General features: G+C 37.7%; 1 pseudogene; it reads left to right on the forward strand.

Annotated features, from left to right (window-relative positions):
- Positions 1-66,978: 66,978 nt before the first annotated feature.
- On the forward strand, positions 66,979-67,708 carry LOC100423516 (replication factor C subunit 3 pseudogene; annotated as a pseudogene).
- The last annotated feature ends 76,471 nt before the right edge of the window (positions 67,709-144,179 follow it).

Raw genomic sequence — 144,179 nt, forward strand, 5'->3', positions numbered from 1 at the left:
TAGTTGACAACTTAATTTGTGAAAATGCAGTCTTGTTATTTAAATTTGCATTGTAATTATTGTTGAGGCTAGGTATCTTTTTACATAATGATTTGCTATTTAAAATTATTTTTCAGTGGGTTGGCAATTTATAACTTTCATTGATACTCCCTTGGGTTGTCTTTTTCTGTCTGGTTTTTAGTTCTTAGTATATTAATTTTATGCCTGTGTTAACAATATTTTCTCCCACTTATGGTTTTCATCATAGTTTAAATTTACTCTGTAGTCAAATCTGTCTTTTTTTCTCCCTCCTAAAACTAAGTTTTGTTTATTACTTTGGAAGTCTCTGATCATTCCAACACTAGAACTAAAACTTGCACTACGGCTGGGCGCGGTGGCTCACACCTGTAATCCCAGCACTTTGGGAGGCCGAGGCGGGTGGATCATGAAGTCAAGAGATCAAGATCATTCTGGCCAACATGGTGAAACCCCGTCTCTACTAAAAGTACAAAAATTAGCTGGGTGTGGTGGCGCTCACCTGTAGTCCCAGTTACTTGGGAGGCTGAGGTAGGAGAATTGCTTGAATCTGGGAGGTGGAGATTGCAGTGAGCTGAGATTGAGCCACTGCACTCCAGCCTGGTGACAGAGCGAGACTCTGTCTCAAAAAGAAAAAACAAACAAACAAACAAAAAACTTAAAGTAAGATACAGAGAGATAGAGATGGAAAAAACAAGTGAGAGAAAAAGGAGAAGAAGGAGGAGGAAGAGGAGCAGGCAAAGAATGGGGAGGAGAATATTCCTACAGTTTTTTCTTCTAATAATGTTATTATTTTATTCTTTAGATAAGATCTGTCTTTGGTTGGGTTCTTTTTCTTTTGTAATAGAGTTATGATTCTGAACATAAGTATTCCCACTAGATAGACAATGACCCAAACACATTTTATTAATCCTTCATTCTTTCCTTACTGGTTTTAAATGTAATCTTATGATATAGTTCTTCTAAACTTTTACCAATTTGTTAGGTGAAACTTAGCACAGAAATGTCACTAGTATTTTGATTTGCTTTACGTTAATTACTAATGATGATTAAATTAATGGATTTAAAATTTTGAAAAGTGCTCCTTAGAATAAATATTAACTACAATGAGGTTTTTAGTATTCTAAAATATTGCTGGAATGTATTTACCTAAATTAATTTAGAAATCTTAAATTAAAATTTAAAAGTAAAATCTTCCTATAGTTTTCTTTCTACTTACTATTTTTGTAAAGTTTTAATATCAGGGTTCTATTTGTAAAGATACATGTGGAAGCTTTCCATCCCTGCCCAGTTTACTTTGGAATAGCTTAAATATTATCCTTGAATCCTTTCTAGGACTCACAAATCCTTGAGGCCTGCTCTTTATAAAAGATAAATCATTCAGTGTTTCCTATGTGTTCTGCTTTAAACTTTTCTAGTCAATTCTGGTAATGTCATGTCCTAGTAATTCACACATTTAACTCCAACAATAAATTATTATAGCATATTACATATTTTAAATTCTTATCCATATGCATATATATATGCATATGCATATCCTTTTTCCCTTCTTAGATTTACTTTAAAAAAAATACTGAGACTTGGAGTAATAGGTAAGTGTTTGACCCAGGTAACACAGTTTAGTAAGTGATAGATTCTAGATCACTCTGCAGGCCATGTGACTTTAGAACTCATTGTCAACTACTGCATTATGCTGTCTTCAAGGAAACAATCTCATTGTAGTTATTTTATTATATGCCATTTTTATATTTCTTTATTTGATATAACAGAAACCTAGGGATTTGCATAAAATATCCTGCTGGTTTTAAAAATTTTCTCATTGTAATAATTTTGCTTTATGTTTCAATGGCATGCTATTTGACACATAAAACTTCTTTTTTTCTTTTGGCCTTTAGGTCTGTATTTACTGGAACGTTGTAACTATAATGCCACCTACAGAAGTTAATGTTGTGAATGTTATAGGTACATAATGTTATAGGTACATAAATTGCTGAAGGACGCCACAGATCTAAAGTAACTGCTTTCTTAAATTTAGCCACTTTAATAATTATGTATTTTGAAGATACTTGAGAAAAAAGAACCATGTGCTTATATGGTATTTTTAAAAAGTACATACACGTAATACATACTGGAAAAAATATGCCAAGATATTATGAGGAATAATTCTGGAGGGTATTTTTATATTACTATCTGTAACTTTTAAAATAATTCCAACTTTTATTTTAGATTCAAGGGGTATATGTGCAAATTTGTTACATGGGTATATTGCATGATCCTGAGGTTTGGGGTATGAGTGATCCTGCCACCTAGGTAGTGAGCATAGTACCCAATAGGTAGTTTTTAAACCCTTGTCCCCCTCCCTGTCTCCCTCCTCTAATAGTCTCCAGTGTGTGTGGTTCCTATCTTTATGTCCATTTGTACCCAATGCTTAGCTCCCACTTATAAATGAGAACATGCAATATTTTGTTATCCATTTCTGCATTAATTCACTAGGGAAAATGGTCTCCCGCTATATCCACATTGCTGCAAAGGACATGATTTCATTATTTCTTATGTCTGTGTAATATTCCATGATGTATATGAACCCAACTTTCTTTTTCTAATCCACCATTGATGAGCACCTAGGTTGATTCCATGTCTTTGCTATTGTGAATAGTGCTGTGATGAACATATAAATGCATGTGTCTTTTTGATAGAACAATTTATTTTCCTTTGTGTATATACTCAATAATGAGATTGCTGAGTCAAATGGTAATTTCGTTTTAAGTTCTTTGAAGAAAAGTCCAAACTGCTTTTCACAGGGGCTGAGGTAATTTACCAACAATAGTGTATACATGTTCCTTTTCTCCATGACCTTGCCAGCATCTTATTTTTTTTACTTTACTTTTCTTTTCTTTTTCTTTTTCTTTTTTTTTTTGAGACAGAGTCTTGCTCTGTCACCCAGGCTGGAGTGCAGTGGCATGATCTTGGCTGGTTGCAACCTTTGCCTCCCAGGTTCAAGCGATTCTCCTGCCTCAGCCTCCTGAGTAGCTGGGATTACAAGCACCTGCCACCACGCCCGGCTAATTTTTGTATTATTATTATTATTATTATTATTATTATTATTAGTAGTAGTAGTAGTAGTAGTAGTAGTAATAGAGATGGGGTTTCACCATGTTGGCCAGGCTGGTCTCGCACTCCTGACCTCAAGTGATCTGCCCACCTCCGCCTCTCAAAGTGCTGGGATTACAGGCGTGAGCCACTGCACCTAGCATATTTTTTTTCTTTTAACTGTTTAATAATAGCCATTCTGATTGGTGTGAGATGGTATCTCCTTGTTGTTTTGATTTGCATTTCTCTGATGATTAGTAATGTTGAGCATGTTTTCATATGTTTGTTGGCTGCTTGTATGTCTTCTTTTGAGAAGTGTCTATTCATGTCTTTTGCCCACTTTTTAGAGGGTTATTTGGTTTTTGCTTGTTGAATTGTTTAAGATTATTATAGATTGTGCATGTTAGACCTTTGTCAGCTACATGATTTGTGAATATTTTCTCTCAGTTTGCAGGTTGTCTGTTTACTCTGTTGATAGTTTCTTTAGTTGTGTAGAAGTTCTTTATTTAGGTTCCACTTGTCAATTTTTGTTTTTGTTGTGTTTGCTTTTGAGGACTTAGTCATGAATTCTTTCCCAAGGCTGATATCCAGAATGGTATTTCCTAGGTTTTCTTCTAGAATTCTTATAGTTTGAGGTTTTACATTTAAATCTTTAATTCATCTTGAGTTACCTTTTGTATATGGTGAGAGGTAGATGTCTGGTTTTATTCTTTTGCAGATGGCTAGCCAACTATCCCAGCACTATTTATTGAATAAAGAGTCCTTTCCCTATTGCAAATTTTTGTCAACTTTGTTGATGATTCAATGGGTGTAGTTGTTCAGCTTCCTTTCTAGGTTCTCTACTCTGTTCCATTGGTCTATGTGTCTCTTTTTATACCAGTACCATGCTGTTTTGTTTATTATAGCCTTATTGTATGTTTGAAGTTGGACAATGTGATATCTCCAACTTTGTTCTTTTTCACCTAGGAAGGTTTTGGCTATTTGGGCTCTTTTTCAGTTCCGTATGAATTTTAGAGTGTTTTTGTCTAATTCTGTGAAAAATGACATTGGTAGTTTGATAGGAATAGCATTAAATCTGTAAATTGCTATGGACAATATGGTCATTTTAACAATATTGATTCTTCCAATTTATGATGATGGAATGTTTTTCCATTTGTTTATGTTGTCTATGATTTCTTTCAGTAGTGTTTTGCAGTTCTGTTTGTAGAGATCTTTCACCTCCTTGGTTAGCTGTATTCCTAAGTATTTTACTCTTATGTGGCTATTGCAAATGGGACTACATTCTTGACTTGGCTCTTAGCATGAATGCTTTTGGTGTATAGAAATGCTACTGATTTCTGTTCATCAATTTGTATCCTGAAACTTTACTGAAATTGTTCTGTTTATCAATTCTAGGAGATTTTGGCAGAGTCTTTAGGGTTTTCTCGGTATAGAATCATATCAGTGAAGAGATAATTTGATTTTTTTCCTATGTATCTATGTGACTCATTTCCTAGGTGTCTTTTATTTCTTTCTGTTACTTGATTGCTCTGGCTAGGACTTCCAGTACTTTGTTGACTAGGAGTGGTGAGAATGGGAATCCTTGTCTTGCTCCTGTTCTTAAACGGAATGCTTCCAGCTTTTGCCCATTCAGTATGGTGTTGGCTATGGGTTTTGTCATGGATGGCTCTGATTATTTTTAGGTATGTTCCTTCAATGTCTAGTTTATTGAGGGCTTTTATTATGAAGGGATGTTGGATTTTATTGAAAGATTTTTTTCATATCTATTGTGATAATGATATGGTTTTTGTTTTTAATTCTGTTTATCTGCTAAATCACATTTATTGATTTGCATATATTAATTAAATCTTACATCTCAGAAATAGAGCCTACCTGATTGTGGAGAATTAACTTTTTGATAACTGCTGGATTTGGTTTGCTAGTATTTCGTTGAGGATTTGTATATCTATGTTCATCAGGGATACTGGCCTGTAGTTTTCTTTTGTCATTGTGTCTTCGTCAGGTTTTGGAATCAGGATGATACCAACTTTATATAATGAGTTAGGGAGGAGTCCCTCCTCCTTCATTTTTTTTTTTTTTTGAATAGTAGAAGTAGAATTTTTACCAGTTCTTCTTTTTACGTCTGGTAGAATTAGGCTGAAATACATCTGGTCCGGGGCCTTTTTCATTGGTAGGTTTTTTATTGTTGTTGTTATCATTCAGTTTCTGAACTCAATATTGGTCTATTCAGGGTTTCAATTTCTTCCTTATTCAATCTTGGGCAATTGTGTGTTTGCAGGAATTTATCAATTTCCTCTAGATTTTCTAGTTTGTTTGCATAGAAGCATTAATAAGAGTCTGATAATCTTTTGTATTTTTGTGGGATCAGTTGTAATGTCACCTTTGTCATTTCTGATTATGATACATAAAACTTGATATTTATTAGAAAATTGTAACTTTCAGTACAAATTACTTCTTTTTCCCATTTAATAATTATTTCCCGGAGTTATATTTTATTCATAAAAACATTGTCACCCCTTTTTAAAGGTATTAATTTTTACCTGGTATCTATTTCTAACTTGTATGCTTTTCTAAATTACAAATAATGGTTGTTGATTTCCTCACCTGAGAATCTTTGTCTTTTAAAATGTTTAGATTTTTGTTACCTGCTTTTGTTATAGGACCAACAGGTTCACCTGTCTGCTGCACAGTCACAGACCAATTACACTGAGACAGTTTGCAACAGAGAAAGAGTTTAATGATCACAGGGTGTCAAGCAAGGAGATGGGAAGAGACCCTCAAATTTATCTCCCAGAGGAGTTCTTGATGGGGGCTTTTAAGAGGATGATAGAGGGGATAGAAAATTGGGGTTGTTGATTGGTCAGGGAAGGGGAGACAGGAACATCAAGATGTGGAAATTGCATCTTTTGTTGAGTCAGCTTCTCATGCGGTCTTTCAGAGTAGTTGGCATCAGTAGGGTACTTCAGACCAGTTGGCATCCGTAGTTTCAGTGAAAAGATATCTCAAAGGGAAAACTTAATGTTTCATAATGTTCAAGTTGTTATCTAGAGAGCAGTTAAAGGGACCTATGATCTTGTAATAGGGTCTACATGATTCTAGGAAAACAGGCACCAAACAACTATGAGGACGCAAGTTAGAGAGCAAGCTGGCTTAATGCTTAATGTGGAATGGGCTGCAAGCTTGGTTATTTTCATTTCTCCCCCTCCTTCCTTCCCTGAATAATTTTACAAAGTTTCCTTTTTGTTTCATTTTTTTATGCCTTTTGCTTTTAATGCTTCTTGGCTCTTTCTCTGCTTTTAAACTTTTCCTGATTAATTTTCCCAAATTATCTGAAAAACTTACATGTTAATTTTTCCTTTTAAATTTTAATACTCAATTACATTCTAATGCCAACGATTCATAGTACAGAATTGCACAAAACAGACATGCTTGTACCCTATGCCTAATCCTTCCTTTTTCTTGCATAATCCTGTGAATATTTATGTTTATTTCTCCAGTCCCTTTTCTTGCACTTTACTGCTGTTTATAAGCACATTTTCTTTGTAAACAATATTATACTATACCTACTTTGCAGAAGCTTACTTATTCACTTAGCAAATATTTCTTGCCTAGGAAATATTACCATGTTTATTTTATATGTACACAACATTCTTTTTAATGGAAACAAATAATTGCAAGAATATTTTATAATTAATTTAAATGACCATTTCGTTGGGCATTAAAGTTTACATTTTTCTATTACATACAATTCTGCAATAAATATTGTTGACTATGTAAGTTTACATATGTGTGGTAGTCAGGGTTGGCTTCATGGACTTGCCATGTATGCAGCTGCAAAAGGTTCCACACTCAAGAGCTCCCTGTTTGGTTTAATGTTCTGCTGTCACTGTCTTGAAATTCTTAATTTTTAAGCAAGGGTCCTGCATTTTCCTTTTGTACTGGGTCTGGCAGTTTAGGTAGTCAGTCATGGTGTAGTCTTTCTGTGAGCTTGGAACAACATATCTGGATCAATAGTCATGTGCATACTACATTTTGATAGATCCTTTCTGGTTGGCTTTATTCCTTACACTGTCTACCAACATAATGTGAGATAACACATTTCTCTTTACTTTCTTTGGCTCAAATTAAATTTTTGCCAGTGTAACGTATAGACAACATTTCATTGTTTGTTTCCCCTGAATAGTAGTGAAGCTTAGATCTTCATACAATTTGATAAATTGTCTTTAACTCCCATCTCTTAATCTTTTTTTTTTTTCATTTGGAATATTTCTCATCTCATGATATTTGGTAAGAGGAAGAAGGCATCTCCCACTGGAGAAACTGGAAATTTTAGACAACTGTGTGCACAGCCTTGTGGGAAGTATCGGTGGAGCAATATTGTGTAGGGCAAATAGAAAGACTTTGGAAATTGGGATCAGATCTGTTTTTGGATGAGTTTATTCACCTTTCTCAGCCTCTCTTTTCTCACATGTCAAGTAGGAATAGTTGTAAACCAGACCTCGTAGGGGTGTTGTGAGGATTAAGTAAAATAAATTATATATGGTGCTGGCTCTTCCTTGAGGCCTATGGGCATAAATAACCTTTCCTTCCCCAGCTCTTAAAATGGCTAAAATTCTTAAAAGTTTTAAAAATATGATGGCAAAGCAAATATAGATCTATCTTAGAAATAAACACAATTGATGACACAATTTCATTTTTACCTATGAGAATAGCCTCTAGGAAGTATTTATGTATCACCTAGAAAAAGATTACAACGTAGAACGTTTTAAACCCTTTTTTTAGAAAAGCTGCAGGAGCCCAGAAAACTGCATTTTGCAAAGTACTTCAGGTGATTCTAATACAGGTGATTTATGCTCCACGCTTGAGAAATAGTGGCCTTAGGAACAAAGTTAAAGCTAATTTTTGTTTTCTGGTGCTGTTTAATTAAAGGAAAATTATGAAGCAAGTAATAGCATAAGAATTGCTCTATTTTTCCTTTTCAGACACATCAACAGATTTTCCTGTCTCTCCTCATCAGCTGTTTCTTCTTATCCCTTCCATACATGTATTTCATCTTAATTCAGATTTTGTACCTTCATACTTTTGCTCATGCTTTTTCTCTCCTGGAACATTACATCCTCCATTTCTCCTTCAGGTGATCTCCTACTCATGTAATAAAACCTACATCTCCTCTGGAGGTGTTAATCTGGAGGTGTTAACTGCCACATTCAAGCAGAATGCAGCGCTTTTCTCTTTGTGTGTTCACAGCGAAGAACACTTGTTCTGTGAATTAGAATCTTTGTTTACATGCCTGTATGTCTTAGGATTAATTCAGAGCCTCCTTAAGGCCAGAGACCACAACTTATTCATCTTTGCATTTCTAGTTTCTCATGCAGAAGCCTCCCACCAATACTTAGTCTTTATCTAACTGTATTGAGCGGACTGTGTTCACTTCTCTATTTTCTGCTTCCATGGTAGGGTGCATCCTGGGTATTTCTTCTTATGCTTTAGTTACTCCTTCAATGGTTCCTCATTCTATCCTCAATGCTTGGATGCTTACAAGTTTGTTACCACCATAGAGACTTTGGACTAGCTGTTCCCTTTGCCAGGAAACGTTCTGCCCCTAGATCTTCAAGTGGCTTATTTCTTCCTCTTGCTCAAATGGCCCCTCTACAGAAAAGTCTTTCTGAACATCCATTCCAAAGAAGTAACCATCCATTCCAAAGAAGTAACCATAACCACCCTTGAAGTCACTCTTACATTAGCATGATTAATTTTCCTCATAGTCCTCCTCAGCATCAGAAATTCTCCTGTGCATGTAGTTACTTCTTCACTTTCTGCTGGAGACATAGTGTTGCCTTTAGGCAGGTGTTAAAGGGACAATGGCTTATTCACTTTTGTAAACTTGGACTAAAACAAAGGCCTGGCACAGATAGGAGATCATTGTATTTTGTTGAGTCAGTAATGTTTGCTGTTTTATGGATAGAAAGCCAAGGAATGATCAAGTTGCCAGGATGACTGTAGTAGACACTGTTGGTGACCAGTAGCTTCCCTTTCCTACTGCTGTCCCCCCAACTTATCTTAGTGTAGCTATCTCTTCTCTATAGACAGGGACTACTGAACAGGAGATTTTGCATCTCTTCTGGAGCTACCATAACCAATGACTGGCTAACATGGTTGTGCAAAAGACCAGCCCTCTTGCTCTTTTAGGGATACCTCTGCAGAGTGATTTACATAATTCCCCTGCAGAACAGGTGAGATTTAGACTGTTCTGAGACCATAACCATACTCAGTTCCTTCCCCCACACTCCACCTCCACTGACACCCCATCCCCACTGCATTATTCTTCTTCCTTCCCTTTCTTACAGATTTGAGCGCTTTCCCTCAATAAATCATTTGTGTCTGAATCTGTCTCCGGGTCTGCTTCTTAAGAGCCCAATCAAGGGCCACGTTGTTCCTTGGTAGAATGTAAGACCAATAACCTATGTCTTTATTCATAAAGGGGTTGGAAAGTACAGCGCTCTGGCCACTAATATGTGAGGAAAGCTACCATGATGTAAAACAGTCAGAGATTTAGGTTTGGATTTTATTCACATCCTGTTGGTCAGACTTTCTGCCTCACATGAAATAGAGCAAATCTGATTCACACAGTTACTTTTTGGTCTCTAGTATCAATTGTCAGAATGATGGAGGATTTCTTGGTTCTTCATGTTCTAAAGTCTTTGGAAAAAAATTAATTCATTAGTGTATTTAGTAAGCACTACATATCTGGCACTGTGTTAAGTGGTGTGGTTTCAACAGTGAATAAGACTGACCCTAGACAGATTATTACAGCATCAGTAATATGTACTTCACCTCAGTGCTTCCAGCGTTGTGGCTATGAGTCTCGACTCTAGGGCCAGATGGTGTTGACTCTGAGTCTCTGTTACTTCCCAACAATGAGAAAAATGAGTTAAATGACATGTCCTTTAACTTCTTGTATCTGTTTCTCACCTAAAAACTATACCTGTTTTATAATTGGGATTCAACCACTCAGTCTGGTATTTGATAAGTACCAACTGGGTGCTAGCAAAGAGTAGCATCATAAAAGAGTAATTGTCTCTCAGAAAATGTGATTTATCTGTTAGTACAGTAATCTTTTCTTGTTCTAACTTATTGAGAAATCTACACTTGGTCAGGGGACAGAACATAGGGGAGGCCTTTGAGGAATAATATGAAATATCAATAGATTAAGCTTAATCTAACCAAATATATAAATTTATTCAAAAGCAGACACTATTGCATATAAATTTACTCAAAAGCAGGTACAAGTACTCCTTTATGGTATCAGGTGCCAATATTTAGATTTGAAGAAAATCTAAAGCAGAAAAATAATTAAGATTTAAAAAGTTATGTTGCTTCTGAAAATTTGAAAAGAAAATCAACTCCTATTTTATTTTGGTAGTGAATCTTACAAAATACTTAGTTTCTAAGAGATGGTCATTTGTAGCCTTATGATCTAGTCTACCTTGGCAGTGTCCTATAAACAACTTGAGCTTTCTTTCCTTCTATTTCTTTCTGCAGTGGAAACTAAGGACAGGGATTACATCGTTGGTTCAGATAAGTGTTACTTTATATATTAGGTAAGGCCCTGGAATGTTGCTGTGAATCAATGCTTTGCCTATCAGTTTCTATTTTAATTGTACGAGGAAGCTAGTGTTTAAAGAAAAGAAAAAATGTTTTGTTAAAGCTTAGATAAATCAATACTTGTTTTTGCTTTCAATGAGAACAACTTTTTGCCACTTTTTTCTTCTTGACTTGTAACTTGTCATTTGTAGATTATCTAAATGTGTGCCCCAGAGATGATTCAGCTGGAATCTGCCCCAGAAATAGAGAAAAATAACTTTCCAGAAGGCAGTTTGACCCAAAACTGTGGACAGACTTGGACGGGGCTTATTAATTATAGGTATATCTGCCCCATGCAACTTGTTTCCTGCATATGATGCCTTATTTTTTCCCTGTGAGAAAATAAGAAAGTTATGATTTTGCTTAAGAGAAAGGAGTTAAAATTGACAGGACTCTTCTGCTCTCAGAAAACGAAACATCTTGTTAATACTCTAATAAATCTTGCCTGTCTGTCCTCATTTCCAGATTAAGAGTTTGTCCTAACTTGGGAGTCATTCCTCCTTTTCTTTCCTCAGGGGTCTGCTCTCAACACGCCCTACCTGCCTAGAGGCACCCTGTGCTAGCTACCTTGGACATAATGGCTACATTGTGGTCACCAGGGTAAGCCTGAGCTTTCAACATCTACAAGGCAACTGTTTGCAGACTTCATTCCCTTCGCTGGAGAAGGGCAGCATGCAGCCAGTTCCTAGTGTTATCTGATCTGTGTTTCTCTTTGAGGGTTTCCCTCTGAGGGAAACAGCTGCTCCTTCTGCCCCATGGGCTTTGCATACAGATTAAAGGCGGAGTAGTTACAGAACAAAGATTATAGCAATAATGAGAGCCAGTGAGTTATTTAACTCAGGAGGCCAACAGTGGTCTTCGAGTTGGAATAAATTCCTAAAACTTTTAACAGGTATTCTGCTGCTTTGCTGCCTTTGGTCTTGCCTAGCAAAACGTCTTTGAAATTAAAAACAGTAGATTTCTATTTATTCCTTGGAAAGTTAGAGGCCTAGGGAATCCTACTCTATGAATTTCTTTTTTTCCTCCTTTCTGTGATGAAATCTTTTCTGAATTTAAGCTGCTTTTCCTATGAAATTAATGACAAAACTTGTTGGTTCACTTATGTCATTGTAGGAAAAGATCTCTTTCACACTTGCCTCTATTTTCTCCCCTCAAAAGTTGAAAGTCGTTTGAGAACAAAGGTGAGACCTACCTTTTATTCATCTGTTTCATTCTCCAAACCCCAGTGTGTTGCTTTGAACAGAGCAGACACCCATTCCATGGTTGAATGAATTTATAAAGGAAGGAAGGAAGAAAGAAAAAAAAAGAAGAAAGATCAGTTTTTGAATAATTACTGTGTGCCTATCTCTGAAAAACACACAAAAAAGTCAAACTAAAACTAGCTTTACGTATTTCCTGAGGACATACTATACTGCTGGCTCATAAATGACTTGAGTGTTATTTATCCATTTAGTCATATGACATCCTTCTAAAGAAGATTCTGTTATTATCCCCATTTTACAGATGAGGAAGCTGAGGACTTGAGGTAGGATGTGAAAGAGTTAGGATGGGAACATTGGCTATTTGGTTCCAGAACTCACGTTCTTAAACTTTATGTTGTTTAGCAATTTGGTCTAATTTGCTTTGTCTGATTTTTAAGAATGTTTATTTTTGAGACAAAAACTGAAAAAAAACTTAACAAGTGGTAATTCTGAAGATCTAGTGGATCTCTGATTAGGAAAGTGTAAGTAAACTGTTGAGTCTGAAACTATTTGTAGAGATAAGGGTGTAGGGGCTTTTGATAATGGGCAAAGGAGTAAAAAAGAAAAAAGATGAGGAAGATAAGGGAAAAGAATTGAAATGATTCCCTTTACTTCCATATACACTTGTTATTTCTAGGAAGGATTGGCAGGATGGACACAAAAGGATGTATAGAACTAAGAAGGCTGGGCCAGGAGCCAAAGAGTTAAACTGAAAAAAATGATCTAGTCCCAGAGTGAATGGCTGGATCAAAAGATGGCATCTGCTGACTGCAAGATCAAATGAAATCTTTTCTTGCTGGATCCTTGTCTCCGAGTACCCTGTGATGTTCCTTGAGCAAGATAGTGGCAGAAGAGTTGGCTTCAGGGAAGCTGTGGATACCAGGGCTTTGAATTCCAACTGAAGTGTTGTGACTGTGCCTTATGAGGTGGTGGGAGGTGATCACTATGTCGTCAACACAGCTGAAAGCTGAGGCTCCTACTGTAGATGTTTGGACAGCCAATAAATGGGGTTAAGAACTTCAAGGCTAAGAACGCTGAGCCTGACCCTGTCAGGGGATGGGAGGCCCTTTGCTTAGATCCAGGGCACTGAGGCTGCAGCTTAGCTGTGGGATTGTGAACTAGGAACTAGGAGGACAGAGAGACCTAGAACCCAAACTTGAGAAACATAAAAAAGAAAGTTCTGAATCTCTTATGTGGACAAACAGGTAATCCAGACCTCTGACCTAAGCTAAGGTTTTCATATTATAACATAAATAGAAGTAAAATGTGTCATAAGAATGGCACAAAAGCATAGGGAGTAGAAATGGAAGTAAACTGTTTTAAGGTTATTATGCTATATATGAAGTGGTATAATATTATTTGAAGGTAGATGGTGATACATAAAAGGTACATAGTATAAAACTAAAGTGACACCTAAAAAGCAGGAGTTATAGCAAGTAAACCAACAAAAGAGATAAAATCAAATTATAAAAAATAGTCAATACAAAAGCAGGCAGTGAAAGAGGATAAAGGGAACGAAGAACAAAGGGACAAATAGCAAAACAGCAACAAAATAGTAGATTTAAATTCAAGCATATCAATAATAACATTAAATATAAGTGGTCTATACCACACAAATAAAGGCAAAAATTGTCATATTGGATAAAACAGCAAGTCCGTTCTATATGCTGCTAATAAGACATTAAATTTAAATATAAAGACACAAATAGATTAAAATTAAGAGATCAGAAAATATATACTATTCTGATACTAATCAAAAGAAAGCTGAAGTGGTTATATTAACCCATGACACGAAGTATTGTTTAGAGCAAAATATGTTACCATGGAGAAAAGCTCATTTCATAATGATAAAAGATCAGTTAATGAAGAGAATATAATAATTTTAAACTTTTCTGTACTTAAGAAAAAACTTCAGATGTATTAAGCAAAAAATAGTAGAACCGAAAGGAGAAACTTACAGATTTGCAGATGTTATTAAAGATTTTTTAACTCCCTTTTTCAATTTTTTTGGAAAAAGTAGACAGAAAATCACATGACTGCTAAAGGATTGAAGAACATGGTCAACCAACCGGACCTCATCTACATTAATACAACAGTCTACCAAAAGCAGAACACAAAGTCTTCATGGGCACATAGCCAAATTTTGAGCCATGGAACAACACTCAATGAATTAAAAAAAATTAAAAGCATCCAAAACCACAATAGAATGAATTAGAAATAAATAACAGCAGGCTCTCTGGGAAATTCCTAAATACTTGGAAATGAAATAACATATTTCTAAATTAACTATGGGTTTAAGAAAATCAAAAGGAAAATTAAAAAGCATTTTATATACCCTGAAAATGAAGACATAACATTTCAAAATGTGCAGCATGCAACTAAAGCAGTGCTCAAAAGGAAATTTATAGCACTGAATGTTTATATTAGAAAAGAAAAGAGATCTCAACTCGGTGACCTCAGTTCCTACCTTAAGGAATCAGAAAAAGAAGAGCAGATTAGAACTAAAGCAAGCAGAATGAAGAAAATAATGAAAATAAGCATGGAAAGTAATGAATAAAAACAAAAACAATAGAGAAAAAAATCAATGAAGTAAAAATCTAGTTCCTTGAGTTCATTAAAACTGATAAACCCGTACCCAGATTAACCAGGGGCAGTGTGAGGGGAGGGGCGGGGAAAGACAATACACAAATTATCAACATCAGGAATGAAAGAGGAGGCATTATCACAGCATTATCACAGATTATATAGATACTGAAAGGAATATTAACAACTTTATGCCAGTAAATTCGTTGAAATTTAATGACAACTGAAATGAACAGATTCCTTGAAGATACAATCTGCCAAAATTCATTCAAAAGGAACCATAGCACCTCTATATATACTAAAGAAATTGAGAACTGTAGACCCAGATGGGTTCACTGGTGAATTCTACCAAACATTTAAGGAGGAAATAATGCCAATTCTATACAGCTTTTTCTGTAAAATTGAAGATAATAGAGTACTCTGCCACTTGTTCTATGAAGTCAGTATTTTCCTGATTACAAAACAGGGCAAATGAATCACAAGGAAAGAACTCTAAGTACTAGTATTCCTCATGAACTCAGATGTACAAATTCTTAGCAAAATTTTAGTAAATCAGTTTGTAAAGAGTAAACTGTATAGTGGCCAAATGGGGTTTAACACAGGAATGCAAGATTAGTTGAGCATTAATAAACCAATCAATATTCACTATATCAAGAAACTAACTAACAAACACATGGTCATCTCAATAGAGAGAGAAAAAGGATTTAGCAAAATCTATAGTGTATTCCAGATAAAAACTCTCATTAAACCAAGAGAAGAAAACGTCCTTCACTTGATAAAGGGCATCTGCAAAAAGCCTATCGCTAACATCTTTTGTTTTACTTAATCCTCAGTGTGATAGTTGCTAACATCTTTTTCATGATAGAAGACTAAATGCTTTCTTTCCAGGATAAAGAACAAAGTAAAAATGTCTCCTTTCACTACTTTTCTTCAGCATTTTGCTGGAGGTTCTAGCTTGTGCAGTGAGGTAATGAAAAACCACAGGAAAGGAAGCAGTAAAATTATTTTTATTTGGAGACATGATTACCTATGTACAAACTCCTACAGGATCTACTAAAAAGCTACTAAAACAAGTCAGTGTGTATAGTAAGGTTGCAGGATCAATAAGATCAATAAAGAAAAATTAACTGTATTTCTTAATTCTGGCAACAATCAGAAAGTGAAATTTTAAAATGCCATTTATTAGCATCAAAAACTTCAAATTCTCGGGAAAAGTTCTCCAACTACTACCCTATCTCTTTCTGAGTTAAGCACCCTGGAGAGTGAACTGTTGTCAGTGCTCTTCTCCCTAGTTACCCTTCCACTCACTTTCTAGTCTGGAGGGCTTACATTGCTGTCCTGACAACACCAATACTGTGCTCATCCAGATCATCAATGCCCTCTATTCTGAAAAAGTTCCTTCAGTTTTTAAAAATTAGCTTTCTTTTTTGATCTATTTGTTGCATCTCTCTCCTGGTTCTTTTAATACCACCAGAAAAAATTTCAATATATCACTTGATTTACATTTCAGAACTTCCCTGGTGATTCTGATGTTTCCTTTATTTATTCAATAAATATGTACAGAGTTAGCCATTGAACTGTATGGATTGCATACAAAGATGAACTTATATAGTAGAACTCATTCTAAGGGAAACATATGTCTCCATGCAAACAGGGTAGGGTAACATGGGGCAGGGATAGAATACCATCAGATGGGAAGAGTATGAAAAAAATATGGAGACATAAAAGTAGTTATGTAAGTAAAATATATGGTCTTCAGTTTTTGAAGGACTGGGCACCTAATCTGTATTCTTTCTGTCTAACTCTCTTCCTGTCATCATTCTAGATGTGAAACATTGGAATGGATGGGTGAAAACAACATCTTGAGCTCATGTTTAATGATCTACCACAGCCATATCTTGGGACCTGGGATTTTCTCCACTTCTTCTAAAGTGTAAGTTTGGGTTTTCTAGTTTCTGATCCCAGTTTCCTGTTATTTCAACATGCTTATTGAGTTTCTCCCAACTTCCCTATCCTTTGAACTCATCTAACTTTCTGACCCCTTTAACTTCTCTCAATTTTGCATCTTCTCCTACCTCTACTCTTTTCTACCCATGCTAAAATCCATAAGCCATTGCCCCAAATCATTCTTTTGACAACATTCTCAGTTCTGTTACCCCTGTGGCTTTTTGGTACATCTCTACGTAGGTGTTCAGACTTTTCAGTGCTTCAGAACTGATCTGAATTTTGGAGAAGTAACCAAATACACATTAAAAAAAAAAAAAAAACCTCTCATGCATTCACAGGGCAAATTAGCATGCCATCTTTGTGTGTGTATATGTGTGTGTGTGTGTGTGTGTGAATGTGTGTGATCCATGTGCAGTGCTGGAAATACTCATATCCTCAATTCGGAGTATCTTTTTTTCCTCATATTGAGGTACCTGGAAAAACATTTTTTAAATGGGAAGATTGGTTACTATGATGGTGAGCAAAAGTTACAGTCTCTCTGGTTGTGGTGTTTTGTGCCAAGACTTGATTTTATCATCATTTCTTCAGGACACCCACCTGCCTTGGAGAGGGCCAAATACACACTGACAATATTTGTTTCCTTACGTGTCCTGTTTTTTCCAGTGCTTCTTAATCTAGCCAATTGCTTTTATTTGATCATTCACATTTAGATATCTTTCCACTGTTACTCAGGATGTTGTCAAATCTTGCTGGCCTAGGAATAATTACATTATTGTGAGTAACTTTGCATATTTCTGCTTTGACCCACTGCATATTGACATTTTAGTTTGGTACTTATTTTCAAATTCTGGGGTTCCCTGTCCTTAGAGCTGATCTCATGTATTGACTGAATGCATACAAATGTAAACACTTACACACAAAACATTTGCAAATCATTACACAAATATACTCAGTCCAAAAAACAGCAATATTACCACTACATATTTTATGGCAACACAGACACAGATGTCACCAACTTAGCAAAATGACAAAGTGAGTCACAAGAAACCAGTGGTACTAAAGGAAATAGGGGATATTTCATACTTTTTGACAAGCTATGATTGCAGCTCATGCTCAGACACAGAAGGCCAATGACAGTAATGTGCACAAACTGGAGGTAATGGATGCTCCCTCTTCTCTCATGGTCTCTGAGCTGCTTTATATGCAGCTGTCACTATCCATCATGCAGCAAATTAGAAGCAAGAGTCTGTTGCAAATGAACGCCTGAAGAATAAAACTTACGACAGGAATTTCTATTCCTTAGAAGCTTTTATGTTAAAAAAAAATCAGATACTTTCAGGATTTCTGGTTCACAAGAGTTTTTAAGAATCTTTTGAAATCCTCATCTGCTGAGAACCAAAATAGGTGAAAGTGATGTGGCAGATACTGAAGGGGAGACTCAAATAAGTATGACTTGGTTGTTGACAGATAAAATGTTCACAAAGAAGTAGCTGATGAGTAAGTACTTTGAAACTCCTACTTCATATATATACCATACACATATAACTCTTCTGATCCTTGAAGAAGCACCAGATCCATACTTGCAGATTGATTGACAGTAGATGCTAGTCACTTTTCTCAGGATCTGGCCTCCAAATTTCCTCCTTCATGAATACCAAGAGAGGAGAAGTTGAAATAATTTCTCTATGCATTGACTTAATCTTATCAGTCTATTGGTGATTTGATAGTATATGAGCTAATCTTCAAGTACATAAGCTCTAAAATATGGCCTTTAGGCAGCCAACGAAGTGATGAATTCCATCCTCCTCCAAGAAGCAATGGGACCATTTATAATGTGCTTTCCACCACCACTTACAAGGGAATATAGTTTTCTCTCAGCCCCATAGCTGAGAGAGCAGTTTGCAAGTTGATTTAAGAGCAGTTTGCAAGTTGAAGGGATGAATCATTCTTGTGAGAATAATAACCTGACTCCCAATGATAATATATTCTTCAAGTTCCCCTAAGCTTAGGTCATCTGAATCTCTGTCATAAATGGGCATGCGAATTAAAGCAACAGAGTCTTTTCCTAGTGTATGAAATCTATCTATCTATTATTCTATCTATCTATCTATCTATCTATCTATCTATCTATCTATCTATCTATCTATCTATCATGTATGTATGTATGTATGTATCTTATCTATCTATCTATCTATCTATCTATCTATCTATCTATCTATCTATCTATCTATCTGTCTATCTATCTATGTTTCTACATTGCTATAGAGGGTAGAGTTTACTTTAATTTCTCTTCTTTCCAGAAGAGAATGAAGAAAGCTTAACTTGATTTTATTGAATTCCTCTTAAAAATCTTCATGAAAATATTGTTGGGAGGCAGCCCCTGAGAGGCAGTTCAATACTATGCTCTTTCATTTGTTTACTCATTAATTCACTCATTCATGTGGAACTGTTCAGGATTAAGGGACAATGATACAAAAGACATAGTCTTTGCTCCTTAGCAGTTCCGACAGTGGTGAGTTGGGCATATAAATCAATAAAATAGCTAAGTGCAATTTTGCAGGTATTTTGATGGGGTGAGATTATGGGAGTTTAGGGGAAGATCAGCTGAGCTAGAACCCCAAATGTTAGGAAGAAGATCTTCAGGGTAAAATGGTGTCTGAGATGAGTTTGAAGGAAAGGAATAGAGCCAAAGAGGTATTCTTGAAAGAAGGAGCATCAGACGCAAGGTTGTGTGACATAACCATCATGGATTATTCAGGAAACTGCGTGTATTTTGAAACCTTTGAAACATAAGAGGCCAGCTGGGGACTGTTAGAGATGGTGCTACAGTGGAAAAGTAGGGATCAGATAATTTTTTTGTGTGTGATCTGATAAAGAAACGGAATCCATGTCAAGTGAAATATGAAGCTTGGTATGATGGGAGCTGCATTTAGAATGTTCTATCTGGCAGCAGGGAGTTTAACAGATTGAGGACTAATGAGAGGGTAGCAGAGGGACTCATTGGGAAGCCATTGCAACATCGAGGCAGGAAAGACAGAGGTCTGAATGCAGGCAGTGATTATGGGGACAGAAAGAAAATCATCTTCAGGGATGTTGAGGAAGTGAAGTCAGCAGAATAAAGTGACAGATGAAAATGAAAGGAACAGATTTATAATGCTTTGACTGACAACTGACCAGAGCACTGGCTTAATGAGAGAAATTGTCTTTCTATCACCATCCAGTGCCTAGCATGGGTTCTTATATGTAATAGGTGTAGGGAACTGGTGAAAGTGGAAAAAGATTTTGCAATGTACATGTTATCTAGGTACTCATGTAATTTTTAAAAGGAACCTTTTCAGAATTATTGGTATTATTGTTATCCAGTTTTCCTGATGAGAAAGGTGAGACTTAAACAGTAAGTAAATTTCCCAAGGGTCAGACAGAGCTCGTAACTGTACACACACTGCAACCTATTCATTCTATCACTACATGAAGAAGCTTCACAAAATAATAATAGTAATAATAATAACAATAACTATATATATCATAGAGAAAACATTGAGCAAAAGGCATGAGCAATTTGAAAAAAATATATAAATGACAAATTAACATGAAAACACTTCAACCTCACTATTTAGAGTAGCACAAATTCAAACTATTTTAGTTTAGTACTCACAAAAATAAAAACTCAAAAGGAGGTATGCCTCCATTTTCATGCATTATCAGATGGACAAGCAGCTTATAAAATGATATTTTTAACATTTTAAGAATCTGGGACTACTATATATCTTTTGGAAAAATGGTACTTTATAAAGTCAATTTTTATAATGAATTTTTATTAAAAAAAATTGAACAGTATGTGAACCATAGGTGCATGGAACAATGTATTTCATGAAGAGAACATATTGGTCTAGCCACCACTCAGACATGAAAGCATTTCAGAAGCTACCTATCTGTCAACATCTTCTGACCCAAAGGTAACTTCTGCCCATACTTTAATATCATATATTCATTTTGCCCATTGTGAACTTTTCGTAAATGGAATCATACAGTCTTGCTTCTTTCATTCACAATTATGTTTATGAGATTCATCCATGTTGTGTGTAGCAGTATTGTGTTTCACTCTCATTGCTATATAGTATTTGTTTGTAGGGATATGTCATAATTGACTTAACATTCTACTGTTTGGGGTCGTTTTTAAGATGTTTGCAGCTGTTTTGAATAACATATTGGTGCAGGATTTTGGTGAATAGTTTTTAAGATTTTTGAAGCTATTCTGAATAACATCCTGGCACAGGTTTTTGGTGAATAATGTTGGTTATAAAGCAGGAATTGAATTAAGGGTCTTAGGGTAGGCATATCTTGAGTACTTAGTAAATATCAACAAATAATTTTCCTATGTGATTATACCAATTTACAATCCTAACCGTAAGGTGCACCATACTATTGTCAAACTTGAAATTTTAGATATAAATCTAGTAGTTACATAGTGATCTTGAATTGTTTTTAATTTGCATTTTCTTCTGGTTAAAAAGATTGGACATCATTTCATATACTTGTTTGTATTTTGGATATTATTTTTTGCAAAATGTCAGTTCAAATATTTATTTTAGAACATAAATTTTTACTGATTTGTAGCATATATATATATATATATGCTATATATATATACTGATTTGTAGTATATACATATATATTTCCTTTTTTGGATGGATGTTTCAAATATCTTCTCCCTTTCTTTGTGTTATCTTTCCAATCTTTGAATGGAATCGTTTAATGGACAAAATTTCTTAATTTTAACATAATCTAATTTATAATTTTTTTCTTTTTGGTAAATGCTTTCTGTTTCCTGTTCAAGAAAACAGTCTATCCCAAAGTCATGAATACAGTCTCATAATTTTCTTTCAAAACCATTATTGTTTTTCCTTTCAAATTTACATCAATGATCTTTATGGTATTTATTTTGTGCATATTGTAAGTTAGGCATCAAAATGAATTTTTCCATATGGAGATACAATTGACCCAGCATATATTTTTTGAAAAAACCATCCTTCCCTCATTGCTCTGTAATACACTATTTGATTTAAAACAAACATTTATGTATTTGTCTGCTTCTAGAATATTCTGTTTCCCTAGTCTTTTTGTGTATCTTTGCACTGATACCACCCTGTCTTAATTACTTAATTACTGTAGCTTTATTGTAATTCCTGACATGTGGTAATATAAGTCCTTTAAATTACACTTAGAAATTTATCTTCAAGATTGTCCTTGATACTTTTGGCTCTTTGCATTTTTATATAAATGTTAAAATCAGTTTGTCAACTAAAAATAACCGGCTGAGGATTTTGATTGGAACTTCTTAGAATCTCTAGATTAATTTGAGGATAATTTACTTCATTCCAACATGAGTCTTCATAACCATTAATTTATATATCCTTCTACTTATTTAGGTGTTCTTTAATTCCCCTAAGAAATGCCTTGTAGTTTTCAGTGTAATGATATAACACATCTGTTGGACGGATTTCTCGGTACTTATGTTTTGATGAATTGTATTTGATTATATAATTTATGAAATTTAATTTTCTACTTTTTTCCTTAGAAATAAAATTGATTTGGTACATTTGTCTTGTATCAAAGTATTTTTGCCAAATTTACTCTTAATTCTAATAGACTGTAGATTTTTTTTTAGATTCTCTGGGTTTTGTCTTTTGCTTTCTAATTGTTTACTGTTTTTAAATATAAATTGATTACTTATATTTAAAATATAAGTATATAAAATATTATACAGAAATTTAATTCTCTATGCATAGTATAAAAGCAATTAAGGCCTGAAAAGATTTTAAAGTTTGGATAAACAGGATAAAAATAGCATTTTGAAGATTGAAGTCTTAAAATAGTAAAACATGAACTATCTGGCACTCTGTTAAGTATGTTTTTCACTGTTACTTTACAGTCTTCCATAAAACACAAGTGAAATGTTTCCAAGATATGCAGAAAGGGATTTCAAAATTTATATTGTTCTATTTTACTGGCTGATCTTTTATTTGTTCCCTGTGTGCCATTTTTGGTTACATAATCACAGTCACTTGATGCTGAAATTTGAGACAATTATTTTTTCTTCAAATCCTTGTTGATCTATTTTACAGGAAGAGGGGCTTTATCTTTCTATGAACAGATGGTGAACAATTCGATCTGTTTGAAACCAACATTCAATTCTTGCTGTAACAAGCACTACATGGCATTTTGCAGGATGGTATATAACTAATCATCTTTTTGCTTTCTTGAGTCATTAAGTCTATGGTGCTGATAAAATCCTAAATTTCTCACCAACAACTACTATCAGAGATTTTGATCGTGAGTTCTCAGCCTATGTTTGTGACTTTTAGTCACAGCAATACATTCTGTCTTTTCAAAATAATAGTATGTGCCAGCAATAACCCCTAATTTCTTACTGGAATTTACTTTTTCCCTAATTATTTATTTATTTTTTTCCAAAAGTATGTCTGGAAGAAAAGGCACAGATACGGAAGGGAACTAGCATAGCATTACATGACCTAGGCACTGAGCTAACACATTGCAGATGTGCATTGCATTTCAGCTTCACAGTTTTCAAAATGAGATTGTTTTGGCCCTTATTTTAAAAGTGAGAAAACAGAGGCTCAGAAATGCTGCATATATATTTCAGATCTTTCCAATAAATGGAAACTCTGGAATTTTAACTCAGTTCTGCCTGATCCCTAAGTCCATGGACAGTCTCCATGAAGAAGCTTCACAAGTCACAGTTACTGAGTGTCTGTACCTGGTCAGTCTCATTATAGAACCTGTTCTTTTAGCTAATCTCTCCACTGCCTTCATTGAGAAAGGAGTCATTTGTCCTTGTTAAGTATTGGCACAGGGCCTGGTACATAGTAGAGATTCTATGTATGTTTGTCAAGGGTAGAAAATTGAATATGTTGGCACTAGTGATTTCATTTACCCAGAATACTTTGCTACTGAAACCAGAAAAAAAGTAGGCAAATGGATATTCTAAAGTTATTTTTCTGTGTTTTGTCTGTTTTGCTTTCTGTATAATAAAAAATATGAAAGCCTAAATAGCAGCCGGACAAGTTAGGAAATACGTCCAAAATGCCCAAACAAAACAAAACAAAAGGCACCTAAGTACAGTAGAGAAAAATCTGCTTGGTAAAATAATGAGAATATATCAAAAAAGGGTTCTTTTTATAGATTTCTCAAAATTTAAGTATAGTAGCAAAATGTAAACACTTCTCACATTTTCAAAGTGGCTTTGGTTTAGAAAGTCGAGATAAAATAACCTGAAGCTATATTAAAGTCTTATTTAAAAATTTGAATTTTGGAATATTTTCTATTTTGGAATAGCTTTTGGGTGATATAGCCTTTGAATGGAATTTCACCTGTTATACTTCATTGCTAATTTTATTAATTCACATAATAGGAATTTTACTCTTTTAAAAAGTGTTTTAATATTTTCTTCATCCTGGACTTTGCTTGTATAGTAGCCACTTAACAATTGTTTGATGATAATTAATTTTAAAATATTTTAAAGAAGGTTACCTTCAGTATAAGGAAAAGGGGATCAATAATAATAAATAGCTAATATTTATTGCAGATGCCAGGTATCAGGTTAATGAAAATATATCAAAAAAGGATTCTTTTATAGATCTGTCAAAATTTAGGCATAGTAGCAAAGTATAAACACTTCTTACATTTTCAAAGTGGCTTTAATTTAGAAAGTTGAGATAAAGTAACCTGAAGATATATTAAAGTCTTATTTAAAAATTGTTTCTATTTTGGAATAGCTTTAAAGGTGATACAGCCTTGAGTGGAATTTCACCTGTTATACTTCATTGCCAATTTTATTAATTCACATAATAGAAATTTTACTCTTTTAAAAAGTGTTTAATATTTTCTACATTCTATACTTTGCTTGTATAGCAGCCACTCAACAATTGTTTGATGATGGAGTATTAATTTTAAAATATTTTAAAGAAGGTTACCTTCAGTATAGGGAAAAAAGAATCAGTAACAAAAAATAGCTAATATTTATTGCAGGTGTCAGGTATCAGCTTAAGGACTTTATAGGCATTATTTTATTTATTTCTCATGACATTGCTATGAAGTTGTATTGATTTTATCCTCATTTTACAGATGTGAAAACTATAGTTTAGAGAAGATGACTGTTCATCTGCTAGCAAATAGATGTGCTAGGATTTAAACCCACGATTTAAGGCCCAACTACTCAATGTTATGTAGGTTTCTATCTTCTATCTTTGAGAGATTTTCTCACACCATACATTGATAAATAATACAAAACCCAAGAAGCATGTAGTCTCATTAATGCAGTCCTTCAGCACTTATATCAAAAAGGCTTATGTGCCTGCAAATAATGACCAGAGATTAGGATAGGGGCTGCAATTTAGCCAAAAGGAAATATTAAAGTAAAGCCCACTGATGAGTCATATCTGGGCCGTGCTGGAGTTTAGGCATAAATTTCTATCTATGGTGTATTCTGAGAGGTTTCCATTGAGTATCACATTAATCTGACCCTACCAATGAACTTCCCCAAATCGGTCACAAGATTAAATCCCATGTATGTATCCATCCTAGAGACAAAGTACCCCCAGGATTTGTTTGAGGGAATTATCTTTCTACTTATGTTAAATTACCAAATTACAATCTTTTTCATGCTTAGGTATTTAAATGATATGTTAGGGGTTCTATACATTCTAGGTGTTGGATATACCTTGGTGATATACACATGCATAGTTCCTGCTATTACAGAATTTATAACATAGTACAAAAAATAAACACTAAACAAGCTATAATTACAAATGTGACTGTGAAGAGAGAAAAAAAAATCAGAGTTCAGTGTTTTAAAGGAGTAACTTTAATACAAGGATTTTATGAAGATGGCAAAAGCATTGATGTATGACTCAGCTAAATACCAGCAAGTCTAAGGAGCTTGCTCAAAGTCACGAAGCTCTGCGGTGGCTAAGATGAAATCAAACATGGGTTCATTTAACTGTAAAGCTGATACTGTCTCTATGGCAGGCAGGCTGCCTCCAGTATATGTTACAATCATCATTGAATACAGCCCCATAAAGCAGTTGTATCACAACCATGTGGAGAGATTTCTGGAATAAACACAAGCGTTTCTTTGCATCAGTAATAAACATGCTATCAAATTTTATTACCATTTATTCCCTTGGCTATATCTTCTAATTTTAGACATTAATATCTTGTCTATACTATAATTTGGCAGAATCTTTTTATAAAGTGAACATAACATAATAGTCCAAATATATCTGTGGAAAAACATCAGAGCTACAATCCATGCTGGTGCTTGTCAACGATTTTGGTTTTGCAAATGAGTTCACAATTTTGTGGTGCTGCAGGTAATATTTATTGTCTGGTAAAAACTAAATTTGTCTTCTATAAGTTACTTATTTTGCATGTTTTTCCTCCATAGGATTAGGAAATCTATTCTATCTACTAAGCTATGCTTGTGACCCACTGTTCAATCATTTCTGCAGGGGGCTATGCTAAAAGTGAGGGTTCCTGAAATCTGAGAGCCCCCACAGAGGATTGGCCAAGGATAGAGTTGTGGCGAGGGAGGGGCATCCAAAGAAGAGCCAGATGAGCAGTGCAGGGTGTCAGGGGTAAAGGTCGAGGCAAGTCCTCAGAGAGAGAAACCAGAAGGGTCTAAACAGGTGCCTTTGTGGGCAGCTCAGGTTAAGAATTTCAGGACTGACGTTACTGGTAAGAAAGCATATTAGAGCTGACTTGGAGATGGCACATGAGGCAAAGTCCAGGGGCAGGCCTGATGGATTGGGTTCCGGAAGGCTCAGAGGGCCTCTCCTGTCTGCGTAGTATTTCATGCATCCTCTTTTGAAATATATTGCCCAGTAGTTGTGGACTAAACAAGAGAACAAAGATTATCTTGGCAGGTTCCCTTTCGATTTCCCACATGTCAACCGTGGTTTGCCCCTAGCTGATGATTGTTATTTTTGCAACAGCTGAAACATAAAAGGGAAAATCAAAAGATACTTACTCTTCACTAGTACCAACTGCCGCTCTCATGTGTGTAGGGTGCCATTTATAGATCTCCCAGGGAACAACATATTAATAGTAACTGATGGTCAACACGTGAGGATTGCTTAAAAGGTACACCCCAGTGTTTGACTGCAGTTGTAACTGGCTGCAGCTCCACTATGAAGTTTGTAGGAACCTCAGGTCTAGTCCATTTATGGACCCACCAGAGGTTATACCATAATCACCAGTTATTTGCCTCCCTCCACTGGTAGACTATATAAGTGGGCCTTATTCATGAGACTTGTGATAGATTCATGAGTAAAAGAATAAATGAATGACTTGTAGGTTTGGTCATAGATAATTACCTAGGACACTTTTAAGAGAAATGCAAATGGGGAGTGAAAGTGGTGGTCAGGAGACCCACCAGCTTTTCCTGAACTATTCATGTAAGTTTTGCTTTCTCTAAAAGATGGCTGATGTTAAACATTTCAACTTTTAGAAACTGGTAAATTTTCTGTTTGGAATGTTTCACTTTGGGAAAACATTTGCTGAGAGTGCTTTTGTTACATAGACATGCTTATTTTATTTGGTGTTTCAGTAAAGTCCAAATCAGGTTTATTTTTCTGAACAGATCTATTCAGTTTCTCTGAATCCTCTGATTCCCCATAAATGTGGGCTATTTGTTGGTTTTATAATCACAGTTTCTTGGTTATAGAACTCATTATTTATTATCTTTTAAGGGCAAGTGAATGTTTACTATATAAAGTTTGGCATTATTATTAGTAATAATAATTTTGAGACAGGTTCTTGCTCTGCTGCCCAGGTCAGAGTGCAATGGCACCATCACAGCTCACTGCAGCTTCAACTTCTTGGGCTCAAGCAATCCTCCCGCCCAGCATTCTGAGCGGCTGGGACCACAGGTGTGTACCACCACATCTGACTAATTTAAGATGGGGGTCTCACTATGTTGCTCAGGCTGGTCTTAAACTCCTGGGCTCAAGCTATTCTCCTGCCTCGGCCTCCCAAAGTGTTGGGATTATGGGTGTGAGCTACCACACTCAGCCAACATGATTTTTATAATGAGAAAATAGATATCCTTCTTCTGTGAGCCTAAAAATATGTTTTAGTTAAAATAACAGCAAAACTTGTCAGGATCTAGAATATTGTATTTCTGACTTAATCCCAGGGTTGCAAAAATGTCAATGGAGACATTGTCTGGTGTGGGGAGGCATTTGTGGGTATCATGACACCTAAGAGTACAGGCAATATTTTATCTCCACTTCCAATGGCCATGTCACTTTCAAACTTACTTTTTAAATGTGTTTTTGTTTTGTGCTAGTCTTCCAGATCTTGTCCTCTTAACTGCCCAGATTTTCTGTAACTGCTTGGTAGGGCTGCCCTAGTCTTTAAGCAGAGGTTCCTAGTTGCCGTTGCTATGATTCTTCCATCAGCAATTTTTTGAAGCCACTTCATCTTAGGACCTTGGATCCTGATACCTGGTGGTGGAAAAGCTTCGATATGCTCCAATAATTTATCTTCCTTCCTCTGAAATTCTCTCGAGCTCTGTCGACTGTTTCAAACCTCTCAAGGGCTAAGAGAACCCTCTTTTCTTCTGATGCCTCTTTAAGAGGAGTTAAAACTGGGCCGATCGCCTTTCCATTTTATTTCAATCTATCGTGGCCTTTAAGATCTAATTTTCCCCTTAATATCTGTCTAGATTGCAAAATTTTAACATTTAAGAATAGCTTTTTCTTCTTCAGTTTAAACAATCCATCTTTCCTTATTCTGACACAAACTCAAGTATGACTTTTCAAAGGATTTGTTACTACTGAATACTATGACTGATCTTAAAGTTGCAGGCATAGGTTTTTAAAATTATCCAGAATTTTTTGGCTGTGAGAATTTCCTTAAAATGATTCTTTCTCTTATCCTGAGAAGGTAGCATATATTACCTTTTTAATAAAGACTCATTTGTTTTTATTAATTTTTTAAAAGAAAACTTACCATCTTTCTAAGGGTGAAGACTCAGTATGGGTATCTGAAATCTAAAGGCATCATTAGAATTCAGGTAAATACCAAATCCAAAGTCACTTTGAATAGATGTACTATGCAGTTTTTTTGAACCCATGGTCAAGACACACAGCTCTTTCTGTAGTCTTTTATTTTTATTTTTATTTTTTATTTTTAGGATGGAGTCTTACTCTGTTACCTAGGCTGGAGTGCAGTGGCATGATCTTGGCTCACTGCAACAGAGCTCACTCCCGGGTTCAAGTGATTCTCCTGCCTCAGCTTCCCAAGTAGCTGGGACTACAGGCATGTGCCACCACACCTGGCTATTTTTTTTGTATTTTTAGTAGAGGTGGGGTTTCTCCATATTGGCCAGGCAGGTCTCAAACTGCTGATCTCAAGTGATCCAACCGCTTCGGCCTCCCAGAGTGCTGGGATTACAGGCGTGGATCATTGCTGCTGGTCTTCTGTATTCTTAAATCCAGTATGTCTAGCGATTTGAAAGCAGACAATATTGCCAGGCTTACCAAAATAATCTAGTTCTATCTCTAACTCCCCTGTAATATCAGATGAAGCTGTGACCCTTTGGTCCAAGGTCAAGAAGCTGCATCCTAAGATCCTTGTCTGACCTACAAGCCATTTGGTGAAGTCTGTGCAGGCAGACTTGTGTGGCATTTGCTTAAAACCAGAAGGTGTTTTGTTCTATTAGATCATACATGTGTCCTGCCTTGGCTACCCTCCATGGGACAAAGCAGCCATAAGCTGCAGTGACTGTCCAAAGCCAGCATTTACTCAAAGTAACTTACAGCTGCCTATCTAGAACTATACGAGATTAAAAACTGTACAGATGCAATGTGAGCCCCTGCAAGCTATCACGGTAAAAACTCACAAGGCCAATTCCACAAAAAGGCTTAATGTCTACTGTTCCTTTGCTTCCCAAATGACACTCATTGTTTATCTTTTAAGATCCACAGCCCAATGCTTAGATCTTAGGGTGTTAGTGAAGCCGGATAAATGACATCCATTAAGAAAAAGAAGGGCGTCAAGGAGTAGAAATCTAAATGACATCTTTTTTTTTTTTTTTTCTAACTGATAAGGCCAATTGAGAGCGTGGCAAGCATTTGGGTTTCCTAATACAAACCTCAGAATTAGAGATTTTTGACAGCCCAATTACAGTCATCATTGGGCCCACCCAAGGATTTCCCATATAGAAGTCTGTTCAGAGAACTCTCCATGGGGAAAAAAAGCCAGAGCTTTTACCTTTCTCTGTGTAGCCTGACTCCTAATAGAGAAACAGAAGTGGGCTAAACTCAAGGAGTTTATGATCCATTGAAACAGCATAGGAATGTTGCTTTAATTTGCATTTATCTAACAACCAATGAGGTTGACCATCGCTTCCCACAGAGCTAATAATCTGGGAGAGAATGCTTTGACCTTGGAAAATGTCCCTTGTTTTTCCCCTGCCCGTTCTTCTACTGGGTTCACAAACCTGATTCATAGAAACGCAGTATACTCATCCTTTGAACATAAAGACAATTTTAATTGCTGAAAATTTTTGAATGGAGATGTCAGCAAAATTATGTTTCATTTCTCACCCCTATGGAGCTGCAGGGTAAATGATAACTTACATTTATACATTTAATCTTACATTTATAAAGAGTTGCATGATTTAAAAATAATTGTTACGTGTATTACCTCATCCCTCCCAACAAGCCAGAAAGTAGGGTGTGCTGTTCCCTGTTTCATAAAGTGGGGAACAATTTCAGAACTTTGACTCTTAGCCTAATGCTATAACAGCTAGTTAAGTAGATATGCAAGAAATAAAATCAAGGTGTTTTCTTTTTCTTTTTTCTTTTCTTTTCTTCTTCTTTTCTTTTTTAACCTGGAAACTCGTTTCTCATTCCATTATGTCACTTTTTTTTTTTAAAAAAAGAAAAAACAAAGACTTAAAAAACGTGTGTTTGTTCACAGTTTGGAGTCATGACAAGAAGAAAATGCAAAGGAGGATCTAGAAATCTCTCCTCCCCTAGAAGAGTGCTCACCTTTTACATATGCAAAAAATGGCTTATCCTAGGTTGCTGAAAGCTCAAGTCATGGATGCTTTGTGAGGGTAGTGACCAAGACTCTTGTTGTTTTCCTCTTAAATTCAAGGGGATAGTTAACACAGTTGTCTAAGGGCTACAGAATAATTTCATTCCTCAGTAAACAAGTGACCTTTAATGAAGTTCAACATGCTGGATTACTTCCACTCAACATAATAAGAATAATATTACCTCAGCCCTTCAGAGGATAATTTAGTGATACTTTGCCAAACATAAAGAATTCTTTTATCTGAGTTGAGGCAAAGTAATGGTTTGTTAGGACAGAAGACGTCAAATTTGAAAGGCAGAAATTGATCTATTTACAGAGCTGCTGTCAGGGTAATTCAGGATGCCTGAAAGAGCCACATTAAAGCTGCTCATAAATCAATAATCATCCTAATGAAAAGCAAAGAGAACAAAGATAACACAAAGTTTGTAAATTACTGAGGATGAAGCAGGTGATCAGAAAGACTAAAAAAAGCTTCTAAGTCTTTGCTTTGCTGCTTCTTATTTGCTCCTTGTCTAACAGAATTAGAGAATGTGCACTGAAATCTACATGTGTTTTAAAAAGAAAAAATGAAACATAAATTCTAATTTCTTCCTCAACGCATTTTGGTTCAAAGCCGTCTGGTACTTTTGTGTATATTCTAAGGCTCTAGGCACACAGAACTACCTACCACATTCTGTGTTGAAAATTTAGTGACTCCCCCGGACAGTTTCACACTTCCACAGCTTCTCTCATACTGTCTTTGCTAGCAATGCTTTTGCTTCATTTGTATTCATACAAGTCTTACTCTTACTTCACGGTCCAGGTCAAATATCACCTTCTCATCTCGGATTTACTTCTTGCAGGGAGAGTCGCTGTTTCTACCTTTTTTCCTCAGCATTCTAGATACTTCTCTTGGAATACTTACCCCACTGGGACATGTTGTACCCTCCCCTGAGTTTCCTACGAGGTTCAGGGATCATAGGAAGGAAATATTAATAGTTTTAGTACCTAACAAAAGACCACAATCCAATAAATGTTTTTTGGATAAAATAAACTATGTAAAAAACTGTGTTATCCCTTAAACCACCTTTAAATATATCAGACCCCATATACTTTCTAATGGGAGATAACTCTGCTTAACTGCTTCTCATTCAGAAAAATGTACGTCTTGAAGAATTTCCCCACTCCTTAGAATTTCAATTCTAAATTTGCTACAACATATTAATTCAGAAGTTATAGCAACTTTCAAGAGGCAAAATTGAAACTTTGAACCAACCATTTCCTTATACTTACATACATTTCAATTGAAATGTGAAATAAGTCAGATTAAAAAATACATAATTGGGGATCATGTTAGTGCTAGTTGGGTAAAACAATATGAGAAGCTAAACTTCCCTAAGAAGAGTTAACTTTAACAATTTTACGAGGAATATATACATACTACCAAAAATCAATATACTATGGAAAAATTATATTTCTTGGAGCAAATTTTTATATACTAGGGAATTATGTCTTAATCTTTTTGGTATTAGCTAGACATTTCAAAGCATTTCGTTCTGACTTCCTGTCAGTTAAGAAAGCTGGAAAATGTCACTTCAACAATCTTTTCCTCTAAAAACTGCTTTAAAACTCTTACATGTATTCAACAACAGTTAACATCACTTCAAAATCACCAAGTAGAAAATAAACAAGCTGTTGTGAATGTGTTTAAGGTACCTTCTACAAATTTACTTTAAAAAATCTTAATATAAGCAAAGGGTTCTGCCTCTATTACCTACACTTTGATTTTAAGTTGTTTGGCCATTACTGGCTAAGGTGAAAGTCAGCATTAATTCAGAAAAAGAAAAAAATTGCTTTCTCAGTCAACCTTCTAATATGACCATTTTTCATAGAGGTCAATTGTGTGTGCCAAGTTAGATGTCTGTAGTCTAGAGGAATTTTATGTTATTTTCACTTCTTTATTGGTCTTAGACCACTTATAGTATAACTAAAAAGTTAAGCAATTCATAAATGCTTTTTCCTAACATCTGATGTTCTCTGACTTGGAATACTCTTAAAACATTTCAACTCATCTTTCTCACCACTTCTCCCCCACCTCCCCAGGCACGGTTCACTCCTGTCTCTCTTTGGGTTTAAAAGACATTTTTGCAGAAACATGTTTCCTGATGAGTCTTTTTGAAGGAAATCCCTCTCTGCTTGTCTCGTTGTCTTATTACTCATTATAAATTACCTTATTATTTCCATCAGCATATTTAATATAAATGGTAACACTGTATTTCTTCATTTGGTAATTGTCTGTTACAACCACTGACTGTAAACATCATGAGAGCAGGGCTCACATCTCTCTTTGGTCACTGCAATATCCCCCAGCACTTAACAGTGTCAGACATATTCTAGATCAGTGCAGTTTAACAGAAATTTAACCTGAGTCACATATGTAATTTTAAATCTTCTAGAAACCACATTAAAAAAGTAAAAAGAAACAGGTAAACTTAATTTCAATGATTTTTAATTTAATCTAGTATATAACCTAATATTACTTCAACGTGTATTCAAAATAAAAAAGATTATTACTGAGATACTTGACTTGACTTTTTCTTCTTACCAAGTATTAATAATCAGTATTTATTTAACACTTACAGAACATCTCTTTCCGGAATAGCCACTTTTCAAGTGATCAGTAGTTGTGTATGGCTAGTGGCTACCATGTTAGATGGCACAATTCTAGACCTTCAATAAATATCTGTCAAATGCATGAAAGCTAAAATCTGCTGAATGTGAGGGTGTGGTTGGTGCCCCACCTAGGTTCCATCAGAATCCTATCCTCTCTGTGTACTATCCCCAGCTCTTGCGCACTTCATTGCTAACAGCTAGTACCTGCAGCCTTCAGAGGATTCCCCTTAGATACTAGAGTCACCTTACTCTACAAGAACCAGAAATCTCTAGGAATTTTATATACCCTTCTCCACAAACAATAGGCAACTTGGATAGCCTATGGATGACTGGTGTGGAAATACCACGCTCTTTTGCCTCCATGCAAGGCAAATTCTGAGGTGTATTTATACTTTGGTGCTCCCTGCAGGATGGGACTGAGCGTGGGACTCTACCTGAAATTGCCTTTTTGTTTGGCTTCTTCTCCTAACCTATCCTGACTCCCCTGCTGCCTTGCTGATTTAAGACATTTTCTTAATAAAGCACTTGCTCCTAAATTTTTGGCTCAGAATCTGCTTCTGCAAAAACTCAATGTGCTCAAATTGTGGGATGTTCCTAATGCATAGTTTTTTGTGTTGCAATGGCTTAAGCCAGAGCATGATTGGATTCTGTCTGCAACCTGAGTAATTATAAAGGTCATTCTGTCTCCCATTGTCTCAGGTACTGCATACTCCTAATAAACATTCAAACATATTAAAAATAAGTTTAAAATGTTATTTGTCCCTTCCTTCTTTTCTATAGTAACTGCTGTAAATTCTCTTGTACATCCTTGGATAAATTTCTTATGCAAATTCAGCATATATGTATAATATGTCATTATATTTATGAATTTACTTTTTAATTTTTATACAAATTAGATTGGAAGTACTCTTCTGTTCATTGCTTTTCCATTAATAATTTCAAAATTTTATAAAATATTTTTTCACTTTTTATATTTTAAAATATAAAATATACCTTTTACCCATTTACCTTTATGAATGCATCCCAATTTATTTTAGCACCTGCATATATTTTAAATCCCTTTTCTTCTTTGTCTATTTTAACTGTTAATTTGCTTTTAGTCCTTTATACAGACACAAAATCTTTAGGTCTCTGGCATTCACATGTTATTCTGTTCTATTCACATATGTTATTCTTGCCAGCTGATTTTGACCAAATTTATTCAAATGGGAAGTAATTGCAAGCGTGAGTCTAAACATACATCAAGGTATAGGTTCTTAATCTGGGCTCCAGTGAGGACCTGTGCTTGAAGGCATGTGTTGTACACATATATATAATTCTAGGAAGAAGGATTCAGAGCTTTCATTGGAATTACAAAGATGTCTGTGGCATTCAACTGTTAGGATTTAGTGTACAAATATAAACTGTGTGATGTATTTTTTATAAATCTCTTGCAGATTTATCTTACCCACCTCTCCTCATTAGATTAGCAATTAATTAGCAGCTTCTCAGTTGGCATCCTGATCCTTCAGAGAGTTGGATCCAGCCTCACCCACATTTATATGCCCTGCTACCAAGTTCAATAGTACGGTCATTAATAGTTTCTTGAAAGATGACGATGTTTTCTCTTTCGTATCTATGAATTCTCAGTGGAACAAATTTAATTTTCATCTGCCTCTGCCTTTTACTCTCTTTTGATTTGCTTTTGGGGAATTTAAGGACAAAAGATCCTGTTCTGTAGACAAGGAACATAAATCATTTTGGACCAACTGCACAAACGTGAAAGTATTGAACAGGAGCCAGCCTGAACACAAACATCTCCTACTCCTGTGTCCTCATTAGGATGTGTTTTTAGCTGCCTAGAGTTCTAGCATTATCACCTCCATTCTCAGTCAATAATTCTAGGCACATGTCTGGTTTTTCCTGTCTCCTTAATCACTAATATTCTCTAGTTCAGAATTCTGAATTAATTTAGAAGTTTCTTTACATAGTGAATGGCCAAGACATTTTTCTTTTATCAGTGAAGTACCTTGTTTTTGTCACCAATATATTGCTAGGGTACATGGGCGTGACCTTCTTCCTCCATTGCCTATAAGACAGTGAGGCATGCCCTCTGATGGCTGAGCTGGGCCTGGCAGTGACTGCTGACAGTGCTGGATTATTATACCAGTAAACAGTGTGTTCTGCCAGGGTTCGTCACCAAAGTGCCATCTTAACTTGGACAAATTGGCAGGGGAAGCCTCAGTGTGTAAGAAACAGAAAGAGACCATAAAGACGGAATCATCCCAAGCACTGTAACATTTCCCAGCCCAGTCTTTCCCTAATTCATGCAGTCTGCTTGTTTCAGTATAGATGTTTTAGAAGACAAAAGGTGATAGTTACAGGTTAGCATTAAGTTTGAGGTCATCTGACTGAATATGTCATGCTTTATTCTCTTTTTACATGAAGTCTGTTGATGTAATGAAAATAGTAGCCATATGACCTTAAGTAAACTATTCCCCTCCTCTGAACCCTAGCTTCTTAGTCTTTAAAAAAAGAGGTTGGCCTAACTTATTGTTTCTTAAATCTAGGGACATAAAAAGATATTTCAACATATGTAAGGTGTGCTTTGCACCTTGTGTGCACTTAGTCAATATTTGGGGGTTAATATTAAAAATAGTAATCATAATAACATTAATGAGAGTGATAACTAAGCCCATAAAAGAGCCTTTGCAGTACATACCAATTCATTTAATATACGATCTCATTTTGCAAATGAGGAAACTGAGATACACACAATTAGTAAGTAGACTCTCTCAACTTTGGTGGCCCTAAAACTTTCTGATTTCTAGAATTCTATTTATACTAAAGGAATAAAAAGCCATCTTCTGTCTACAGAAGACCACAAGTTATTAGAGAGCTCTAATTCTTACTGGAAATAGATTGTTAAAAAGGAAATTATTGTCTTCAGCAGATACACTGTTTAGAGAAAATACAGCAATGATTTTGTTGCATCCTGAGTGACTGGTCCTGTCTAGCATGTGCAATGCTGAAACTTGACCCAAAGCCAGGATTGTAATTGTGGGGGAGGGGCATACATGGCACATCTGGGAGGCGCCGGGCCTAAAAGCCACCTATGTTTCTAATAAGTACAGCTAGAGACATCTAGTGCATACAGCTCTCCTTTGCAGTCCATGTTGAAAGTTCACTAGTAGCTTCATAGCATCCCCTAAAATCAGGCACACAGCAGACTTCAAAGGTTGAAATTTGTCAGTCATTTTCAGGCAAAGCACTTGGCCCATGTATCCATCTGTAGCTACTTTCCATTACTGCCATTGTCTCAAGAGCAACTGCACTGACCTTGCCCCACTGTTGGAAGAAGAGAAAAGAATATGCAAAATTCTATAAAATGCTACAAGAGCAGACATCCACATGTGACATTGTAACAGCAGAGCATTGGATTTGTGTAAAGTTTGGCAGTTACTGATAGAATCATTGTTGTATAATTATTTTGATAATGATATTGTAAATACAAGGCTAAGATAAAACTGGGTTTAAATTCCATTAGTGGACCCATGGCTAATAGTCTTGTATTCTCCAAATTCAACAGCCCTTCATGCTAAAAACGCTCAATAAATTCGGTATTGATGGAACGTACCTCAAAATAATAAGAGCTATTTATGACAAACCCACAGCCAATATCATACTGAATGGGCAAAAACTGGAAAAATTCCCTTTGAAAACTGGCACAAGACAGGGATGCCCTCTCTCACCACTCCTATTCAACATAGTGTTGGAAGTTCTGGCTAGGGCAATTAGGCAAGAGAAAGAAATCAAGGGTATTCAGTTAGGAAAAGAAGAAGTCAAACTGTCCCTGTTTGCAGATGACATGATTGTATATTTAGAAAACCCCATTGTCTCAGCCCAAAATCTCCTTAAGCTGATAAGCAACTTCAGCAAAGTCTCAGGATACAAAATTAATGTGCAAAAATCACAAGCATTCTTATACACCAGTAACAGACAAACAGAGAGCCAAATCATGAGTGAACTCCCGTTCACAATTGCTTCAAAGAGAATAAAATATCTAGGAATCCAACTTACAAGGGATGTAAAGGACCTCTTCAAGGAGAACTACAAACCACTGCTCAGTGAAATAAAAGAGGACACAAACAAATGGAAGAACATACCATGCTCATGGATAGGAAGAATCAATATCGTGAAAATGGCCATACTGCCCAAGGTAATTTATAGATTCAATGCCATCCCCATCAAGCTACCAATGAGTTTCTTCACAGAATTGGAAAAAACTGCTTTAAAGTTCATATGGAACCAAAAAAGAGCCCGCATCTCCAAGACAATCCTAAGTCAAAAGAACAAAGCTGGAGGCATCATGCTACCTGACTTCAAACTCTACTACAAGGCTACAGTAACCAAAACAGCATGGTACTGGTACCAAAACAGAGATCTAGACCAATGGAACAGAACAGAGTCCTCAGAAATAATACCACACATCTACAGCCATCTGATCTTTGACAAACCTGAGAGAAACAAGAAATGGGGAAAGGATTCCCTATTTAATAAATGGTGCTGGGAAAACTGGCTAGCCATAAGTAGAAAGCTGAAACTGGATCCTTTCCTTACTCCTTATACGAAAATTAATTCAAGATGGATTAGAGACTTAAATGTTAGACCTAATACCTTAAAAATCCTAGAGGAAAACCTAGGTAGTACCATTCAGGACATAGGCATGGGCAAAGACTTCATGTCTAAAACACCAAAAGCAATGGCAGCAAAAGCCAAAATTGACAAATGGGATCTAATTAAACTAAAGAGCTTCTGCACAGCAAAAGAAACTACCATCAGAGTGAACAGGCAACCTACAGAATGGGAGAACATTTTTGCAATCTACTCATCTGACAAAGGGCTAATATCCAGAACCTACAAAGAACTCAAACAAATTTACAAGAAAAAAACAAACAACCCCATCAAAAAGTGGGCAAAGGATATGAACAGACATTTCTCAAAAGAAGACATTCATACAGCCAACAGACACATGAAAAAATGCTCATCATCACTGGCCATCAGAGAAATGCAAATCAAAACCACAATGAGATACCATCTCACACCAGTTAGAATGGCGATCATTAAAAAGTCAGGAAACAACAGGTGCTGGAGAGGCTGTGGAGAAATAGGAACACTTTTACACTGTTGGTGGGATTGTAAACTAGTTCAACCATTATGGAAAACAGTATGGCGATTCCTCAAGGATCTAGAACTAGATGTACCATATGACCCAGCCATCCCATTACTGGGTATATACCCAAAGGATTATAAATTATGCTGCTATAAAGACACATGCACTCGTATGTTTATTGCAGCACTATTCACAATAGCAAAGACTTGGAATCAACCGAAATGTCCATCAGTGACAGACTGGATTAAGAAAATGTGGCACATATACACCATGGAATACTATGCAGCCATCAAAAAGGATGAGTTTGTGTCCTTTGTAGGGACATGGATGCAGCTGGAAACCATCATTCTTAGCAATCTATCACAAGAACAGAAAACCAAACACCGCATGTTCTCACTCATAGGTGGGAACTGAACAATGAGATCACTTGGACTCAGGAAGGGGAACATCACACACAGGGGCCTGTCATGGGGAGGGGGGAGGGGGGAGGGATTGCATTGGGAGTTATACCTGATGTAAATGACAAGTTGATGGGTGCAGCACACCAACATGGCACAAGTATACATATGTAACAAACCTGCACGTTATGCACATGTACCCTACAACTTAAAGTATAATAATAAAAAAAAAAAAAAAAAAAAAGTGGTTTTCTGTAAGCAGGAAAAAAAAAATACTTAATGACGCATATGACTCCAAAAATGCTAAAAGAAACAAACAAACAAAAAAGAAAACAAAAAACAGAAGGTAATGTGACGGTGATAGACTGAATTGTGTTATCCCAAAATTTACATGTTGAAGCCCTAATCCCCAATGTAACTCTGTTTGGAGATAGAACCTTTAACGAGGTCATTAGGTTAAATGAGGTCATAAGAGTGGGACCCTAATCTGAGAAGACTGGTGTCTTTATAAAAAGGGGAAGAGACGCCATCTCTCTCTCTTTCCACACGTGCACAGAAGAAAGGCCATGTGAAGACACAGTCTGCAACCCAGGGAGGGAGACTTCCCCAGGAACCAACCCTGATGGCACCTTGATCTTGGACTTGCAGCTTCCAGAACTGAGAGAAAATAAATGTATTTTGTTTAGGCCACTCAGTTTGTGGTGTTCTCTTATGGAAGCTGGGGCAGACTAATAAAGTGACATGCTGACAAAGTAACTCAAAGTTTTCCTAGGAATCTATGTAAGCATTTCAAGATGGAGGTAATGATGCTGTCAGAGGAGATGGATTGTGCAGACTCTGGAACTCTTTGTTTAGGATGAAAGGCAAATTATGAAACCTATGTTGCCTAGGGACAGAAGCAAGCCCTAGATAGACAAACTTTCCATAGGAGGCTGATTTTAGCTAGGAATGAGGAACATACAGAAAATAATTGGAATCCAAGCATAAAACTGAATAAAATATTAAATAGCAGGGTTCAGGATGAGACAGACCCAGAAATCTATGGTTATTTCTCTTCATGTGCATATATGTACATAAAAGGTGGAAAGGCAAATTTTAGCTTTGATGAAATACAATAGAAAAATGCTTGGCTCTTACTCTCTAGTGTGAGGAAGGGCAGTTCAGAGAAAGCCCATTAATGAGAATAAGAGATCACCACAAATTTCCAGCATAGTACAGATTCTCCAATGTCCTTTCCTTTCAGAGCATAAGGTCCTGCCTCAGTTGTGTTTCAATTTATAAGCTGTCTATGTTCAAGAAGAAATTGAAGAGAGAAAGAAGTATGCTGGGACTTTTCTCCAGAAGGCAACTCGGTAAGCCTCAATATGAGCTCCAACCTTGAATTCCTCCAAAGTCCACTGTTGGGACAATGATTCTTGGTAATATTCTGAAATTTAAGAAATGAGAACTGTCTCTCCTTTCATATTTTGGGGGCGGGGGAAGGAAGCTCTCTCAGCCAAAAGCCAATTGCAGTTCTCCTTTTTTATAAAGACTAATATAAATTAAAAAGTGCCCATTAGTGTATAGCATACTGAAACTTTATGAACAATAAGTTCATGTATCCAGAACCCAGATCAAGAAACAGAATATTGCCAGCACAGAGCCCTCATCTCTTCTAGTCCTTATCTATACCATAGAAGGACAACTGTTATTCTAACTTTGCATAGAATAGATTGGCTTTGTCTATTTTCATACTTTGCATAAAAATAATCGTACAATCTACCCTTTCAGGTCTTCTTCTATAGTTTAGTGTTGTCTGTGGATTTCACCCATTTAAATGAACACATTTTTGGTGATACATTCTGCCTTCCTCGCTTGCCTCTTTTCCTCATGTTCCTGGGGCCATCCTTAGCAGTTCATCCACTCAGTGGGCATGCATTCTAGTCTTTTCTCGTTCTCCATTTCCAGGTATAATTATCTGATTTATGCCCAGAGTCATCTCTAGATGGATAGCCATTTGTGTTATTCGCACTGAGTTGCTCATAAAATCAAAGCTTATGTTTATAAACAGACAGTGAAAGAATGATTGAGCTAGTGATGAATGATTATACTACCATGACAGTCATGAAGCCCCTTAATCTTTTCAACACCACATCCCTTTTTGAATGTGGATGTGTCTAATTCCATAATGAGAAAGCGTAAAGGGTGAACATCCTGATCTTTTTTTTGTTGCTGGAATCAATTAATCTTTTCCATCATTCCCATTCGTTCCTTAGTCAGTAATATTTTGATGGCAAGGATAGCACCTTATTGAGTTCTACTCAGTATAGTTTTTTCTTTAGACAATCACTATAAAAATGCTTCACTGCTTAGTATTAGAAATTAAGAGAGAAATAAGACAGCATCAGCTCTCAAATGGCTCAAGATAGCATTGGAAACTCTATCTCTTGCGATTTCTCTCAAGAGCTTCAGAAGAGGATTGTAGGGACACAGAAAAGGACTAATCTTGTTTCTGTTTGGGGAAGATTTGACACAGAGAACACCTGCCCAAATGACAGACTTTAAATACAGAGAAAAGTTCTGCTTTGCTGAGTGCACACAGCTTTGAGATGCTTTTCCTCTTTCCTTGTCATTGACTCCCTGGATGGTCTTGATCAAGTCTTGCTTGTTTATTTCCCCTATCAAGTTTCTAATGGGAGACAACACTCACTTTTCTAACCCCATCCATCTTACAATTTCACTGCCACAGAGTCCAACTATTTCTGAGAAATAAAGTATTACAATTCCCTGAGAATCAGTCCCACTGGAAGCACAATGAACTTCTTTTCTTTGCATGTCTTGGGAATTTAAAAGGATGGAACAATAAAATTCAGGTATCTTATTATAAATATATAGCACTAACATAACAGGTAGTAAATCAATGTCCCAGAAACAAATTTCAAATGGCAGAGTCAACAGCACACCTCCAATACGAATAAAGTTTGATGAAAAGCTTTGATTTCTAATTGGGAAAGAGCTAGTGGTTTGCATGGAGATTAGCACAGCCTCACAATGCTTGTTGCATCTCCTGCTGAGAGACAGTAATGCAAAATATGAATTAGAAGCTACTCTTGTATTTACTGGCATTACAAGCCCCTGCAGGAAGGTGGAAATAACCTTGATTTGTGACTACACCTGCCTACTTGGGAAATCCAGGAGATTCTGGACTAGTCCAATTCCATAACAAGAGGGCAACAGGTATGGTGTAGGGTGCCTTAGGTTGGGTTTCCTAGAAGTAGAACCTAAGCAAGGATTTATTTGCAATGATTTATTAAGGGAGTGCTTTTAGAGGGAACCAGTAAAGCAGTGCAGGAAACAAGGAAAGGAAGGAAGCCAAGCAGAGTCCCACAGAAGGTAGTTTTCAGCCTCATCCCACAGGGAAACTCTGAAGTGTGAGCTATGCCACCATGAAATTATGCCCCAAGGAAACCCCAAGGAATAGGAGATTGGGTTTACATATTCCTGAACCTGGTAGGCTGCCCAAGACAAGGGGAGAATATAAATTCCTAAATACTCTGTCTTTTCTTGCTGTGAGTTCATGGGGCTATGAAAGTCTGCAGACAGTTCTCTTTGAAATGGATGTTGTATCAATTGAAAGCAAAGGGATATTGAATGGTGTGTGTACATACAAAAATGACAATAGAGGATCCAAACAGATCTAGGTGGAGCAGAGTTATTATCTACTAAAGAGTGTTACTCAAAGGGGGTGATAAAATATCTTAACTCATAACCTGAGTAAGGAAATAGGAGTACACAAAGCAACATGATGATATCCAGGCTGTTAAGTGAAACAAAGACATGTTGGAGAAGGGAGCTAGGTGCTGCCACTGGGTTCCAGAATAGAATCTAGTCCCTAATGGGACTATTGAGAGTGAGTTCAAGTGTCTCTGTCTTAGGAGACCATGAGTACTTTCCATGATGTCAAAACCAGGATACGATGTCCAAATCTAGGGCAGCAGTCCTCTGGGGTGAGGCTGAGTTACCAGAAAATGAAACCGGGCTTTTCAGGTGCCCTCCCAAGTCAGGCTTGTCCCTAAGCTTGGTCAAGACTAAGTCTGCAGCCCTGGCGGTGGGGAAACAAGGGGATGCTAGGATTTTTCCTATTTACAACTATTCACATTTCTAGGTTGAGAAATAGGCAAGGTGCCCAAGCCAGCTTGTGGTAGAACCATATGCTTCTCTGTTACCTATATACAGCAAATCTTCATTATTTGGATTTTTATATTCATTGTTCCAAACTCATTTTCATTACTACCCTTTCCTTTTATTTCTATTTCTTCTTACCCATTACTAATACCCTATCTTGCTGATCTAAACATCATTATGAGTGATTTTACCACATGTAAGTAAGATTGTCTATCTTAACTTTAGGAAATTTATTCACTGCCTATTTGTCTACTACTTCTAGATATACGAAGTTTCATGCCAAGCACTAATGGTGGGTTCAGAAATTATTCAGCTCTGGCCATTTCCCTTAAGGAATGAATAAACAGAAGTAGCTTTTTAGTTCCATCTAAAAGAAAGAGCCAGGATGTCTTCTAGGGGTACAGTGAATAAGGTAATTTAACAAAGATCCTCCTTAAAATAGGCTTGTCAGACAGAATACAGGACACAAATACTGCTTGTGACATGGTTATACTAAATGTTACTTGTTATTTGTCTGTATTTTTGTTTGCTTAATCTTGTAACCGCACCAAAACAGTCTGATCATGCCAGTGTTTCATCTGCAGGAAGTAGGGCTCCAGAGAGCTCACCAATCACTGGAGAGAGGTATGGTTATGTACTGGGGTAAGCTTAGTCAAGGGAACTATACAGACCTGCCCAGACTCAGATCCTAGCTCTGCCAGTTACCACCTGAAGGGCCCTGAGCCAGGAATTAAGCTCTCTGAGCTGTTTTTAATCTGTATAATGGGGATGAAACAACCTACTTCCCAAAGTGATTGTTAGATAGCAGATGTTCAGAGAAAGGTAAGCTCACTCTTTCTAAACAACAGACAATCAGCAGAGATTCTTCGCTAAAAGTGTCATTCCCTCAAATGAGAAGAAAAGGAGGAAAAAGCATCAGGCAGAATTTCTAAGCCTGCTTGGATTACAATTCAATAGAAAATACCATTTGCCAAGGATGGTTGAGTGTGTGCTACATTTCACAGGTGACACACTGCATAGCTCTGGCATGGAAGTGAAGGTTACACGTGGCCACAAATAATATGTGGCCACAAATAATATGATTCATGATGACCAAGTCACATTTTAGATTGGTGAGAGACTATCAACAGCCAGGTCCCCTAATAACCAAAATCACTTATTCCCACAGTTATTTATTTTAAACTCTACCTTGCTGCCCCAGGAGCTTTGATTTCTGAGCTTTTCTGCCTTGGGTTGGTCTTTGGCAGTGAGTGTCACACGTCTGTCCTGCTGAGATGAGGAGCTGGAAGCTGGTTCTCCACTGGAGCATCCCCATACCATCCTGTTACATGTTCCACCTGTTTTTATGTCTCCAGATCCATTTTGATATAGTTTCCCAGGACATAGCAATTGTTAGTCAGCATGCTTGTTTCTTACCTTGTAAACAGTGTACAAATAGAGTCCAAATTTAGTATGCAAATTACAAAATAAAATGTTATTTTTATACTGAAAAATGCAATGAACTGCACAAATTCATTAGGGTAGAGCATATAAATATTCTCTTAGTGAAGCTCTTGCTTTCCTAGCTCAATAAACAATGTCCCTTCCTTACAGCTGCCAAGGAAACAAACTTTCCCTAGACCTTTCAGCCATAGCTGGAAGCTCTGATGGCCCTCCATGTGTGCATTCAGATAAACTGTTAACTTAAATGGGTTTCCACTAAGAAGTGGAATCAGTAATAACAGGGAGCTGTAGAAAGATTCTACTTCCCCTGAGACCCTAGAGTGAAAATTATTCTGTTACAATGAGGAGTAAGGCAAAATGCAGAGTAGTGATGACTGTATTTACCAATTTGTTGTGAAAAATTTATAAATATCAGGTAGTACGTCAAAGGAATAAAGTATGACAGACCCCCTACCCTCAGAAAGGTTATGTTCTGAAGTAGACAATACCAAGCAAAAAGCAAAAGATACTTAAGATGGGAACACTTAGAATACATGAAAGTTCAGAGGTATGTGTGATTATTCCCAGCTAAAAGAAATCAGTGAATTTTTTTGTGGAGACATCATTTAGGTGCAACACTAGTAGACTTTGTACATGCAATTGTGAGAAAGAAAGAAGAGTATTTAAGATGTGTACACTTCTTTTAGCAGGGGCATGGGTATGTGCATAAATGACAATAGTTGTGTATTTGTGAAGGAACTGTGAGAAAAATGGACTGAAATGGAGCTTGGAACCACACTGGGGAGGCCTTAAATTCCAAACTAAGGACCTTTTTCTTTAATTATAGGCAATTGGCAATAAGGTCATGGAGGTTTTGAACCGGAGAGTTAATATGAAAACCATGTATCATGCTTTGAGAAGACGAATCTGGTCACATCAAAGGGTAAGACAATGTGAAGAGCAAGGAGAAGAGGTAAGAGCTGGCCAAGTCACCAAAGGCTATTCTTTGTTCACATTCACATTCAAGACTAATTAGACTTTGAAATCCCTCAGGATATTTGAGAAACAGAACCGAGAGCTGGTCAGAAGCTTCACGGGATTAGTGTTCAGGCTGAGAGTGTCAGTAGTGAATCCTGCCACCGGTGTGCCATGGCACTGTGGGAAAACAAGGTCATTGTGCAGACTGTTATCTTCTGACATCAACTGGATTAAGAGCTGACAAAGATGAATTATTTAATTTGGAAGAATGATTTTGGAATTTTCACATCAGTCTTACTTTTCCCCAGATAAGACTGATCTGAAAACAGATCAGTATTGATCTGATTCTGTATTGACAATCAATATTTTAATTCTAAATTTTTAATCTGTTTCATACATCATCTGTTAATCCATCTGCTAATCTGATTAAAAATCTGTATAAAGATTTTACTTGCTAAATTTCATGTATGGGGATGTGAGTGATGTCAAAGGCCATTTTATCTTGGCTGATTTGTTGAGGGTATTCTGACCTGGGAGACATTTTTGAATCAGACATTTATAAATGTGTCAAAATTGTGTTATAAACAGGAAAACCATTGTTTTAATTGCCAAGATGTATGTGCAATAGACATCCTTGAGCCTATCTATATCTGGGACCTAGAGTTATCTTCAGAGCCTCACTCACTGTCAAATGGGATGTTGATACTCATCCTGGCCTTCCCACTAATTATTGTGAGGATCAAAAAGGCAGTTTATGAGAACCTGCTATGTACACTGTAAAGAGCCATATAGTAGGGAGTTGCTGTTACACAAAATTTTCTCTATTTCCAATTATTTATTTGATGGAGATGTTACATAAATAAGTGTGTGTCTCTCAAGGAGAGAGAGAATGATTAGGACATATTAAATGAAGAAAATTCCTAGATGGGAGGCCAGTTCCTTCTACTGAACCTCCTGATCATGGGCCTGTTGGTTTATCAAAGGCAGGGAAGAAATCTAGGTTAATACACAAATACAATAAATATTGATCAATGAATGAGAGAGCCAATGAAATGGATACCTGATTTGCCAGTGTTACTCCTTGTGAGACTTAGAGAAAAGCTTCCCTTCATTTGGGTAAACTCAGCCCCGAGTTAGAGTGTCCTGATTGGTGAGTAAGTACAGGGTAGATTATCATCCGACTTGTCTCCTTGGCTAGGGAACCACGTGCAAGGTGCAATTTTCACAATATAGTATGTGAAATTATGATAATCAGCTGAGACAGAACTTCCTCTCATTGTTTTCCTTGAATGTAGACTCCCAAGGCACTTCCCGTATTCTGTTACCTCGCATCATTAGCCATCTTTCCATGGGTGCATAATGTCCACATCTTTGGCACAGGGTCTGGCACTTAGTGGAGTCTCAATGCCTGTTCATTGTCAAAACTCAATATATGTTCAATATATGTTTCTTTGGGGCCCGTATTTTCATGTGATATAATCAAAATAGGTATCGTCAAAGCTTTTTAAAGTTATCACCTCTTCATCCTCTTGTTCCCCATCAATATTCCATATAACTTATGCCAAGACTTCATTTCAGTTTAGACAGCAGAACATAAGAGGTGTCTGGCTTGATCAATGGCAAGAATTTTGGCTCCTGATGCAGCTAAGTTTTTTGAGCACATCTGGAAATCATATTAAAGAGGAGACCTTTTCCTATTTTTAGTCCCCGACGATTGAACAGGAGCACAGAGCAGGTGCAGCTTGCCACACAGAGCAAGAGGCAGGGATTCTCGAATAGGTTAGAGACAAAGCAATGGCCAGGTAAGGGAACATTTATTTTTAGACTGAAGAAAGCCTTTTGAGTGGGGATTTGTTTCTCCTTCTGTACATTGTAATGCCTGCCAAGTCAGATTGCTGCAGAAGCTGTGCTTTTTAGCCAGGGGAAAATAAGACTGAATCTCAAAAAGAGTGACCCAGAATCCAGAAAAGCATTTTTCATTCATATTTATCTCTATATAAAACAATAATAATGTAGTAATTCCCATTTATCAGGTTCAAGTTGGATCATAGGCTATTAAAATTCTTCATCTTTAACAGCCTAAACTTAACATGATAGATTCCATGATCTTCATTTAAAGAATGAGCCAACAGAATCTCACACATTTACCAAATGATAGAGACTAACTTCAAATCCAGGTCATCTGGCCCCAAATCCTGCATTGTTTTCATTATGCTTAATGTACTGGCTGCCATTCGGGATTTTATAAAGGCACATTTTCTGTTCATGTTAGATTGTTGATTTCATTGCCCCTTCAATACTTTTATCAGTTCTTAGACAAAGGCACAGACTTGTGGCGATTCTACCTATTGTTCAGAAATCCCCCAAAATGTTGTTTTTGTCAAAGCAGTGACACTATCAAGCAACTAGTATCTAAATTTTCACATGTAACTCTGATAGTCTTCCACTTATATTTTTATTGATAATCCTTTAATATCGACTCTGAACTTCTTATTCTGTTAGAAACTTTGAGCTACACAAAGTATCTTATGTGTTCCATATTTAAGTTCACATAGGGATTGATCGAATAAAAATAACAAAACCTTTGATATACTCTTTGTTTATAAACTTTCTAACCACCCCTTCCTACACTCACCTCCTCCTCACTTGTCATAACACAATAATATGGCTAAATCAGAAAAAAAAATGGCGACATTTGAGCATAGTAATATAGTATGCATTTAATCATGTTGAATTACATCTTCCTACACTATTCAGCAAAATTTGTCAGAAAATAGTTTCACGTCAAATTAAAGAATTCTGTTTGTGTTAATAGCTGACTCTAGTAAATTCACAAATTAAAAATAGCAGTATTAATAAATGAGGAGATCAGGAAAAATGGAAGGCAGTACTATATTACAGCTCCAACTGGACAGACATAGCAGTGTGTGGAGGCTTGCTTTGTGAATTTCTGCTCCAGACTGTCTGCAGGAATAAATCACAAAACCTGAGAGGACCCACAGACCCCCTGAAGAAGTGGATTGTTCCTGCAGGACCCAGGAGACACCCCAAATACTGTGTTGGTATCCACAGCTGAGAGACCCACAGATGGGTCACATCACAGGACTCTGTGCAGACAACCCCCAGTACCAGCCCGGAGCCTGGTAGGCTTGCTGGGTGGCTAGATCCAGAAGAGAGACAACAATCACTGCAGCTTGGCTCTAGGAAGCCACATCTATTGGAAAAGGGGGACAGGACTACATCAAGGGACCACCCTGTGGGACAAAAGAATGTGAACAGTCTTCAGCCCTAGACCTTTCCTCTCACAGAGCCTACCCAAATGAGAAGGAATCAGAAAACCAACTCTGGTAACATGAAAAAATAAGGTTTGTTAACACCCCCAGAAAATCACGCTAACTCACCAGCAATGGACCCAAACCAAGGAAAAATCCCTGATTTACCTGAAAAAGAATTCAAGAGGAGAATTAGATGCCCTGAACAGACCAATAACAAGCAGCGAGATTGAAATGGTAATTTAAAAATTACCAACCAAAAAAAAAAAAAGTCCAGGACCAGATGATTCACAACACAATTCTACTAGATATTTAAAGAAGAATTGGTACCAATCCTATTGACACTATTTCACAAGATAGAGAAAGAGGAAACCCTCCCTAAATCATTCTATGAAGCCAGTATCACCCTAATACCAAAACCAGGAAAGGACATAACCAAAAAAGAAAACTGCAGACTGATATCCCTGATGAACACAGATGCTACAATCCCTAACAAAAAATATTAACTAACTGAATCCAATGGCATATAAAAAGATAATCCACCACAATCAGGTAGGTTTCATACCAAGGATCCAGGGATGGTTTAACGTACACAAGTCAATAAATGTGATACACCACATAAACAGAATTAAAAATAAAAATAACACGATTATCTCAATAGATGCAGAAAAAGCATTTGACAAAATCTAGCACCCCTTTATTATTAAAACTCTCAGCAAAATCGGCATACAAGGAACATGCCTCAATCTAATAAAAGCCATCTATGACAAACTCACAGCCAATATGATACTGAATGGGGAAAAGTTGAAAGCATTCACTCTGAGAACAAGACAAGGATGCCCACTCTCACCACTCTTCTTCAACATACAATCAGAACAATCAGACGAGAAAGAAATAAAGGGCATCCAAATTGGTAAAGAGGAAATCAAACCATTGCTGTTTGCTGATGATATGATCATTTACCTAGAAAACCCTAAAGACTCCTCCAGAAAGCTCATAGAACTGATAAAAGAATTCAGCAAAGTTTCCAGATATAAAATTAATGTACACAAATCAGTAGCTCTTATATACACTAACAGTGACCAAACTGAGAATCAAATAAAGAACTTAACCCCTTTCCAATAGCTGCAAAAACAAACAACAACAACAACAAAACACCAAAACAAAACAAAAAACTTAGAAATATACGTAACCAAGGAGGTAAAAGACCTCTGCAAGGAAAACTACCAAACACTGCTGAAAGAAATCATAGATGACAAAAACAAATGGAAACACATCCCATGCTCATGGATAGGTAGATTCAATATTGTGAAAATGACCATGCTGCCAAAAGCAATGTACAAATTCAACGCAATTCCCATCAAAATACCACCGTCATTCTTCACAGAATTAGACAAAACTATTCTAAAATTCATATGGAACCAAAAAGAACCTGCATAGCCAAAGCAAGACTAAACAAAAAGAACAAATCTGGAGGAATCACATTACCTGATTTCAAACTGTACTATAAAGCCATTGTCACCAAAACAGCATGGTACTGGTATGAAAATAGGCACATAGACCAATGGAGCAAAATAGAGAACCCAGCAATAAACTCAAATACTTATAGCCAACTGATCTTCCACAAAGCAAACAAAAACATAAAGTGGGGGAAAGGACACCCTTTTTAATAAATGGTGCTGAGATAATTGGTTAGCCACATGTAGGAAAATGAAGCTGGATCTTCACCTCTCACCTTATACAAAAATCAACTCCAGATGGATTAAGGCCTTAAATCTAAGACCTGAAACTATACAATTTCTAGAAGATGACATTGGAAAACCCCTTCTGGGCATTGGTTTAGGCAAGGATTTTATAACCAAGAACCCAAAAACAGATGCAATAAAAACAAAAGTAAATAGATGGACTTAAAATAAACAGTTTTTGCATGGCAAAGGGAACAGTCAGCAGAAGTAAACAGACAACCCACAAAGTGGGGAAAAACTCACAATGTATACATCTGACAAACGACTAATATCCAGAATCTGCAATGAACTCGAACAAATAAAAATAAAACAAACAATCCCATCAAAAAGTGGGCTAAAGACATAAATAGACAATTCTCACAAGAAGATACACAAATGGCCAACAAACATATAGAAAAATGCTCAAAATCACTAATGATCAGGGAAATGCAAATCAAAACTACAATGTGATACCACCTTACTCCTGCAAGAATGGCCAGAATCAAAAAATTTAAAAAGTAGTAGATGTTGACTTGGATGTGGTGAACAGGGACCACTTCTACACTGCTGGTGGGAATGTAAACTGGTACAACCACTATGGAAAACAGTGTGTAGATTCCTTAAAGAACTAAAAGTAGAACTACCATTTGATCCAGCAATGCCATTACTCAGTATCTACCTAGATGAAATGAAATCATTATATGAAAAAGATACTTGGACACACAGTGTATAGCAGTACAATTTGTAATTGCAAAAACATGGAACCAACCCAAATGCCCATCAGTCAATGAGTAGATAAAGAAACTGTGGTGTGTGTGTGTATATATATATATATATATATATATATATATATATATATGATGGAATACTACTCAGCCATAAAAAGAAATGGATTAATGGCATTTGCTGCAACCTGGATGAGACTGGACACTATTATTCTAAGTGAAGTAACTCAGGAATGGAAAACCAAACATCTTATGTTCTCACTCATAAGTGGGAGCTAAGCTATGAGGATACAAAGCATAAGAATGATACAATGGACTTTGGGGACTCAGGAGGAAAGGCTGGGAAGCAGGTGAGAGATAAAAGAATACAAATAGGGTGCAGTGTGTACTGCTAGGGTGATGGGTGCACCAAAATCTCAAGTCACCACTAAAGAACTTACTCATGTAACCAAATACCACCTGTTCCCCAATAACATATGCAAATAAAAAAAATAAAGTAAAAACAGTATTGACAGTTTGAGAAGTCAACACAGTAGTATTTAAAAGCACAAATTCAAACATAATGGATTCAAATAAAGTCTCAACCACATACTATTGCATTGACTGAAACGAGTTTCTTCTCCAATAGATAAAATATCCTCATACATAAAATTCAAACAATTATATTTTATAAGAATGCCATATCATAAGAATATTTTGGAAAATATTGAGGGGTGCATGTGAATGATCTGGCACACAGTAAATGCGCACTAAATACAAGCTGTTATTTTTGTTGTAATTAAATGTATGCTTTTGCAAGCGTGGTAACATGGACTCCACTTGCAATCAGTAGAACTGATTCTAATTCCCAGTTAGACTTTAGAGTTTAACCGTGAGGTTCAGCTGTTTTGCTTGAGTAATAGAACTGTCCCTATATATCATAGATATATTTATGAATATTAAATGAGATGACATGTAATCAGACTAAGACATTGTTGGTCCAACAATGTCAATGCTGGTGTTCGTTGAATCAGAAACCTTGATTATCTTGAAATAAACTTTTTTCCAATTGAAATTATTATCCTAGATTTCTGTTTCTGGAAAAATTATTAAAAACTTTAGAATAGTTTATTAAATATAACCAAATTTTTGTAAATGTATAAACATTGAGGTGGAGTTTTATTATCCTAGTAGTTTAAAAGCTCAGGTTTCATTTTTTCCATAGTGACAGAAGATAAGGCTTTGGCCTGGAATAGGTGGGGAACTTGAACTAAGGCCCTTTGTAAAGCTTGGGTCCTTCAGTGAGGACTTACACTGTTGGTGGAAGGAAGACCTATAATAAAATATGTCACACAAGTAAAAGAGAAGGAGGTTGTCCCTCTGGTTTTAACATCTGGTAAGGAGGAATTTATTTAGAAATAAAAATTCTGAGCCTATAAGTTGCTCAAGATTGTATTTGAACTAATATCTATTGGTTTTGAAACCCCCAAGTCAAAACGTTTCGTACATGTAGCTATGGGGCTGATGATGACACCTGGAAAAAGCAAGAGTAATAGCAAATATTCTCAGGGATAACATGCCTACCACTCAAGGGATTATCTCAGAAAAATAAAACCCAAAGTTCAGTAGGCATTATCCAGATGTAGTTGCAGAGCAGCAGAGAGCGTTTCAGGCAGAAGGGAGGTCCGTTGAAGGCCTAGAGGTCAAAGAGCACAGAATTAAGTGGAACTGAGTATGGGTTGACTGAAGTGTTCAATGTTAAGTGCTGGTGGCCTAAGATAAAACTAAAGAAATGAATGAAGAAAAAAAAAAAAAAGGAAAGAAGGAAGGAAGGGAAAAAGAGGGAGTAAATATGAAAATTAGAGCATCATTATAGAAGATTTCAGCATATGAGTTATAGGAGCCCCAGAAACAGAGAGGAGAAAGGCAATAGAGAGAACAATATTAAAGAAACAAATCAAGAAAATCTCCCGAAGCTGAAGGAGAAGATGAACTTACAGAAAGAATTGGCTCAACCTCCAGCCTGGATGACAGAATGAGACTCCATCTCAAAAAAAAAAAAAAAAGAAGAAGAAGAAGAAAAAGAACTGGCTCAACACAATAAATGAAAATTGACACTCACCAATGCATATTGTTGTTAAATTTCAAAATGCAAAGGAAGAATGGGTATATGTTTAACAACATAGCTTTGAAATACATAAAGCAAAATTGAAAAAATTACTAGGAAAAATGAACAAATTTACAGTCTTCATAGTACAAGATTTTAATATACCTAATGAATAATTAATAGATCAAGAATATAAAAATTAGAAGGGAGATAGCATATTTGAACAACAGAATTAATAAGCTCGAAGTACTAGACATTTACAGAATTGTGTCTAACATTAGTTAATACATAAAGAAAATCTCAAGAATAGCATGTCCTCAGATAACAATGAAATCAATAAATAGCAAAATTACAACTAAGAAAATCTTATATATTTATACTTAAATAATTTATGGGTTAAAGAAGAACTCTTAATAGATATTAGAGGATATTTTTATACAAATAACAATGAAAGCATTACATATCAAAAATGATGCCGCTAAAGAAGTATGGAGTGAAATCTGAAATCTTAAAATTAACATATTAGAAATAAAGAACTGACATAAATTAAATCAGCCTTTAATCCAAGAAGTTAAAATCAGGGCCGGGTGTAGTGGCTCATGCCTGTAATCCCAGCACTTTGGGAGGCCAAATATTTTCTGCAGACACTCTGCCCTCAAGGATGTAGGGCTTAACTCCCTACATCTTATATATAGGCTGCACATAATAATCTTTTTCCAAAGAGTACAGTATAGAAAGGGGAAAAAAAGTAATTTTACAGTGGAGAAACCTAACAAACACCAAATGATCAAGGTTAACAGAACAGGGATAAGTCATGTTGCTTGTATGTACCCTTGATATGACTGGATGAGAATCTTTCTTCAAAAAAAAAGTCATAGTTCCAGAGCAATCACGAGAAGAACATCAGTAAATCTCAAATGAGGGAAATTCTACAAAATACATGACCAGTGTTCCTCAATGCTGCCAACGTCATCAAACATAAGGAATGTCTGATAGACTGTCACAACCAAGAGGAGTCTAAGGAGATATGACAATTAAATGTAATTATGATATCCTGGAGTAGATTCTGCAACAAGAAAAGGACATTAAGTAAAAACTAAGGAAATTTGAATAAAGTATGAACTCTATTTAATAATGCCATATTGCTATATGATACGGTTTGGATCTGTGTCCCTGCCCCAAGTCTGAAGTAGAACTGTGGTCCCCAGTGTTGGAGATGGGGCCTGGTGGGAGGTGACTGGATCATGGAGGTGTTTTTCAGGGATGGTTTTGCACTGTCCCTTGGTGCTGTTCTTGTGGTGGTGAGTGAATTCTTATGAAATCTGACTGGGGCTGTGTAGTACCTCCTCTCTTGCTCTCTCTGTTGCTTCTGCTCCTGCCACGTAAGATGCCTCACTCCCCATTTGCCTTCTGTCATGACTGTAAGACTCCTGAGGCCTCCCCTGAAGCCAATCAGATGCCAGCATCATGCTTCTTATACAACCTACAGAACCATGAGCCAATTAAGCCTCTTTTCTTTATAAATTATCCAGTCTCAGGTAATTCTTTATAGCAATGCGAGAATGAACTAATCCACTATTGTTTCATTAGTTTTGTCAAATGTTGCATACTAATGGAAAATGTTGGGAAACTGGGTAGGAATTATACAGGAACTACCCACACTGTCTTCACAACTTTCCTGTAAATAAAAAATTATTCTAAAATAAAAAGTGTATTTAAAAATGTCAGTAACTAAAAACCTATCATAGTATAATAAACTAAAAGGAGTTGACAGTTCAGAAAATGGTGCTATGCAACTGCCTATCCATGGGGAGAAAAAGAATATAAAATTAGAAACCTACTTAACATCATTCACAAAAAGAAAATCTAGAAGAATGAGAGACCTAGATGTGGGTACAAAAGAAATAATTTTATGATAAATAATCTTATTATAGTCCCTAGACTAGTGGTATCAGCATTCTCGGGGAATTTGCTAGAAATGCAAATTTGGGGGCTCAGTTCTAGACATATTAAATCAGAAACTCTATAGGTAGCATCCAGCTATTCTAGTTTTAACAACCCCCCAGGAGACTGTCATGCATGTTGACGTGTGAGGACCACTGGAATAGAGTAACCCTTCATGAAAAGATAAGGTAGACAAGGTATAAAGTGAAAGATTGATATAATGGCTGCACGAATATTTAAAATATAAAATATTTATCAAACCAGTCTTAGAAAGTTTTCTTTTTTTGATTCCTATAACTGGCCATAGATTAGCATATAAAATATTCAGCACAGGTTAATACAGAGCAGTGGTTCTTAATTGGGGTTGATTTTGTCCCCCTGGGAATATTTTGTAATTTCTGGAGGCATTTTTGGTCATTAAAACAAGTTAAGGGACAGGTGCTGCCTTCATTTAGTTGGTAGGTGACAGGGATGCTGCTAAACATCCTATAACAGACAGCTCCACATAACAAAAAATTATCTGGCCCAAAATGTCAATAATACTGAGTTTGAGAAACTCTGGTATAGAAAATTTCTTCAAATCATCAAAGAGATAACAATCAACAGAGTAGTTTGTGCAGAAAAAAAATTGAAATGACCAATATGCATATGAGAAGAGGCTTAAATTCATAGTAGATAGGCAATTGCAAATATCACATCCCTCATTTTGGCAAACAAAAAACTGAACCTTATAACAACATGTGTATTAATGGCCCATTTCTGCTGCAACAAATTACTAAAAATGTGATAACTTAAAACAACACAAATGCATTACCTTATATTTCTGGAAGTCAGAAGCCTAAAATCTCACTAGGCTGAAAGTGAAGGTGTCAGCAGGATTGCATAGCATCTTCATCTCTCACTGACCTCTGCTTCCATTTTCACATCCCCTTCTCTGTCTCTGACTTCCTGACTTTTTATTGTGAGGAAAATTGTGACTACACTGGACCCATCTGGATAATGCAGGCCATTTCTCCATCTCAGCCCAGTATCTGCAAAATCCCTTTTGCAATATAAGGTAGCATAGTTACAGATTCCAGAGCTTAAGATGTATTCATCTTTGCAAGTCCATTATTCAGCCACCTGTGCCATGCATTGAGAAAAATGTGGGGGAATGATAGCACTTTTACTTTGGAAGTGTAAATTGGTACCACTATTGTGGAAAACAATTGGGCATATTTAGCAAAGTTGAAGAACATCTTTCAATCCTGCAATAGCGTCATGCCTGAAGAATTCTTACACATGTGCACAAAAAGAAAAGTATCACAAAAGACATGTACAATAACGTTAATTGTAGCAGGGATTATAGTAGTAGAAAAGTGGGAAATAACCCATATCTTTCAGTTGTAAGGTTAATTAAAATTGATATAGAAATGAAACAGATTTTTTTGTATCAACATGTATAAATATCTAGACTTAAAGGTGAGAGTAAAAAGAAAGCTTTAAAGAATGCATGTGTATTAGAATATAATTTATGTACATTGTTAATTAATCCTATGGATTTATACTTATGTAGTAGAGATACAAAAATATGCTTGAGCATAATTTATACTAATTTCAGTATGATGATTAAGTCCTCACAGGGAAAGCTGGGGAAGAGATAGAAGTGTGGCTTTAGATGTTTCTTTGTTTAGATATTTGTCTGAGATTTTTTTACAATATGAAGGGATAGAAAAATCTGAAACCAATATAGCAAAGTCTTAATGTCTTTTAAATTTCAGTTTGGGCATATAGATATATATTTCAAAACAAATGTTTTAAAATCACAGAACATCCAGGATCCAGAGGAATTCTGTTTTCTACATTAATATATTCCAGAGAGTTTTGATCATTATGCCATAGCCAGCATTTTTCTTTTCACCTTTTTAATTTTAAATACATTTATTATTCATTTGATCAATGAGAATCATTTTCCAGAGTCTCAACACCCTAAAGGAAGATCCAATCTAATTTGTGCATTCTCAGAGCTAAGGACCAACCCTAGCACTTGTTGACCTATTTAAAGGGCACATGCCCCACAAGGTTCTGCCTGAAATAGCACGTAATGTTCTCTCTGAGCCTACCTAATAAACAATAGGAAGTTGATGAATGTGCTGTATTAACTTCCCTTCATTAGGTTTCTGTTATGCATTAGAAGTATCCCAGGGTTCTGCTTTTATATTGGTGGAGTAGTTTGTCCAGCCCATGTGGAATGATGATCCTGTGCTACATTGTCAATATATCCCCCCTCTGGACACTTGGATCCCCCACCACCACCCCTGTGTCCTACGCACTTGATTCCCTTGAGCTCACTGGCACCATAATCAGTGGAACTAACCAGGCCTCAATTAAAAACATAGCCTACATTTTAAGATACATAAAATAAAAATGAAAAAAAAGACTTAAATATTCAAATATACATATTCAGTATTTAGCTATTGGGGACAGAGAAATGTGTTGTATAAGAGAAAAATACATAGCTAGTTTCTAAACCTGGTTTATTTGCTTTCTTTCTTTTTTTTTTTTTTTTGGTAACTGATCATTTAAATAGTCATCAGGAAATCTCAGATACAACTTTCACTTTTTATGATTTTATGTCAATCACTTAAGTGTTCTGGGATTCTATTTCTTCACCTATAAAATGATAGCACTAAATTAATAACATCTTTAAGGGCTTTCAAACTTTAAAATTCTGGTCTTTTCTGTTTTCTTTAAATTTGTCATCTATCTAGTCTCATTGCTAAATGTGTTGCTGTTACTCTCTAGTTTTATCTACTAGATTCTAAAGAATTGCTTTAAAGTTAACTCATTGAGCTCTTTATTAGTTTTTAAAAGAACATTCAAATACTTAAAGGTACTTAAAGACTTTTAACAGCACTAATATTACCAAACTATCACCAGAGATCTATTGACAGGGTGCTTAAAGATTCAGTTTTAAGTAATGGGGGAAAACAGTGCCCTACTCTCCTTTCCAACACTTCAGCATTTTAATGTTAAAAGACCCGCCTGACCAAGATGGAGAAACCCCGTCTCTACTAAAAATACAAATTAGCCGGGCGTGGTGGTGCACGCCTGTAATCCCAACTACTCGGGAGGCTGAGGCAGGAGAATCGCTAGAACCCGAGAGGCAGAGGTTGCAGTGTGCTGAGATCTTGCCATTGCACTCCAGCCTGGTCAACAAGAGCAAAACTCCATCTCAGAACAACAACAACAAAAAAACAAAACAAACAAACAAACGAAAAGGCCAGGTGTGGTGGCTCACACCTATAATCGCAGCACTTTGGGAGGCTGAGGAGAGCAGAGCACAAGGTCAGGGATTGGAGACCAGCCCGACCAACATGGTGAAACCCCGTCTCCACTAAAGATGCAAAAAATTAGCAGGGCATGGTGGTGTGTGCCTGTAATCCCAACTACTCAGGAGGCTGAGGCAGGAGAATCGCTTGAACCCAGGAGGTGGAGGTTGCAGGGAGCCAAGATCATGCCATTGCACTCCAGCCTCTGTCTAAAAAATAAAAAGATACGCTGATCACTTGCTCTCTTGGCCTATTAATCCCAATGTTATTAGAATGGTTGGTATCAGAGCAGCACAGGGCTTTTGACTTCCTCCCATCCTTTCCTCTGTGTGAACATGTACACTTGTGGTCATTCTTTATATTATATAAATTCATTCATCCTCAGCCTGGACCAGGGGTTCTACAGCACAGTACGGTTTACAAAAGCTTTCCATCTTTCTTAGGAAATGCATCTTTCTTAGCAACATGCATAAACTGTCTGTAAGCAAGGGGGGTGGCTTAACAGATAATATTCTGCCAATGACAGGAGACAAAAATTGCTTTCAACCATGTTCTCAAAGAACTTACATTGCTTCTTTCAATTTATCTTCAAAATAACTTTATAAAGTTTTACATTATGGTGTCCATTTTACTGATCAGTAAATTGAAGCTTCTGATGAGGGGCTAGGTATCTTGCCTAGGGTTACACAATTGGAACAGCCACGATTTAAACTCCAAATTCACATTTTTTTCACTTGATTGTAATACCTCTCCTACCAGCAAACATGAAATATAATGGTGAACAAAATCTTGATAAGTTAAAGAAATTACAAATTGCAGAGCTTTGTTTTTTAAATTTTGTTTTTATTTTCTCAAGGCAAATTTCCTATTTGGAGCTTATTAGGGATATTGAGAGAAAATATCATGCAAACTAACTAATTGACGTGTTTACTTCAAGTCGGCAGCTTTTCTTTAATTAATTTATTAGAAACATACTGACAGTACTGTTTTACCATGTGTTTGTTATTATAAAAAATAATTCAGATAGTTTTAGAAAGTTATTTTACATGCCATTTAGCTTTTCTTCACGGAAATGAGTCACATTTGAGGAGGTCAGTTGTCATTTGAGTGAGTAAATCAAATACAGAATTGCTAACAGAAAGAAGAGAAAGAAGAAAAGCAAATACAGGCAATCAGGACACAGTGAATCTTGTTTACACATATTTTGGGGGGATAAACTTGATAAGCTGTCAGCTGGCAGAGAGGGCTGTCTGGGCATTCTGTCCTTGAGCAAGCTGACTAGTGGAATCAAAGTCAGCAGTTTTAGTTGGTAGTGGACCCGACCTGCAAAAGTGTAGCTGAGGAGTGTAAGTGGGTAGTCGGCCTCTGAGTAACCACAGTGGGAATGCATCCACCTGCACCTCCTCCTCGGTTAGAGCTGATCTGCACCATTCCCCTCAGAAGTCATTCTTAGTACTTGCCTGTATTTTCTACACAGGCATACGGATGTCTAAGTGGGAGGTTCCCGGAAGTTTTCCCATTTAGGGAAATTTGAGATTAGTCTTAAAATGCAGGCAAAATGGGAAGAATGGGACGGTGGCATGGGTCACCATGTTATAGACGTGAGTAGTGTGGCAGGACAACAGAATACTACAAGCATAAGCAAGAGGGAACACAATAGAATGCCTAACTGGTTTAGGCCCCTTCAAGCCAAGGAAGGCCTTGTAGAACTCACCCATGTGTTCTGGTGGGCAATGTGTGGCCATCACAGATTTTTCAGCAGGGATTTAGCATGTGTAGATTGGTACTTCAGAAAGTGTGGAGGCAGAGGTGCAGAGGTCGGAGGTGAGCTGTTGCAACCCCTCGCGGGTGGAGTGGTCTTTGTTTTAATCAGGGACTGCCTGGTGGTATCTCACATTTCATTCAGCTTTACAACACACAATATTTTAAGTACATTTTAAAATAATAACATCAAACTTTAGATGTCAAAATCTTGTGAGAGCTGAGGATGACTTCTTTTCAACTGCCATATATTGTAAAAATTTACCCAAATATTTAAACTTTGTTTGAATTTTTAATTCAGTATTTGAAAATTCAATTTGGTGTTTTAAAGACAATGACTCTCAGGCCTTAAAATTTGACAATAATTTTTCATTTAGAGAAGCCAAAGCAGTATCCCAAACAAGTGTTTGCAAGTCTTCTGTCTGATACTAAAAACAGCATTTCCAAATACACAAGAAATCCTAGGGGCTCCTTTGCCACATTCTCCATCCAGAGGCTGTATTTTGTGTAGACATAGAATAAAGGAGCAAATTCTCTCACATATGGGTTACTACCCTGCCTTCTAATTGATCTTCCTATCTGACGTCCTGTCCTACAGCCCTCTATGCTTAAACCAGTGTGACTTTCTGGTTGAAATACTTTGAAATCTTTCCATGGTCTTCAAGAGAAAGCCTAAACTTCTTAGTGTTGCCTACGTGGGTTTTAATTATATGAGTATAGTGTGCTTTTCTTTACATATCCTTAGCCTTGAAGACCACCTACATTTTGTTTTTTACCCATGTTTACCTTACCTCCAAACATGTTATCAAACATTGCATGATATTTTACCTCCAGGCTTTTCCAAATTCTTCTTCCTTAACCCTAAACTATCTTTCCCTAAAAACTATTTCCTTCCTCCTCTCTATACTCAACCCCACTTAACAACCAACTGCATACAGAGCACTCTTTTGTCAGGCTGCTTTTCTCACCACTATTTAACAGAACCCAAAGACAGCAGTGTCTAGGAAGAGGTGGAGCAAGATAGCTGAATAGAACCCTCCAGTGATTGCGCCCCCTCCTCAAGAACATCAAATTGAACAACTATCCACACAAGAAAGCACCTTCATAAAAACCAAAAATCAGGTAAGCAATCACGGTACCTGGTTTTAACTTCATATCACCAAAAGAGGCACTAAATAGGGCAGGAAGGACAGTCTTCGCTTGCCGACACCACCCCTCCCACATCTCCCAGCAGCAGTCACGTGGTAGGGAAAGAGAATCTGTGCATTTGAGGGAGGAAAAGCGCAGTGATTGTGGGACTCTGCACTGGAACTCAATACTGCCTGTCACAGTGGAAAGTAACACAGGGCAGAATCCAACTGGCACCCACAGAGGAAGGATTTAAATCAGCCCTCACCAGCGGCAAATCATCCATCCCTGTGTTTGGAATCTGAGTTCTGATAAGCCCTGACACCTCAGGCTAAAGCAATTTGAGGTCCTAAATGAACTTGAAAGGCAGATTAGGCCAAAAGAAATGCAATTCATGGACAAATCCTGGTGCCGTGCTGGTCTTGGAGCCACTGGACTTGGGGTGCCTGTGGCTTAGTGAGACACCAGCTGGGGTTGCCAAGGTGTCACCCTCCCCCAACCCCAGGTAGTACAGATTGCAGCTCCAAAAGAAACTCCTTCCTTCTGCTTGAGTAGAGGAGAGGGAAGAGTAAAGAGGACTTTGTCTTGAAACTTGGATACCAGCTCAGCCACAGTAAAAAAAAAAAAAAAAAAAAAAAAAAGTACCACGCTGAGTTTTGAGGCCCCCATTCCAGGCTCTAGCTCTACACCATGGGCCAGAGAGAAACTCACTGCCTTGATGAAAAGGACCCAATCCTGGCAGGATCTATCACCTGCTGACTGAAGAGCCCTTTGGCCTTGAATAAACATCAGCAATACTCAGGTAGTACTTATTGTGGGCCTTGTGTGAGACTCAGTGTGATGCTGGCTTCAGGTATGTCCTGGCACATTTCCAGCTCTGGTGGCCATTACGGGAGAGACTCTTCCTTGAGGAAAGGAGAGGGAAGAATAAAGGGGATTTTGTCTTGCAGCCTGGGTACCAGTTCAGTCACAGTGGGGTAGAACACCAAACAGACTCCTGAACCCCCAATTCCAGGCTTTGGCTCCTGGATGGCATTTCTGGACCTGGCCTGGGCCAGAGGGAGCCCGTTGCTCTAAAGGGAGAGCCCAGGCCTGGCAGCATTTACCATAAACTGACTGAAGAGCACTTGAGCCTTGAGTGAACATCAGCAGTACTTGCCATGGGCCTGGGGCAGTTGTTGTCATGGGGTGAGACTCATTTCACTTGAGGAAAAGAAAAGGGAAGAATGGGAAGGAATTTATTTTGCAGCTTGAATGCTAGTTCAGCAGCAGTAGAATAGAGCACCAAGAAGATTCTTAAGGTTTCTAACTAAGGACCTGACTCCTGGGCAGCATTTGTGTAGCTGCTCTGGGATGAGGAGAGAGAGAGAGAGACTCCATTTGTTTGGGGGAAATGAGAGAAGAGATTGTCTGGTAATATGGGGAATTATCTCAGATCATACCCAAGACCACCAGGTGGTACTTCTGTGAGTTTGAAAGAGATGCAGTGTTAATGGGTATGGGTAAAAGTCACCAAACCCCAAAGACTTAGATCATAAGACTCAATTCCCTTTGAATAATTGGAAAGACTTCCCAAGAAGCCAAGAAGCCTTCCCAAACAAGCACAGACTCTGAAGACTACAATAAATACTTAACTCTTCAATGCCCAGACATTGACAAACATCCACAAGCATCAAGACCTCCCCAAAAGAATAAAATAAGGCATCAATGACTAATGCTGGACTGGCAGAGATATGTGACCATTCAGACAGAATTCAAAATATCTGTTTTGAGGAAGCTCAATGAAATTCAAGATAACACAGAGAAATAATTTAGAATCCTATCAGATAAATTTGACAAAAGGATTGAAATAATTTTAAAAATCAAGCAGAAATTCTGGACCTAAAAAATTCAACTGGCGTACTACAGAATGCATCAGAGTCTGTCAATAGCAGAATTATTCAAGCAGAATGATTAGTGAGGTTGAGGACATGCTATTTGAAAATAGATTCAGAGGAAACAAAATTAAAAAAAAGCATGCCTATAAGACCTAAAATATAACCTCGAAAGGGAAGATTTAAGAATTATTGGCTTTTAAAGAGGTCATTCAGACAGATATCAGAGTAGCAAGTTTATTCAAAAAGATATTAACAGATAAGTTTATAGATCTAGATATATATATCAATATTTAAGTACAAAAAGGTTACAGAACACCAGATTTAACCCAAATAAGACAACATCAAGACATTTAATAATCAAACTCCCAAAGGACATTTAATAGCCAAACTCCCAAAGGACAAGAATAAAAAAAAGATCCTAAAAGCAGGAAGAGAAGAGAAACAAATAGCATACAAAGATGATTCAGTATGTATGGCAGCAGATGTCTCAGTGGAAACCTTACAGGCCAAGAGAGAGTGACATGACATATTTAAAGTGCTGAAGGAAAAACAAATAAAAAACTTCTATCCTAGAATGCATATCCTGTGAAAATATCCTTCAAATATTAAGGAGAAATAACAGCCCCCCTCCAGACAAACAAAAGCTGAGGAGGTTTCATCAATATCAAAACTTTCATATAAGAAATGCTAAAGAAAGTTTTTCAACCTGAAATAAAAGGATGGTAACAAGCAATAAGAAACCATCTAATACAAAACTCACCAATAATAGTATGTACACAGAAAACATAGAATATTATATTACTATAATTTTGATGTGTATATTATACATATCTCTTCCCTTAATTAAAGATGATGCAAGTTCTGTGAACTTCATGACAGCATGGAGCTCGTTTTTAGGATCTTCCCTCACCTCCCCTCCAGGCCACAAGCTCAATGACCAGGATTAAGTTACAACAGAATCCAGTTGGAGTCATCTTGGGTCTGAGAAGGGAGTAAAAAGATAAAAAGACTATATTCCAAAAGAGGTGCAGAACATAGCCAACTTCTACTGGTAGAGTCTGGAACATACGTAAGGGACTGTTTTATTTATTTATTTATTTATTTATTTATTTATTTATTTATTTATTTTGAGTGTCCTGGATCCAAGAGGCAAGAATAGCAAAATCTTTAACTGGTGTCTCAAATAGGTAGAATACCTTGTTCTATGAACCAGGGAATGGAAGCAGAAGTACATTGCTCACTCTCACTCTCAGTAATTCCCTTAGGGGAATTTATGTTTCCTGTACCCCAAATTCTGGAATCTTAAATATGTTAGTTACCAAGGAGAAGCACTTTCGACTAGGAAGATACAGGAGGACTCCCATTGAAGTACAAACTATGGCTAACAGCTGGTTACTTCAAGTTCTTGGAAAGTGAAGAACAGAAAATAAGAAGAATCATCATCTTACAAAGGATAATTAATAATGATTATCAGAAGGAGAAAGGGATACTGTTATAATGGGGACAGGGAAAATATATTTGGTACTCAATGCACTTGGGCACCTTTCAGGTATATCCTTGCCAAATTTTCATGGCAAATGAACAAGTGTAACAGCCTTGGCCTAAGAAACCTGTGTAACCAGGGACTCAGGTTTCTTAGGCATGTGGGGGTGGATCATGCCGCAAGGTAAATAACCGAGACAAGCGGATGTGTTAGTTGAAGATGAAGGGAATCCAGAACGAAAGTAAGGGAGAGACACACAATGAGTGTCAGTTGTTTCTTCAAGGCCAGCTATAGTAGCAAGGGCCATATATTTTCCTGTTAATCTTTTTTTTCTAAGTTTTCCCCAGAAAGAGAGGCTTACTGGGATCCTTCAGTAACTGTTCCCAGAATTGACTTGAAGAATTGTATCCTAGTATTGCAAGGGGTGGACTATAGAGGACACCCAGATTATCAGGACTGAAGGATTTATTTTCCCAAATGCTGGGAGTGCTTCCAGCAGATAGCTCTTATCTATTAGCCTTCTTTGGAAAGTGCCTAAATTCGAGAGAGCTGCTTTGCCCAGGGTTATAGCTGGTGCCCTGCCTTGGCCTATGGGACTTCTTGAAAAGTTGGGAATTCACATTTCTCTAATCAGCTCCAGTGATGAGGACCTAGTTTTTTATTTGACCACAGATACCGCAACTTGGAATTGTACATTGGTCAAAAGCACATGTCCTACCACCATACTCTACCATCCTCAAGGAGTATTCCTCATGTTTTTTTAGCTCATCACTAGTCCTCCCAAATCAGTCCTCTCTAGGTCTCATCACGATCTCCTACATCTGGGATCTTCTTTTGTGGTTCAGCCTGCTTTACTTACTTATCTTCTGTTACTACTTTGATCATACATTGGGACTTGGGTGGGTAAGCCAAAAATAAAATTCTAAGGTCCCTAACCATCTGAATGGACCCCTTCTTTCAGCCAAGGGCATTCCAAAGTTAACCTGAAAATCTTAGTTCAGGCCATTGTGGGAAGGGGGATCAGATATGCCTCAGTATACTGTCCTCCTTTTTGGAATTCAGGAAAAGCTGAACAGTGTTAACATCAACACAGATTTTAAGTCTAATAAAAACATTTACAATCTCTTCTCTCTGAAGTCTGATACCTGAAGGCTTCATCTCCATGAAAAAACCTAGGTCCTCATGACCACTTATTATAAACCAAACATTCCTTTCTATTGATAATAACGCTTTCAACCAAATGTCAATCAGAAAAATTTTAAATCTACCTATGACCTGGAAACCCCAACTTAGAGTTGTCCCACACTTCCAGATCAAACAAGTGTAAATCTTATATAAATTGACTGATGTATTATGTCTCCCTAAGTTGTATAAAAACAAGCTATTCCCCAACGATCTTTGGCACATGTTATCAGAATCTCCTGATGTTGTATCATGGATGTGTCCTTAACCTCACCAAAATAAACTTTCTAAATTGATTGAGACCTGTCTCAGATACTTTTGGGTTCACAGGTATAAGTGGAGTGAAGACTGACTTCCTTTCTCTCACAGGCCATATGAATCTTGATATCTAGGATGAGGCTGGGGAGGTATTTTCACATGAAAACTAGGGCATGTCTCCCTAAGAAATTGGCCATCTCCAGAACTCCCAAAGAAATAACCTTTGCTACATGGTGATTTGCAGACCAATAGTGTTAAGGAGAGAAGATACATCCCTCTAAACTGTAATCATCACAAAGCAAGCTATAATTTTAGAAATTGATACTTGGAAAGGTATTACATGTTGACGATTACAGTCAGGAAACTGGTGGTCAGAATGGAATGAAAGCAAAGAAGAATTAGAAGACAAATGGGATTTAGGTGGGATTTGGACTCTACAGAAAATCTCATGGCTGCCAGATTCAGCTAGAAAAGCTCATTATCAGTGTTTAACTTATTTTTTCTAATGCTAGCATATGTCCCCTAGTTTCCTTTGTAGTCACACCTTGAAGTGGAAGTGACTTTAAGTCAGTAGTCTCACCTTTCAGGGCAGGCAGACATGAGATATTACAAATCTATTGTAACTTTGCAGAGTTAAAGTTGCCTTCAGAATTCAAATTTCATGTACCAAAGTAGCATTATGTTTTCTCTCTTCAGAAATGCACATCAAAACCACAATGAGATACCATCTCACACTGGCCAGAATGGTTATTATTAAAAAGACAGATATGTGTGTGGGACTTTCGTTTATCAGACCTCAGGAACTCAAGCTTTCATGAGCCTCTGGGTGGACAAGTGCCAGCACTACTCCTTGGGATGGATGGAGTATCACAGGGAGCAGGCAGCCTAGCTGTACAACCTGGTGCAGGGTGGTGACTTTCCTCACCTTTAAGTGTATGGACCATCAGGTGCCGGAAAAAAGACAAGTGCTATGTGTGTTCTACATGAACTTTATGGTGTTGGAGTGGAAAAATTGAGAATTGAATATCATACCATCAGGACTCCATCTAAAAAAATTGAAATTAGCACCATTGCAAGTAATTACCACCTTGAAGTTAATCCCAGCGACGATGGAAATATTGATGAGGTAGTAATTCAGAAGATGTTGAAAACAGTGGCTCAATCACAGCAACTTGAAACAAACTCTCAGATATTTTAAAATGGTATTATTGACAGAAGTTGACAAACTCATTAAAGATGCTCAACATGCCTTGTAAAGAACCATGGAAAAGTGTATGTCCACCTACAGATTGATCTTGTGCTACATCTAATGAGATACCACCTATTTGTAGTAGGTGCTTTGTGTGCCTGCTTCCAGCATTGGAGATATTTACTATGTGTTATGTACTGTGTGCAAGAAGGAAGATCTGAATCTTCCTTCACAACCGACTCACAGACTTGCAGAGAAGTCCTGCAGAAATCTCAGAAAAGCCCTGCTTATGTGTGAAGTGGGATATCACTACAGACCTCATGGACATTTAAAGGATCATAAGAAAATATTATAAATAAGTCTAAGCATGTAAATTTGACAATTGAGATGAAATAGATTCCTTAAAAGCCACAAACTGCCAAACTCACTGAGAATGTACATATATTATATATATAATAAGTATATGTGTGTGTAACTTATATATAAAACTATTTCTATTGAAGAAATTACATTATTAGTAAAGGCAAAAATCAGAAAGTCCTGAAAAAGAAAACTTTCTGTTCAGATGGTTTCACTGGCAGTGAAGAAAAGGCAAAATCTGCAAGATTGGTAAAGAAAATCCGCTAGGCTAGGCGACTTCTCTTTATTACTTGGTCTACCTCTAAGGCTTACCCAGTCAGGCTGTAGTGCTGTAGTTATAGAAGAAGGCCTGGAATGCTGGTCCCTGGTGGAGTAAAGAAAGGATGTGTCCACTCAGGGAACTTAGCCCTTTTTATAGTCCATACCGTGAATACTGAGAACCTTGGAAATCCTTTCTCAAGTGAGCCTGAGCTTGCTTCCGGGGTCTCCATGGGTCTCTTTCTGAGTTCATCCCTATACTCATGAGTTGTTCTCAGAAAGTGTAAACAGAGCTTGGACAGGGTTAGAGGTGTTCACACAAACATGCAAGAAGACTGTTGCAGGGCAGAAGGGAGAAGAGGGTGAGAGGAGGGAGACCTGGGCCTCAGCTGGGAGCCAGGGAATGAAGGCTGGCTCTCCTCATTAGACCCTTGTGGTCTAGTGGGAGATTTCATGGGGTTTGAGAATACTAAACTTGAACTTGAAAGGCATAAAGGCATATTTTTTAGGGTAGGAGGAGAAAATGCATTTTATTCAGTCATTTGTTAACTTGATGAATGGCTTTTAAATACCTAGGCATACAGTAAATTGTATTCATTTGTACTCTTGTCTTGGGTCCCACAATGTAAACACCAGGATGGGTTGGTGAGGAGACTTTGCTCACTAACAAATTTTGAGCTCCTAGAATAGTCTCTGGCACAGTGGGCACTCCATAATAATTTTGAATGACTGTGTAGATGAATGAATGAGTTTAGTCTTCCTATCATCCCAAGAAGAATTCCAGATATAAAGAAAGTGGCCTACTTGAGGGTGAAGGATGGGAGGAGGGAGAGGATGAGAAAAAATAACTATTGGATACTAGGCTTACTACCTGGGTAACAAAATAATCTGTACCACAACACCCACTACCCATGACGCAAGTTTACCTATATAACAAACCTGCACATATATCCCTGAACCTAAATTACAAGTTATTTTAAAAAAGAAAGAAAGTGATACCTGGACACAGATTGTAGCATAATAGTCATTGGAGACTCAGAAGGGTGAGAATGGAGCAGAGAGGTGAGGATTGAGAAATTACTTAATGGGTACAATGTACACTATTCAGATGATGATTGTACTAAAAGCTTAGATTTCACCTATGCAATATGTTCACATAACAAAACTGCCCTTGTACTCCTTGAATTTATACAATTTTTTAAAAGGCAAATATAAGCATGCTTTCTTAAAAAAAAAAAGTGGTAATAAGAAGTCACTGACACTTGATAGAGGAATGAATAGATAAAGGACGATTTGAGAAGGAAAATCCTTTAAGGTGTTAGACACAAGGAATATGCTATTATTTGCCCTGACGGACTGTGTAAAACTTAAATCTATGAGGCTATCTCAGAACAGCCACATGGGCCCCAGTGGACTGTCACAAGCTGTGTTTCAGGACTACCAGTCTTAGTCATTTCCTTGGAACTCATTAAACCTCTGCTGTGAGCGCCAACCTTGAAGTGATGCAGCAGTGACTCACATAGCTTCCCTGCCCTCCAGGACTTTATTCAGTATCTGCCTTGTTTGCCAATGACAGGCTGATTCTCAAAAGAAACTTTGGCTCAAATACGATACCTGAACAAACAATCTCAGCATTGAAATACCCAATGGTATTCTTAGAAGAAAATAAATTTGAGAACGTAATGCAAGAAATTGTAGTAGTAGTACATGTTTGTCTCATGCCGATAAAATTTCTCCATTTACCATTTGAATCTAATTGAAACAGCATTTTCAAATAAATCCAAACTAGTTATGTTCCTGTAACACACAGTCATGGTTATTACTCAATTTCAAGATGAATTATCCTCAACCATTCGCTATATCAAGGGGAAAATGCAGACAACAAGCAATATAATTATTTAAAAGAACATTGGAGCAACTAAACTTTGGCTACAATTACCACGTGAGTAAAACAGAAGGACAGAAAGTAATGTGTTAACTGTTTGCCATTCAAATGGCTCATTGAGTCTCTAGCAATCATATGGTACAAATAGGACATTTATATAACATGCAAATGTAGGGCCCAGAAAAAAATCAGCGGCAAATTTTCACACAGCTCATTGACTTATGATCTTTAATGAAGAAGCCACAGCGGAGCAATTATTTCACTGATACCACATTTATTATTGCTGTCATTTCCTCCTTAGCTCTGTTAACTGTGTTATTAAATAAACAGCAATACTCATGATTTCTTTTAAAATGCAACTAACTGCTATGTAGAGAACAGTGAAATAAAATAAAATATATTTATTAAAAAATGAATATTTGTTTACATTGTTTGTGAGTTAAAAATCCGTCCATTAAATAACACAACCAGACACAAGATACTGAATCCTGACATAAAAATAGGTTTGAAAGTATATATTTACCCAATATACACAACACAGAGCTATAGAGTTGCTCTTGTTGATTATTCAGCTAAATAACATCTTTTGCCTTGATTACACATGTTTATAAAGGAAAATTGAAAAACTCATGTAGATTACAAAGCTATTACCATAACCATTCTACTATCAACACAGAACTATGAGAAATACAATTTACAAAGTGCTAAGTACACTTGTACACTGTACCCTGTTATACTTGTCATAAAGTTATTGGAGAAAAAGGAAGAAAAATTATTCTAAAATTGGAAAAAGGAAAGAAAAGTTTCCATAAAAATATAATTTTATTTTTTATTTTTATTTTTTAAATTATACTTTAAGTTCTAGGGTACATGTGCACAATGTGCAGGTTTGTTACATATGTATACATGTGCCGTGTTGGTGTGCTGCACCCATTAACTCATCATTTGCATTAGGTATATCTCCTAATGCTATCCCTCCCCCTACCCCCACCCCATGACAGGCCCCGGTGAGTGATGTTCCTCACCATGTGTCCGAGTGTTCTCGTTCTTTAATTCCCACCTGTGAGTAAGAACATGCAGTGTTTGGTTTTCTGTCCTTGCGATAGTTTGCTCTGAATAATGGTTTCCAGTTTCATCCATGTTCCTACAAAGGACAAGAACTCATCCTTTTTTATGGCTGCATAGTATTCCATGGTGTATATGTGCCACATTTTCTTAATCCAGTCTGTCACTGATGGATATTTGGGTTGGTTCCAAGTCTTTGCTATTGTGAATAGTGCCGCAATAAACATACGTGTGCATATGTCTTTATAGCAGCATGATTTATAATCCTTTGGGTATATGCCCAGTAATGGGATGGTTGAGTCAAATGGTATTTCTAGTTCTAGATCCTTGAGGAATCACCACACTGTATTCCACAATGGTTGAACTAGTCTACAGTCCCACCAACAATGTAAAACCATTCCTATTTCTGCACATCCTCTCCAGCACCTGTTATTTCCTGACTTTTTAATGATCGCCATTCTAACTGGTGTGAGATGGTATCTCATTGTGGTTTTGATTTGCGTTTCTCTGAAGGTCAGTGATGATGAGCCTTTTTTCATGTGTCTGTTGGCTGCATAAATGTCTTCTTTTGAGAAGTGTCTGTTCATATCCTTTGCCCACTTTTTGATGGGGTTGTTTGACTTTTTCTTGTAAATTTGTTTAAGTTCTTTGTAGATTCTGGATATTAGCACTTCGTCAGATGGATAGATTGCAAAAATTTTTTCCCATTCTGTAGGTTGCCTGTTCACTCTGATGGTAGTTTCTTTTGCTGTGCAGAAGCTCTTTAGTTTAATTAGATCCCATTTGTCAATTTTGGCTTTTGTTGCCATTGCTTTTGGTGTTTTGGCCATGAAGTCCTTGCCCATGCCTATGTCCTGAATGGTATTGCCTAGATTTTTTCTAGGTTTTATGGTTTTAGTTCTAACATTTAAGTCTTTCATCCATCTTGAATTAATTTTTGTATAAGGTGTAAGGAAGGGATCCAGTTTCAGCTTTCTACATGTGGCTAGCCAGTTTTCCCAGCACCATTTATTAAATAGGGAATCCTTTCCCCATTTCTTGTTTTTGTCAGGTTTGTCAAAGATCATATGGTTGTACATGTATGGTATTATTTCTGAGGGTTCTATTCTGTTCCATTGGTCTATATCTCTGTTTTGGTACCAGTACCATAATGTTTTGGTTACTGTAGCCTTATAGTGTAGTTTGAAGTCAAGTAGCATGATGCCTCCAGCTTTGTTCATTTTGCTTAGGATTGTCTTAGCAATGGAGGCTCTTTTTTGGTTCCATATGAACTTTAAAGAATTTTTTTTCCAATTCTGTGAAGAAAGTCATTGGTAGCTTGATGGGGATGGCATTGAATCTATAAATTACCTTTGGCAGTATGGACATTTTCACAATATTGATTCTTCCTATCCATGAGCATGGAATGTTCTTCCATTTGTTTGTGTCCTCCTTTATTTCATTGAGCAGTGGTTTGTAGTTCTCCTTGAAGAGGTCCTTCACATCCCTTGTAAGTCGGATTCTGAGGTATTTTATTCTCTTTGAAGCAATTGGGAATGGGAGTTCACTAATGAATTGGTTCTCTGTCTGTTATTGGTGTGTAGGAATGCTTGTGATTTTTGCACATTGATTTTGTATCCTGAGACTTTGCTGAAGTTGCTTATCAGCTTAAGGAGATTTTGGGCTGTGACGATGGGATTTTCTAAATATACAATCATGTCATCTGCAATCAGGGACAATTTGACCTCCTCTTTTCCTGAGTGCATACCCTTTACTTCTTTCTTTTGCCTGATTGCCCTGGCCAGAACTTCCAACACTATGTTGAATAGGAGTGGTGAGAGAGAGCATCTCTGTCTTGTGCCAGTTTTCAAAGGGAATGCTTCCAGTTTTTGCCCATTCAGTATGATATTGGCTGTGGGTTTGTCATAAATAGCTCTTATTATTTTGAGATATGTTCCATCAATACCTAGTTTACTGAGCGTTTTTAGCATAAAGGCTGTTGAATTTTTTCAAAGGACTTTTCTGCATCTGTTGAGATAAACATGTGGTTTTTGTCTTTGGTTCTGTTTATATGCTGGATTATGTTTATTGATTTGCATATGTTGAACCAGCCTTGCATCCCAGGGATGAAGCCCACTTGATCATGGTGGATAATCTTTTTGACGTGCTGCTGGATTCGGTTTGTCGGTATTTTATTGAGGATTTTTGCATCGGTGTTCATCAGGGATATTAGTCTAAAATTCTCTTTTTTTGTTGTGTCTCTGCCAGGCTTTGGTATCAGGATGATGTTGGCCTCATAAAATGAATTAGGGAGGATTCCCTCTTTTTCTATTGATTGGAATAGTTTCAGAAGGAATGGTACCAGCTCCTCTTTGTACCTGTGGTAGAATTCGGCTGTGAATCTGTCTGGTCTGGGCATTTTTTGGTTGGTAGGCTATTAATTATTGCCTCAATTTCAGAACCTGTTATTGGTCTATTCAGGGATTCAACATCTTCCTGGTTTAGTCTTGGGAGGGTGTATGTGTCCAGGAATTTATCCATTTCTTCTAGATTTTCCAGTTTATTTGCATAGAGGTGTTTATAATATTCTCTGATGGTACTTTGTATTTCTGTGGGATTGGTGGTAATATCACCTTTATCATTTTTTATTGTGTCTATTTGATTCTTCTCTCTTTTCTTCTTTATTAGTCTTGCTAATGGTCTATCAATTTTGTTGATCTTTTCAAATAACCAGCTCCTGGATTCATTGATTTTTTGGAGGGCTTTTTGTTTCTCTATCTCCTTCAGTTCTGCTCTGATCTTAGTTATTTCTTGCCTTCTGCTAGCTTTTGAATGTGTTTGCTCTTGCTTCTCTAGTTCTTTTAATTGTGATGTTAGGGTGTCAATTTTAGCTCTTTCCTGCTTTCTCCTGTGGGCATTTAGTGCTATAAATTTCCCTCTACACACTGCTTTAAATGTGTCCCAGAGATTTTGGTATGTTATGTCTTTGTTCTCATTGGTTTCAAAGAACATCTTTATTTCTGCCTTCATTTCGTTTTGTACCCAGTAGTCACTCAGGAGCAGGTTGTTCAGTTTCCATGTAGTTGAGTGGTTTTGAGTGAGTTTCTTAATCCTGAGTTCTTGTTTGATTGTACTGTGGTCTGAGAGTCAGTTTGTTATAATTTCTGTTCTTTTACATTTGCTAAGGAGTGCTTTACTTCAAACTATGTGGTCAATTTTGGAATAAGTGTAATGTGGTGCTGAGAAGAATGTATACTCTGTTGATTTGGGGTGGAGAGTTCTGTCGATGTCTATTAGGTCCACTTGGTACAGAGCTGAGTTCAATTCCTGGATATCCTTGTTAACTTTCTGTCTCGTTGATCTGTTTAATGTTGACAGTGGAGTGTTAAAGTTTTCCATTATTATTGTGTGGGAGTCTAAGTCTCTTTGTAGGTCTCTAAGGACTTACTTTATGAATCTGGGTGCTCCTATATTGGGTGCATATATATTTAGGATAGTTAGCTCTTCTTGTTGAATTGATCCCTTTACCATTATGTAATGGCCTTCTTTGTCTCTTCTGATCTTTGTTGGTTTAAAATCTGTTTTATCAGAGACTAGGATTGCAACCCCTGCTTTTTGTTTGTTTGTTTGTTTTCCATTTGCTTGGTAGATCTTCCTACATCCCTTTATTTTGAGCCTATGTGTGTCTCTTCACATGAGATGGGTCTCCTGAATACAGCACACTGATAGGTCTTGACTCTTTATCTAATTTGCCAGTCTGTGTCTTTTAATTGGAGCATTTAGCTCATTTACATTTAAAGTTAATATTGTTATGTGTGAATGTGATCCTGTCATTATGATGTTAGCTGGTTATTTTGCTTGTTAGTTGATGCAGTTTTTTCCTGCATTAATGGTCTTTACAGTTTGGCATGTTTTTGCAGTGGCTGGTACTGGTTGTTCCTTTCCATGTTTAGTGCTTCCTTCAGGAGCTCTTGTAAGGCAGGCCTGGTGGTGACAAAATCTCTCAGCATTTGCTTGCCTGTAAAGGATTTTATTTCTCCTTCACTTATGAAGCTTAGTTTGGCTGGATATGAAATTCTGGGTTAAAAAAATCTTTTCTTTAAGAATGTTGAATATTGGCCCCCACTCTCTTCTGGATTGTAGAGTTTCTGCTGAGAGATCCACTGTTAGTCTGATGGGCTTCCCTTTGTGGGTAACCTGACCTTTCTCTGACTGCCCTTAACATTTTTTCCTTCTTTTCAACTTTGGTGAATCTGACAATTATGTGTTTTGGAGTTGCTCTTCTCAAGGAGTATCTTTGTGGCATTCTCTGTATTTCCTAAATTTGAATGTTGGCCTGCCTTGCTAGGTTGGGGAGGTTCTCCTGGATAATATCCTGCAGAGTGTTTTCCAACTTGGTTCCGTTCTCTACGTCACTTTCTGGTACACCAATCAGACATAGATTTGGTCTTTTCATATAGTCCCATATTTCTTGGAGACTTTGTCCATTTCTTTTTACTCTTTTTTCTCTAAACTTCTCACTTCATTTCATTCATTTAATCTTCAGTCACTGATACCCTTTCTTCCACTTGATCAAATCAGCTACTGAAGCTTGTGCGTGCATCACGTAGTTCTCATGCCACGGTTTTCAGCTCCACCAGGTCATTTAAGGACTTCTCTCCACTGTTTATTCTAGTTAGTAATTCATCTAAACTTTTTTCAAGGTTTTTAGCTTCTTTGCAATGGGCTCGAACATCCTTCTTTAGCTTGGAGAAGTTTGTTATTACCTATTGTCTGAAGCCTTCTTCTCTCAACTTGTCAAAGTAATTCTCCATCCAACTTTGTTCCATTGCTGGCGAGGAGCTGCATTTCTTTCAAGGAGAAGAGGTGCTCTGATTTTCAGAATTTTCAGCCTTTCTGCTCTGGTTTCTCCCCATCTTTGTGGTTTTATCTACCTTTGGTCTTTGGCGATGGTGATGTATAGATGGGGTTTTGGTGTGGATGTCCTTTCTGTTTGTTAGTTTTCCTTCTAACAGTCAGGACCCTCAGCTGCAGGTCTGTTGGAGTTTGCTGAAGGGCCACTCCAGACCCTGCTTGCCTGGGTATCACCAGTGGAGGCTGCAGAACAGCAAATATTGCAGAACAGCAGATGTTGCTGCCTGTCCTTCCTTTGGAAGCTTCATCTCAGAGGGGCGCCTGGCTGTATGAGGTGTCAATCAGCCCCCACTGGGAGGTGTCTCCCATTTAGGCTACTTGGGGGTCAGTGACCCACTTGAGGAGGCAGTCTGTATGTTCTCAGATCTCCAACTCCATGCTGGGAGAACTACTACTCTCTTCAAAGCTGTCAGACAGGGACGTTTAAGTCTGCAGAAGTTTCAGCTGCCTTTTCTTCAGCTATGCCCTGCCCCCAGAGGTGGAGTCTACAGAGGCAGGCAGGCCTCCTTGAGTTGTGGTGGACTCCACCCAGTTTGAGCTTCCTGGTCGCTTTGTTTACCTACTCAAGCCTCAGCAATGGCAGATGCCCCTTCCCCAGCCTTGCTGCTGCCTTGCAATTCAATCTCAGATTGCTGTCCTAGCAGTGAGTGAGGCCCCATGGGTGTGGGACTCTCTGAGCCGGGCGCAGGATATAATCTCCTGGTGTGCCATTTGCTAAGGCCATTGGAAAAGTGCAGTATTAGGGTGGGAGTGTCCTGATTTTCCAGGTACCGTCTGTCATGGCTTCCGTTTGCTAGGAAAGGGAATTGCCCAACCCCTTGTGCTTCCTGGGTGAGGTGATGCACTGCCCTGCTGCATGGGCTGCACCCACTGTCTGACAAGCCCCAGTGGGAGGCACCCAGTACCTCACTTGGAAATGCAGAAATCACCCGTCTTCTGCATTGCTCATGCTGGGAGCTGCAGACTGGAGCTGTTCCTATTCAGCCATCTTGGAACCTAAAAATAAAATTTTAATATATAAATGGGATTAGTAGCATAATTAGTAAGTTAATAATTTTCCTATTTTAATTATTATCCAGAGTTTGCTCTTCAGTTGACTATATGCTTTCCATGTGTATATGTCTGTGTTGTTTATTGCTATAGCATTGTATGTATACATTCATCATTATATATCCTTAACAGACATAGAAATACTAGAAAAACTTAATCACTGTTTTCTTATTTCAGTTTCCATAACTTACCTTTAAATATGCCTGTGACATTTTTAAATTTATGTTATTATCATTTTTATCTCTAATATTTCTTTTTTCTTCTTCTTCTTCTTTTTTTTTGACAGGATCTTGCTCTGTTGCCCAGGTTGGTGTGCAGTGGCACAATCTTGGTTCACTGCAACCTCCACCTCCTGGGCTCAAGTGATCCTCCCACTTGAGCCTCTCAAATAGCCGGGGCTACAGGTGTGTACCACCACGCTTGGCTAATTTTGTATTTTTTTGTAGAGACAGAGTTTCTCCATGTTGCCTAGGCTGGCCTCAAACTCCTGGGCTCAAGTGATTCACCCACCTTCACCTTCCAAAGTGCTGGGATTATAGACATAAGCCACATGCCTGGCCTATTTTTATCTCTAACATTTCTTTATTTGTCTCATAGTCTTCTTTTTATTACAACCATTTGCAATGTAAGCAAAGCAATATTTTTGCTTTTTATCACCTACGGATATTAATTCTTCTTATGTTTTCTTCTACTCAGAGTATTGCCTCTTTTTCTTCTTTTTTTTTTTTTCTCTGTTTTTTGAATTTTATCTCTGACCTCCATGTTAAATACTTTCTCAAATGCTTAATCATCCTAGGCTCCGAGGAACATACATCAAGCTGATATTTGGCAACTCTCCATGTGATTTTGTTTGTGGGGTAGTCATGATTGTGGTGGGGCAGTAGTGCCTGTCAACTGGTGCACTTCATTGTAGATTGATCAGAAGGAAACCCAGACCATTTATTTGTGGGACTTCCAAAGGTCAATTGCTGTCAGTCTTGGAGTCTTTAATCTCCTGACTTCGGGATTTAGGATTCGAATAGGGAGAGAGCTGGGGACTCACTTTTCAGCAGACAGATTTTCTGTTAATCTCTTATTTTCAGTATCTGGACGTCACTCCCAGCCTTCCTTGTACCTTGTATTCCCAAGGCCCAATGCTTTTTCAATTAAGACCTTGGGAGAGTAAACATCCGGGCTTCTTCCAGAGTGGAGAAGGGACAGGTCCTTGGGGTTCTAGGAAAGACAAGGAAATCTAGATTTCTCACTGCTCCTTAATCAAACTTTCAAGTACGTTTTCTGTTTTTCAGTTCCATCTAGCTTTCCTGACTTCAGAAGTACCTGATGTAATAAATATGTGTGTGTCTGAGGGTGAGGTGGGGCTGTGGTGAGAGTTATCTTGCTTATTTTTGGCCATTCATACCCCAGCCACCACCAGCAGCTCACGTGTTATTGTGTCTTCTCTATTATGTCAGTTAAAGTACTTTCTATTTTTATTTATTCTCCATTCTCCTTTTCCCATTTTCTCTCTCTTATTTTATGGATTTCTTGCATTTTAATGGGATCTAGAAATCTCAAAAATAGTCATAGTAACAGTGGTAATATGCTATTTCTAAAAACTAAATAGGGAGTGATGAGAAATCAGGAAAAATCAACAACGAAAGGCAGTGAATTGGATAGTCTGATGGCCTGTGCCATCAGATCTCTTTAAATAAAGAGATTTTCCTTGTGGGGGTTTGTGAAAAGGGAGGATACATAATCCAGCAATAAGCATTAATAATAGCTAATCCTCTTCCAGGCCCTGTAGTACTTGGGTTGTGAGCAAAAGAAGCAGCTGCCACTAAGAGGGTTACCAAAGAAACAATCTCCTTGAGGTGGGCCAAGTGTCAATGAGCTCTGGAGGTGAAGGAAATTCAATACAAAAGAGGCTGAGGAAGTTGGGAATTTTGTCAATGCCACTTGAAGTGTTCCAGAAGGCATAATGGAAAGCCTTGGGAGCTTGGTAAAGAGTAAAAATTTGGCTTAGGTTATGAATGTTCAGAGTCCTAATGGATGACTTGAGTTGTTTGGACAACCAGCAGTGACCTAGATAGTGATGAGTGTAAGAATTAAAGGGCTTGTCCTGGTGGTGCACGGAAAAGATGAGTGATCAGTTTTAACAAGAGGAACCTTCTCAGGCCTAGCCGTTTGTATGACTGGGATTGGTGATACAGGGGGTGGTGTGGCTACAGGGACTAAGTCAAGAGTATCAGGGGCCCGGGGTGGGATCTCTCATTTTAGGAGCATATTGGGCTCTATGGCCTTCTTTATAGATTAAAGTAAATGATGTAGTTTATCCAAGCTCACCACAAACTCTAAGGTCTCCATCCACCCAACTGTGACCTAAATCTGCCGTCAGTGATATATGCAACCCCAGAAAGCATATCTGGGCTTTATGTTCCTCACCTATAAAATGAAGATGTTGGCCTACTTCAGTGCTTCTCACACTTCCCCACCACACGGATCCTGGAGAAACCTGCAGGGGTGGCCTGAATAAACAGCATTTATCACATTGTAGCTTAACATTCAATGTGAAGTTAAATGGGAAATAATATTAGCCCTTGCAATGTGATCATTTCCTGACATATTAATTAGGTTTTACTTTTCTGCTGTAGAGAACCGTGCCAAGTTAGAGCTATAAGTGTTGTGCTTCCTGTATTTTTTCTCTTCTGTTTCATGGAGGTTGTCAGATCCGTGTTTTTTTCTATTTCATGTTTTTTTCACAGTGTGAGCGAGAAGCTGATGAATGTTATTCATTCTGCCTATCTGTGCATGTCTGAACTCATGCAGACGCTATTGTAGGTGTAGAATTGGATAATGCAACGGAAAAACAGCATGGGCCATGAGAGAGATGGCATATTTCCCCTCAATCTGTGAGAAGGATAGAGTTCGGGAGCCTGTCTATAGGGCAGACTTAGGCCCCATTCCTGGTTGCACCCAGGAAAGTCTGTGGTGCCACCAAAAGCTTTACCTTGATCTGGAGGCTCCAGAATCAGAGAGTTCCACATCTGAGCTTAACTCTGTTGCAGCAGATTTGTTAGTTTTAAGAGACCCCAGGTCCTTGAACAGAGTATCAGCAACAATGGAGTGAAGATAAGACATCCTTATCCCATTGGAGGGACTTCATGGAAGACTCTCAGATTCTTGTATAACCCTAGAAGGAACCTTCCTGACTATTGCTCAAATTCACTTTTGTGCCAGCTTAGCAGGTGGTGTTAAGAGTCACGTTTTACCACGGTAAACTGTCTTGGCCTCCTTTCCTTCATTGGAGAAATGAAAGATAGACCTACATGATTTTTATGGTCACATCCAGCTTTAAAATAAAATGTAATTTTTTTTTTATCAGACAAGTGATCCTACTCTAAGAATTCCTTCCTACCCCATCTCCCCGTCAGTCCCTAACCCCAAGCCCACTCCCTGTTCTAACACAAGCAGTTTCACTAAGCCATTGTACTCTAAGCGAGAGAGAAATATGTTCTTCGCCAGTCCCTCTTGATGCTCTTATATGTTGGAGTGCTGGAGCTCATTCTGACCATTAAATTAGGAAATGTTGAGTAATTTATTTGTTCTTCCTCCTAGATGAGCCAACTTCAGGAAACACAGTAAAAATAGCAAGCTTCTTCCTTTTTTCCTTTTTTTTTTAAAGTGTTCTTAATTAAAAAGAAACATTTAAACCTATGGAACTCAGTAACATTTTTAAAAATCAGAAAAAATAAGACTTTAGAATACGTAAGAAGTGTAAGTTTAAGTTTTAGTAAACAGTACATTAAAATATAATTTTTTCTTAAGAAAAATATCCTAAAAGGAATTATTTGCTCCTCTGTGTATAAGTAATTTCCCAACCCTTAATGCCAAAAGCATTTATACTTTTGAAGAGAATGAAAGGAAGCAGGCAACTGACACCTCCTTCATTAGTCGATCTGGTTTGTTCTCCATTGCCTTTTCCCCATATAAACCAGAGATATGACAGTCATCACTCTACAACAATCAGAATACCTCTTCATGAATCCTTGAGCACATGGAAACTCCTGAAAACAGAGTTTCCTCTATTAGCAGTAATATGTGGCAAAGTTAGGGCTTTAGCCCCCATCTTGACACAAATGCCATAACTATTATACTGTGCTATAGTTGGTAAGCAATGGCATTTACTAAAGATTACATCAAATAATTGTTAAGATTTTAGATTAACAGACCAAAGGTCAAATTTCAGCCTTGTTACACACTAAAAGAAGAAGTTTCTTGGGATTCCCAGGCAAGATATCCAAATAGGAACAGCTGTGGTCTGCAGCTCCTAGCAAGACCAACGCAGAAGGCAGGTGATTTCTGCATTTCTAACTGAGATACCTGGCTCATCTCATTGGGACTGGTTAGACAGTGGGTGCAATGCTTATTTTGCCATTAAGTAGTGGTCAGCCTTTAAATAAATGGGAAGTTGAGACTGCTGTTGAACAGTATGAACATGAACATGGCTCAATGACTTTTGGAAAGCACACACACACACACACACACATACACTCACACAAATATACACAAAAATCCACATTTTTTGGATGGGACAGTGAAGAAAATACTGTCCATCACTTGGAAGAAAATGCCACACACAGCTGGACTTCCCAATGACGCTAAGTGGTCCTCTGGCTGACACACAAGAAGTTTTGAAGGCGATGCTTGCTACTGAGGAGACATGTTTAGTGTTGATGTCAAATGGCTGGCTATTTGAATAAAAAAGGGTGGCTAATGGGGTTGCTGCCACTGTTAGCAAGCCACTACTCTTATAACCTAGAGAGAAATACGGAAGCTCTTCTCAGTCTGTCCCTTATTTCTGTGTCACTGACATTAAAGGAAATCAAAGAGCTTGGGATTTTTCTCTGGCATTCTGTCCCCAGAGTTCTTTTCCTTCCTTAGCATCTCAGACTATCTGGCCCTTTCAGTTCTTCCATTAAGAAGCATGAGGAGGGCTTTAGTCAGGCAGAATATTCTAGACGCCCTCAGTTTGTGTTGCCTCAGAGAGGCTGATTTCCTTTTTATTTCATCCTTAAGTGCACCCAAGGTCAGGGGAGAAGTATTTATTCTCCCTGTGAGTACAAGCAATGCATGGTACAAACGGGAGGCCATCCCTCTCTCCCACCATAGCAACAGTTCAGAACCACACACTCACCTTGCCCTTGCTCCATTCTGCCAACTTACAAACTATTCTCTAAAATTTATTCCCATCTTATCCTATCCTCAGAACAATATTGAACACCACCTAGATAAAAAAATTTGAGGGTGTCTCAGTCATGGTGTTTCGCCTTCTGACTGCAATCTCAGACTGTCCTGAGAAACATCTTTCTGCTAGATGAATCCCCTTTGACTGGCCCAACACTAATATCACTCTTCGGTTGGACTTTTACAATATTGCCTTTCCTTTATCATAGGGAGCCAGCTTGTACTGTGAATAACGTAATAATACTACTACTTGATCAAAGCCTTATACTCTCAGCCATGGTACTAACAGCTTTATATACATTACATTATTTAAGTCTCACAATAAAATAACTATTATTATCTCCATTTTATAGATGAGAAAATGTAAGCACAGTGATCAGTGAGTAAAGGGTTAATACATTCTAATGTGGAAGACAGGCACAACACTGTGTAGATTAAAAAACTCTTTGAAAGGGCTGTAATGAAAATATTCACAGCTGCTAAGGTCTAAATGTTTGTATCTCCCCAAATTCATATATTGAAATTCTAATTCTCAAGGGTGATGGTATTAAGAGGTCGTATCGGCCGGGCGCGGTGGCTCACGTCTGTAATCCCAGCACTTTGGGAGGCCGAGACGGGCAGATCACGAGGTCAGGAGATCGAGACCATCCTGGCTAACGCGGTGAAACCCCGTCTCTACTAAAAAACACAAAAAAATTAGCCACGCGAGGTCGCGGGCGCCTGTAGTCCCAGCTACTCGGGAGGCTGAGGCAGGAGAATGGCGTGAACCCGGGAGGCGGAGCTCGCAGTGAGCTGAGATCCGGCCACTGCACTCCAGCCTGGGTAATAGTGAGACTCCGTCTCAAAAAAAAAAAAAAAAAAAAAAAAAAAGAGGTCGTATCTTTGGGAGATGATTTGATCATAAGGGAAGAAGTCTCATGCATAAAAGTAGAGCCCTTATAAAAGAGGCCCAAGGGAACTTGTTCACCCTGCCCACCAAGTGAGGGGACCCATCGAGACAGTGCTCTCTGTGAACCAGGAAATAGGCCTTTACCAGACATCAAATCTGAATCTTGTGCTTTCCAAACTCCAGAACTGTGAAAAACAAATTCCTACCGTTTATAAACTACTCAGTCTACGGTATTTTGTTTTAGCAGCCTGAATGGGTCAAGATAATATATTGTGTGACTATATCATGGCTGAAGGTCTGATGACTCTGTGGTTCAGACAGTGTGTGGGGCCTGGGAAAGCATATTGCCAGAAGCTGTCCTCCCTTATTTGTAAAAGTGTGGGGCAGTTTGGCTGTCATAATAATTTGAGGGAAATACTCTCATTTGGTTTATAGAACCAAAGATGGTACATTCTCACACAACTAGAGCAGTGTATCACAATCAATTGTCTTATCCAAAATGCCATGTTGTGTAAATATCTTTACGAGTTTTTGATTTGTTCTGTCTTTTCTGTGGATGACTGAGAGAAATGTGTTTTAACCTTCTAGTATGACTGTAGATTTGCCCATTCTTTTTGTACTTCTGGTAATTTTTCCTTTCTCTTTCTGTTGAGACATGCTATTAGATGAATACAAATTTAGAATAGTTGCTTCTTTCTGGTGAATTGAGTCATTATATAATGACATGTTCCTTTTGATCACTAGTAACGCTTTTCCTTAAAGTCTGTTCTGCTCATTTTAATATAGGCACAAAAGCTTTTTGTTCTGGGTAAGTGTTTGCGAAGTATGAGTCTTTTGTGGGATGTGCACATAAGTTTTTTTAAATAAACTTTTTATTTTTGGATAATTTTAGGTTTACAAAATTATCTCAACGATAATACAGACAGTCCCTATAGACCCTATGTCCAGTTTCCTCTGTGATTCACATGCCATGTTAGTATGGCACATTTGTTACGATTAATGAATCAATATTGATATAATTAATATCTGCAGTCTACAAACATCAAAGTGCTTTGCTACACAATACTATTTACCTTTCCACCAAGAAAGATTATAGTTTTTGTATTTCTTAGAAGTGTTCAATTATGCTATATTTCATAGTAAGTTTTCATAAAATACTTGTTAACAAAAGTTGTTATGGAGAATTTTCCTGTAAATGCCAGTGTGGGTAGCCGTTTTATTTCTCATTAAAAATTATTTCTCATGGAATGATGTGATATGGCATGCATCTTATTGCATTAACTGGGAAAAATATTCTCTCATTTTAAAGAATCAACAAATCTTGCTTTGTACTTCCTTTGACTTTGATTTTGAAGTCGATTTTTTTTTTCACACCACAAAGTGCACTCTGTGCTAGTAGGTCCCTGGGTTCGTGACAGTGGGTCACTTGTGATAGAGGCCGCTGTAATGGTCCAGGTACAAAAACTGTGGTGATTTAGGCTTCTTTTAGAGCGGATCTCTGCCAATTTCTCCACTAGACACAGATTGCTCAGCTATGCTGGGGTTTTTCTATTGCTCAGACAGAAAAGACCTTTGAGGTCTTTGCATTCCCTGTCCCCTCTCTCTCTGCATATGGCTGGCCCATTCTCAATCTGTAGTTCATAGCTCAAATGTCACATCATCAGAGATGGCTTCTGTGCGTGTTCTACTGGAAGTAGCCGCACCCACATGCACCCTCTGCCCCATCACTTACATCATTTTATAAGCTCTAGAATGCTTAAAACCCAAAATCAACGAAGTACTCATAAACAGTATCAACAGAAAAGACAGAAATATTGTAACCTACTACTAACTCTAGAAACAAAAAAATAAAACAAAGCAAATCTGTATGATTTTAAAAACTGTAAATAAATATGAGGCAAAAGACACGTTTTCTGAGTATTTCAAAGAGATTTATTTGGAGAATGTAATTGTTTTTTGCGTACAAAAGTCTTTCAAATTAATAAGATAGCAATGAACCACCCAATAGAAAAAGAAGCAAAAGTCATGAAAGAGCAATTTACAGAACAAGAAAGACACACCAAGAATAAAGATATGAATATACTTAAGCATATTAAAAATAAAACAGATGTCCACATTAACATAAATTAATTAAAATTAAATTCACTGATCAAATTCAGCAAAAATTAAGTAGTTAAATGAATTGAAATGGATTGAAGAAACAGTCGCAATGAAAATTTTCAAGAGCAATTTAAAATATCCTTCAGAACTTGACAAAGTAATTTCAAAAGTAGAATTATTTTTATCCTACAAATATGTTAAAATATGTCCATAACAATTTACCAACAGTTAGCATTTATTGACTACTTGCAATGTTCCAGATTCTGCTTTGAGCACTAAACATCCAATTTTAATTCAGCTAGCTAGGCACTACTGTTTTCACAATTTTGCACATGAGAAAAATCAGGCAGCAGAGGTGGCCTATCTTGCCCCAGCTCCCCTAGCTAGTCACTAACACAGGCAGAATTAGAATGAGGGCATCTGGATGGATACAGGGCCTGCACACAACTTTTACCCTAAACTGCCTAGCCTCCTGGTAGCATTGTAATGGCACAAAACTGTAAACAATTGAAGTGTTTCTTTACAAGAAACTAACTTTTATGGTCATGTAAACTAATTTTTCTGGTTATATAAACAAAAAACTACTGCATAGTATTGAAAAGGAATGGAGAATATTTATTTATGCCGATATGGGGAGACATCTGCTGTGATCTGAACGCTTATGTCTCTCAAAAATTCATATGTTGAAATCTTCCCTCCACATTGATGGTATTGGAAGGTACGGCCTTTGGGGGCATGATTAGGTCATGATGGGGTTAGTGCCCTTATAAAAGAAACCCATGATGAATACCTTGCCCTTTCTCCACATGAGGTTAAAATGAGATGACGAGATGCTCTTTATTAGGAAGCTGGCCCTACCAGACACAGAATCTGCTTGCACTTTGACCTTGGACTTCTCATTCTCCAGAATTGTGAGAAATAAATATCTGTTTTTATAAGCCACTCAGCCTATGGTATTTTGTTATAGCAGGCTAAATGGATTAGGACAGCATCGAAGACATATTAAGATGAAAAAATCAAAATGAGTATGTTTAGTATAAACCTTCATTTTATGTATGTGGATATATACATATGATTATATAGTATATTTATGTGTATATGTGTGTGTATATATATATACACACACATATACACATAAATATACTATATAATCACTTGTATATACACACATATACACATGCACATAGAAACATGCTTATTCATAGACAAGTCTGGACTGTTGGAAAGAAAAGATGAATTTCAATGTTTCAATTTATACTTTTCAGTACATTGAGGATTTTTTCCCCTAATATGTCCACGAGCAGATTGTATTGCTTAAAATAGTAATATTGCTTAAAATAGAACCAGGAAACTATACTTCTATGTCAGCAAGAAAACGCTAAATCAGTGATTCCCGTCTGCTCTCACATTTCTTGAAATGCATAGAAAAAAATATTATTTAAGGCCCTTTGAGATGGAGTTGCTGGAGACCTGTTGGACCTGGGTTTCTGGCTCCTCAGAGCTCCCCAATAGATTGGAAGCTAGAGGAGATCCACTTTTGTGCACACCTGTGACTTATTCTTAGCTTGTAGGAATTCACAGTTGAAGTGTGGAGAAAGAAAAGGGGAATTCATTTTAGGACCTTGGGTACTGTTGGTGCAACCTCCCAGCACAGAGCAGTGGGAGAACACATACATAGTCTATGTTGTGTCTTCTTTTGGAAAATAGGAACTAGCTTTAGTAGTGATCATTTTTTTGTGGCATTTTATAGGCCCAGATTCTGTGATTGACACACACAAGGCACTGGTTTTAACCAAAATATTCTGCTCTAAAATGGTAATATTTTACCTATTCAGATGCTTGTTATGTAGCCATATTTGGTGTATAAATTACCCTCAGTAGAGTTTTTCATTCCATAGAAATTAGAGTGGGCATGGCTGCAGTTTTTCCAGGTAGATAGCTAAACTGAGGCATGATTACAGCAGGGTAAATGTGTCTGTGCACACATGAGCAGACAGCGTCTATCTGTTGCTGGTTTAGTGACTGAATTTTCATTCAAGGGAAGCTATGCTTAGAAAGAGAAATATACAGCAACACTAACAGTGCCCGTTATGCCAGGCTGTGGCAAGTGTTTTCTTTCTTTTTTGAGATGGAGTCTGGCTCTGTCCCCCAGGCTGGAGTGCAGAGGTGCGATCTCAGCTCACTGCAAGCTCTGCCTCCCGGGTTCACGCCATTCTCCTGCCTCAGCCTCCCGAGTAGCTGGGACTACAGGCGCCCGCCACTGCGCCCGGCTAATTTTTTGTGTTTTTAGTGGAGACAGGGTTTCACTGTGTTAGCCAGGGTGGTCTCGATCTCCTGACCTCATGATCCGCCTGCCTCGGCCTCCCAAAGTGCTAGGATTACAGGCGTGAGCCACCGCGCCCAGCGTGTTTTCTTATATAATGTTTACAAATAATTTATTTTGTAATAAAACATAAATATTTTCCAAATCAACCAACCAACACACAAAATCAGTGGATTGAGGAGTATTGCATGTACTCTTGTAGTTTGTGCCATATCAATAGACTTCCAGTCAGTTGAGGGGAGTGGGCAACTGGAATCTGTAATTTAGCCTACTCTTTGCTTTTCAAATGTGTGCAAGGGTGCAGAAGGGCATTAGTCCAGAAGTGGCCCAGGAAACCAATGCAGTAACTGGGAAAATTACTTGGCATCAAACCTCTTTCTCTGGCAAGTGTGCAAATTGTGATAAATGATAAAAGGCCACAAATGCTTTGCAGCTCATCCTCTCTAGAGTTTAAATCTACTTCCCAGTTTTAAAATCTAGGCTGGCCTTGTGATTTGTTTTGATCAATAACATGTGGGAGAAGTGATATTGGGGGAGTTACCAGACTAAACCCCAAGAGTCTTGGAACATCTTCTCTCTCCCTCTTGGAATGCAGATGCTATGTAAAACTATACGCACAGAGGATGGCCTAGTAGCAAACCAGCACCTATCTTCAGGCATGTTAGTTGAAACCATGTTAGCTAATCCTGACACAGTTGGACCATGAGACAGGTGCAATCACCGTGGTCATCTAGGCAAGACTAGTAGAACTGTCCAGATGAATCCAGCCCAAGTAACTGACTGAATTGTGAGCAAATAAGTGGTTGTTGTTTTAAGATACTAAGTTTTGGGGGTAGTTTGCCTCCTACTAATAAAATAGCCCCCACCTGAAACAGATATATAGTGTGCGATTAATCAATTAGGGTTTATAGATTATAATTCTCTTACTTCCTAACTCTGATAACTTCAGTAAGTTGTTATTCTTAGTTTTCTTTCCTGTCAGGCAAGAGAAAGAAATAAAAGGCATCCAAAGAGGAGAAAAATAAGTCAACTTATCTTTCTTTATTGACAATATGATTAATTACATAGAAAACCCTAAAGATTCTGCCAAAAGACTTTTAGACCTGATAAACAACTTCAGTAAAGTCTCAGATATAAAACTGATGTGTAAAAGTCACTAGCATTTCTATACATTAGTAATGTTCGATCTGAAAAACAAATCAATAATGAAATCCCATTTATAAGAGCCATAAAAAATTAAAATACCTAGGAATACATCTAACCAAGGAGGTGAAAGATCTTTACAAGGAAAACTAAAACACTGCTGAAAAAAAATCATAGACAATGTAAACAAATGGAAAAAAAATTTCATGCTCATAGATTGTAAAAATAAACATTTTTTTTTAATTTATTTATTATTATTATACTTTAAGTTGTAGGGTACATGTGCATAACGTGCAGGTTTGTTACATATGTATACTTGTGCCATGTTGCTGTGCTGCACCCATCAACTCGTCATTTACATCAGGTATGACTCCCAATGCAATCCCTCCCCCTCCCCCCTCCCGCCTCCCCATGATAGGCCCCGGTGTGTGATGTTCCCCTTCCTAAGTCCGGGTGATCTCATTGTTCAGTTCCCACCTATGAGTGAGAACATGCGGTGTTTGGTTTTCTGTTCTTGTGATAGTTTGCTAAGAATGATGGATTCCAGCTGCATCCAAGTCCCTACAAAGGACTCAAACTCATCCTTTTTTATGGCTGCATAGTATTCCATGGTGTATATGTGCCACATTTTCTTAATCCAATCTGTCACTGATGGACATTTGGGTTGATTCCAAGTCTTTGCTATTGTGAATAGTGCTGCAATAAACATACGTGTGCATGTGTCTTTATAGCAGCATAATTTATAATCCTTTGGGTATATCCCCAGTAATGGGATGGCTGGGTCATATGGTACATCTAGTTCTAGATCCTTGAGGAATCGCCATACTGTTTTCCATAATGGTTGAACTAGTTTACAATCCCACCAACAGTGTAAAAGTGTTCCTATTTCTCCACAGCCTCTCCAGCACCTGTTGTTTCCTGACATTTTAATGATTGCCATTCTAACTGGTGTGAGATGGTATCTCATTGTGGTTTTGATTTGCATTTCTCTGATGGCCAGTGATGATGAGCATTTTTTCATGTGTCTGTTGGCTGTATGAATGTCTTCTTTTGAGAAATGTCTGTTCATATCCTTTGCCCACTTTTTGATGGGGTTGTTTGTTTTTTTCTTGTAAATTTGTTTGAGTTCTTTGTAGGTTCTGGATATTAGCCCTTTGTCAGATGAGTAGATTGCATAAATTTTCTCCCATTCTGTAGGTTGCCTGTTCACTCTGATGGTAGTTTCTTTTGCTGTGCAGAAGCTCTTTAGTTTAATGAGATCCCATTTGTCAATTTTGGCTTTTGCTGCCGTTGCTTTTGGTGTTTTAGACATGAAGTCTTTGCCCATGCCTATGTCCTGAATGGTACTACCTAGGTTTTCCTCTAGGATTTTTATGGTGTTAGGTCTAACATTTAAGTCTCTAATCCATCTTGACTTAATTTTCGTATAAGGAGTAAGGAAAGGATCCAGTTTCAGCTTTCTACTTATGGCTAGCCAATTTTCCCAGCACCATTTATTAAATAGGGAATCCTTTCCCCATTTCTTGTTTCTCTCAGGTTTGTCAAAGATCAAATGGCTGTAGATGTGTGGTATTATTTCTGAGGACTCTGTTCTGTTCCATTGGTCTATATCTCTGTTTTGGTACCAGTACCATGCTGTTTTGGTTACTGTAGCCTTGTAGTATAGTTTGAAGTCAGGTAGCGTGATGCCTCCAGCTTTGTTCTTTTGACTTAGGATTGTCTTGGAGATGCGGGCTCTTTTTTGGTTCCATATGAACTTTAAAGCAGTTTTTTCCAATTCTGTGAAGAAACTCATTGGTAGCTTGATGGGGATGGCATTGAATCTATAAATAACCTTGGGCAGTATGGCCATTTTCACGATATTGATTCTTCCTATCCATGAGCATGGTATGTTCTTCCATTTGTTTGTGTCCTCTTTGATTTCACTGAGCAGTGGTTTGTAGTTCTCCTTGAAGAGGTCCTTTACATCCCTTGTAAGTTGGATTCCTAGGTATTTTATTCTCTTTGAAACGATTGTGAATGGAAGTTCATTCCTGATTTTGCTCTCTGTTTGTCTGTTACTGGTGTATAAGAATGCTTGTGATTTTTGCACATTAATTTTGTATCCTGAGACTTTGCTGAAGTTGCTTATCAGCTTAAGGAGATTTTGGGCTGAGACAATGGGGTTTTCTAAATATACAATCATGTCATCTACAAACAGGGACAATTTGACTTCTTCTTATCCTAACTGAATACCCTTGATTTCTTTCTCTTGCCTGATTGCCCTAGCCAGAACTTCCAACACTATGTTGAATAGGAGTGGTGAGAGAGGGCATCCCTGTCTTGTGCCAGTTTTCAAAGGGAATTTTTCCAGTTTTTGCCCATTCAGTATGATATTGGCTGTGGGTTTGTCATAAATAGCTCTTATTATTTTGAGGTACGTTCCATCAATACCGAATTTATTGAGCGTTTTTAGCATGAATGGCTGTTGAATTTTGTCAAAAGCCTTTTCTGCATCTATTGAGATAATCATGTGGTTCTTGTCTTTGGTTCTGTTTATATGCTGGATTATGTTTATTGATTTGCAAATGTTGAACCAGCCTTGCATCCCAGGGAGGAAGCCCACTTGATCATGGTGGATAAGCTTTTTGATGTGTTGCTGAATCCGGTTTGCCAGTATTTTATTGAGGATTTTTGCATCGATGTTCATCAGGGATATTGGTCTAAAATTCTCTTTTTTTGTTGTGTCTCTGCCAGGCTTTGGTATCAGGATGATGTTGGCCTCATAAAATGAGTTAGGGAGGATTCCCTCTTTTTCTATTGATTGGAATAGTTTCAGAAGGAATGGTACCAACTCCTCCTTGTACCTCTGGTAGAATTCAGCTGTGAATCCATCTGGTCCTGGACTTTTTTTGGTTGGTAGGCTATTAATTGTTGCCTCAATTTCAGAGCCTGCTATTGGTCTATTCAGGGATTCAACTTCTTCCTGGTTTAGTCTTGGAAGAGTGTAAGTGTCCAGGAAATTATCCATTTCTTCTAGATTTTCCAGTTTATTTGCGTAGAGGTGTTTATAGTATTCTCTGATGGTAGTTTGTATTTCTGTGGGGTCGGTGGTGATATCCCCTTTATCATTTTTAATTGCGTCGATTTGATTCTTCTCTCTTTTCTTCTTTATTAGTCTTGCTAGTGGTCTGTCAATTTTGTTGATCTTTTCAAAAAACCAACTCCTGGATTCATTGATTTTTTGGAGAGTTTTTTGTGTCTCTATCTCCTTCAGTTCTGCTCTGATCTTAGTTACTTCTTGCCTTCTGCTAGCTTTCGAATGCATTTGCTCTTGCTTCTCTAGTTCTTTTAATTGCGATGTTAGAGTGTCAATTTTAGATCTTTCCTGCTTTCTCTTGTGGGCATTTAGTGCTATAAATTTCCCTCTACACACTGCTTTAAATGTTTCCCAGAGATTCTGGTATGTTGTATCTTTGTTCTCATTGGTTTCAAAGAACATCTTTATTTCTGCCTTCATTTCATTATGTACCCAGTAGTCATTCAGGAGCAGGTTGTTCAGTTTCCATGTAGTTGAGCGGTTTTGATTGAGTTTCTTAGTCCTGAGTTCTAGTTTGATTGCACTGTGGTCTGAGAGACAGTTTGTTATAATTTCTGTTCTTGTACATTTGCTGAGGAGTGCTTTACTTCCAATTACGTGGTCAATTTTGGAGTAAGTATGATGTGGTGCTGAGAAGAATGTATATTCTGTTGATTTGGGGTGGAGAGTTCTATAGATGTCTATTAGGTCTGATTGCTGCAGAGATGAGTTCACTGGATATCCTTGTTAACTTTCTGTCTCGTTGATCTGTCTAATGTTGACAGTGGAGTGTTGAAGTCTCCCATTATTATTGTATGGGAGTCTAAGTCTCCTTGTAAGTCTCTAAGGACTTGCTTTATGAATCTGGGTGCTCCTGTATTGGGTGCATATATATTTAGGAGATTTAGCTCTTCCTGTTGAATTGATCCCTTTACCATTATGTAATGGCCTTCTTTGTCTCTTTTGATCTTTGATGGTTTAAAGTCTGTTTTATCAGAGACTAGTATTGCAACCCCCGCTTTTTTTTGTTCTCCATTTCCTTGGTAAATCTTCCTCCATCCCTTTATTTTGAGCCTATGTATGTGTCTGCGTGTGAGATGGGTCTCCTGAATACAGCAGACTGATGGGTCTTGACTCTTGATCCAGTTTGCCAGTCTGTGTCTTTTAATTGGAGCATTTAGTCCATTTACATTTAAGGTTAAGATTGTTATGTGTGAACTTGATCTGCCATTATGATATTAACTGGTTATTTTGCTCGTTAGTTGATGCAGTTTCTTCCTAGCCTCGATGGTCTTTACATTTTGGCATGTTTTTGCAATGGCTGGTACCGGTTGTTCCTTTCCATGTTTAGTGCTTCCTTCAGGGTCTCTTGTAAGGCAGGCCTGGTGGTGACAAAATCTCTAAGCATTTGCTTATCTGTAAAGGATTTTATTTCTCCTTCACTTATGAAACTTAGTTTGGCTGGATATGAAATTCTGGGTTGAAAATTCTTTTCTTTAAGAATGTTGAATATTGGCCCCCACTCTCTTCTGGCTTGGAGAGTTTCTGTCGAGAGATCTGCTGTTAGTCTGATGGGCTTCCCTTTGTGGGTAACCCGACCTTTCTCTCTGGCTGCCCTTAAGATTTTTTCCTTCATTTCAACTTTGGTGAATCTGGCAATTTTGTGTCTTGGAGTTGCTCTTCTCAAGGAGTATCTTTGTGGTGTTCTCTGTATTTCCTGGATTTGAATGTTGGCCTGCCCTACTAGGTTGGGGAAGTTCTCCTGGATGATATCCTGAAGAGTGTTTTCCAACTTGGTTCCATTTTCCCCCTCACTTTCAGGCACCCCAATCAGACGTAGATTTGGTCTTTTTACATAATCCCATACTTCTTGCAGGCTTTGTTCATTTCTTTTTCTTCTTTTTTCTTTTGGTTTCTCTTCTCGCTTCATTTCATTCATTTGATCCTCAATCGCTGATACTCTTTCTTCCAGTTGATCGAGTCGGTTACTGAAGCTTGTGCATTTGTCACGTATTTCTCGTGTCATGGTTTTCATCTCTTTCATTTCGTTTAGGACCTTCTCTGCATTAATTACTCTAGCCATCAATTCTTCCACTTTTTTTTCAAGATTTTTAGTTTCTTTGCGCTGGGTACGTAATTCCTCCTTTAGCTCTGTGAAATTTGATGGACTGAAGCCTTCTTCTCTCATCTCGTCAAAGTCATTCTCCGTCCAGCTTTGATCCGTCGCTGGCGATGAGCTGCGCTCCTTTGCCGGGGGAGATGCGCTCTTATTTTTTGAATTTCCAGCTTTTCTGCCCTGCTTTTTCCCCATCTTTGTGGTTTTATCTGCCTCTGGTCTTTGATGATGGTGATGTACTGATGGGGTTTTGGTGTAGGTGTCCTTCCTGTTTGATAGTTTTCCTTCTAACAGTCAGGACCCTCAGCTGTAGGTCTGTTGGAGATTGCTTGAGGTCCACCCCAGACCCTGTTTGCCTGGGTATCAGCAGCAGAGGCTGCAGAAGATAGAATATTTCTGAACAGCGAGTGTACCTGTCTGATTCTTGCTTTGGAAGCTTCCTCTCAGGGGTGTACTCCTCCCTGTGAGGTGTGGGGTGTCAGACTGCCCCTAGTGGGGGATGTCTCCCAGTTAGGCTACTCAGGGGTTAGGGACCCACTTGAGCAGGGAGTCTGTCCCTTCTCAGATCTCAACCTCCGTGTTGGGAGATCCACTGCTCTCTTCAAAGCTGTCAGACAGAGTCGTTTGCGTCTGCAGAGGTATCTGCTGCGTTTGTTTAGTTTACTGTGCCCTGTCCCCAGAGGTGGAGTCTACAGAGACAGGCAGGTTTCCTTGAGCTGCTGTGAGCTCCACCCAGTTCGAGCTTCCCAGCAGCTTTGTTTACCTACTTAAGCCTCAGCAATGGCGGGTGCCCCTCCCCCAGCCTCGCTGCCGCCTTGCCGGTAGATCACAGACTGCTGCGCTAGCAATGAGGGAGGCTCCGTGGGTGTGGGACCCTCTGGGCCAGGTGTGGGATATGATCTCCTGGTGTGCCTGTTTGCTTAAAGCGCAGTATTGGGGTGCGAGTTATCCGATTTTCCAGGTGTTGTGTGTCTCAGTTCCCCTGGCTAGGAAAAGGGACTCCCTTCCCCCTTGCGCTTCCCACGTGAGGCAATGCCTCGCCCTGCTTCAGCTCTCGCTGGTCGGGCTGCAGCAGCTGACCAGCACCGATCGTCCGGCACTCCCCAGTGAGGTGAACCCAGTACCTCAATTGAAAATGCAGAAATCACTGGTCTTCTGTGTCGCTCGCGCTGGGAGTTGGAGACTGGAGCTGTTCCTATTCGGCCATCTTGCTCCGCCCCCAATAAACATCGTTAAAATGGCAATACTGCCCCAAACAATCTATAGATTTGATGCAATTTCTATCAAATTATCATCATCATTTTTTAACAGAATTAGAAAAAAACTATTCTAAAATTTATATGGAACCAAAAAAGAGCCCAAATATCCAAAGCAGTCCTATGCAAAAAGAATAAAGCTGGAGGCATCACATTACCCAACTTCAAACTATACTACAAGTCTGTAAGAATCAAAACAGCATGTTACTGGTACAAAAATAGAAACATAGACTAGTGGAACAAAATAGGGAACCCAGAAATAAAGGTGCACACCCACAACCAACTGATCTTCAACAAAGTCAGCAAAAATAAGCAATGGGGAAAGGAATCCTTATTCAATAAATGATACTGAGAAAAATCATTAATCGTATGCAGAAAAATAAAACTGGACTCCTACCTATCACGATGAACAAAAATTAACTCAAGATGGATTAAAGAGTTAAACATAAGATCTCAAACTATAAATATCCTATAAAAAATGAGGAAATACTCTTCTCAACATTGGCCTAGGCAAAAAGTTGATGACTAAGTCCTCAAAAGCAAATGCAATGAAAATAAAAATTGATAAGTGAGACCGAATTAAACTAAGGAGCTTCTGCACAGCAAAAGAAACTATCAGCAAAGTTAACAGACCACCTATAGAATGGGAGAAAATATTAGCAAATTATGCATCTGACAAATAACAAATATTCAGAATTTACAAGGAACTTAGACAAGAAAAAAAATAATCTCTTTCAAAAATAGGCAAAGGACATGAACACACACCTCTCAAAAGAAGACATACAAATGGACAACAAACATTTCAAAAAATGGTCAACATCACTAATAATGAGGGAGATGCACATCAAAACCACAAGGAGATATCATCTCACATCAATTGCAGTGGCTATTATAAAAAGACAAAAAATAACCGATGTCGACAAGGATACAAAGAAAAGGAATACTTACACCTTCCTGGTGGGAATGTTAATTAGTTTAGCCCCTGTAAAAAGCAGTTTGGACATTTCTCAAAAAGCAAAAGTAGAATTACCATTCATGCCAGCAATTCCATTACTGGGTGTGTACTCAAAGGACAATAAATCATTCTACCAAAAAGATACCTACATTTGTATGTTTATCACAGCACTATTTACAATAACCAAGGGGAAAAATCAACCTAGGTGCTCATCAATGGTGGATTGGTTAAAGAAAATGTGTTATGTATACACCATGGAATGCTATGCAACCATAAAAAAGAATGAGAGCATGTTTGTTGCAGCAACATGAATGCAGCTGGAGGCCATTATCCTAAGCGAATTAATATGGAAATAGATAACCAAGCACTACCTAATCTCACTTATAAGTGGGAGCCAATCATTGGGTACACAGACATAAAGATGGGTGCAATAGACACTGGGGACTCCAAAAAGTGGAAGGACGAAAGATGGTCAAAGGCTGAAAAACTATCTATTGAGTACTATGGTCACTATCTGGGTGATGGGATCAGTAGAAGCCCAAGACTCAACATCACAAAATATACTCATGTAATAAACCAGCACAAGTATCCCCTGAATCTAAAATTAAAAAAATTTCTTTTCTGTATACTTTTTTTAAATTTTCTTTTCTTTTTTTTTTTTTTATTATGATACTTTAAGTTCTAGGGTACATGTGCATAACGTGCAGGTTTGTTACATATGTATACTTGTGCCATGTTGCTGTGCTGCACCCATCAACTCGTCAGCACCCATCAACTCGTCATTTACATCAGGTATAACTCCCAATGCAATCCCTCCCCCCTCCCCCCTCCCCATGATAGGCCCCGGTGTGTGATGTTCCCCTTCCCGAGTCCAAGTGATCTCATTGTTCAGTTCCCACCTAGGAGTGAGAACATGCAGTGTTTGGTTTTCTGTTCTTGTGATAGTTTGCTAAGAATGATGGTTTCCAACTGCATCCATGTCCCTACAAAGGACACAAACTCATCCTTTTTTATGGCTGCATAGTATTCCATGGTGTATATGTGCCACATTTTCTTAATCCAATCTGTCACTGATGGACATTTGGGTTGATTCCAAGTCTTTGCTATTGTGAATAGTGCCGCAATAAACATACGTGTGCATGTGTCTTTATAGCAGCATGATTTATAATCCTTTGGGTATATCCCCAGTAATGGGATGGCTGGGTCATATGGTACATCTAGTTCTAGATCCTTGAGGAATCGCCATACTGTTTTCCATAATGGTTGAACTAGTTTACAATCCCACCAACAGTGTAAAAGTGTTCCTATTTCTCCACAGCCTCTCCAGCACCTGTTGTTTCCTGACATTTTAATGATTGCCATTCTAACTGGTGTGAGATGGTATCTCATTGTGGTTTTGATTTGCATTTCTCTGATGGCCAGTGATGACGAGCATTTTTTCATGTGTCTGTTGGCTGTATGAATGTCTTCTTTTAAGAAATGTCTGTTCATATCCTTTGCCCACTTTTTGATGGGGTTGTTTGTTTTTTTCTTGTAAATTTGTTTGAGTTCTTTGTAGGTTCTGGATATTAGCCCTTTGTCAGATGAGTAGATTGCAAAAATTTTCTCCCATTCTGTAGGTTGCCTGTTCACTCTGATGGTAGTTTCTTTGCTGTGCAGAAGCTCTTTAGTTTAATGAGATCCCATTTGTCAATTTTGGCTTTTGCTGCCGTTGCTTTTGGTGTTTTAGACATGAAGTCTTTGCCCATGCCTATGTCCTGAATGGTACTACCTAGGTTTTCCTCTAGGGTTTTTATGGTGTTAGGTCTAACATTTAAGTCTCTAATCCATCTTGAATTAATTTTCATATAAGGAGTAAGGAAAGGATCCAGTTTCAGCTTTCTACTTATGGCTAGCCAATTTTCCCTGCACCATTTATTAAACAGGGAATCCTTTCCCCATTTCTTGTTTCTCTCAGGTTTGTCAAAGATCAAATGGCTGTAGATGTGTGGTATTATTTCTGAGGACTCTGTTCTGTTCCATTGGTCTATATCTCTGTTTTGGTACCAGTACCATGCTGTTTTGGTTACTGTAGCCTTGTAGTATAGTTTGAAGTCAGGTAGCGTGATGCCTCCAGCTTTGTTCTTTTGACTTAGGATTGTCTTGGAGATGCGGGCTCTTTATTGGTTCCATATGAACTTTAAAGCAGTTTTTTCCAATCCTGTGAAGAAACTCATTGGTAGCTTGATGGGGATGGCATTGAATCTATAAATTACCTTGGGCAGTATGGCCATTTTCACAATATTGATTCTTCCTATCCATGAGCATGGTATGTTCTTCCATTTGTTTGTGTCCTCTTTGATTTCACTGAGCAGTGGTTTGTAGTTCTCCTTGAAGAGGTCCTTTACATCCCTTGTAAGTTGGATTCCTAGGTATTTTATTCTCTTTGAAACGATTGTGAATGGAAGTTCATTCCTGATTTTGCTCTCTGTTTGTCTGTTACTGGTGTATAAGAATGCTTGTGATTTTTGCACATTAATTTTGTATCCTGAGACTTTGCTGAAGTTGCTTATCAGCTTAAGGAGATTTTGGGCTGAGACAATGGGGTTTTCTAAATATACAATCATGTCATCTGAAAAGAGGGACAATTTGACTTCTTCTTTTCCTAACTGAATACCCTTGATTTCTTTCTCTTGCCTGATTGCCCTAGCCAGAACTTCCAACACTATGTTGAATAGGAGTGGTGAGAGAGGGCATCCCTGTCTTGTGCCAGTTTTCAAAGGGAATTTTTCCAGTTTTTGCCCATTCAGTATGATATTGGCTGTGGGTTTGTCATAAATAGCTCTTATTATTTTGAGGTACGTTCCATCAATACCGAATTTATTGAGCGTTTTTAGCATGAATGGCTGTTGAATTTTGTCAAAAGCCTTTTCTGCATCTATTGAGATAATCATGTGGTTCTTGTCTTTGGTTCTGTTTATATGCTGGATTATGTTTATTGATTTGCAAATGTTGAACCAGCCTTGCATCCCAGGGAGGAAGCCCACTTGATCATGGTGGATAAGCTTTTTGATGTGTTGCTGAATCCGGTTTGCCAGTATTTTATTGAGGATTTTTGCATCGATGTTCATCAGGGATATTGGTCTAAAATTCTCTTTTTTTGTTGTGTCTCTGCCAGGCTTTGGTATCAGGATGATGTTGGCCTCATAAAATGAATTAGGGAGTATTCCCTCTTTTTCTATTGATTGGAATAGTTTCAGAAGGAATGGTACCAGCCCCTCCTTTTACCTCTGATAACAATACCATCTACTATGAAGGGTATTTGTGAGAATTAAATGAGAACATATATCTGAAGTTTACAATGTCTGGAATATAGGAAACATTAAAGAATGTTGGTGATTTTAGATGAAAAAACTGATTGTAGTTTTATCTTATACATTACATTATATCTAACATAGCATCTTTCCACTAAATGCCATTTTCAAAGTAACACTAGAAGAGCAAGAGGAACAGATTTGTCAAATATTAAATAATGGTCCTTACAGATTGGAAAATACTACTTTCTCATTTGAGTCATTAATATTTAATGGAAAACCTATAAATATCAAGCACTGAAATACAAAGTTAAAGAAGACTTGATTTTATTAGTAATGCAACTCATATACCAAATGTTGAAAATAATATCTTACAGTTGTTAAAAAAACTCATATCATTTAATCAGCTATTATAATAGTCGCTTTACTTTTCCCAATACTTGTCTTCATGACTCCTCAGAGTATCAACCAGTCACCTAGAAAGAAGCACTTTAACACTGCTGTATTTCCAAGACTCAAAATTTAGAAGCTCAACCTCCTGCTCCAATCCCTCTCATTCCTTCCTCTTGCTTAATCTGATATTCAATCTCACCACTAGAGGATCTTATATTCCTGACTATCCTTACTTTCGTATCCTATGGACTTTTTCAGATTTGTTTTAGACCTTTTTTCTTGCCTGGCCGTAATGCTCAGCCATTTTCCCTTTCTATATTCAATGTTCCTAACTGAGGTGGAGAAAGCTCATGAACTAGCCCAGGTGTAATAAAGGATGAATGGTTGGTTTTAGGCACTGGAGTTTGAAGATAAAGGATGAATGGTTGGTTTTAGGCACTGGAGTTTGAAGAATCAGAGCTGGCAAGGAGATTACAACCCAAGGCACTAAACAGAGTGCTAACATAGTGAAAGAAGATACACTGTGGTTAAATTAGCTCTTATTTTAGTAGTATTGTTCTCTAGTGATTGTACAAGAGGTGGAAATTCATCAGTTTTACCATTCTATCTCCAACGTGCTCTGGGCTATGCACAGTAATTTTTTTCTAGTGAATACCAGGGCTATATCTGTTACATTACTGGTCAGTGATGTGATTTTGGGCTAGGCAGTTGATCTCTCTCCACCTCAGTTACTCATTAGTAAAATAAGAATATGGTAAATATTCTGCAAAGGTGGTCACAATCAATTCATTTCTCCCCTGAATATATATGCTGTTCCACCCATCAGGAGGTAAAATCTAACTCTTATTTTCCTTTTCTTAGAATCTGGGCTGGCCTGTGACTTGCTTTGATCAGGAGCAACGATATAATATGTAGGGTCCAGTGGAAAATAAAAATGTGAGGCCCCTTGTTCAAAAATTATTAAGAATTTCAAGATGACAGCAACAGACCAACAAACATAGGGTCTTTCTATGCACCAGATTTTGTGCAACTATACAGATTATATGTCCATGAAGCTGGCCTTGGCCTGACAAGTGGAATGCAGTGAAAGTTACACTATATTTGTTCTAGGCAGCTTGCCTTAATTGTACAATAAGCATAATAATCTACAGGGTTATTATATGCAGTGAGTATATATGAGAACTTTTGGTGAAAATTGCTGTGTATTTAAAATATTTAAAATTTTACTTAAGCTGACTTAAAAATTACAGTTAAAAAATGTTAGGGAAAAGTAGAAGACATGTTGGGAGAGACACTTTCTAGTGCAATATGGCTCCCAGGAAAAGCGCTGTAAGAGAGAAAACCTATGGGTGAGCAACAACTTTTCTAATTCTCTACTGCAGTTACTGATATGAGGTAAGGAGGACTGAGGGAATTCAATTCAAGATCATGTTCTAGATTTATGGAATGTGCTAATTAAAGTATTCTGCTAATCATGGCATATCACAAATTATCTGATATGAAAGATTAATGGTATTAGAAATAAATGGAATTTAACAGTCTTACTATGATGATTAATTATAGATGAGTCAAAGTTATGTACAAGGATTTATGGAACCAATTCTGGCTAGAGTTTTAGTAGGCTGGTTCAAAATTGCAAATCATCACACTGGAAGATCTGAGTCAGTGATAGGAGTGGAAAGTGTATTTTGGAAGATTTTTTTTTTTGAAGATGGCCAAATAAGGTACAAGCCAAGTGGAATTTGCTGATACAATCATGCACATTATATATATTGAAGGTCTACCAGGTGCAAACTGCTGTGTTTGGAACTGAGCAAAAATGGCATAGGAAGGGCATATAGACAAAGTTTCTTCACTTCATATTGTCATAGTTTGACACAGGGAATGCTGGCAAAATTAGAGTTCAATAAATCTCAGCCAAGAAAGCAAGCTTAGAGAGTGCCCTCTTGGTGCCTATAGGCATATATGTGTATACACACACACACACACACACACACACACACACAGTCATATATATGTAGGTATGTCACACAAAGAAATATTTAAGAACGTGTTTATGAGAATTCTAGAAAGGGAAAACCATTGCACAGGCTTTAGGCATTTACTAGAAATCTGCTACTCACTTGTTATAACCGAGTTTAGGTAATACTAACTATACCTGGAACTTGGATACCTGGAAAGAAGTAATATCCCAAAAAGTAGATAGGTAACAAGAAATATGAAAATTGAAAGGACACAAGAAATTCTTGATAAAATTGTCTGCATTTCTTGAACACTGTGAAGAAAACTGAAGTTATAAATCAATTGTGGTTGAATTCATACACTAAGAAATCCAGACAGAAACATGTTTACTTTTCCACCCAAGAAAAGTAACTCAATAAAGAGTTACTGAATATTTACTGTCTTCCAAGGTCAGTGATAGAAACTGGAGGAATGAAGAATAATGAAACGTGATGATGACTTTTGAAGATATCATATCCTAGTGAGTAGAAAGACAGAGAATTACAGATTTTAAATATAGCAGGAAAATGACATAGTAGAGGTCTTAATTGAGTATGTGGGATTTTAGAAAACAGAGTGAATACCTCTCATTTTACTAATAATTTTATTATTAATAGCAATTAATCATAAGCACACACAGAAAATATGTGTCTTAGTCCATTCAGGCTTCTAGAACAAAATCCCTTAAGCTGTGTAATTTGTAAACAACATAAATTTATTTCTCACAGTTCTGCAGATTGGGGAGTCTAAGATCAAGACACCAGTAGATTCTGTATCTGGTGAGAGTGTGCTCTCTGATATATCGATGGCACACCTTCTTGCTGTGTCCTCCCATGGCAGAAGGAGTGAACAAGCTTCCTCAGGCCTATTTTGTTTTCAGGGAGAGGACCACATTGTTTTTTTCTTTTCTTCTTTTTTGTTTTGCTTTTTAAAATTGATACAAGCTGTTCTTGGCCTGAAGGTCAAGCCCCACTGGGGACCCATCCTTGTCTGCCCAGGAATCTATCTGTTTTATTTCACTATCCATCCCCTCCTTGAAGTGGTACATCTAATTGCCGTTAGGATAGGGATGGTGACTGGTCTAGCTGCTTCATGCTGACAGGGGGTATTATTTTGGGAAATGGCAGTCAGATCTCTCTCTCTCTCTTTCTTTCTCTCTCTCTCTCTTTCTCAGAGGCCTATTAAAGGGTCCCCAGTAAAAGGGAGCCATCATTTGAGTCTCCATTTGCATGGCCATTTGGAGTTTGATGGGCACTAAGTGAGAAGAAACAGATTTTACAAGGAGGTTCAATATGCATGGACCAAATATGAGTATAATACAAACAGGAGCTAAAAAAGGAAAAATCCATGCCAGTGCCAGAGATAAGAAATAAAATAGATTAATCATTCTGAAAACAATGTTGTGGCTGGAGCTGTTTCACCATTGTGAAAGAAATTAAATCTTTTATGAGGTAGGGCAGTTAAATTTTAGAGGAGAAACAGGTGTTTAGGGGAGTAGATAATCCCATGAGTATTCAGGATCAAGGGTGAGGAAGAGGAAGAGAATGGATGTGAGAACAGCACGTATAAGCAAGACTGTAAAGAGGATATCCTTGGAGGGTTAATTATTAACACTTATCTTTCATGATATTTAACTTGAGGTCTATGATTTCTTCACATTGGAATTTTGTGTGCTCTCCTGGGTCAACAGAGTTAATTCCGTCAGTTCCTCAGGTCTTTACTCAAGTATAATAAATTCAAGAATCTATTCCAGTGACCTTCACTGCTGAAGAAGTAGAAAGAAGTTCATTGTAAGATTCCTTCCAATTTGGGCCTAGAGATGGAGAAAGAGAAGGAAGAGCTTCTACCAGTGCTGAGTTCCCTGGGTTGAATAGAGGAGGCCCTAGTTTATGGGTTTAGACCTCTGAGAGTTGTTTCTGTTGCTGCTGGATATGAATCAAAGAAGTTGCATATTTAATAAAATCAGAGATTTCTTGGTCTAGCAGGAAATCATTGGTGAGAAAATATCATTTCAAAGGGACTTAAACCCAGCTTTGAAGGAGTGTTTCTAACAGGTAGTAGGGCCATGGGAAGAAGAGTAATCCAGGGGAGATGAGTCTCTTGAGACAGTTTTCTAAGGTGCCTTTTGATAATATCAGTTGTCTTTTCTACCATTCCCAAGGATTGTAGTCTCCAAGCATAATTAAGATGGTATTGTATGCCTAGTGCCTTTGATAGGCTGGGTGACAGCTGCCTGGAATGAGGGGTCATTATCACTCCCGAGGTACTTAGAGAATCCAAAGTGAGGGATTATCTCATTAATTAGTACTTTTATCACCTCAGAGGCTTTCTCTGACATGCAAATGCTTCTACCCAGTTAGTGAAGGTATCTACCAGTACTAAGAGGTACCAGATGACCCTTATCTCTGGCATATGGGTGAAATCCTTTTGCCATTTTTCTCCCAGATAGATGCCCATTCTTTGGGTTCTGGAGAAGAGAAGAGAAGCCATCAGTTGAGGGAATTATTTTTAAGGCAAGTGTAACAAGCATTAATGACCTGTTTGATGACTTTTTTAAAACAGATTTTTACCTGAGAACAATCTTTGAGCCAATTGATAGGTTTTATCTTTTCCTAGGTGGGAGGCTTGATGAAGAATTTTAAGAACTTTCCATTGTCTAGAATCTGGTAGAGGCAGTTTGCCATCCTCCAATTGAGGCCATCCTAAGGGCTGAAGGTATATCGCTGAGAAGTGGTCCATTGTATTTCTGCAGGAGAATACTGAGGTTTTATTTCTCTTATGGAGCACCCCCCAGACCAGAGGGGCCTCAAGAGGATCAGAAATCTGGGACCTTCTTGCTGCCAATTTAGCTGCTTGGTCTGCCAATTTATTTCCCTTGATTATTTCATCCATCCAGTTTTGGTGGCCTTTACAATGTGTTACTGCCACTTCCTGTGGAAGCAAAGATGAGTTTAATAGTCTGTTAATTTCCTGATAGTATTTAATGGGAGACACATTAGCTGTGAGGAAGTCTCTCTCTTTCCAGATAGTGGCATGGGCATGGAAGACTAGGAAAGCATACTTAAAATCAGAATAAATGTTAACTTCTCCCCCTTTGTTTAATTCAAGCACCCTTGTGAGGACAATCAGCTCAGCTAGTTGAGCACCGTGACTAAGGAGAGAGTTGTGCTTTCAACTGTGTCATTCAGGGTGACTACTGCACACCCTGCCTTATGGATCCCCTGTTCTACAAACAAACAAACAAACAAACAACAACAACAAAAATCGTTGTTTGTAAAAAGAGCCCAGTCTGGGTCTTCTAAAGGGGTTTCTCTGAGGTCTTCTCTAGACACATAGGTTTCCAGTACTATCTGTTTGCAGTCATGTCCAGGCTCGTCAGCTTCCTCTGGGAGGAAGGCGGCTGGGTTTAGCGAGAGATGGTTTCTTAACTGGACTGTACATCCCTCCCATAGCAGAGCTTGAGATTTAAGGAGGCAGTTGTCTGTTAGCCAGATACTCTCCTTAGAATACAGTAGTCCCCCCACATTATGTGTGGTAACCATGGTTAAGTTATTCCCCATGGTTCACTTATTAGTCTCTGGCACCAGTAAAGCTACCACTGCAACTGCCTGTAGGCAAATTGGTCATCCTTTAGCCACCACATCAAGCTCCTTGCTTAGGTAGCCTATGGGCTTGTGATGGTTAATATTGAGTGTCAAGTTGATTGGACTGAAAGATGCAAAGTATTGTTCCTGGGTGTGTCTGTAAGGGTGTTGCCAAAGGAGATTAACATTTGAGTCAGTGGACTGGGAGAGGCAGACCCACCATCAATTCGGGTGGGCACTATCTAATCAGCTGCCAGTGTGGCTAGAATAAAGCAGGCAGCAGAAGATGAAGAGCCGACTTGCTGAGTCTTCTAGCCTTCATCTTTCTCCAGTGCCAGATGCTTTCTGCCCTCAAATATCAGACTCCAAGTTATTCAGCTTTTGCACACTTGGACTTAAACAAGTGCCTTTCCGGGGCCTCTTGGGCCTTTGGCTACAGAAAGAAGACTGCACTGTAGGCTTCCCTGCTTTTGAGGATTTGGGACTTGGACTGATCCACCACTGGCATCCTTGCTCCACAACTTACAGATGACCTATCATGTGACTTTACCTTGTGATCGTGTGATTCAATTCTCCTCAATAAACTCCCTTTCATATATACATCTGCTATATTAGTTCTGTCCCTCTAGAGAACACTGACTAATACAGGGTTGCTGGGTTTCACCTCAGGACAGGCTTAGAACTCCCAGGGCCATTTCCTTTTTTTCTGATACATAAAGATCGAATGTATTTCCTATGGGAAGACCAAGTGCTGGTGCCTCAAGCAGGGCTTGTTTCAATTGGTCAAAGGCCCTTTTAGCCTCTGGTTCCAAAATTAGAGAGTGAGTCTTAGCAACCTGAATTTCCTTTGTTAGGTGATATAAGGGACAAGCTATCTCACTCTACCCAGGTATCCATAATCTGCAGAATCCTGGAATGCCCCATAACCCCCTCAGTTGTTTGAGGGTTTGGGCGAGGAGAAAGGAGACGATGGGCTTAATCCTTTCTTCACTCAGTACCCTGATTTCCTCTGACAAGACTAGACCTATGTACTTCACTGAAATCTGACAGATCTGAGCCTTAGGTTTTGAGATCTTATATCCATTCTTAGCCAGCAAATTAAGAGACTTACTGCTTTCCTGAGAGATTCCTTCAGTTGGGGCACACAGGAAAATGCCAGCTACATATTGTAAAACTTTAACCTGAGGATAAAGGAACTCAGAGAGATCCTGTGACAGCACCTGCCCAAACATGTGGGGGCTGTCTCCGAATCTCTGGGGTAATACCATCCAGGCCAGCTGGGTGGTCTGGTTGGAGGGTTTCTTGAATGCAAACAAATATTATGAGTCAGGGTATAGTAATATGGAGAAAAAGGCATCCTTTAGGTCCAGTACTGTGAACCATTTAGTTCCCTCAGGCATTTGAGTTAGCAAGATATAAGAATTGGGAACCACTAGATGAGTTGGAACCACAGCTTCATTAATGAGATGGAGGTCCTGGACCAGTCCCCATTCCCTGTTGGGTTTCTCTATCCCCAATATAAAGGTATAATGAGGGTTGTTGCAGGGTTTAAAGAGGCCCTGCAACCTCAAGTTGTAATGATGGCTTCTAGCCCTTTCTTGGCTTCTGGTTTTAGGGGAAATTGTCTCTCATTAGGGAAAGAGGTGGGATTCTTAAGGTGGATCCAGACTGGTTTAGTGGTTGTGGTTTGGCCAATTTTCCCTTGAGTTGCCCAAATTTCTGAATTATCAGTCTCCACCAGAAGGAGATAAATAGTCTGTCCTGGGTCCATAAGGGTGGTGGTTCCTATATGAGCTAAAATATTCCTGCCTAGCAGAGGAGTCGGGCTTTCAGGCATGATTTAAAGGCATGAGTAAACAAGAGGTCTTCACAACTACAACTAAGGGCTTGGGAAAAATATCAGATTAAAAGCTTTCCTGAAATGCCCGTCATGGTCATGCAAATAAAGGAGGGGAGGCCTGGATTGGAGAGAACAGAAATAGTGGCTCTGGTATCCAGGAGGAAGTTCACCTTTCTCTGTGTGACTTCCAGAATCACTTGGGTCTCCTGATGGTAATGGCAGACTGAGTCATCAGAGCTGGGAGAGGAGCCCTGGGACTCATCAGTCTTGCTGGACCATTTGGAAGACTGGCTCTGGACCTGGTGACCTGTGTCTCTAGGGACAATCTGCCTTCCAGTGGTGACCTGTGAAGATTGTACAGGGTTGAGGTGACTTCCTCATGTTGCCTGGGCAGTCTTTTTAAAAGTGCTCTGGCTTGCTACATTTGTAGCAGTTAATAGGTGACTCTTGGGGATTCTGGGATGAAGCCTGCAAGGCAGCCATTAGAGCCTCTGCTTTTATCTGGTGTCCCCTCTCCCTCTCTTCAGCCTCCTCCAGATCCCTATTGTGAAAGATCGAGGTGGGCACTTTCTGGAGGTTCTCTAAAGGACATGTGGTCCCATGGCCTGTTTCTGCAGCTCCCTCCTGATATCAGGGGCCACCTGAGTAATAAACTTATCCTTTAGGGTTATCTGTCCCTCAACTGAATCAGGGGATAAAGGGGTATGCTTTACCAAGGCCTCTCAGCCTTTCCAGGAGGCAGAGGGCTTCTTATATGAGCCCTGGTCTATCATGGATAGTTTGGAGTAATTTAGAGGCTTAGTTCTAGTCCTTCATAAGCCCTTCAATATGCACATCTAGAAGTGTTTCCTCCTCCATTCTCTCATGTCATCACTGGGGTTCCATTTTGGGTCCTCCAATGGTGCTGCTGTTTTTCAAATGGATAATTCTGTCACCCTTCCTTGGCACTATATGAGACACAAAGCTCATCCCAAAACTTCTCTGCCACTTTCAGGGCTGCCTGCTTCTCAGCCACAGTCAGGGTTTGATTTAAAAGTACCATAACATCTTTCCAAAGGGGTACAAATTCTTGGGTTAAATTCTAGAAGACCTCTATATACCTATCAGAGTCTTCTGAAAACTTACCAAAATCCCCCTTAATTTGTCTTAATTCCTGTAGCAAAAGGGGGGACCTGTACCTTAATGAGGTCATATTCACAAGGCATCTTTTGTAGGGGCATGAGTGAGGCGGGACCTTCCTAAAATGAGAATTTCTAGGATAGGATAATCTTGAGATAGAGTACCTGGGTAGAGAGAACAGGATGGACCAGGAGGAGCAGGATTAGAGGGGGCTTACTCTGCTGCTGGAGGCACCTCTGAGCTTTACTGCCCTAGTCCCTTAGGATAGTCCTTTGCAGACTCTCCTTAGATGACCACAAGGAGAGCTGGATCAATCCTACAATGTCGGCAGAGGTTCTGATTATCCTACAAGGAAAAAAAAATCCTGCACATGGGACATTGGACCATTTGCCCTTGTGCAGAAAAGATTGAGCTGCAGGATAGTATTAAAATTGTTACTCCCTCCAGAGACCAAGCTTTTCCATCTGCAAATTATAAACTGGCCAAGCCATTGTACAAAGGAATATAAGGCATTATTTCTTCAGAGTGTGAGGGTCAAAGGAGTCCCAGTGATTCCGGATGCACTCAAGAGGAGTGCAGGCTGAGGATAGTTTGCTACCCGTCTGAAAAGAGAGAGGGGAGAAAAAGGTGTCCCTTAGTCTCTACCTTTCTCATTTTGAATTTGAGGCATCCTCCAAATGTCAGTACCTGGTACTGGCGCTATGGGTGAACTCATGGGGCTTATACCATGAATGTGAGCATGATCTCCACCCATGAAGTGGGAAGGCCTAGTCAGCAGGGATAGTCATGCTTACCTCCACTGTGCCATAGCCTTCCACTGTCGACTGCCTTTGGGTCCCTCAGATCTAGTTTTCCTTTTCGGGCTTCAAACTGAAGCTTGGAAAATACGTTGAAGTAATGCTAAGGTGAAGCTGTGGGAACAGATCTCCTTCAAACAAAGAAATGCAATCCCTGGAATTGGGGACCTGGCCTAGTAAAATGTCTCCCCAAAGGAAAAAGAAAAAACAACCCTTGCAACTAAAAGCTCCCTGTATTTGCAGGATTATGTTGATAACTGACATGGTGGAAACAACAACAACAACAACAACAACAACAGCGAATTAAATGCAAAGGAGGGAAGGTGTCTGGGGGGAAAAGCCTCTTGCCTGGTGCTAACGGGTTTTTTTGACAGAGGAAAGAAAACTCTCTTAATCATTACATCCCCCTGTTTCTAAGAATAGACAGAAACATTTTCTGGTTTACTTTCTGGTGACTAAGCCAAGTATTCATTCTACCCAGTAAAATTATCTCTTTGGGTTGCAAAAACACCTGTAACATTGTGTATAAAGAAGGGATAGCAGCCAGAAGAATCTCAAAAGAAAGAAAGTGTGATAAGAAAGACTGGAAATTGGTCTAGCACCTGAATGGGCTGTCAGGGATTGGAGCTAGTCCAGGAGCTCTTAGGTAATGCCGAGGTGTGGCCTTAGTCAGATACCTTCAGTTGCCCCAGGACCCCATTCTGATACCATGCAATGGCTAGACATCTGTAAAGGGAAACCAAATTGGAACAAAGCCAACATTACCAACATCTGAAGGTGAAGGGGTATTGACAAAGTCCTTCCCAGGAAGCCTGTCTTCTGAGTCTTGTAGACCAGCAACTGTGCTATCCACTCTTTACTGGCTGACAGAGGTCTGGTGTTTTATCTGTTTTTGGAAAAAAAATCTGAGGACAATAACCTTGGAATGAAACTAAAGAGTCATAGGTCCATTCTTACTCAACCTTCTGAAGATCCTGAACGAGCCCCCAAAAATGTTGTAACTTTTTCACTCCTGTAGTTTGGCAAGCAGGAGGAAGTGGCACCCAGCAACCTCTTCATTACTGTAGCTCAGCGAGTGGGAGGGAGTGTTACAGCTCTTTTAATCCCACCACCTGTAGCTTGGCAAGCAGAAGTGTTACAGCTCTTTTGCTCCCAGAGTTTGGTGAGTTCTACATTCTTGTCTTATGACCAAGACAAATAAGGTACATGGACATTGGAGAGTGAGTAAGGCAGAATAGAGTTTTATTTGTGATAGAAAGAAAGCTCTCAGCAGTGAGAGGAGAGCTGAAAGTGAGTTGCCATTTGTGAGGCTGAGTCTGGGGTTTTGATGGGCTTAAAATGGGAGAATGCATGCTGATTGGTCCATGGGTGGGCTTGAAAAGACATCATAAGATTGGTTAAAAGGCATCATTCAGAAGGAATCAATAAGGAGAGAGTGGGTAAGATAGGAATGGAAGTTCTTACTCCGGTTTTGGATTCTATCTAGAATGAACAGCTCAGTTTTCAGGCTTCAGACTGTTCTTGGTCTGAAGGTTGAGCCCCTCTGGGGATTCGTCTCTGTCTGCCTAGGAATCTGTTTCCTGTCACTATCAGTTTTAGGTATTGCTTTTGCATTTTTAATCCACATCAGTTTATTTTTGTATATGGTGAGAGATAGGGGTCTAGATTCATTCTTCTGCATATGGATATCCAGTTTTCCAGCACTATTTGTTGAATAGGGTGTCACTTTCCCAGTGTATGTTCTTGGCACCTTAATTGGAAATAAGGTGGCTGTAAATATGTGGATTTATTTCTGAGTCTTTATTCTGTTCCATTAATCTACATGTCATTTTTATACCAATATTACGATTTTTTGTTACTATAGCTTTGTAGTATATTTTGAAGTCAGGGAGTGTGATACTTTCAGCTTTGCTCTTCTTACTTAGGTTGCTTAGACTACTTGGGGCCTTTTGTAGTTTCATACAAATTTTAGGATTCTCTTTTCTATTTCTGAGAAAACAGCATTGACATTTTGATAGGGATTGCATGAAATCAGTAGATTGCTTTGGGTAGTATTGTTATTTTAACAATATTAATTCTTCTAATCCACAAACATGGGATATCTTTCCATTTTTTTGGTGACCTACTCAAATTCTATTACTGGTGTTTTATACTTTTCATTGTAGAGATATTTCATATTTTGTTTAAATATATTTTGTTTATATATATATTTTATATTTTGTTTAAATATAAAAATATATTCATTTGTTTAAATAAATTACTAGGTATTTTATCTTTTTTGGAGCTAGTGTAAATGGACTTCCTTTCTTAATTTCTTTTTAGATTGTTTGCTTTTAGCATATAGAAATGCTACTGATTTTTGTATGTTGATTTTGTACTCTGTAACTTTACCAAATTTGTTTATGAGTGTTAAACCTTTAGGCAGATTCTGTAGGGTTTTCTAAATATAAGATCATGTAGTACACACACACACACACACACACACACACACACACACACACACACCAATTTTACTTCTTTGTTTCCATTTGGATACTGTTTATTTTTTTCTCTTGTCTAAGCACTCTGGAAGTTAATATTGAAAGTACTATGTTGAATAAAAGTGGTGAAAGTGGGCATTCTTGTCTTGTTCCAGATTTTAGTGAAAACGCTTTTCACAAAATTTTTCTTCATTCAGAATGATGCTAGCTGTGGATTTGCCATATATGGCATCATACTGAATGAAGAAAAATTGTGATGAGTTCATATATTACATAGGTTTTGATATTGTTTTATAAAAACAAAGTTTTGAGGTACGTTTCTTCCATAGCCAGTTTGTTGAGAGTTTTTTTTTTATCATGAATGTATATTGAATTTGTCAAATGTTTTTTAAGCATTTATTTAAATAATCACATGATTTTTGTTCTTGACTCTGCTGATGAAATGTGCTATGTTTATTGGTTTTTGTGTGTTAAAACATTGTTGCATCCATGGGATGAATCTCACTTGATAATACTGGGTAATCTTGTTAAAGTATTGAATTCAGTTTGCTAATATTTCATTAGAGATTTTTGCATCGATTAGTATATTCATTAGTGGTATTAGCCTGTAGTTTTCTGTTTTTATTGTGTCTTTGTTTTGTTTTGGTATCAGGGTAATGCTGACCTCATACAATGTGTTTAGTAGTATTCCTTACTCTTTCTTTTGGAATAGTTTGAGTAGAATTGGCATTAGTTCTTTAAATGTTTGGTAGAATTTGGCAGTAAAGCCTTCAGGTCCTGGGCTTTTCTCTGATGGAAAACTTTTTATTATTGCTTCTATCTTGTTACTCATCATTGGTCTGTTCAGATTTTCTATAACTTCATAGTTTAACTTGGTAGGTTTTCCATGCAGGAATGTATCTATTTCTTCTGGTTTTCAAATTTGCTGATGTATAGTTGCTCACAATAGTCTCTAATGATCCTTGGTATTTCTGTAGTATCAGTCGTAGTGTCTCCTTTCCATCATTTTATTTTTATTTTTTCTGAGTCTAGATAAAATTTTATAAATTTTTTCTTTTCAAAAAAACCAACTTTTTGTGCTGCTAAACTTTTGTACTATTTTATATCTCAATTTTAATTATTTCTGCAGTAGTCTTTATTATTTCTTTTCTCTTTGAATTTTGCCTTTGGTTTATCCTTGCTTTTCTAGTTCTTTGAGGTGCATTCTTATATTGTTTGTTTGAGGTTTTTATGCTTTTTTGATACAGGCATTTATTGCTATAAACTTCCCTCATAATACTGCTTTTGCTGTATTCTTTTTTTTAATTAATTAATTTATTCTTATTATTATACTTTAAGTTCTAGGGTACATGTGCATAACGTGCAGGTTAGGTTTTGAAATCTTGCATTTCCATTTTTTATTTGTTTTTTAAAATTAATTATCTTTTAAATGTATTCATTGACCCATTTGTCATTCACGAGCATGTTGTTTAATTTCCAGGTATTTTTACATTTTCCAAAGTTTCTCTTGTTATTGATTCTAGTTTTATTCCATTATGTTCAGAAAAGATATTTGAATATGATTTTGACTATTTTTAATTTATTGAGACTTGTTTTGTGGCATTGCACATAGTCTATCCTGGAGATTGCTTCATGTGCTGATGAGCAGAATGTGAATTCTACAGCAGATGAATAAAATGTTCTACAATGTCAATTATGTCCATTTTGTCTGCAGTGTAGTTTAATTCTGATGTTATTTTTGTTGATTTCCTATTGGGATGATCTGTCCATTGCTGAGACTGGTGTATTGAAGTCCTCTACTATTATTGTATTGCAGTCTATCTCTTCCTTTAGATCTATTAATATTTGCTTTGTATAATATGTTTGAGTGCTCATGTGTTGGGTACATAGAGATTTACAATTGTTATATCCTCTTGTTAAAATGACTCCTTTTATCACCATATAATGAGCATATTTGTCTCTTTTTTTGGAATTTTTGGCTTTTAGTTTATTGTATCTGATATAAGTATAGCTACTCCTTCTCTTTATTGATTTCTGTTTTCATCGAATGCCTTTTTCCATCTTTTCACTTTCAGTCATGTTTGTTTATAGGTAAAGTGAGTTTCTTTTAGGAAGCATGTAATTGTGTCTTTTTGAAAAAATGCATCCAGCTGCTCTATGTCTTTTAGTTGGATAAATTAATCCATTCATATTCAATGTTATTACTGATATGTAAAGACTTACTACTGTCATTTTGCATCCTGCCTTCTAGTTGTTTTGTAAGTCCTCTCTTTCCTTCTTACTATATTACTAATTTTCTCTGGCAATATGTTTTAATTTATTACTTTTTATTTTTAGTGTATCTATTCTCTTTACTTTTTTTTTTTTTGCATAGTAGTTACCCTGAGACTTACAAAGAACATCTTACAGTTATAACAATTTATTTTAAATTATTGGCACCTTAACTTTGATCACAAAAAAAGAAACAAAGAAAAATCTAAAAGAAAACTCAATTTTAACTGCACTTCCTTACTTTTTGTTCTCTCAATTTATATCTTTTTGTATTAATTATTTCCTAACAAATTGTTATTGTTTCTATAGATTTATCTTTTCGTCTTCCTAATAAAGATATGAGTGGTTTATATACCACCATTACGCTGAGTATTCTGAATACTCAGTATTCTGTACATTCTTATGTACTTACTTTCACCAGTCAGTTTTTTGCCTTTTATAACCTCTTTTTACAGCTTGACATTCTTTTTTTCAGGTTGACAAAGTCCTCTTAAAATTTCTTGTAACACATGTCTGTGGTAATGAATTCCCTTAACATTTGTTTGTCTAGGAAAGTATTTCCTTTTTATATTTAAAGGATAGCTTTCTAGGGACAGTATTCTCAGTTGAAAGGTTTTCTTTCTTATTCAGTATTTTAAATATGTCACCCCACTCCCTCCTGCCCCGTAAAGTTTCTGCAGAGAAGTCTGCTGTTAGCCGTATCAGAGCTCCTTTTTATGTTACTTACTTCTTTTAGGATCCTCTTTGTCCTTGAACTTTGAGAGTATGATTATCATATGCCTTGGAGTAATTTTATTTGGATTGAATCTGCTTGGTGTTCTTTGACCTTCTTGTACTGGGATATTCCTATCTTTCTTTAGGTTATTATTCTTTGAATAAACATTCTATCCTCATCTCTGTCTGCTCCCTCTTTAATGCCAATGATACATAGATTTTGCTTTTAAGCCTATTTTCTAGATCTTATAAGTGTACTTTACTCTCTCTCTCTCTCTCTCTCTTTCTCTCTGAATGTGTATTTTCAAGTCTTTGAAACTCATTGATGTTCTATGACAGTGGAACACAGCACTGGGCAGAATTCCATGAGTGCCCATGGTGAGAGTATTTAGACCAGCCATGAACCAGACAGAAATACACTGTCCTGTCAAGAGAAACCTAAGTCTTGGCCTGCTTCACTATCAGCTAACTAAAGTGGCCTTGGACCCTGAATAAATTTCAGTGGTAGTCAGGTTGTTGCAAGTGCAGTCCTTGGGTGAGCACTGGTGCTGTGATTGTCTTGGAGGCTGTGGGCTTGGGATGTGACCTACCCTGAGCTTCAACTACAGCAGCCACAGGAGTGCCTACATTACCCTTCCCCCAACTTCAGGCAGTATAAAGTAGAGAGAGACTCATTTTTACTTAGGGGAAATAGAGGGACAATTACAGGGGGCATTGTCTTGCAACATGGTGCCAACCCCACCACAGGAAAACAGCACCATGGAGAATACCAAAGCCCATTGTATCAGGCCACTACAAGACAGATTGCCTGGGAACACAGGCAATTTTTCTGTATCTTCCCAAAGTCCATCAGGGCTGAGTATCTAGGAGTCTGCCAGTCACACAGCATACCTGGACTTAGGACACCTTCGAGTGCTGAAATGGCTGCAGTGACCATAGACATAGGGAATTCAGTGGTCAATCCCCTTTGAATTATTAGAAAGCCTTGTGAAGAAGAATGGGTCAGTCTCTGAGCTCACTAATTCTTTTATCTTTTTTGATCAATTATGCTGTTGAGACATTCTGATGGAATTTTCATTTGTCACTTATATTTTTCAGCTCCAGGATTTCTGTTTGATTTTTAAAAATTATTTAAACTCTGTTAAATTTATCTAATAAACTTTGAAATTTATTCTCTGTGTTTTCTTAAAGTTCAGTGGGTTTCCTCAAAACAGCAATATTTTTAAAAAATTACACTTTAAGTTCTGGTATACATATGCAGAACGTGCAGGTTTATTACATAGGTATACATGTGCCATGGTGATTTGCTGTACCCATCAACCTGTCATCTACGTTAGGTATTTCTCCTAATGCTATCCCTCCCCTAGCCCCCCTCCCCTGACAGTTCTCAGTATGTGATGTTCCTCTCCCTGTGTCCATGTGTTCTCATTGTTCAACTCCCACTTACATGTGAGAACATGTAGTGTTTGGTTTTCTGTTCTTGTGTTAGTTTGCTGAAAATGGTAGTTTCCAGCTTCATCCATGTCTCTGCAAAGGACATGAACCCATCCGTTTTTATGGCTGCATGGTATTGTGCCACAATTTTCTTTATCTAGCTATCATAGATGGGCATTTGGGTTGGTTCCAAGTCTTTGCTATTGTGAAGAGTGCTGCAATAAACATACATGTGCATGTGTCTTTATAGCAGAATGATTTATAATCCTTTGGGTATATACCCAGTAATGGGATTGCTCTGTCAAATGGTATTTCTGATTCTAGATCCTTGAGGAATCACCACACTGTCTTCAACAATGGTTGAACTAATTTACACTCCCAAAAACAGTGTAAAAGTGTTCCTATTTCTGCACATCCTCTCCAGCATCTGTTGTTTCGTGACTTTTTAATGATCGCCATTCTAACTGGTGTGAGATGGTATCACATTGTGGTTTTGATTTGCATTTCTCTAATGACCAGTGATGATGAGCTTTTTTTCACGTTTGTTGGCCACATAAATGTCTTCTTTTGAGAAGTGTCTCTTCATATCCTTTGCACATTTTTTTGATGGGGTTGTTTGTTTTTTTCTTGTAAAATTGTTTAAGTTCTTTGTAGATTCTGGATATTAGCCCTTTGTCAGATGGATGGATTGCAAAATTTTTCTCCCATTCTGTAGGTTACCTGTTCACTCTGATGGTAGTTTCTTTTGCTGTGCAGAAGTTCTTTAGTTTAATTAGATTCCATTTGTCAATATTTGCTTTTGTTGCTATTGCCTTTGGTGTTTTAGTCATGAAGTCTTTGCCCATGCCTATGTCCTGATGGTATTGCCTAGGTTTTCTTCTAGGGTTTTTATGGTTTTAGGTCTTACATTTAAGTCTTTAATCAATCTTGTGTTAAGTTTTGTGTAAGGTGTAAGGAAGGGGTCCAGTTTCAGTGTTCTGCATATGGCTAGCCAATGTTCCCAGCACCATTTATTAAATAGGGAATCCTTTCCCCATTTCTTGTTTTTGTCAGATTTGTCAAAGATCAGATGGTTGTAGATGTGTGGCATTATTTCTGAAGCTCCTGTTCTGTTTCATTGATCTACATATCTGTTTTTGGTAAAAACAGCTATTTTGAATAACCTGTCTGAGAGGTCACAGATCTCTGGCAATCCAGGTTGGTCACTGGTGTTTTATTTAGTACTTTTGGTAAAGTAATATTTTTTAGAATGTTCTTGATGCTTGTAGATGTTCATCAATGTCTGGACATTGGATAATTTGTATGTATTCTATTCTTTATAGTCTCCCCATGGTTATACCCATTATTCTTTAGAAGGCTTTCTAATAATTCTAAGGAGATTGACTGTTGAGGTTCCTAAGCCTGTGGTCACTGAATCCATTTCAGCCCTAGAGGGCATCCTAAGCCCAGGAACACTGTGACTTGCAGACTCCTACATACCCACCCCTGGTGGACTTTGGTAAGATGCAGAAAAACAGGCAATCTGTCTTGTAGTGGGCTGATATAATGGGCTACGGTATTTTGGGTGCTCTGTTTCCCTGTGGTGTGGTTGGCACTGAGTTGTAAGACATTGTCCCCTGTAATCTTCCCTCTACTTCCCCCAAGCAAAAATGAGTCTCTCTCTATTTTACACTGCCTGGATTTGGGGGAGGGGTGATGTAGGCACTCCTGTGGCTGCTGTAGCTGTAGCTCAGGAAGGGTTACTTCCCAAGCTCACAGCCTCCAAGATTAGCACAGCGCCAGTGCTCACCCAAGGACTGCACTTGCAACAACCTGGTTGCCACTGAAATTTATTCAGGTTCCAAGGCCACTTTAGTTAGCTGATGGTGAAGCAGGCCAAGACAGGTTTCTCTTGACAGGGCAGTGTGTTTCCCTCTGGTTAAGGGCTGGTCTAAGTACTCTCACCACGGGCACTCATGGAATTCTGCCCAGTGCTGTGTTCCTCTGTCATGGAACATCACAGAGTTTCATAGCAGAGTCCTACACTCACTTTGCTCTTCCTCCCTCAAGCACACAAAATCTCTATCCATGCTGCACTGCTTGGGATTGGGGTAGGAGTCATGTAGGTAATGCAAGACTATTCTTTACACACTCTTCAATTCATCTGTTCTTGTTATTATGCTAAAACAAATTACTGTGATCTCTCACCTGATTTTTCAGTTCTTGTGAAGGTGCTTTCTTGCATGCATAGTTATTCCATTTGATATTTCTGCTGGGAGAAGATTGCTAGAGGGTTCTATTTAGTCATCTTTCTTTGTTTACTATTTTTCCAACCTTCAAGTCTTTTTTATAAAGGGACTGATCCTGTTCATGAAGGCATCATCCTCATGATCTAACCACCTCCTAAAGGCCCCATCTCCAAATACATTGAGTATTAGGTTTCAACATATGAATTTTGTGGGTACACAAGCATTCAGAACATAGCACTATGGCCATTGAGCTCATTTTGGAAATATGAGTTAGTTTGCCAGATGAAGAGAGCAATCTTAGGCCATGAGAATAGGGGAGAGTTACGACAAAGAAAGATGAAGTCAACTTTACAGAATCAACACAGATTATGTCACTTTTTCTGGAAGTTAAAATCTCACAACAACAGGAAGTCTTCAATATCGCACTAACCTTAGTTCTTCTGAGTATGTTTCTTTTCAAATGTGTATCTGAGTATCCTTCCAGGTATGTATTTTACCTTATTTTTTATCACTGCTCTTTCTTTCAAAACATACAATTGAATTTTTTTCCCCAATGTTTATTATTAGCCATATAATATTTGATCCCCAATAATATTCCTAGGAAGGTACAAAAGTGGAGTGAGGTAGTTTTGGAGTTACAGTCATCTATACTAGGAAACAGGTAATATTAATATGTTAAGAATTGAGGAGAAATAACTTTTGGCCACTCTTGCTACTCTCACCTTTTTTACGTGTGGAGTAAATGAAAACTTTTTTTCCCCAAAATATCCAAGTCTTTGATCAAATTCCCATAACAATTTGGTGTTGTCTTGGCAGGTTCTGGAGTAACAAGGACTCTGAGCACAGCAACCCCAGGTGTAGGAAAAGTGAATACTTGGTAATGAGACCTGAGATAATTAATCGAGAAATACTTTGCCATTGGTCAAGGGATAATTCACTAAGCAGTCTCTTTGTCCATTTTGACTTCTGTGTTACCACTACCCACATATTAGGCTTTTCTGTACATTCCCATGAAAAAATTGTTTATACTTGGACTAGATTGATGTAGGTTATCCCCAGAAAAAGATTAAGGTAAAAAAAGAGACATACCTTTGTTTAATTTATGCTAGATCATTTTGAAAGTCATTCTCTACAAAGACCATATGACAGGATACTTCCAATTTACAAATGAGGAAATTATAACTCTAATAATGTTGCTACTTGTCAGCATCTATAGCTGATTTTGTGATAGAACCAATATTTAACCGCTTTTATGTTCTTTCACAGCCCATAGTCGTTTGAAAGTTATACTCCAGCTTCCTCCAACACCCACCCACAGCATTTATATAGATAAGGAGACTAAGAGATATTCTAAGAAAGGCGGGGTGTCTATACTTCACTGTAGTCCAGATATAACTCCTCCAAGGACTTTTTGAGATTTTTGAAATATTTGTTACTTCCTCAATGCACAGGAATTCCCACCAAGGTAGAAATCATTCATTTGTCCATTCAACACGTATTATCTAATATATTATGAGTACTCTTTTATAGGCTAAACATATGGGTGTGAAAAAATGGGCAATGTTCTTGCTCTTATGAAACATTCATTATAATGGGAGGAATAAAAATGAACTGGATAATTTTAGACAGTGGTAAGTGCAATAAAATAAATGAAACTATTATTCGAAGCCATTACAAATGTACAGCCAATATTTAGGTCACTGGCTTCAGAGTCAACTCATTTTTCCTTCTGAATCATAAATGACAAAGCTAATTGAGGTCATGGTCTAATTACTTCTACAATCAAAACATTGATATAATTTCAGAACCAGGTATACTGACCACACTCATTCTTGGGTAAAGAGACTGTGACTCAAAGTGGCTAAGAGATATGTCCAAGATCCCTGGCAAAGGTGATTGAGCTAAAAATTAAACATTTGTATATTTGTTCTCTACCACAAAGACATTTATCTGTCAACAAAAGGAAAATTAGGCCAAACGTCTTACAACAATAACAATAAAAACAAAAACAATGTTCAATTTAGGATTAGCTTCAGTTAACCCTATTAGAATACCTTGCAATATACTAACATTTATATATCTGGTTTATAGAAAACAATGAGTACATAATGGATCATTCAGTGACCTGAATACATAAGAAGCTCCTGTGACTTCAATTTAAAATAGTTTGTGAGGATCACTTGATATTTCCAAAAACAACCTCCTAATTGGTCTTTCTGCTTCACTTTTTCCTCACAACCTATTTGCCACATGGCACTAAAGTAAACTGTTCACGGGAGAAATCAAATGTCACTTCTTGGCTTAAAATCCTCCAATTATTTTTTAGAAGGCTGAGAAGTTGATCTAAAACTTCTTGTCAGAGTCTAGAAGTCTCTACCTGATCTGCTCCCATTGAATTTTTTATCTTCTGCTACACTCCTTTCTCATTGTATTCTGCACACACTGGCCTTGCTGCTTCTAAACGATGCTAAGCATATGTTTACACCAGATATGTACGTGCTTAAGTCTTTCATATCATTTAGTACTTAACCCAAAGATGACTTTCTTAAAAGAATCTCCACCAATCATAATATCTAAAACAGCTCTTTCTCTTATCCAAATACCTTCCTGTATTGTCATAACAGAACTTACTACTACCTACAATTAAAGTATTTCTTTGTTTGATGTGTATTGTCTTTCTGTCCGCTAGAATGTAAAATACACCAAAACAAGGGTCCTGTTCATTTTCTTCTGCTATATCTTCAGCCCCTGAATAAATGACTGACATACAGGAGTGACTCAATCATATATGCGGAGTGAATGTCAGAGAGAAAGAAAGAACTCATTAGCAATAGAGTTCTCCTGGGTCCCAGGTAGCCAACTAGTTGTGTGTAGGGAAAACTGCACTGCACTACTTGGCATATGCAAACTTGAGCTGAGTGCTTTGATTTGTTTTTGCTCACCCTTAATTTGTATTTCCCAAAAGAAGATATTTGACTGGAGTATCTAAGCTCCATGAGATGTGGAACATTGCTATGGCAAGAGTTTTTATCAGTGATGTGAAAAATAACTATACCCCCTCATGTGCAGTTCATATTTAGCTTCCTTCACTCTTTTAAAGTCCCTGGCAAAAAAATGTAATTTAAAAATAAAATAGGTCAGGTGCAGTGGCTCACACCTGTAATCGCAGCACTTTGGGAGGCCAAGGTGGGAGGATCACTTGAGGTCAGGAGTTCAAGAGCAGCCTGGCCAGCATGGTGAAAGCTTATCTCTACTAAAAATGCAAAAAGTAGCCAGGTGTGGTGGTACATGCCTGTAATCCTAGCTACTCAGGAGGCTGAGACAGGAGAATCACTTGAACCTGGGAAGCAGCAGTTGCAGTGAGCTGAGATCGTGCCACTGCACTCCAGCCTGGGTGGCAAGAGTAAAACTCCGTCTTGAAAAAATAAAATAAAATAAAATAATAAAATATATCAATGCATACATTCTTTTTTTTTCCAAAGGAAAGTTGCTTCATAGTCACTGGGGACTTCTTTCCCCAGAAGGTGGCTGTGTATTTGTCAGGAATTTAAAATTCCTGTAAATAAGTTCACAATAGACCTATACAAGTACATCTGATGGCACACTAAGATAATAGTGAAGGTCTGAGTATATTCCAGTATACTGCTTAAGATTCACAGGTGGAAGTCAACTATATTGTATGCTACCTTAGGGCATTTCTCACTGAACCAACATTTCAATTTTAGTCTGGTATCAGTGGCATTCTTTCAGCAGACTAACTCACTGTCATGGGCCTACATCCCATGTGTGCCTGAAGAGGGTTGTTCAATCTCACATGACAGCATTGTATGAATGTGTGTGTTAGGGAGTGGTGTGGTGTGTGTGTGTGTGTGTGAGAGAGAGAGAGAGAGAGAGAGAGTAAAAATGTGAGTACAATTACTTGACTGATAATAAAATCTACTTGCCCATTGATGATTTCCCTGAAGTTTTACATGCTATATTGTCACCTTTGCTGTTTACTTACCTTTGATTATAGACAAGCCAGACCTTTAGGGATGTAGACTTGTGGCAGAGAACTGTGTGCCAGGGGCAAGGCCAGGAGAGCCTTCCTGGAGAAGTGAGGATCAGGCTTTGGTGTACCTTAATCATTCTTTTCTTGGGGTTGGCCCCACCTTGGGGGCCCTATCTTGTTCCAGTCTGTGGTTTTGGATGTCTGCCCTACCTCTCTCCCTCTGATCACATTGGCTCAGAAACAAACCCTGATTCCTAGCATTCTGCTGGGCTTTAATTGTGCTACTCCCAAACTCAAATTCTTCCACACTGCCATCCTATGTATGGAACTCATTTCTTTTTCTTAGGGCTCAGTTCAGACCCATCTATCTGACTCAGATCCCCAAAACTTGTGTCTCTCATGAGTGGTACTTACTGTTATTTTTTAATTTTTAATTCTTGTGGGTACATAGTAGGTCTATATATTTATAGGGTACATGCAATATTTTGATACAGGCATATAATATATAATAATCACAATGGGGAGGGGGGGCGGAGCAAGATGGCCGAATAGGAACAGCTCCAGTCTCCAACTCCCAGCGCGAGCGACACAGAAGACCGGTGATTTCTGCATTTTCAATTGAGGTACTGGGTTCACCTCACTGGGGAGTGCCGGACGATCGGTGCTGGTCAGCTGCTGCAGCCCGACCAGCGAGAGCTGAAGCAGGGCGAGGCATTGCCTCACCTGGGAAGCGCAAGGGGGAAGGGAGTCCCTTTTCCTAGCCAGGGGAACTGAGACACACAACACCTGGAAAATTGGATAACTCCCACCCCAATACTGCGCTTTAAGCAAACAGGCACACCAGGAGATCATATCCCACACCTGGCCCAGAGGGTCCCACACCCACGGAGCCTCCCTCATTGCTAGCGCAGCAGTCTGTGATCTACCGGCAAGGCGGCAGCGAGGCTGGGGGAGGGGCGCCCGCCATTGCTGAGGCTTAAGTAGGTAAACAAAGCTGCTGGGAAGCTCGAACTGGGTGGAGCTCACAGCAGCTCAAGGAAACCTGCCTGTCTCTGTAGACTCCACCTCTGGGGACAGGGCACAGTAAACTAAACAAACGCAGCAGATACCTCTGCAGACGCAAACGACTCTGTCTGACAGCTTTGAAGAGAGCAGTGGATCTCCCAACACGGAGGTTGAGATCTGAGAAGGGACAGACTCCCTGCTCAAGTGGGTCCCTGACCCCTGAGTAGCCTAACTGGGAGACATCCCCCACTAGGGGCAGTCTGACACCCCACACCTCACAGGGAGGAGTACACCCCTGAGAGGAAGCTTCCAAAGCAAGAATCAGACAGGTACACTCGCTGTTCAGAAATATTCTATCTTCTGCAGCCTCTGCTGCTGATACCCAGGCAAACAGGGTCTGGGGTGGACCTCAAGCAATCTCCAACAGACCTACAGCTGAGGGTCCTGACTGTTAGAAGGAAAACTATCAAACAGGAAGGACACCTACACCAAAACCCCATCAGTACATCACCATCATCAAAGACCAGAGGCAGATAAAACCACAAAGATGGGGAAAAAGCAGGGCAGAAAAGCTGGAAATTCAAAAAATAAGAGCGCATCTCCCCCGGCAAAGGAGCGCAGCTCATCGCCAGCAACGGATCAAAGCTGGACGGAGAATGACTTTGACGAGATGAGAGAAGAAGGCTTCAGTCCATCAAATTTCTCAGAGCTAAAGGAGGAATTACGTACCCAGCGCAAAGAAACTAAAAATCTTGAAAAAAAAGTGGAAGAATTGATGGCTAGAGTAATTAATGCAGAGAAGGTCCTAAACGAAATGAAAGAGATGAAAACCATGACACGAGAAATACGTGACAAATGCACAAGCTTCAGTAACCGACTTGATCAACTGGAAGAAAGAGTATCAGCGATTGAGGATCAAATGAATGAAATGAAGCGAGAAGAGAAACCAAAAGAAAAAAGAAGAAAAAGAAATGAACAAAGCCTGCAAGAAGTATGGGATTATGTAAAAAGACCAAATCTACGTCTGATTGGGGTGCCTGAAAGTGAGGGGGAAAATGGAACCAAGTTGGAAAACACTCTTCAGGATATCATCCAGGAGAACTTCCCCAACCTAGTAGGGCAGGCCAACATTCAAATCCAGGAAATACAGAGAACACCACAAAGATACTCCTCGAGAAGAGCAACTCCAAGACACAAAATTGCCAGATTCACCAAAGTTGAAATGAAGGAAAAAATCTTAAGGGCAGCCAGAGAGAAAGGTCGGGTTACCCACAAAGGGAAGCCCATCAGACTAACAGCAGATCTCTCAACAGAAACTCTCCAAGCCAGAAGAGAGTGGGGGCCAATATTCAACATTCTTAAAGAAAAGAATTTTCAACCCAGAATTTCATATCCAGCCAAACTAAGTTTCATAAGTTAAGGAGAAATAAAATCCTTTACAGATAAGCAAATGCTTAGAGATTTTGTCACCACCAGGCCTGCCTTACAAGAGACCCTGAAGGAAGCACTAAACATGGAAAGGAACAACCGGTACCAGCCATTGCAAAAACATGCCAAAATGTAAAGACCATCGAGGCTAGGAAGAAACTGCATCAACTAACGAGCAAAATAACCAGTTAATATCATAATGGCAGATCAAGTTCACACATAACAATCTTAACCTTAAATGTAAATGGACTAAATGCTCCAATTAAAAGACACAGACTGGCAAACTGGATAAAGAGTCAAGACCCATCAGTCTGCTGTATTCAGGAGACCCATCTCACACGCAGACACATACATAGGCTCAAAATAAAGGGATGGAGGAAGATTTACCAAGCAAATGGAGAACAAAAAAAAGCGGGGGTTGCAATACTAGTCTCTGATAAAACAGACTTTAAACCATCAAAGATCAAAAGAGACAAAGAAGGCCATTACATAATGGTAAAGGGATCAATTCAACAGGAAGAGCTAACTATCCTAAATATATATGCACCCAATACAGGAGCACCCAGATTCATAAAGCAAGTCCTTAGAGACTTACAAAGAGACTTAGACTCCCATACAATAATAATGGGAGACTTCAACACTCCACTGTCCACATTAGACAGATCAACGAGACAGAAAGTTAACAAGGATATCCAGGAATTGAACTCATCTCTGCAGCAAGCAGACCTAATAGACATCTATAGAACTCTCCACCCCAAATCAACAGAATATACATTCTTCTCAGCACCACATCGTACTTACTCCAAAATCGACCACGTAATTGGAAGTAAAGCACTCCTCAGCAAATGTACAAGAACAGAAATTATAACAAACTGTCTCTCAGACCACAGTGCAATCAAACTAGAACTCAGGACTAAGAAACTCAATCAAAACCGCTCAACTACATGGAAACTGAACAACCTGCTCCTGAATGACTACTGGGTACAAAAGAAATGAAGGCAGAAATAAAGATGTTCTTTGAAACCAATGAGAACAAAGATACAACATACCAGAATCTCTGGGACACATTTAAAGCAGTGTGTAGAGGGAAATTTATAGCACTAAATGCCCACAAGAGAAAGCAGGAAAGATCTGAAATTGACACTCTAACATCACAATTAAAAGAACTAGAGAAGCAAGAGCAAACACATTCGAAAGCTAGCAGAAGGCTAGAAATAACTAAGATCAGAGCAGAACTGAAGGAGATAGAGACACAAAAAACTCTCCAAAAAATCAATGAATCCAGGAGTTGGTTTTTTGAAAAGATCAACAAAATTGACAGACCACTAGCAAGACTAATAAAGAAGAAAAGAGAGAAGAATCAAATCGACGCAATTAAAAATGATAAAGGGGATATCACCACCGACCCCACAGAAATACAAACTACCATCAGAGAATACTATAAACACCTCTACGCAAATAAACTGGAAAATCTAGAAGAAATGGATAATTTCCTGGACACTTACACTCTTCCAAGACTAAACCAGGAAGAAGTTGAATCCCTGAATAGACCAATAGCAGGCTCTGAAATTGAGGCAATAATTAATAGCCTACCAACCAAAAAAAGTCCAGGACCAGATGGATTCACAGCTGAATTCTACCAGAGGTACAAGGAGGAGTTGGTACCATTCCTTCTGAAACTATTCCAATCAATAGAAAAAGAGGGAATCCTCCCTAACTCATTTTATGAGGCCAACATCATCCTGATACCAAAGCCTGGCAGAGACACAACAAAAAAAGAGAATTTTAGACCAATATCCCTGATGAACATCGATGCAAAAATCCTCAATAAAATACTGGCAAACCGGATTCAGCAACACATCAAAAAGCTTATCCACCATGATCAAGTGGGCTTCCTCCCTGGGATGCAAGGCTGGTTCAACATTCGCAAATCAATAAACATAATCCAGCATATAAACAGAACCAAAGACAAGAACCACATGATTATCTCAATAGATGCAGAAAAGGCTTTTGACAAAATTCAACAGCCCTTCATGCTAAAAACGCTCAATAAATTCGGTATTGATGGAATGTACCTCAAAATCATAAGAGCTATTTATGACAAACCCAGAGCCAATATCATACTGAATGGGCAAAAACTGGAAAAATTCCCTTTGAAAACTGGCACAAGACAGGGATGCCCTCTCTCACCACTCCTATTCAACATAGTGTTGGAAGTTCTGGCTAGGGCAATTAGGCAAGAGAAAGAAATCAAGGGTATTCAGTTAGGAAAAGAAGAAGTCAAACTGTCCCTGTTTGCAGATGACATGATTGTATATTTAGAAAACCCCATTGTCTCAGCCCAAAATCTCCTTAAGCTGATAAGCAACTTCAGCAAAGTCTCAGGATACAAAATTAATGTGCAAAAATCACAAGCATTCTTATACACCAGTAACAGACAAACAGAGAGCCAAATCAGGAATGAACTTCCATTCACAATTGCTTCAAAGAGAATCAAATACCTAGGAATCCAACTTACAAGGGATGTAAAGGACCTCTTCAAGGAGAACTACAAACCACTGCTCAGTGAAATAAAAGAGGACACAAACAAATGGAAGAACATACCATGCTCATGGATAGGAAGAATCAATATCGTGAAAATGGCCATACTGCCCAAGGTAATTTATAGATTCAATGCCATCCCCATCAAGCTACCAATGAGTTTCTTCACAGAATTGGAAAAAACTGCTTTAAAGTTCATATGGAACCAAAAAAGAGCCCGCATCTCCAAGACAATCCTAAGTCAAAAGAACAAAGCTGGAGGCATCACGCTACCTGACTTCAAACTATACTACAAGGCTACAGTAACCAAAACAGCATGGTACTGGTACCAAAACAGAGATATAGACCAATGGAACAGAACAGAGTCCTCAGAAATAATACCACACATCTACAGCCATCTGATCTTTGACAAACCTGAGAGAAACAAGAAATGGGGAAAGGATTCCCTATTTAATAAATGGTGCTGGGAAAATTGGCTAGCCATAAGTAGAAAGCTGAAACTGGATCCTTTCCTTACTCCTTATACGAAAATTAAGTCAAGATGGATTAGAGACTTAAATGTTAGACCTAATACCATAAAAATCCTAGAGGAAAACCTAGGTAGTACCATTCAGGACATAGGCATGGGCAAAGACTTCATGACTAAAATACCAAAAGCAATGATAACAAGAGCACAAATTGACAAATAAGATCTAGTTAAACTAAAGAGCTTCTGCACAGCAAAAGAAACTACCATCAGAGTGAACAGGCAACCTACAGAATGGGAGAAAATTTTTGCAATCTACTCATCTGACAAAGGGCTAATATCCAGAACCTACAAAGAACTCAAACAAATTTACAAGAAAAAAACAAACAACCCCATCAAAAAGTGGGCAAAGGATATGAACAGACATTTCTCAAAAGAAGACATGCATACAGCCAACAGACACATGAAAAAATGCTCATCATCACTGGCCATCAGAGAAATGCAAATCAAAACCACAATGAGATACCATCTCACACCAGTTAGAATGGCGATCATTAAAAAGTCAGGAAACAACAGGTGCTGGAGAGGATGTGGAGAAATAGGAACACTTTTACACTGTTGGTGGGATTGTAAACTAGTTCAACCATTATGGAAAACAGTATGGCGATTCCTCAAGGATCTAGAACTAGATGTACCATATGACCCAGCCATCCCATTACTGGGTATATACCCAAAGTATATATATAAATTATGCTGCTATAAAGACACATGCACTCGTATGTTTATTGCGGCACTATTCACAATAGCAAAGACTTGGAATCAACCCAAATGTCTATCAGTGACAGATTGGATTAAGAAAATGTGGCACATATACACCATGTAATACTATGCAGCCATAAAAAAGGATGAGTTTGTGTCCTTTGTAGGGACATGGATGCAGCTGGAAACCATCATTCTTAGCAATCTATCACAAGAACAGAAAACCAAACACCACATGTTCTCACTCATAGGTGGGAACTGAACAATGAGATCACTTGGACTCAGGAAGGGGAACATCACACACAGGGGCCTGTCATGGGGAGGGGGCAGGGGGGAGGGATTGCATTGGGAGTTATACCTGATGTAAATGACAAGTTGATGGGTGCAGCACACCAACATGGCACAAGTATACATATGTATCAAACCTGCACGTTATGCACATGTACCCTACAACTTAAAGTATAATAATAATAAATAAATTTAAAAAAAATAATAATCACAATGGGGTAAATGGGGTATCCACCCTCTCAAGCATTTATCACTTCTTTGTGTTACAAACATTCCAATTATATCCTTTAATTATTTAAAAAGGTACAATATATTATTGCTGGCTGTAGTTACCCTCTTCTTCTATCATATACTAGATCTCATTCATTCTAACTATTTTTTTCCACATTAACCATCCCCACTATCTCCACCTCCCATTACCCTTTCCAGGTTCTGGCTACAGTCATTCCACTCTCTAGCTCAATGAATTAAGTTGCTTTAATTTTTAGCTCCCACAAATGAATGTGCCTGCCTTATTTTACTTAAGATAATGACCTCCAGTTCTATTCATACTGTTGCAAATGACAGGATTTCATTTGACTAGTACTCCGTTGTTTATATGTAGCACATTTTCTTTATCCATTCATCTGTTGATGGGAACTCACGTTGCCTCCAAAGTTTGCCTACTATGATTGGTTCTGCAATAAACACAGGAATGCAGATTTTTGTCTAATATACTGATTTCCTTTTGTTGGAGCAGGGGGTATATTCCTGTCAGTGAAGTTGCTGGATCATATGGTAGTACTATTTTTAGTTTTCTGAGGAGCCTCCATATTGTTCTCCACAGGGACTGTACTAATTTACATTCCCACCAACAGTGTATAAGGGTTCCCTTTTTTCCACATCCTCACCAGCATTTATTATTGCCTGTCTTTTGAATAAAGACATTTTAACTGGGATGAGAGGATATCTCATTGTAGTGTTGGTTTGCATTTCTCTGATAATCAGTGATGTTGAGCACCTTTTCATATGCCTGTTTGACATTTGCATGTCTTCTTTTGAAGTGTCTACTCAGATCCTTTGAACATTTTAAAATCAGACTATTATCCTTTCCTATAGAGTTGTTTAAGCTCTTTATATATTCTGATTATTAATTTCTTGTCAGATGGGTAGTTTGCAAATTTTATCTTCCATTCTGTGGGTGGTCTCTTCACTTCATTGATTGTTTCCTTTGCTGTGTAGAAGAGTATCATTGTGTTTTCATAAGGATTGCATTGACTGTAGATTGCTTTGAGGAGTATGGACATTTAAAAAGTATTGATCCTTACAATCTATAATGAACATGGAACATTTTTCTGTTTTTTGTGTGTGTGTCATTTTCAGTTTCCTCCATTAATGTTTTATAGTTTGCATTATAGAGATCTTTTACTTCTTTCATTATGTTTATTCCTATTTTATTTTATTTGTAGCTATTGTAAATAATATTACTTTCTTGATTTCTTTTTCAGATTGTTTGTTGTTGGCATGCAGAAGTGCTACTGACCTTTCTATGTTGATTTTGCATCCCACAACTTAACTAAATTTGTTTATCAGTGTTATTACCTATCCAGAGTGCTTATTTTAGGTGTGTGAGGTTACACGATTCAGGAGTCAAGATTCCTGGGTTCAAAACCTGGCTTTCCTGTGTTCTAACACTAGTTATTTGTTCTCTTTGAGAATCATTTTGCAAATCTGTGAAATGAACCTTACATTTAAATATTTATTGAGTTATTACATGAAAACATACATGTAAAGCCCTCTATATAACGTCTAACAAATGCTTCAAGTAAATTAACCAACTAAAGAAAGGTTAGTGTTTGAATTAAAATTTAAATCTGTAAACTTCGCTGGAATATTCTATAAATATATAGACCATTACAGGCTGACACAGATTATTATGAAAAATATTATGGGCTACTCAGTATGCTGATTGCAGAAAGAACTCCCAGTGATACCAATTTATTGCTGTTCTTACTAATCGCTTGACATTTCTAAGAAAAGTGTTAATTAACCTTACGCTAGTCAGTAACTTTAATGCTGCCCTGCAAATTCTGTGTAGTGCTTCTGCTAGTTAATGTATTAGTCCTAGCCAATGCTGAGAAAATTTGTCATTGCTCAACAGCCTACTTACTGGGGGACAATGAGGCTCACATATGTACGTGCACATGTTTTGTGAATCATCCTTTAAGTGGACCTATGTGTAGTTTGAAAGATATGGCACAAGCATTAGGACGCTCCTCTCTGAAACTAAACTGGTCTTCTCTGATGAGTGGCAAAACATCACTGGGACATTTCTTAGTCCAAATTCAAAGGATATATGCATTATCTCCATCAGATGAGTGTGATGTGCTTTAAATGAGGAATTCTTCTCAATATTCTTGATTTTTTTGGAAATTGCAAACAGATGTACATATGTATATGTATATACATATATGTGTATGTCAGTATATATACTGCTGAGTTTTTTGTATGTATGTTGTTTAATTTTCTCACAGATGCTAATATAGCATTCTGAAAAGAAATACAGAAAAATGAATTCAGAACATATAAACTTCTAATTCTGCATTTATTATCCATGGAAACTTATATACTGAGTTTTTGATAAAATAGGGATAATTATTCATGATTCACAAAGTCTTGTTAAATACTTACTATATGTCAAGAATTATGCTAGGGTCATTGTGAGTATTGAATAAATAATGTAAATATATACAAGTGTGTTTAATGGACCAAAAAGTAATAGGTAGATATTAAGCATCGTAATCTTTTTTTATAAGCATGTATAAGTAGTTATAAATAAATAGCATAAATTGTTAAATAAATTATTAGATTTATTTTCTAAAACAAAAATGAGGTTACATGATCAAACGTCAGGTAATAACAGAAATGAAAAGTATACACAAAAAAGTACTATTAGTGAACATTTGCTATAAACCAGGCATTGTGCAAAGTATTTTTACATTATGTCATATTGTTAAGAATGTTGTCTTTGAAGGTAGATCATCTGGGTTTCTGGGTTTAATTCTGTCTCTCTTTTTACTAATCCTCTGGGAAAGTTATCATACATCTTTCTGCCTGTTTGTTCATCTGTAAAATGGGTTCGTAACAGTATCTGCCTCATGGAGATAAATAAGCTGGTATATTTAAAGCACTTGGAGAAATCTCATCTACACACAAGAACAGGCAAATATATATTTGCTAATGTTATTTTATTATTTAAAAGAACTACCCTGTGTTCAAAAGAGGATTTACTGCATGTGTTTGTGTGGTGTGTGTGTCTGTTTTGTGTGGTAGGCAGAATTTCTTAAATGGCCCCTGAAAGATGTCGTTCCTTCATCCCTGGAACCTATAAATATGATGAGGTATTACTCTCATGATTACATATTGTTATATGGCACTGTTATCATAACGTGGGGAGATTAGGCAGGTGGGTCTGATCTAGTCACATGAGGTTTTAAAATCAAGGAATTTTCTCCAGCCAGTGGCAAAAGAAGAAACCAGACAGATTTCGCAGTGTGAGAAGGACTTGATGAGCCATTGCTGATTTAAAGGTGGAGGAGGTCACATGAGAAGGCATATGGGAGGCTTTAGGGAGCTCCACGAGGCTTCTCTGACAGCAAGGAATTGGGGACCTTAGTCCAACAACCACAAATAATTAAACTCAACAACCTCTAAACTCAGAAGAGAGCCCTTAGACCCAGATGAGAAACGAAGCCCTAGCTAATACCTTGATTTTAGCCTTGTGATATACTGAGCAGAGAAGTCAGCCACACTGTCTCAGCCTTTTAACTTACAGAACCGTGAGCTAATAAACGAGTGGTGTTTGAAGCTGCTAAATTACTGGTAATTTCTTGTGCACAATGCAAAGCAAATAGAATGTATTTTCCTCAGAAATCTCGTCGTTCATTCTGGAGACTTTCATTTGATGTTAATTAAAATAACACGACTAGAGCTTATATTTTTACAGTATATAAAAAGGTTTTCCTCTTGATATTGATTATTAATTTTGTACTATTAAAGTAAGACTAATACTTCAATGGCAAGGCATTCTAATTTCTGATAAAGCGTCATGCTAAACAGGAATAGCTCTTCTATTGCTGCACTCTCTTCCAGGCCTGCAGGAGAATTTGACAACCAGTCACACACTGAACTCAGAATTTGTCTTTGAAGGTTTCTCACATATTGGTCAGGGTTGGCATGTGAGTTGAAACCCATGTATATAGTAATTGAGGTGAACATCATTAGTTTTTTCAGAACCATCAACATTTAATGTTTTGAAACCACATAAAGCATAATCAGCAGTATTGCAATCAATCTCCTCTGACAACAGTGGAGCCTCGGGAAGATATCTTGAGATGAGTCCAAATGATTTAGGGAATAGATCGTGGTCTGTAATTGCAAAATAACCCTGCACATACGTGTGTAGGTGACAGGGCTTTCTTCTTAGCCCCCTTGCTGCCTACAGCTATGCTTCCTGCTGCGTGGAGGAAGCCACTTCCAGCAGATGAAAAGAAGTGAACACACAGAGAAAGACAAAAAAGAGAGAAAATTGAATGAAGAGAGGAAATTTAAAAAAGCATTAAAAAAAGGGGAGGAGAAGAGAAAGTCATGATAATGTTTGAGTGGGTCAAGCTGCATTGCTGGTTAGATCCAGAGACACTGGTAAATGCAGTGACATCAGCTATCCCATTGCCGTATCCATGCCATGTTGTGGAGTAGAGGGAAGTAGCTCACACAGAACAAGTGCTGAAGGTTGCCTTGGGAGTTTCTCAGTTTATGGTGAACTCATGAGTTTGCTGAATTATGAGCTCTTGTTTAGACGTTATTTGGTTACATATGATAATCATGAAAATTCATGAGGTGATTTTAGGGTTTTTGGTCAACACGATGAATGTTCATTATCTTTGTGTTTTATTCTTGTGCAGACCCTGAAAAACAGAAGGGACATATGATAAGTATCGTGCTATACTCTTTCATTCCTGTGACTCCCCCAAAAGGTGAACACTAGAGTGGCACTAGGTTCCATAAATGTGTGCTAATAGGTGGGAGGGTGTTTTTAATTTTTAAAATATTTTTGAAAAAATTTTATAACGGTTTTAAATTCGCAGAAATATTAGAAACATAGGACAGAGAGTCCCCATATACCTCACACATGGTTGCCCTTATTATTATTATCTAGCATACTATTACATACTATTATTATTACCTAGCATACTATTAGCATACTCTTACATACTATTATGTTTCAGTCCATGAACACAGAGCACCTCTCAGTTTATTTAGCTCTTTTTAAATTTCTTTGTTAGTGTTTTGTAGTTTTCTGAATATACATCCTGTACATATTTTGTTAGAATTATGCCCAAGTTTCTGAGTTTTTGGTTCTATTGTAAGTGGTATTGGTATTTTTGATGCCAAATTCCAATTGTTCTTTGCTGTTATATAAGAAAGCAATTGGTTTTTGTACATTATTTTTGTATTGTATGCTTTTGCTATCCTCATTTGTTAATTCTAAGAGATTTTTGTTGATGTTTCTGGGATTTTATACATAGATAATTAGGTTATTTTTGAATAGACAGTTTTATTTGTTCCTTTTCAAAGTGAATGCCTCACTTCCTTTTCTTGTCTTACTGTACGAGCTCAGACAACTGGTATTACATGTAACAGAAGTGGTGAAAGAAAACATCCCCGTCTTCTCCTAAGGTTTGCTCTTTCACTTTCTCTGCAAGAGCCACGAAGGTATCTTTCTCAGATCTTACCTTGAGAATCCGGAAAGCTTCCTGGACGCAAAACCCATGAAAATGTGGGGGTTCCCCTACAACTGTTGTCACCAGAACTTTCTCACTCACACACACTGGTCTATATTCAGCCTCCAGAAATTCATCACAAGTACCATTTCAGTGTTTCTACTAGTTCAAAATTCTAGCAAATTCTTGTCCAGGTAAGAAGATTTCAGCTATGATTCTCTGGATTCACCTGTCTCTCCTGACTTCGGGGTGGCAATTTACGCTACAACCTCAGTTCTCTAATGGGTCAAGAAAAGTCATTGCTTTTCAGTGTGTTTGGTTTTTAAAATATTACTATTATAAGGATAGGAGTGATGACTCCCACGCTCTTTACATGTCAGAGCTGAATACAGGAGTCCTATAGTGGTTTACTTCAAGCCACACTCTATGTCACATTAAAGAGTGTGCTTTTCTCCAGATGTAATCTACTATGCATTTTGAAATCCCATGCCTGATTCTGAACTAAGCAATTCAGAGAAGGGCCCAGGTCCTCACACTCTCCTTAATGACTTCTCATTTAAGTGCCCACTTAAGTTACAGGGTCTTTATTTGCCAGTAAGGGCATCCACCCCCACCATGCTTCTGACATATTGTTTACTGCTCCATGCCCACTACCAAGAGGCATATAGTGAGTGGGTGGTTAATTATTTAAGAAGCAAATAATTACATTAGGGCCTGTGCCTGAAGAGTCTATTGAGGAAAACCTCAGAGTTTCCCTAGGTGGTCTGCTCTAACTGTTAAAGCATTCTACCCTTTAGAGAGCAGAATTCTGCTTCTTTGTAACTCAATTGTCCTAATTCTGCGCAATTGTAGCTTATCTGAGGTCCCCATGCGAGACCCGGGTGGCTACCATGTCACATTTCCTGATTGAATACCTCTATTTATCCAGCTGTTCTCCATATAACCTGCTTTCTATTCTGGCTAATCTCCTTTGAGTAACCTCTCACTTTTTCTCTCAATGTCCCATTTATGGCATCATATTCAGAATTAAATATAACCGGGAGTACTGGGGGCTTGTGGATTAGTCCTATATGTAGTTGAGTATGCTGTGTTTCAGACACCTCCTTTCTGCTATCTATGACTGTGAGACTTGTTTTATGGTGACTTGAAGTTTAATTTACATGTGATAGAAATAGAAAGGCATCATCTTGTTATGCCTCATTTATTATTATTTAAATAATATGTAAACATATAATGACTTTCATGGTTATAATCCTTATTTTACTGATTTTGAAGAGTGAGGGTAGAAATCTTTATAGAGATGACTGAGCCTGAAGAATCTCCCTTTGATTATTATTATTTTTTTTTTGCAGAAACAAGAGTATTTTTTCTTTTTCAAATTCAATTTCATAAACCAGTTCAGTAAGCCATATTTTTCTAAGCCAACAGGGACAAAAATATTCTCCAGTCCATCTCCTCACAAAATCCTTTTGATTTTAATGAATTCAGACAGAAAAAATAAAGAATACAAAAGTATTATGCATTTCATCATCTGAGTTTTGTTCATGGCTAACAGCCATTCTTGGATTCAATATCTGCTACCAGATGGCTTTTATAAGAACTGTTGATATTACCAGGGCCACTATAGGACTGTAGGGTTCAAATATACTTAATTCATTCACTCATTCATTCATTCATCAAATATACAATAAGTTAACACTCCAGGGGAATAGACAGATGCTTAAATAATTCTTTGGGAATAAAGTTTCCATAATAAGTGTGGCTATTTGTTTAAGCATCTCAGAGTCTGTGAGTGAAATGTAATGTTGGCAAGAGATTCTTACATTAGATTGCAAACCATATTAAATTACCGACCCTTTTTGAACTGTTTTATATTTCAGTATTTGGGGTCATAAAGTTTTATCTCCCTGGGGAGTTCTTTCCTATCTATCGCCCATAAATCTGCCTGGTAACTCCCTTTTTGTTGATGAAACTTGGTTTATTTGACTTTTTCTTCTTTGTGCTTCCTCTACATTGGATATTTTTCTCTTTATAATATCTCTAATGTTTCGTTGCAGTAATTCATAAGGTTTTCTTACTCTACTGAGCTATATACATTTCCTTCAGATAGTACCATGATATGTACCTCGCAGTTCTGGTTCTGAGCCCTTACTTACTTTAAGATGATTAGCATGTCATCAATAATGCTTAATTGAATAACTAAAACTCAAATTTATAAACGTATAGAAATGTTTCTGCTAAACCATCCCAGGCAAAGGAACTTCTTGCATGAAAGAAAATTCAAGAGATCTGTTATTTAGATGGGAAAAATACATATTTATTCTCACAAACATCTAATTGAAATTTGCCATTTCATTCGGTTCTGAATGTGAATAACAAACCATAGTAGTATGAGCAGTATCCATAACCTTGTCGCTAATACAAATGACAGATATTTTCATATTTTACTACAGTTGTTAAAGATATATCAAAATATTATTTATGCTTAATGCCATTTGTAATAACGTTATTTATTATTACCTAATGACAGGCCTTCATATTTAATACAACAATAAAAGGCAACTATGTTGCTACATCATAGATTGTTTCTCCAGTACTTTGATAACTAAATGTAACTGTATTTTCTTGGTAACGGTATGTATTTTATGTCTTTAGAAACTTTATTCTGAGAAAAGAGTTCATAGGCTTAAATAGACTGAAGAATTGTTCTATGGTACAAAAAATGTTAAGTGCATCAAGCCATATTATTTTCATGAAAACTCAATAAAAAGCAAATAAGTTTAGCATATACATCCTTTCTTTTCTATATTTTTAGGACTTGCCCTTGTACCCTCTTTGAGATGCCCTATGTTCATATTTATCCATCACCTCCCCCAAAACGAGTCTGATCTCAGTTATTTGTTTCTGGTGACATATTGATTATCCTTGAATTATATGAATTCTAAAGAGTAATGCTTTCTTGGAGATGCTTTTCCTTTTTATTATGGAGTAAAACGTGCTGCCACTGTTTAAAATGATTTTATAAAATAGCTCAATGATGGTAAGGTTAGAGAAATAATTTTTAGAAAGGTGGAACATAAAAACACATTTCAAGAAATTAGGAATATCCAACAATATTCAATCTGATAATTATTGTTATTTTCAAAATTAAAAAAGTTTTAAAGTGAAAATGGTGGTTTTTACTAACACATTACAAGGATAACATTTTGTTCTAACCAATGGGAGCCTGCACACCTTCTACAAAGAGTAATTCTTCCAGGGTGTCCACATTGCCTAAACCTATGGAACAACAAATAGAAACAGAAATAGAACAATACTATTTTGGAAGAAAATACTCTCAGGATCAAATTTTAACAAATTTAGACACAAAAACTGAAAGTTGATTGTGATATCAGCTCTGATATCAAAAAGTGAGATTGAAACATGGATGTATATGAGATACAGGGCACATGCCCCAAATGATGAGGAAGAATCATGCCTAGACATGGGAAGGACAGGAAGGTAAAAGAGGGAAATGGTTAATAAATATTAGGAAACTTCCTAAAGGGAATTTTCTGCCAACTTTGAAAAGAGTGCAGAGTATCACTGAAGCCATCATTGATCTAGAAGCTTCAGGAAAGCAATGCTATTGGAATGAAATGCAACTTTAGAATCTGAATGATGGAAGATAATCAAATAGTATAAAAAAGAACAAGTTTTTAGTGATGTTGCTTGCAGTTCAACAAAACACACTTGTTTTTTGCTGCTGCTGTTTTGTTTTTGTTTTTGCTTTTTAGAGATGCTTCCCTATTTGCTTGTTCACTCTGTACGCAAGACTCGTGACAGTAGTATCTTCAGGGACCCAATAACATGGTTGCCAAAAACAGTAATTTTAACACAAGAATTTATGGAAGATGGCAATAGGACTTGTTAAAAATGATTAAGTTTCCTTCAGTAATACACTAATAGAGTTTGCCATCCGTACATAGAAAAGAAACTATAAGGACTTTACATTGGTTTAATTGCCTGTTACTAATCATTTATGCATAGGTTATAATTATTAATGTTGTCATGAAGGGCATACTCTTATATTATTAGGCTTATTAAATGTATAGATTTTCCATATGGCTCCTTTTTTTTTCTGAATTGTTAGGAGTTGATGAAAACTGAGCTAGAACATGGCGGGTCTTCAAGAAATAGTACTGTTGGTGATATAGATAGAGTAGCCATGTTCCACATGTTGACCATAAACTAGCTCTCAAAGGAAAAGGATGTTCAAGAAAGTCTTATAGGGACATGGATGCATGGAAACCATCTTTCTTAGCAAACTATCACAAGAACAGAAAACCAAACACCGCATGTTCTCACTCATAGGTGGGAACTGAACAATGAGATCACTTGGACTCGGGAAGGGGGACATCACACACCGGGGCCTATCATGGGGAGGGGGGAGGGGGGAGGGGGGAGCGATTGCATTGGGAGTTATACCTGATGTAAATGACGAGTTGATGGGTGCTGACGAGTTGATGGGTGCAGCACAGCAACATGGCACAAGTATACATATGTAACAAACCTGCACGTTATGCACATGTACCCTAGAACTTAAAGTATCATAATAATAAAAAATTAAAAAAAGAAATATAATGTGAAAAAAAAATAAATAGGCATAATTGTGTTCCAATAAAGCTTTATTTATGGATACAAAAAAAAAAAGTCTAAATGGCTTTCTGTGGGAAGAATGAGCTCTCCATTCTCCCCAAGGACCAAAATGATTGAATCATTTTTCCACTGATTCCCCTCAAACACATTTGATTTTTCTTTCCCAGCAACTTCTCCAGTTCAAGTTCTGGCTCCAGCCCAAATGCAGATGCAAGCAGGATTCCAGGGTTGGAGAGCTACAAGGAATGAAAAGAAATACAAAATATGTGTTGGGAACCTATGCAACAAGATGTAGAGGAAGAAGTTAAGCCTGGAGTGTGTGTTATAGAAGTGTTTGCTGATAGGTTGAAAATAATTGGAGAAGGTGTGATCTGAGAGGGCTAAAAAATGTGAACCTAAGATGAAAGGTAGGCTCTTAGAGTGGGGAAAAGGCTAGAGAAAGCCTCATCCTTTGCTCAGAAAAGATCAATGACTGTTGAGTGTCGATGTTCAGTATGGCTTCCGTTCTCCTCCCTTTTAAAAAATACAGCTTTATTGAGTAACAATTGACATACAATAAACTGCATATATTTAAGGTGTAGAATTTGATAAGTTTTGAAATATGTATACATCTGTGAAATCATCACTCCCCAAAAGTGTCCTCATGCCCCTTTGTAACCTCTTTCTCCTGACCCTCACTGCCACCCCAACTCTGTCCCCAGGCAAACACTCATCTATATTCTGCCATTACAGATTCGTTTAAATTTTCTAGAATTCCATATAAATGAAGTAACACAATATATTCACCCTTTGGGTTGACTTTTTTCACTCAACAAAAGTATTTTGAGATTTATACATGTTTTTGCATGTATCAATAGTTTATTTTTTTATTCATGTATAGTATACCACTGTATAATTATATTACAATTTGTTTATTCACTGGTTGATGGATATTTGAGTTATTTTCAGTTTGGGGGTATTTACAAATACAATTCCTATGAACATTTGTGTACATGTCTTTGTTTGGAAATATACTTTCATTTCTCTTCAATAAATACCCAGGAGAGAAGAGTATATACATCATACAAATATATAGCCTTAATTTTTTAAGAAACTCTCAAACTGCTTTCCAAAGTAGATATATAAGAATTTTAGTTCCTCCATCTCCTAACACTTGATATGATCTTTTAAATTTTAGCCATTCTAATTGGTGTCTAGTATTTTGTTATTGCATTTTTAGTTTTGTCATTTTAATCCTTATTTCTCTAATGATTGGTATTGACTATCTTTTCAAGTGCTTATCTGAAACCTGTGCATCTTCTTTAATTTATTTGCTCTAAAATTTTTTTTTAAAAAGGTGGGGTCTCACTTTGTCACCCAGGCTGGAGTGCAGTGGCACAATCATAGCTCACTGCCACCTCAAATTCCTAGGTTCAAGCAATTCTCTCACCTCAGCCTCCCAAGTAGCTGGTACTAGAGGTGTGTGCTACTACGACTGGGTAATTAAAAATTTTTTTTTGTAGAGATGGGTTCCTGCCATCTTTCCCAGGCTAGTCTGGAACTACTGGGCTCAACTGATCATCTCACCTTGGCCTCCCAAAGTTCTGGGATTACAGGTATGAGCCACTGCGCCAGGCCACCTGTGTACCTTCTGTGGTGAAGTTTCCATTTAAACACTTTGGCCATTTGTAACTGGTGTTTAATTTTAGTTTTAACTATTTTTTTGTATTCCTATTAAGTTTCAAAAGTTCTTTATATATTTTGGATAAAAATGTTTTATGAGATACGTGAGTTGCCATTCTTTCTTTCAATCTTTGGCTCATCTTTTCATTCTCACTGGAGATCTTTGCAGCTCCTTTTCTATTGTGTGGCTCTCTCCTCTTCAGTGCTCTGTCTTGTGAACTGTAGCTGCCTTGTTAACTCAGACTGTCAGCTCCAGGAGTCCACCTGGCCCAGGCTTGATTCCCCACTCATCTCTATGGCCTAAAAATTCTCTGAAAATAGTAAAGTGGGCAATTATAGGATCATCTCAATTGCTTTCCATTTCTTAGAAGTTACTGTCATTCCTTGCTTGATGTCTAATGTCTTAAAAACTGTAGTTTTATACATTTTGTCAATTTTTTTGTTCCTTCAGGCAAGAAGACAAATTGTACCTTATTATTTCATAGTGGCCAGAACCAGAAGTCAAAGACCAATTTTGGGAATGGATACTGGATACTATAATTGCAATTAAAAAACAGTCTGTTTTTTTTCTGCTGCTATAACAAAAATACCATAGACTAGGTAGCTTAAACAACAGACCCCTGGGATAATGCACCATAGGAATTAATAATATAAATGAAGGATACATGTTTCTTTTGTAAAGTGGAATAAAGGTAGGTACTCAGGCAGAAGTTTTAGGAAAAAGAAGACATGGATGTCGAGGAGCTAGAAATTGATTATTTTAAATTGCCCTTGCTCCTATAATCCTTGGGACAATTTCATGTACTCACATTGGTATCCAAGTTTGAGGAAAACTACTCTCTGCAAGACAGAGATAGAGCAATGGAAATTAACATAGTATATGGGAGAGGCAGTGCATTGTTCTCCTCTTGGGCCAGAATTTTGTGAAATGTGAGGCCTAAAGCCTTTCACTAGAAGTTGGGAAATTGGTCTCTGACTTCACTAGCAGTGGGATCTTCAACCAAACACTCTGGTTCCCGAGTCTACGTTCCCATCTATGAAATAAAGGCAGTCAAGTCTCTTACAGCTTTAATTTTCAGTGGCTCTAGTTTGAATGGTAGCATGCAATTCAATATGGGGAATTGGCATCTGGGTAGGTTATGGAGATCCTTGAAGGTCAGGTAAAGAATACTAGGCTTCTAAAATTTGACATTTTGTTGGGCTTCTGATGGGAATCATTGTCAATGATCAGTAATTGAATAGCAAGAATACATATAACCACAAGGCTCAAAAGCAACAGAAAGCATTTGAGGATTATAAGTCATTTTCAGTTATCCAGGGTCTGGCCCTAACCACTAATGAGTAATGGAAAAAAAGGCATAATGATAACATTTGTGCTTGGGGTATATACTATTTAATATTGACTCAATAATCTTAATCCCCCAAATGTGATTCAGCTAGTTTTATTTTATAGATTAAAAATATATATTAGAGAGGATGTAAATATGCTGGCCAAGGTCACACAGTAACTACACAGAGGAACCAGGACTCAAACTTAGGGGTGCATCTTATCCCAAACCCCGTGGTCTTTACATTACAATTATTGTGTCAAGTATTCTGTGTTGTGAGCCTGAGCACATGGATTTGAGCAGCATCTTGTTCTGTATTCAGTTCTTTTAAACACTTTTAAGCCTTATAATCCATAATTTTAATTTAACTCATTGTCATTATAAATGAGGTCTAGACAAGGTGCCTCTTGTAAGCTCTAGGAAGGAAAAAAAGGGTAATTACTTTGGGAAGTCACACTAAAAAAAAAAACTACAAACTATAGAAAGATTTAGAATAAACACAGGATTGTTATGTACCAAATCACCATCAGTCTTTTTCTACCCTGTAAGAGACAATAAAAACAGTCTGTATTTGACAATCTCACACCTAATTTTAAGCATTCACAGATTTCTTATTTTACTGTTTCCATGACAACATATGGCATTTTAGGTGTGTTTTTCAAAGAAAGGTGGAATTTACTTGCAGTGTTAAATTGAATTTTTCTCCTTTTCCTCACCTGTTTTATTCACAAATACTTAGAAGGTACAGCAATTTCACATTCCTTTCAGAATTTCAGTGCCATTTTTCTATGTTAGATGCAGATTAAATGATTTCAACTTAATTCCTTATTCTGAGTCCAGTATTTTTGTAGAGGAAAAAAAGTTTTCTTAAGGTTGCTCTATTCAACAAACAATATTCATTATAATAGGAATGTTCCACAAAATTGTATTCATTTTTTGTAACTTTCAAATTTGTAAGTGCTTAGTATTTGAGACACTCACTGCTAAATTTGGATGTAGCTCTCTATTTGCTCTGCATAGAGTTTCTCTTTTATTCCATCTGCTAGTAGATAATTAAATGAGGAAGAAATCAATAAACACTTGGGAAGGAATTGAGAATTGAATAAACAATTATTTTTGAAGTAATTTTTAAAATTTAGAAAACAGAAAGATTATTTTAGAGTGAAATATTTGATGGTTAAAGAATAATTTATTTTGGAGATGGAAAAAATACTGGATATTTATTGAACATTTGTAGTTGTGTTAGGATTTTCCAGAGAACCAAACCATTGTGTGTGTGTGTGTGTGTGTGTGTGTGTGTAGAGAGAGAGGGAGATCTTGGTTGAATTTAGTGAACTGGCTCACACTGTTGTGAAGGCTTTGTAAGCCCAACATTTGTAGGACAGGCTGGCAAGCTGGAGACCCAGGGAAGAGTTATAGTTTGAGTCCAAAGGTGGTCTGCTGGCAGAATTTCTTCTTGCTGAGAGGAGGTTAGCATTTTGTTCTATTAAGACCTTCAACTGATGGAATGAGGTCCATGCACAGGATGGGGGGTAATCCACTCTACTCAGCATCCACTGATTTAAATGTTAACCATCATTCTTAGCAAACTATCACAAGAACAGAAAACCAAACACCGCATGTTCTCACTCATAGGTGGGAACTGAACAATGAGATCACTTGGACTCAGGAAGGGGAACATCACACACCGGGGCCTATCATGGGGAGGGGGGAGGGGGGAGGGGGGAGGGATTGCATTGGGAGTTATACCTGATGTAAATGACGAGTTGATGGGTGCAGCACAGCAACATGGCACAAGTATACATATGTAACAAACCTGCACGTTATGCACATGTACCCTACAACTTAAAGTATAATGATAAATAAATTAAAAAAAAATGTTAATCTCTTCCAAAAAAAATGTTCACAGAAACATCCGGAATAATGTTTCTTCAAATATCTGGGCACTGTGGCCCAGCCAAGTTGAACATAAACTTGATCATCACAGTATATTGTGCCAGTCACTGTGCTAGGGGCTGGTTTTTAAAAGATGACCTTGCAGAACCAACCCAGTACAGTGAAATCTTTTGGCTTCTACTTCCAATTATGCATCCAGGCGTATTGATTATGTGTTGAATACCTAGAATATGCCAAACATAGTTGCTGCCTGTGGGGATTAGTCTAAAGGGGGAATTATCATGTCATAGAAAGCCACTGGGAATTGTTGTATATCTTAGAGATTGAGTCCCTT

The sequence above is a fragment of the Macaca mulatta genome, chromosome 2 (genome assembly GCF_049350105.2).
Source record: "Macaca mulatta isolate MMU2019108-1 chromosome 2, T2T-MMU8v2.0, whole genome shotgun sequence".
NCBI classification, from domain to species: Eukaryota; Metazoa; Chordata; class Mammalia; order Primates; family Cercopithecidae; genus Macaca; species Macaca mulatta.